Source organism: Drosophila simulans, chromosome 3R, assembly GCF_016746395.2.
Source record: "Drosophila simulans strain w501 chromosome 3R, Prin_Dsim_3.1, whole genome shotgun sequence".
NCBI lineage: Eukaryota > Metazoa > Arthropoda > Insecta > Diptera > Drosophilidae > Drosophila > Drosophila simulans.
In genome coordinates this window covers 26,956,026-27,094,823 of record NC_052523.2, presented here as the reverse complement: position 1 = coordinate 27,094,823, position 138,798 = coordinate 26,956,026, and the positions used below count along the sequence as shown (strand labels likewise).

Below are 138,798 nucleotides of genomic sequence, written 5' to 3'. Positions count from 1 at the left end.
CTTGCCAACGAAGGACGAACAAAGGGCTATTTTGCCGTGTGCTCGTCAAACGGGTGGCTGTGTGCATGTTGGGGCCCAAGAAATCAAGCGTAATGAAGCCCCAGACGAAGGACAGACAAAGGCTTGCCCTGCTCTCGCCCAGGCCATTCAAAATTCAACGAAATGATAATAGATAAGCCGCTTGACACTAACACGCTTACGCACTCAAGGAGTGTGTTTTGATTTGGCCCAAAAGGTGTGCAAAAAGAGCAGTGCTTCCCGTTTCCCCTTTCTGCCTCTCATTTCCCTTTTTACCTACGAAAACAGTGACCATTTGGAGCGGAAACATGCTACCGGATTAGCTGCGAATTAGTTATTGTAATTGAGCGCTACAAGACAGTTGTTAATGGACTGGCAGCTCGTTGTCTCCAGCGGAATGTACTGGCGCTAGGTACCAGGTGGGGCTGGAGGTTTTTAAATGGTATTATGCATTCCGAGAAACTTTTAAGTGGTCAAGTTTTAAGTGGGCCCGCCAAAAGTTTGCTGAATTCAGTGGAAGCGCCAGGAAAAGCAATCTGAGGAAACGACAGCTTAGGCAATACTTGCAGAACAACTTTTCGACGCTTCTCCCTTTTTGCCAGCTAGTCAGTCCATTACCCATTTAATGACAAGTTGTTTACTTTCTGTCCGCATAAATTACATACGTGTACCATTAAATAAACTAGGGGTGGCTGGCTTGTATCGGCCATAACAATGAAAATCATAAGCTAATTGCCATAAAAGAGGAGAATTTTAAGGGAACGTCAAAGGCAAGACACGAAAATCGCTGCAGGAAATGATGTGACGTGAGGCTTTTGTTTTGTTTGTTTGCTGGTTGGCCGGTTTGTTGGTTTTTTCCCTAGTTTGCCCTTTGCTGTCCAGAGCAGCAATAATAACAATATAACGAAACGTTTTCCAGGGTCAGGGGCCGGATCGAGTTAAGCTTTGTTGTTTTGGCCACAGCAACATCATTGAAATTGACTTCATTATTATTTTATAGTCTTGGCCTTAAGTTTTGCCAGTTCTGCTTTTTATGGCTTTTTATCAAATCTTACATTGTGGTGCTCGTGGCACGTTCTGCCCTGATGGCAGTCGTTGTGTTCATCTCCTCGTCCTCTTGCTTATTAAAATCCGGCCCCAGGACCTGCTCTACATGCTCCATGGGCTCAATGTATGCACAGGATGTACAAGGATATATAAGTCGGGCTGCGGGCCCCGGGCCAAACTGATGTAATGCATTTGCAACAGTCCCTGTCTTGAGCACAAAAGCCAAGGAACTAAGTGGAGGAACCATTAGCAGAACAGTGCAAAGTGGAGCCATTAGAGGCGACTTCGATTACAAACGGATTTTCTTGGCAGTCTCAGTTGCACTGGTTCTTAAATCACATGGAAAAGTCGAGCTAAATTGGATAGAAAATACACGGATATATGTTTTATTGCTAAAGCTGTGACTGAATCTTGTATCAGCAGCAAGTGTTGAGTTTAATGACAGATTTATATTCACCCCCTATAATTGCCAAAGGATCTTTAATTCTGCAGGACCCAGCTAATGGAGTTTTCTAGTTTATTAGATTCTAGACCTAACCCCACACCCCTTGATCTGCTCGGGTCACTCCATATTCCGCATTACTCCGCTGGGTTTTCCATTTTCCGAGTGTCACTTGCCATTTGCCAGTCACTTATGCGCTCTCCTCATTTGCACGTTTGCCACTATTCGCTTTCATGTTTCCTTCAGCCATTATGTAAATTTTTTATCGCCATTTTGGTGTGCAGCATTTTAGTTTTTGTGAGCGAGTAGACAGCTTAAGTCGAATGCTTTCCACATTTCCACTTCCGCCCCCGCAACACCCACTTTCCTTTGTCTTTGTTTGTTTATGAGCATTAACGCACACCCACTTGCACACAAGCACTCTTGGCGGGTTTTTGTTTTTTTGGGTCACTTTCAAAGCTCTTGGCGTTTTTCAAGTGGTTTTAGCACACACTCGAAATAATTTCGTGTGTGGAATTTGCTGCTGGCGCGGCGCTATCAATGCGATTAAAAAACAATTACACTTGTGACACTAATGGCGCAGGCACACACATTCGCGGCTTCATGATATATACGCATATGTAGCATGCATGCGTATATTTTCCGCATGAATATTTGCCTTTTATATAGTTTTTATATTTATTTCGCGAGGCACACAAAAAGCAGAGCCTGTCTGTTCGTGGCATCTGCAAAAAAGCGCTCGATTTGTTTACACGCCAGTGGCTGCTGGCCGGATAACCACATCAAAAATAAACAACAAATTCAAAATTGATTTCCAAAATCAAAATAAACAAAGTCCCATTCCCTGCATTTCATTTCTCTTGCTTTAAAGCTCTTTAAATTAATTGCCGTCAGAAGGGAGAGGGAAATGGAATGGGAAAAGGGGAGCCTAATGGCGAAGGCTAATGGCTGGCCGACATCTTGCGGCATTATTAACATGATTGCCACGAGGACCGCATGCGGAGTCCTTTGAGGGCATCGAGGGGAGGGCTTATCAATGAATCACCAAAGCATGTGATTGATGATTTGATGTGTATAGTGTCGCTCCATTTCCCGCCCAGCCAAATGTGGCTTCTCTGGCGAGGATTAGGTGCCCACGCAGAATCCGAGCAAATACCAGGAATCCCGGGGATCCTGTCTCTCTTCAAGGCAATGACAGCCCACATATGCATATATTCATTCGCCCAGGCGAATCGTGTGTGTATTGGTCGGTCTAAGGCTAAGATTAAAAGTGAAGAGCCTGCGAAAAGTTCTGCTTCCTGCTAACTGAATGGGCATACCCTTACTGCGCCACAAATAATCCTATGACCAGCACTAAGTAAATACACATTTCATGCTAATTTTAGCTGCATTAGCATAGAAACGTCTGGGCGAGAGAGTCATTACGAAAATTACCTTAGGATTTGCCCAGGTAAAACTCACAAGAACTTTGGCCATGATTCACCTGCTCTACTTATTTAAATCCGGAAACTTGTCAGTTGCACTGTTTACACAAGCAATTTTCATGGCTTTAAATTTAGTGTATAAGTATTTAAATTTCATATTCATTGTGTAAATGTTACGTCAATTTCCACTTGGCTTTTTAATCTACTTGATTCCGGTTGACTAAAGCTGCTAAAATACTAAATTATTAAAAGTAATGAAAGACCTTTGTCCACTCGCGTGCCGGCAATTGTCCATTTAATTATTTAAAGTGCTTACCTGATGAATGGCAGAGTACAGTAACTCAATTAGCAACCTTCAAATAACACTCGCTGGGCTTCAAAGTCGTCGAATTTATTTATTTAATCTTCGATGCCTGGCGACGAAGGGTATTAACCAGTCAGTGCTCCCGCAACGTTACCCACTCATTTCTTTCTGTTTACCGACAGCAACCGCCATCATCATCAGCAGCTGCTTGGGCTTCCGCCATTTGCTCGTCGGCGGCTTCAAAAGCTTCGCCAGACTTTTTCCCCCATGGCTGGTGGTAGTAGTACAGTTGATTTCCACACACACATTCATAAGGTTCCAGCCCCTCCGAAGTTCTAGACCCGAATGTTTACACATACGCGCGATTTTCTTTTAACAATTCATCAAATGCGCTAAGCGCGCACAAAAACTTTGACACTCGACGTTTTCTGTGTTTGAAAAGGGGAATTGTCCCCCGGGAGCCGCCCGTCTCCCATTTCCCCCAAAAAGCCATATCAATCATCGCCCAAAGTGCGTGGCTGTTGGACACCTTTTGCAGGTGAGACGGCGCGAGGCTTTAAAATATTTATTCTACTTTGCCGGGAAATGTTGAAGGCTAAATACAATAACTCAAAGTGATTTGCAGGTAGAAAGAGCCCGCCATTATTTGCATGTTCCCCCTGAATCCCCGTCGCCTTAACTATGCATTATTTATTTGCCAGGCGCAATTTGTTTTCTGCAGACAATCGAGTGAGGAATTTGTAGCCGACGTTTGGCAATTAGTTGTGCTGTTGGCCAAAAAGCAGGGCTTTAAGGGTGGAGCTCCAAAATGGCTGAAGCTGAATCTGGCATTTGCATAATTATCCGGCTGGCTTACTTAATGCCAATAATCCGTGCAGGTTCATCGACAACATTGCGTATACGCCACGTATGCGCACCGCAACACAAATATGGGCTTAACTCTATTTATTTTCTCTGCAGCTCTGTCATTTAATTAGTGTAAACAGTTTTTAGGCCCGGCCTTGCTGGTGGCCCAATAAGCTTATTTAAACTTAATTACTTATTAAATGCAAGGGCAGTTAGGCGCGTGCATGTGTGTGAGTGCGTTTTGCAGCCAGCTGATTTATGTAAATTAATTAAATAAACACCTGTGGCCAGGGGCACTGCATGTGCGAGGATTTGTCTGCCGAAGGCCTTCAGGGGGCTGTTTTTCACCCACAGTCTGCAAAACGATAGTTCTGGGCCAACTGTCTCTCGTGATATGGCCCAATTTACCCGCCACCTAATTGCAGCTCCCTGATTTATATCGAATGTCAACTGGAGCAAGTCCATAAATTCGCTGGGGCCGAATTGCGTGGTAACTTCGCATTCGGGGAGCCCGACTTGACTTGGCTTACTCCCGGGCGATAAGTCCTGCTGCTGCTCCTGAAAGTCCTTCGAGGCAGTCGAGTGTGCGCATGATTTATTTTCATTAAAAACTTCTTTTTGCGGCTGCTTAAGCACTGAAACTTTTCGCGCCGCTCACTTCATAAAGCGGAAAAGTGGAAAACTCTGCAGAAAGAGCCGCGAAAATTTTAATCTGCACATTATCAAGTTGCGAAGCCCACACAATGAAGCCTTCTCTCGAGAGCGCAATCATTAATATCCAGCTTAATTTTTGGGGTCCCAGCTAATGTACTACAATCAACGACCCCCCTTCGTTAAGCTTAAAAAATGGCTGCAAAATGCTGCCCTCCGCCCACTTAAAAAAATACAAAAAATAGCGCCAGCCCCACGAAATCTAAATTCATTTGTTTGCCTGTCCCCAGGGAAATACGTGCGTGAAGTTGCACTATTGTAATGGCAGATTGCCATTGCATTGGCACGCGATCATTAGTCAAGGAGCAGGAACTGCAACCTGACACTCGATGAAAGCGAAATGGAGTAGAGTAGTTCTCCGGAAAAACACCCTTTGGTGGGCGAAAATCAAGATACTGCACCCTGTTCACAATTCAGCGCAGAAGTGTTGGGACCTACCATCGATTTGTCTTTAATTTCTCCTCAGCTGCATTCAATTTATTTATTTGATACATACCAAATCGGATCGGATCTATTTCAAATTGGATTTCGAATTTCAAGATAGAAGAGGCGAGCTTAAAGGTATCTTTTTTAATTAAGGATATAGTTGTCTCTCGTTTTAATAACCTCCTGTTTCGAACCGAATAAAAAGGACACCAATCCCCAACTGCGAACTGATGGCCACAATGTTGGTGGATTGAAATTGCTTTCTTATCGCCTGCCGAGGACGATGCAATTAGTAACTGATTTAACTGAGGCAAAAGTCGGAGCAACTTTAGTTTTTTGTTTCGCACTCGTCGGTTTTCGCCCGGAATTTTCCGTGTTTCCATTGCGTGAGTTGTCAGGGCGTTGGCAAATTAAAAGTTCTCTTTCTATTATTTGATTGCCAAGCCAAAGCGAGTTTTTATATAAATTAGTTTGCTGGAACTGTTACTGTCGCTTGCTAATTAGACATGGAAAAGTTAGACTTGTCCAGGTGTGTAAAGCCACAACTTTCCGTTCAATTGCGAAACTTTGAAGCCCGATGCCCGAAGCCCCAAAGTCGCACTGATTTTCCCATTGTTGGCAGCAGGTCAAGCTGGCCTATTCGTATTCCCGCTTCATACTATATAAATTCCCCTTCCACTGCGACATAATTATGTGGCGGCAATTTGCATTGCGCCCCCGACACAATAACCATAAAACGCCATAACAATCGGCCAAGAACGCCGCCAACGAAAGCCAAACAAAGGAGCCGGGTTCAGCGGTGCAGCAGTTATTTCAACACCTTTATGACGGTGTTCCTACATTTGTTAACCGCAAATACACACACTGCGAGAAAAAGCATTCACCAAGGTGTATATAGATAGCAATGCAGTAAAATAATGCAATGTTCAGAGAAGTAGAAGATATGTTATATGTATATAGTTTTGGCCAAACAGAACTGCAGTTTTGATGTATCTAAGTTTATTAAGCTTTCGCTCAGTGTATGGCGCTGGCCACTATGGGCCTGGCTTTAGTTGTGGCCAATGACCAGAGAAGGTGGCTTTGTGTAGTATTGTAGTACTATGTACGGATAGAATCCATCGGCCGACATGCAAAGCAAACGGTGTTCGGGGCAGCTACGTGGAAGTACATTTACAAACCGTAGATAGACATCTGAAGATAAAGCAAATTGCTGTGCTACAAAATCGTTAACTGTAATTTACCGCATTTCAAATGTTGGCCATTCGCCATTCACCATTCACCTTTCTAGATTCTAGATTCCCCGATTCTCCATGCAGTTATGAATGGTCGAGTTGGTGTGCAGGTGGCGACTTTAATTGTGTTTTTCAAACGGCAAGCCAGTTTTGGGGAAAACGGCGCAGGTAATTGAGGCATACAAAGTCGGATATCGGAGGTGGTTGTAATGGGAAGCACTTGAGAGCCACTTGCGAGCCGAGAATTAGCCTCAGAGCGACAGCCAGAAATGCAAATGAGGGCCAGCAATGAGCCGCTTCCCCCACTTCCAGCCCCCATATTAATCATACGCACTGCGGCCGGCGTCGCCTAATTTACACAAAGTGCAATCAGCGCAGCTATGCAAACTCACGCCCATTGAGACACTCAAGTGCAGTTCCAAATTGAAAGCGTGCCAGTTTGGGCTGTCGCAGATCGGCAAACAGCAAATGGAATATGTGGGAAACAGCCCCCAGAATCGTCGTGAATGCAAATGAAATCCGCATATCTCCCACCCAATTCATCTCGATTCGCCAGTGTGCAATAAGTTTGCGCCATAGCTATAATATAGTTGCTGTCAAAAGTATGGAAAGACCCGAGCAAAAGGCCTATATGAATACGATTCCAATGGAGCGGCGTATTTAATGTGGCACTCGAGGATAGACATTGTGTAAATATCTTTTTTATAACATAAATGCAATATCTAAAGTGGCACACTTAATCTAAATATAAGAATTGGAGACTAGGTTTTTCCAGCACTCCCGAGATAATGTAATATGTGACCTTATGTCGTGCACAATGAAATTAGCGTCCGTGCAATAAAAATTAGCGGACAAAGTTCAAGTGTTCCGTTGGGAAAACTTTATAATACAGTTGGCTGTGGTAGTCGAGTCTAGAAAGGTCAAAAGTCAGGCCATTTCATTCTAAATTCAGCTTTCAGCAAGTCAGCCTTCACATTTGTCTGGTCTTTTTCGGAAGGATATGCCCCGCCAACGTTCGGAAAGTCCGCGATCCACCGGATCAATGCGCCGCCAAAGCAGCCGGAGCAGCCATGTCTTCGCCACAAAGCCGTCGCGTGGTAGCAGCAAGGATCTGCCGGCGGTGCAGCAGCCCAAGAAGGAATCCCTGCCAGCTGCAGCGCCTGCTGCCTCGTCAGCCACCTCCACAGAGACAAAAGGTCCTAGCACGGCAGATAGGTTCAAGGACATGGCCACCACGGCGGCTGGCGTGGCAGCAGGATCAGCTGTGGGCCACGCTGTGGGCGCAGGACTCACCGGAATGTTCCAGGGACGTGGTCAGGCAGCCAAGGAGCAGCCTTCGCAGGAGGGATCCTTGGGAGCTTCAGCTTCGCAATCAGTACCGAAACCTCAACTAGTGGAGGATGGTCCCTGTGCCTTCGAGCTGAGGCAGTTCCTCAAGTGCACCGAGGACAACAGCAGTGATCTCTCCGTTTGCAAGGAGTTCAACGAGGCAATGCAGCAGTGTCGGCGGCGCTACAATGTCTGAGATGCTATGCTGAGATGCTAAAATGATGACCTCATCCAGATCTTAGAAGCAAATCAATGAGATTATTCTAAAGCATACGTATATGTACATATGGTATTTAATTTACAGTTGGCTACCTAAGAATAGGAATTTTTTCGGAATAAAATGATAATGGAGTCCAAATCGAAAAATTTTCGCTTCGTCAGACTCGTAGAAACATCCTTTTTGATCAGCAATCGAAACTAAAAAATTTTATTTTTTTTCAATTTTTTCAAAAAATGATGATGGTACCCCTTATAAAAAAGTGAAAATTGGAAAAAAAAATTTTTCTCAAAATTGGTTAAAAATGAATTGGGGTCGAAAGCTTAGGAAAACATGAAAAATTAGTGCGTTCCCCGACTTTTTGTGCTCGAGTTCGTGAAATTAAAACTCAAAATGTGTTCGGAAAATGGAAAATACACATGTTATTGTCATTCTTAACCAAATTATGACATTCCCCTCGGTTTTTGTTCTCTCAATTGGTGCTATCTATCAATTTCGATTTACAATTTGAGCAATTGCCTTCCATTTTTTACGAGGACCCCTTCAGCGGCGTAGAAAGAGTCTTCGGAGAAGCAAATTAATTGGCGATATGCGGGCAGCCACCAACAAGAACGGAGATCCATCCAACTCATCCCAGAGCTCAAGGCCATCCATCTTGCTTGCCGAAACATTATTGATGTTGATTGATTTATAAACAGTGCTGGTAGCGAATCGTGAAGAGAGTTGGGCCGATTAAGTTGTAGCCAAAACAATAAACAAAATGAAATTAGCATCGCGTAGAGTTCTTCTCCACTTTTTCGCAGCTGAAAGTGGCAGCAGCTGCTGTCACATTTATTCACATGGCGGCAGGCGGCACACAATTTCAGCGAGCAAATATAATTTGCTTAAATATTCATAACAGAGTGAGTGGAAATTGTGTAGTGCTGATGAACACGGACCCAGCATTAAAGGGGGAATTCCCCACTCCACACTCTGCAGCATTAAATACAGCATCAATCAAGCGGCATTTGCAGCGGGTCTGTTTTCGGCTTTCTGCGGTTGGCAATAATTTAATGAAATATTCCGTTTGCCACATGAACTCGCTGCCAAAATTCAGCATATGGGGCACTGCGTAATTCGAATTAGGCCCAAACTTTTGGCAGTTCGGCTAATTGCCGCTGTGTTTTCGCTTCTCCCCCAAAAGCAAAAATAGTCACAACTCTAGCATGCTGCCAGCCAATTAAAGAATTTCCGCTGCACTCGCTAAAAGCAAAGAGGTTTGACTTTGTGGAAAGTCGAAAGCGCTAGTTCTTGATGTTTGAAATACTCTTCGGGTAAAGCAATTTCCTATGCGGTTCCACCGGCAACAAAAATCTAAAATCCATTTTGTTAATGTTCTTTGGGATGTTCATTAAGGCCCTTCGCTTGTTTAAGTCAAAAGGGTGCGAGCGTTGGGAAAAAAGGACACACACTCAAAAAAATCAATTTTAAGTTTATATGTACAGACCATTTAACAATAAATCAGTATAAATTATTCATAGTTGCTTTGCTGCATCTTAAGTTTAGGTCCCATATCAACAGAGATTTAAAAAGTAGTTCTGAAGCTAACATTTTGTTCAGTGTATTTTGTGTGGCACATATCCCCACCAGATGAACCCCCTCCTTGGTGGAATTTTAAAAGGGAAGCCAGTTGGAGTTGTGTATTTGTATTGCTTTTATACCTCTCGCGTTTGCCGACAAATTCATTATGTGTTCGTAATTAGTGCGGGAAATGGGAAAAGCAAACGCAAAAAGTGAGAAGGGAAAACAAATTAGAATTCCTTTTTTCGTCCTCGCTGCAGGGTTCTGGCCACCAGGTGGCGCTGTTGCATGCACTTAGCAATTAGCTGACAGGGAATGCAATATAAATTAGCTGTCACAGCTGTAAAAAGGATTCCCGGAGCAGGCCAGGTGTCTATGAGCAAGCCATCAAAATGGCACATGTGTCATTCTAAATTCAAATCTACTTTTTAAAAGTCTAATTTTACTCGACACGAAATATACATAAATTTAAAGCCTGGAAAAGAGGAGAAAAGATGTCGCGCAAGCGGAGAAGTTTTTCGGTCGCAGCAGGCCGCTCAAACCATATGCCTGTGTTGGTGCCCGCCGTCAAGAGTTCCGAAATGGTCTTCAAGGAAGCGGCTGCCCATGCAGCGGGCGTGGCAGCAGGATCAGCCGTGGGTCACGCCATCGGATCAGGGATAACCGGGCTATTGAGGCGGGGTGACCAGCAGCCGCGCCACAGCGATTTGGTCGAGGAAGGTCCTTGCGCCAAGGAAATGAAGCAGTTCTTGAAGTGCATCGAGGAAAATTACGATCTCAGTGTGTGCAAGGAGTTCAACGATGCTGTGCGACGATGCCACCGCCAGAACAATATTTAGGAAACGGGAAAGATTTTAATTTGTCAAATTATAAGACGTTCATGCGCAGCCTTTTAAGCAACTCGCAATAAAATTTCAGTTATTAGACTTACCCCTGCGGAATTTTCGCATATACCAGGGATATTAGTAACCTCATTGCTTACCAGACATTTATTAGAGCTCCGCTGCCATGTCATTGTCACTATAATCTGCGCATTAGAGCCCGAAAACCCTTTTCCAATCATTAAATATTCCATTTTGTCCTTGGGTCCAATTTGAATAGACCTCGGCACTTCCAATCAAGTTCAGGCGATGTGGGTGCGCAATTAAAATGCTTTATGACAGGTCCTTCGTCCTTGAGCTTCCCCTTTTTTACCACTTTAAAGCTGCCCCATTGTCACATGCTCGCTGCTCCTTTGGCGCTGTTATTTTTCGTCATTCTCAGTTAATTGTGATTTTGTTTACTGTCATCCTTGTCTCTCCTGGCTCTCCTGGCTCCTGTCGCTCGACCCCTTGTCAGGATCTCGGCTTTGTTTGCCTTTCTACTTTGTCTGTGGATCCGGGCGCATATTTACTTTAATTTTGTTTTGTTATGTTACTTCGCCACCGCCCAAAAATGAAAGACCCCCCCACCGATTTCAGCGTTGAACGCGCTTTTCTCCTCGCTTTGAGCGCTTTTGTTTCGCGTTTTCGCGTTTTTCCCGCTTTTTTTTCGGTGGGCCCCAAACTTTTTCATTTCGCTTTTTTATCTGCTTGGCTTGCGCGCAATTAAGCCAGCGAAATGTTTTTGGCCACGTCAAGGCGACGACGCTGACATTGAGGACCCCAGAGAGAATACCCTTTTTAATTTCAAGCATATTTTCGCAGCACCCAACTCCTCGGAGGGATGCGTACACATTATACAGTCAAGCCTGCCTAACCTGAAAGACTTGGCGGTTTTGACATGTTTTAATAATTTAAGAATAATTTTCCGCTAAGAGGCAACGTAAAAATAAAACATTAGTTGAAGCATTCCACATCAATAAATGCAAATGGACTGTCTTCAAACTAAACTGTTAGATTCGTATTTTCCATCTATAAAAATAGACACATTGCTCCCATTAAAGTTGTTAAAGTTTTGAGCCAATTGGCTCTTCATTTTTACGAGTCTAACCAAATTGCACTCAAGGAAGCTGAACTGTATGTTTGCAGCTGTCTTAAGCGCCTTGCCCGGCTTAATGAAAACAAATTAAATTTTGGCCAGCAGCAGCGGGCCTAATAAATATTTATTATGTGCTCAAAACTTGCCCGGCTCACACGCTCTTAAAGAGGGCATCCTGCAGGCCCGGCCCCCGCTGATCTGGCACATCCAGGCCAAAAAGCTGGTCCTGGCAGCAAGGACCTCCCACTGCGGTCAGCGGAACTGGTCGGCACGTTAGTGTGAACTGGGGTCGAGTGCAGCTGGGATCTGACATGGCAGTCAGGTCAAGCCATAATTACGTCCAATTAAGAGTCTTTGAATTGGAAACTAGTGCTCCCATTTCAGTTACCACTGGCACGGGCTTCGTGTTCCCATTGAATGTTGCGGGTGCTTTTGCATATGAAGATGTCATCTATAATTAAAGTTTACTTATTTATTACATTCCTCAATAACGTTCTGTTGACGAGACACCCGAAATTGGGGTATCCTGTCATATGCTGAATTGCTGACGATATCGTTATCTTGCTGTCATTACCAAGCGGGGAAGCACCCATATCTGATGTGAAATATGATGTACGGCAGGCAAAAAGCGGGAAAACACATTAAGGACGAGACAGCAAAATCCAACACACAGATGGATTTGCAGTTGCAGTTGCATTGGCAGGTGACGGGTGCAACAGCAAAAGCGTTTCATTGATTGCCTCTTTTTGTTGCCACCGAATTTTCCTGTTTCCGTTGTTTCTTTTCACGCTTTTCCCGCCCAAAGAAAGCACTGCGGGTGGAAACGCAGGGGGGAAAGTGTGAAATTCGATATGGCAAACACGCATTCAACTGCGAGTCAGCCGTGTTTTAACTCTTTATTGTGGTGTATCGGGAACATTTTCCGACAATACTTTAAATACTTTCAACAATGCATTGATTTCAGTTTTATGCATAAGGGAATTTACCTTATGCCATACTAATTAGAGAACTAACAAAATTTGCCTAAATAGTTAATCCAGATTTTGGTGTTTATAAAGAAAGGACCTATTTCGGCGGATTTTTCAGTGTAATGGTCGCCGGCGTGTGTTTTTGTGTGTGCATGGGGGCGTGGCCACAGGAAGAAGGAAAAGCGAGGAAAACCGGCTGCGGGCAAACAATGAGAAATGGCTGGTCTACCTGGTTCACTGTTCCACTGGCCACACAAGGTCGGTGTGTGTGTGTGTGTGTGTGGGTGTATGGAGAGCACTTTCTGCTGGCCGACCGAGCAGAACGTGTTTAATTTAATTCCCCGGGCAACTCGCTCCACGGACACTTGGGCAAATCGCATAAAATGCTAATAAAAATCAAATCAATTTCACAAGTGGTCGGGCAGTGGGGCGTGCAATGCAATAAATTGCATCAAAATCGTGTAACCAAATTGGTTGAATGGCCAGTAAGTGCATTAGTTTTGAGCGCATCTGTCAAATATCAAATTGATGTGCAGCAAACTGTGGCGAACGCTGCACGGCTGCAAGGCTGCGGAGCTGCAGAGCAACGGCCGGCGGAAGCGGAAATGCATTTCCGAAAACCGGAAATGCACTGCATTCGAATTGCAAATGGCGTCCAGAAACCCCATGAATATGGAGAGGACCAGTAGAATTGCTTTGGCTGCCCGAGGCCCCGAAAAGTTGGTAATTCCAGCATGTGGACCAAGTTGCGGTCCAATAAATATTTCAGAAACACAACTTTCCTGCGCTTCGGAGTTCATTAAAGATGGGAGAACTAAATTTAAATTGCTGCCCGGTCTGGCCAACTCCTTGCCTGCTCTTTGTCCATTTGCATATTAATTAAACCCTACAGCCGAAAGGTCAAAATACCAAAATGCCGGGCCAAAAACCATAAGCTGACCACCACACACAAACACACCACACACACTCACCCAGTTGCCAGCTGCTTCATTAGATGGCGAGGCATATTTTTGGGCCGAAACGCCCACAAAAGTACAACAGCTGAGCCCAGTTTAAGCCCATAAAAATTTAATTTCGCCTTAACAATGGGCGTATGGGCCAACAATTTGCCGTCAGCCGAAATTCATCCTGCTCACCCCGCCGCCGCAATGTGTCACTTAAATATCAATTTAATTTCCATAATAAAGCCAGCGCCTCCAGGACATTTCCCCCGGGGGATTTTCCCTATGATTGACAGTTTGTTTAGCTCGGTGGAATGAGGAGGGTGGGGGGAACACCCGAAAAGTAGTTGACAGAACATTGATTGAAATAAGTAGATCAAATATGTATTAATAGAACGGACGGAATTTCAGTAGCGAAACAATCGTGCAGCTATGGTTAATTGTATTTGCCTCGCTCTCATCGCCCGAAGGAAAAAAGGAGAAATGGGAGAAGGACCTTAGCCATTTGTGAGTGGAGTTTGTTTAGTTCTGATTAAGGAAATTTAGCTGATTGCAATGCAAATACGTATTAACTTTATCACAGTTTACTCGAGTACGCCCAGTGGGCGGAAATCACTTATATAACGTCAATATTAGCATGCCAAAGGTATATAAATAACTCAATTTGGTGGTAAATTCACAAAGCTAATGAGTCAACGGGGAAACAGTTTGAATTTCAAAGACGTTATGAATTCCTCTGAAATTAGTTTATTAAAATTTACGATGAATCAAACGAATAAAACTATTTTTCACAAAATAGTTTAAAATGTTCGAGTTAAAACCTTTTTATCTTAGGACCACATTTTTCTACAGTGAAATGAATTCAGTATTCCATTGCACATAAATGTATTCGCAAGTATACAGTGTATCAACATAAAGGCAGTGCAAATGAAACAATAAAGCAAACTTAAAAGTCCATTAAAAATGCTTAAGCGACTTTATAAAGTCGCCAGACCGCGTCAACTTGGTGACATTTGGGGGGGAAATGGAAAGTGGATGTGGATGTGGGTGACTGGACTGCATAAAACTAAGCAACCCAACTGAGCTGAACTGAATCCACAGAAATATAGCGTACACTTGATGAACTGCTGTCTATACAAAGTAACGAATGTGGAAAAATGATGTAGATCTGTGAATAATTCCTACAAGTTATAGAATCTGCAGTAAAGCAGTCAAATGCAATCCATAAATATATAATATTTATAGTAGCGCAAGTCTGTGCTCTTGAATTTACATGGGATCACAACTTTTTTGTCAGTGTTCTGTGGTCGCCGACAATAAATAGAAATCTCAATTTACGATGCGTTAGTTGAGCTGCCGTTCTGTATTTTTCCGAGAGGGCTTGGTGGTTACTAATGCCACTAGGACCTCGTTGTTCCTGCTGACTGGTGGGTGGTGTGTGCTGGGTGGAAGCGGCGCAGTGTCCTTGCTGGGGGCCACAACCCAGTTGCCTCTCTAATGGCATTTGTGATGGCTGCGGTTATAGTCGCCGTCGCCGTTGACGATGATGTTGATTGGCGATTCGCCGGCGCATGCATGGATATGTCTCCATCTCCAGCTCCATCGTCCTAATCCTGCGGCGATGTGCCGATGTCCTCTGGAAAGTGCACAAGGGGTGCTTATATGTTGACATTAAAAACTTTGCTTCACTGGTGCGAAACCGAAACCAAAACTTAACCGACGCAGAGTTCAATTATGTCATAAAAGTTCTGGTCTCTCGCCAAAGTTTTTCACTCCGCTAATACGTGACATAATTTGTGGTAATGCGATTGGATGGGTCCGAATCGAGTGGTGGCAGACAGTTCTCTGGGGTTCGACTGACATCCAGACAGATACAATGTTTGCAACTTGTCTACAACGACGAAGAAGAGCGCCTCAATTAGCGCCCACTTCCGTTTCGACCAGTCGAGCGAGTCCGAAGGGGAAATTGCTGGCTTTTCTTCGGCGAAAATTAGCGGAAAAACTCAACCGCAAATGCGCTTTCCAGCGCAGTAAGCCGGCTTTCTTCTGGTCAAGACAATTCCGGCCAGATGCTCAAGGACTTTCGCTGCAACGAAAAGCGGCAACCTCGGCTAATTGGTCCTTGAATGCAAAGTGGTAGTAACTCAATTGGATTGTGGTCGGGATAAGCACAAAAGGACCTTTCTTCGCTCCGTACTTGCCTAGCCTTTTAAATTGCAATTGTCAGACCTAACAAAAGAGGTAAGGTTGTTATGAAGTTAATGCTAGGATGAAATTAATTTGAATTATGCAAATGTAAGCTTCCGTTTTTTAAGCCTGCTGGCATAAATCATAATTTCATAAGTTGAACTCTAACGTGTATTATTTGATTTTCCAGTATTTTTTCTATTGCTACGGAATGAAGATATAAATGGTTTGAAATCGAAATAATTCGAAATATTTAAATAATTAAATTAGTTGAATGTATAAATTAATGCACACATTTAATACATAAAGGCAGCATTGAATTAATTATTCCATTATGGCACTGATAAATAATGATGAGTTCTGGCATCGTTTAAACCATTTTTTCTGCTTTTGAAGTCAGGCTTTGTGGCCAACGGCGCTTAACATTTGATGGGGATACTACAGAATTTTATGTGCTTCAAATGTGCAACAATTTCGCTTTCGCCGAAACCATTTTCCCTCTGAAAGTGACAGCGCATAACTTTCCGCAAATTGCTGCATCATTTCAGCTTCTTTGGGTAAACTATTTCAGTCCGGGCCTCGCATAAATATGAATTTGCAAATTTACATGCCACTAAAAAAGCAACAAACTTTTACTCTGTGTTTTTTAGCTGCAACTATGCGGCGAGCAAGGACATTTTTCGGAGGAGCGGCGGAAAGCTGGGGAAAACCTCTCAGAAAATAGGCGCAAAAGTCTGCGCCGAGATAAAGCTTTGTTGTTGTTTGTCCCCTTGACAAACCCGCACTTTTGTTGCTGCGCCTCTTGTTCGCTGTTGTTGTTGCGGCTCTGGTGGAACGCATAAAAACTTTTTAATTAAATTCCCCTGCCAAGCCAGGAGCCACTTGTTGTGCTTGGGTGGAGCTCGGGGCGCGGGGCAGAGAGTTCACTTGGTGACAAGTTTGCATAAAGTAGTAAAAAACCTATTTTTATACCGTTAAGGGGTTCGGTGCACTGAGAGAAAAGATGCCTCACTAATCACACGTTTCTGTAGCTTGAACTTTAGGTTCTAGAAATAAATGCCTGTTATTTGACAGTGTATAAAGCCAGGCTTAGGCAGTAGAAGTTTTCAACTGTACTGTAGTTGCATAGTCAGAAAAGTTTCGAATTCTTTTGACGAGCAGCTGAGGAAACTCAAAATTTCGCACTTGGCCTAGTGACTACCAGTTTTCTGGCAATTAACATAATCAAAATATGTTTGCTTTCTCGAAACTTCTGGCACGATAAATCATTTTCATATATTTTCTGCAATTTTCCACTTCAATCAGCAGTGGGCAAATGGAATTGCAGCTGGCTGGCCATCGGAATCAATTTGGAAACGTTTAAATTGTATATTCCTTCCTTCCTCCATCTCCAGACTGTTTGCCAAGGGCCTGGGGCTCCTCATTGGGTTATCCTTGGAGTCCGGATGCTCGGAGCAGTTGCAACAGGCAGCCGGGTCCTCCTACATCCTTTTCCTTCTGCTGACGCATCCTTTGGCTCCGTCCTGCCGCAACAAGTGTCCGCTTGCCCGTGTTTTGGATGGACTCCTTGGGGTGGCAGCTGTTGCTCTCCGGCTGCTGTTTGCATTTTTCTGCTACACTGCCTCGGGCGAGTCAATGTTGCTTTTTGGGCCGCTCAATTAAGCGGGCTTTGCGGAAAATGCCGTGGAAAAGCCCATTAAGAGAGCTGCAATTATTTTATTAAAAATACATTAAAACGCTAGATTTAAATTGAGCTGCAGTCTTTGGAGGGTTGTATATTTAATTCCAGAAATGTGGTGCAATAAATTCGAGAGATTTTTCTTGTCTATTAGTTAATTGAACACAAAAATGTTGGTTAATTAAAATTTATATAAAATGAGCAGTAATTGTTGATATTTTTAAGCTTGCCCGCTCACTCTGAAATTTAGCAGAAGGGTCAGCATGACAAGTGGTAAAAGTTTGCGGACCGCTGACAGCCGCTGAACTTTTCCGACAAATTACTCGACCCAGCAGCGACATTTGCACCTGTCGTTTTTGCCCGATGGAACTTTTCCCCTCGCCACGCCTTCAAAGATATATACGCACATCACTGTCAGCGGAAATATCTTGTATTTGGCTTTTTGTTTGGCTGCCTTTTCGGCTAAATTTAGAATGTGCTCGGCAGAAAAGTTTGGACAAAGTCAGATGTGAAATAAACATGCTAGAATCGAAAATTCAATTTAAACGTCACAGCGCACTGTCATCAAATCATAACTCGGCGCAAGGGAACTGGGAAGGTGATATCGTATGCGAGAAACGTGTTTGTTGGCCTTCGGAAATCTGGCAAATGTCAGACAGATTGTCACAGAGGAAAAGCGGATGGCATCTGTGTGCGTTGGAGTGCCTCATGAATGGACCGCAAACGCAGCATTTTCCCCTCAATGAATGAGTCCGGAAACCGAAATGCAACGAGGTTGTCACTTGCCAATTTTCCCAGTTTTCGACAGAGGCAAAACGCCAAAAAGAAGTAGCTTTCATTGATTGCAAAGCCGTTCAATGGAAACCATTTTCCTGAATGGGCCAAATTGCAGGCCGCCTATTAGAGCCAAGAGATTTGGTCGGATTTCAGCCACCCGGCATCGAATTAAGTTGGCACTACTTTCTTGGCGCCTTTCTCTTGAATATATGCTGAAAAACGAAATTCGGGTGACATATAAATGGAAATTCTTGAATGAAAATCAATCTACGACCAGGAGAAGGACGAAAAAAGTAATGGTTACTCACTAAGAGAAATAACACGATTGCTAAGAACTTCATTTCAAGTCAATATTAAGCAAATCAAATAATGAAATTGGTTTTTCTTAAGTTTAAACATTTCGAGTCCAGCGATTTTCCATCAATTTTCAGCTGATCGAGTTACCAGCAGCTCTGTAAGTTCGATACTTGGATTTCAATCAAAGAAAAATATTTACATTTTTCACTTAGTCAGGCGGGCGAAATGAAATGAAATGAAATGCCAAACAAAGGACACAAAATGCGCCAGGGCAATAAAGTGTGGAAAAAGAAACCGAATAATTGTATAAAATAAGAAATAAGAAAACGAGCCACTAAAGAGGCTGAAGCGGCAGCCTTGAAGTTCCATCTCCTGCAAGGAATTAAACTAATATTTATCAAAGAGATGAGCGAGACGTGCTTCAAGCTAAACAAAAGACGGCAGCGAAAGCCGGCGCCATCCTGGGAGCAATGAGGAATGGTTCCGCCAAGCCCGAGCGGGGAGAACAAGGAGCAGGATGAGCTGAAGGATCCCTCCGAGATGCTGCAGCGTCACGCAGACTGAGGCAAGTGACGCTGTCAAAAAGCGGAATGAATGGAGCATGGAGCCCCTCTCGTCTGCTGTTACACGGCATAAAATTGGAGATTCAACGTGGTATCACTTTGGAAATATAGTGGTTTCACTTTGGAAAAATCCATATATGGCTTTTGTATTGCCTCATGAGGGTGTCTAAATGGATGCAGTGAAAGCATTAAAGCTAATATTAGTGACATATAGTAAGGCATCTCGTTGAAAGTTTGGGTGAAACTAGGCCGCACACTTTTCTGTCTCAACAGATTTTTCCAGATTGGTAAGGGCCTTTTTTCCCAGTGAATGTGTGCCAGAGTGGCGCGAAAGTTGAGCCAACTTTATGCTAATTAGCAGCTGCTAACCAGCGTTAAAACTTTGCACTTAACAGGTGCTGGAGGAGCAGGAGTGGAACACCCCGACATGTGTTCTAACGTCCTCCAACCTGGCGGCCCCGCAATTTACGGGCGTCCAGATCCTTGGGCATTGTGGCTCCTCAAATTGGATAAGTGCCGCTTTTCGGACAGCTGGTCCCACAATGGACACTGAGATATATGTTTTCAGGGTATATATTCTTGGCTCAGCACTTTCCGCCGTCTCATGGAGCACTAAGCTCCCCCCCTTCGCCCAATACCTTCAAAAATATCCATTTATAAGCATACATTTCGCTTGGTACGGCAGTCGGCTTGGGTAATTGCATTGAAATGGGAAAATAAAACGGCAATAAATATGCCCATTGTGTGCCAGTGCGACTTCAGAGCCAACAATGCGCGCCATAAATTAACTAAATTGAAAACCATTTTGGTGCAGCGCTCTCAAAAGCTCTGCACCTCCCAAAAACCCCGACCTTCGTCGTCGGCAACACTTTTATATTCATTACATTTCACAGCGAGCTCGAGTCTAGTGTGCCCTGCGTTTGAAAGGGGAACTAAGCTCCATGAAAGAGTTGGTTATTAGATGACGCTATTTCATTGATAACTATGCTGTGATATTCAACGCTCATTTAAAAATATTCCAAATGGGGTATGAGTATTTACAGTAGTTAATTTTAAATCTTTTAAATAAACAGCTTGACGAAAAGAAGACATATTCATTGTAATACCTCCCCAAATAATACGAAAATGTGAGTTGGCAGTGTAATCAGCTTGTTTCACTTCCCAGTAAGAGCATTACAAAGCCAGCTCAGAATTTTGTGCAATATTTTCGCAGCTTTTTTTCCTCCTTGATGCGCTTTCCGCTCAGTGCGCACATAAATATGCAATAGAAACTTTTCTCACGTTTTTGATTGCATTTTTTGTGCAGCGTCATAAATATTTAATGTTTACTTTCGCCAGCAACCGGAAGTTTCGGAACTGAGCTTCATTTTTTATCCCCCCTTCAGCTTTCAAGATCAGCGCATTGCTATCCTTGCAGCCGAGCATCCTTTATTGCCTTCCATGCGGCCGGCGGTAAATAGATACAATGTGTTGAGTGCCGCAGATTTCCCCTAATGTCCTTATTAAAGGCGACTGGATAAGCACAGGAAACGCGACTCCTTGGCACTGTTCCTAAATGTGGCCAAAAACCACACGATGCACTTCATTAACTTAATTAAAAATCTTGGCAGACGCTCGGCAAATAGGGCATACGAGTGCATAAAGAACGGCAAGTGTAAGTGCAAGAACCGCAAAGCGAGTCATTTCCAGCTGAGTGCAAATAATGCGCTTTCCCCCACACAAACACGGAGAAAAACCATCCTAAACCATTTTTAACAAGGTATATAGGATATCCAATATTATGCTTTAACTTCTTAGCAAGGTATATTTGATATCCTATCATATGCTGCAATGACTTAGCTGGGCATAAATACATATTATTTTCAATACAGGACGACTAAATGAAATGCATCAGACAATACTTTTTTGTCTGTGTACCCACACACTCGCAACAGCAGTACACACACTTTCATAACGCAGCACACGAAGCGTAAACTCAATTAAAAACTGTCGAGCTGTTGCCGCCATGCCGCATTTCTCCTGATGACGGAAGTTGATTATCTTTATCCAGTGTCAGAAAAACACACACATGTCGCCTTCCCCGTCTCGCATTTCCCTGCTCACCGGGTTTTTCCTAGGCTTTTCCTAGATCCGCTGTGTTTTTTCCATTCGCACTTAACGGCGCATGCAAATGCATTGTGCGACTCTTTTTTGTGGGCCACTGGAATTTCTCCTATTATGGCTTGTAATTTGTATTTTCTTGTTACCTTGTTACCTCGGTTGCAGGCGTAGGTAATTTGATTTCAAATGCAACTGTGTTCATAAATTAGCCATCTAACTGGTTCAGCTTGCACAATGCAAGGGCCACAACGCTCCGCACAGGATGCAAGCGAATTCCCTGCTGAATAGTCAGATCTCATAAATGTCATTCGGGAATCGTGCTTGTCTGGGAGTTGTGGGCAAATAAATTTGTCATTCACTGAGCCACCACAAATTTGCACTCAGAAAAATACCACACAGTTGCAGTTGGACAGAAGGTATTTCCTTATTTTCTCTTGAAACTAAGCCGAAAAAAACAATCAAAAATGTAAATAAAAATATATATTTTTAATTTTATTGTAGACTGCATTCGTATTTGTTCAAGTTAACTTTCAGTTAACAATTCCTAAATTCCGAATTGTTTCTTCTTATAGTGCCAACTTTTCGTATTCTCTGCTATGTGCGAGTTCATCTAAATGCGGAATGGAGCAAACATAGTCACTGCGAATGGAGTGATTGGGGCTCCCAGTGGCTGCATGTTGGGAATTTTTATCGGCTGCGCCCTACGCCACCCACTTCAACCGACACTCGCCCCACTGCAATACCCCTCCCGCCTGCGATATCTGCTCCACTCTGCTGCACTCTGTTGCAAATGCAATGCCTACAATGTCTCGAATGCGACTAAGCATGACGTTGATGAAGCGCATGCAACAGCTCAACTTAGTTGAAGGTTCATGGAATGGCAGGTTGATGTTGCTGTGCTTTGCTGCTACTGTTGCTGTTGCTGCTGCAGTGCGGCGATGTGTTGCTGCTGTGCAGTTGCCGTTGCCGGCTGAATTTGTTGCTGACAATTTCTTGTTAGCGCCCGCTGTTCATGTTGCGGTTTAGTGTGCGTGTGCGTGTGTTCTAGACGATAAATTTTCAATTTCGCAACTTGCGTGGTTATGTGTGAGTGAGCGCGCGCGTTTTAGCGTTTCCGCCTGTTTAGCCACCATTCAACGCAGCACAACATGGCGTATGATTGATGCCGTCTCTGCCAGACACTCGCACACGCAGACAGGCGCTTATTATATTTACATAAAACAAAATCTCGCATGGTTAAAGGGTGAGAATGGGGTCTGTCGTGGGGAATTCAATGGCGGAACTCACTCCTACGTCATGTCTCGCGATTTGATGGAGCACCTGACACTCACACATCCACATCACACGCCCTCAATAATCTGGTAACACCAACACCACTTCCAAACACACACTTAACTTCCATTATGCGTTAGGTTCTTTAATTACTTACACACACCTCATCACTTATCTCATTCATTGCAGAAACGCGTTAAGCCAAGAAAAAGACGGGCTTAAAGGCAGAAAAAGAGATAGCAAGTAGGTGAGCCTTTCATCGTAGGAAATTCCCAAAGGAATTAAAGCCAAAATATGTTTAATCTTAAAATTCAATCATGAAATAGGATAACAGGGGGTTACCTTTAGGAGGCAGAAAAATATGATAATGAAGATTATCACATGTGTTATTGTGTGATTTCTTATTACAGGAATTTGGATAGAAAACAAGCTAGCTTAAAAAATTTTGAGCTGCAGCCATTATTATTGGCAACTTATTCAACGAGCCAATGTGGATTTGAAGATGTCGCTGCTTCTTTAGCCATGAATTTTTTTATTTTTATGCTTAGTGCATCTACTTAAGCTTCCGAGGAATTTAATTTGGCATTATACCGCACTGAATGCATTCTCCAGGGCCCTAGCAAAACAATTCAATTAGTGGCAGCTAAGAGACAAAGTTATCCGGCAGCCATATAAAAAGATTTTATGACTCACTCACAGGATCATGAGCAAAGGCATGCCACGTTTGTCCGGCAGCCTCATAAAAGTCAGCACAAGTATATTGAGTGGAAAATTGTGGGCCAGCGATGCACTTTGTTGCGATGCAGCTGCTGCATTTTCCCCAGCCGGATTAGATTGCATTAGATTAAAGCATCGGTATCAGATGTCCCTTGCTTTTGTATCTGAAACCGGGATTAAATGGGTTCTTCTGTGAGCAGGGCGAAAAATCAAATCGATTGCAATTGGCCCGACTGGTGGTGAGCCATTAAATTGATTGAAGCCCTGACTAGTACGTGTTGCGAACAGAAGGCCAACAAGTTGGAAATTTGCCAACAATTAGCAGTTGTGATTACCGCCCACCCCACCACGTCCTGAAAGGGGCGGCAGGACAATGGACAGTGGACAATGGACAATGCACAAGGACAAAGGCGACACATCAACTGAAATATTTCCGTAAATAAATGCGAAATGGTATTTTTTATGATGATGTCACAGCGCGCCAGAGAAATAATTTTAAAACCAATAAATTGTGCGAAAATACAACCGACAACAACAGAATGAGCTATAAAAGGGCAACAACAAATGTTTGACTTGACAAAACGGGCATTTATGTAGGGGAGCATAAATTCCTTTGGCGGGAATCATCGATGTTTCTTTTTTCGGGGCTTCATATGGCGCCATAAATAATCAAATGAAAATAACAAAGGACTGTAAGACGCAGCCCCGAAATATGCAAATGCTGTGCGGAAATGCGGGAATGGGGAAAGCAAAACGTATTTCGTGTTGTTTTCCAACAGGAAACGGAAAAGAAGACGAAACGAGACAGGCCGTACCCGCAATTTATGTAAAATTCAATGCTTTATTACGTCGCACACGCTGACTAGCGCTCCCTCGTATGCAAATCATATCACTCATACGCCCACGTAAACTTTAAATGCAAAAACATTATCAAAAATGAAACACCAGTGAAAATGTCGGAACAAGAAGGATGCGAATTCCCAAAGATAAGCAAATGTTTTTGTTCTGCCTCTCGTTTCTACACATGTTTTTAGAACAAATTTTATTATGCACACAAATAAACAGGCAAGCACACACACACCCGAAATGCCTACATATGCCAGGAATTTTACACGAGCTGTTGTCAAACACTCTCAAACAAAATTAATGGTAAACAATGATCCGCTCACATTTTCCACTTATTTTTATGCTTTTCCCTCCCTGACCTTGACTTTGAGAGAGCGCGGCACAAAGGGTTGGCCACACACTATATCTGATTTTCCATTCAAAAGGATATCCCAATCCTGAAGGAATTTTGTCTGACTGCTCTAAAAATTATTGAAGTAACATAGTTCCACTTTTTACATTCTTTAGCAAACGGAAATCGGTTGATATTCACTCAAGAGAATCTGAACATTTTAAACTTAGCCCTCTGATTGCTTCCCATATTTTGTTGGTGGGTGTAAGCTCACTGGCATAAATATATGATTCGAAATCAACGCATTCATTATTTATAACCACACCAAACGCCGAGCGGAAAAAGTGTAAGGCAATGTAACCAGCAGCAGCTTGACACATAAACATCAAGTGCGGAGGACTTCACCCCTCGGAAGCCCATTGCGGGCCCCCTTTTCCCCGGCCAGACAAAGTACCCCAAAAAGGGGCGCCAATGTCGACAGCGGCAATTTAAAATTGCTGGCTTTTTAACTCGCATCCATTTACAGCAATTTTGTGAGCTCTCGAGACGAGACGTGTCCCTCGTGTGATGTGTCAGGTTGAAATTACATCGGGCACTTGGCAAATGGCGAAAATGCTGCAAGGATAACGCATGCGAGTGGGCCGTAAATAAGCAGAGTTGAGGCAAAAATTGAATGCGGAGCTTGAAAAATCAAATTTTATGACTTTGTAATTGAAAAGCGCTGGCAAAGCATAAGAAATGAGTGGGCGAACATGGCGTATACGCAACCTCACGCACTCTCCGTGTTCAGAGCAGAGATTTTAATCTCCTGAGGCTTCCGTCTTGCAGTTTTCTGTCTTTTTGGGGATATAAATTACACTCATACATGCATACTTGTAAGCTATCTGAACTTACTGGTTGGCTAGGAATTTATTTCTTGTAAGCATTTGAATGGACGTAAAATGGCATGTTACATACGATTGCAGCTTAGGATCCTTTTACAAAAGCACACTGCATAATTTCAGGCACCTTCTTAAAATGAACAGAAAGTGAAGAGATTTGTACTACATTCTAAGATGGTTTTTGTCTGCTGCCTAAAAGAGGCCCTTGAGGAATTATGTTTACACAATGTCATTCACTGGAAATGATTGGCCGAACATTGCGCACACGACTAGTGGGCCGCACGGTTTAATCTTCCGTGGCTTGCCGCCTGCACTTTCGCCATGTTTTTTTGCGGATTTATTACACTTTTTTCGCTGTCTCATTTCAGCAGTGAGTCACTTGCCTCGTGACTTTCGCTGCTCAGCCACAAATCTGCTTGGCTTTAAAAATGCTGTCTGTGTGTGGTAAAAAGCGAAAGAAAATCTTAATGCGCCAGAGTGGCGGCGCCAAGCCAAACCAAACCCCATAAAAAGCGAGGCTGGTGGACGGGTGGGCGGGGCAGCAGACCATAAACTGCAACCATCAACTGCATCGCATTCCCTTTCGAGTTTCGCAGTTCTTTAGTTTTTGAGTGGCTGCTGTGGGGGATACTCGAGCGGGCTGCTTGAAACAATTGCGGCGATATCTGCAAAAATTAAGTTTACGCTCGCTGATTTTAAAAAGCACTTTATGCGCATCCAGCTTTTATCTTTTCCCTGGATGAGCTTATTTGGGGCCGATGGTAACTTAAGGATTTGAAAGCGTCAGCGCGGCCATAAAATATATTTTGTGTTAACTGAAAGGCGAGCCAGTAAATCCGCACAGCACTTAATAACGCAGAAGGGGTGGCGGCATAAATCTAAATGGAAATCTCCGCAGTAAACTATTTGCTGCCTTCCAACAAAGTGTAGCAGTTGGCCAACTAAAATTACACTTGTTTAGCAACTGGGTTTCCCCCGCATTTCGAATGGGATTCAGCTGCTGAAGAGGGCCTGTCAGCAAAGTCGAGCGGCTGCGGCAAACCTCAAGACGCTGCCGCAGAAGCCAGAGAAACTGCCAAATATTTGAAAAGTTCTGCGTCCGCAGGAGGAATGCCAGCTAGGGGGGCAAGAAGACGCCGGCTGAGCGAAAGTTGCCCGTGCAGGACGAAGGACATAAATATTAAAACCTATGAATATTTACGCCCCTGTCAGCTTTGGCAATAATACAAATAAGGCCACTGCCAACAGAGGAGGCCTCTCTAAGCCTTAGCTGCCAAATCGCCACCATGCGCCCCCGAACGATTCATAATTAAATTACATTATTTATGTCCTGTTGCCAGGAGAATTCACCCGGACAGGAGTCGCAGCTCCGGACGGCGAGGCTTAAAGCGGCTTACGACTCGCTATTTGCTGACCAAATAATTGGGCCATCTTGTCCCCTTGATTAGCATAATTAACACCGAAAGTCACTCGAGCGCAGCCACCCGCCAAAAGCAAATAAATTCGAGTGCATTCGCACAAACTGGCAGCACAGCAATCACGAAATGAACTCGTGCGCATTTCGAAATTTCAATTGCCCGACAATTTCCCGCTGGAGATGAATTTTCCAAAAATTTCAAACCCAAACAAACACAGCAATGTTTTGCAATGCTATTTATCATTATGCCCGGCCGATTAGTTTGCTGGTTTTCGTGTACATGCCTCTTTGTTGTTCTACTTGTTTAGAATTTAGTGACACTCGGAATGCTTGTGCCATAAACTGTCAACTATTTTCAATGGTTAAATTAAGCCGGCTAATAATGAGCAGGAGAAATAGAACGTGTGAGTGTGAAAAACATTTTTAAAGTTGTTTTTAATGAAATATCCAACTTAAAAACCATTAAAAATTAGTATAAGAGATGGCGTGGTAAGTGAGTGTGTATAATTATAGACACGAACTTTAAGTGGGAGGTTTCTGTCTTGTGAACCAATTCACCTACTTGTAATTCTTGACCAGTTCGGCCACCAAGTTTTTGTCCTCAGGGAATAGTTTTATAATGATGCTGGGCTCCAGCTTCGATTTGTTGCCCTCCAACTTGCTTCCAGCTTCACACAATTTTTGAGTGTGACACCTGGCGCACAGGTGTGGCAGTGTCTGGCCGTCTAGACGTCCTTGCCTCCCATTCCATTTTCCTGATTTTCGTGGCTCAATTGCCACTTGGTTGCCTTCAATTCAATAAATCGCGCTGGGAGACATGTGAGAACGGGACTCGCAAATGGCGTTTTAAAGCGCCTTCTCAAGTGCGTGAGGTTCGACGACACCTTTCGAATGCCTAGCAATGGAATTCAATTAGGGAGAAATGTATAAATTGTATTTCTGTGCCCTGCTCTTCGATCCTTCCCCTTCCTCTAGGACTACTGACCACAAAGGCAGAAGGCCAGGGGGAGAAAGGCGAAATAAATAAAAATGCCAAACGGAAGCTTACAACGAAAATGGCCGCAACAATGGCGGAGGCGCCACCGCCTTTTAGCTGCCCTTTGTTTATTTGTTTCGCATTTCGAAGAGCGTCAAGTGCTGGTGGGCGGAAGAGTAGGCGGTGGCGGGGGCGTGGTCTGCGGTTTGGTCAGGCGGGGAGCCAACAATTCAATAATCAAAAGAAGTATGAAAATTAATACAAAAGGACGAACGACAGGCTCTGATGATTCACCGCGTGGCTGGGAAAATGGGGAAAACTCTTGGCGGGTACACAAACCATCTGCTGATAGCCGCCGGGCCATGAAAACGTGGTTCGCGGTTTCTTCTCTATTATTTTCCTTTTTCTCCCATTGTTTCATTGTTTAAAAATTTTCTGTGGAAAATGTAACAACTGTGACCATCATTAGGGCGACATGTGCGTGTGTTGAGATCTTTGTGTGCTTGGAAAAGCGATGAAGGGAATGTAAAGTGTAGGACGAATGACGGCCCCAGGCCCCTGAATTTTAAGAGAATTTAAATATAGTCTTTAAGACACTGCCATTTTCACTTTATAAATCCAGCTGAGTAATGAATTCCCTCCCCTTCTATTTTGCAGTCCCGACGACAATCACACAGTCTGCGAAACCGACTGCGGCAAGCCACAGAGATTTATTGAAAGAGATAACCGGAGTACAAGGCATAAACGTCAATGACCACATCAACTGGTAGCCTCAGGCAGCGTTTTTATTAAGCGAACGCCCCACATAAATTAGTAATCAAGCGACGCGGCTCGAGGCGAAACTAATAAGAGGGCTCTATTTTTATTGAAATTATGATTAATGACAAGAGTGCCGAAGTAAAGCGAGGCACGGTGGCGTATACGCAATGATTCTGAGGCTCCAAGAGGCGATTATGCTGGGCAGCAGGTCAGCACTGGGTTGCTCATATGCCGCGTTAGCCCGCTGCCACCATTGAAAGACTGCTGATGGCTTTATCTGGACAGGACTGGCGGCGCCATCAGAGCCACCGCCAGCACAGAAACCACAGAACCCAGGGAAACCACCAGAAACTGATCTCCACCGCCACGCTGACTCTGTTCGTGCTCTTCCTGAGCAGCTGGATAGCCTATGCGGCGGGCAAGGCCACCGTTCCCGCTCCGCTCGTGGAAGGCGAGACGGAGTCGGTCACTTCGCAGGACTTTAATAGCAGTAGCGCCTTCCTGGGAGCCATAGCCTCGGCCTCATCGTCGGGATCGGGATCGGGCTCGGGTTCAGGATCCTATGGCCTGGCCTCGATGAACAGCAGCCCCATTGCCATAGTCTCGTATCAAGGCATCACCAGCAGCAATTTGGGCGACAGCAATACGACTTTGGTGCCGCTATCGGACACTCCTTTGCTCCTGGAGGAATTTGCAGCCGGAGAGTTTGTACTGCCCCCGTTGACGTCCATATTCGTGAGCATCGTCCTGCTGATCGTGATCCTGGGCACTGTTGTGGGCAATGTCCTGGTCTGCATAGCCGTTTGCATGGTGCGGAAACTGAGGAGACCTTGCAATTACCTTTTAGTGTCCTTGGCTCTTTCGGATCTCTGCGTGGCTCTTCTGGTGATGCCCATGGCCTTGCTTTATGAAGTGCTGGAGAAGTGGAACTTTGGACCGCTGCTCTGCGACATCTGGGTGTCCTTCGATGTGTTGTGCTGCACGGCCTCGATCCTGAATCTGTGTGCCATATCCGTGGATCGATACCTGGCCATCACGAAGCCTCTGGAGTACGGGGTGAAGAGGACTCCTCGGCGAATGATGCTGTGCGTGGGCATCGTCTGGCTGGCCGCCGCCTGCATCTCATTGCCTCCTCTGCTGATCCTGGGCAACGAGCACGAGGACGAGGAGGGCCAGCCCATCTGCACGGTGTGCCAGAACTTCGCATATCAGATCTACGCCACCCTGGGCTCATTTTACATACCACTCTCGGTGATGCTTTTCGTGTACTACCAGATCTTCAGGGCGGCGAGGCGGATTGTCCTGGAAGAGAAACGCGCACAGACGCATTTGCAGCAGGCTCTGAATGGCACGGGATCGCCGTCGGCCCCGCAAGCTCCGCCCTTGGGTCACACGGAGCTGGCCAGCTCGGGAAATGGCCAGAGGCACAGCAGCGTGGGCAACACTTCGCTCACCTACTCCACCTGTGGTGGTCTGAGCAGCGGAGGAGGCGCACTCGCAGGACACGGCAGTGGGGGTGGCGTCAGTGGTTCGACAGGACTTCTGGGTTCTCCGCACCACAAGAAGCTGCGGTTTCAGCTGGCCAAGGAGAAGAAGGCCTCCACCACTCTGGGCATCATCATGTCGGCCTTTACCGTCTGCTGGCTGCCCTTCTTTATCCTGGCCCTAATTCGTCCTTTCGAGACAATGCACGTACCGGCATCGCTCTCGTCTCTATTCCTCTGGCTGGGCTATGCCAACTCCCTGCTGAACCCTATTATCTACGCCACTCTGAACAGGGATTTCCGCAAACCCTTCCAGGAGATCCTCTACTTCCGCTGCTCCAGTCTGAACACCATGATGCGGGAGAACTACTACCAGGATCAGTATGGCGAGCCTCCCTCGCAGCGGGTGATGCTGGGCGACGAGAGGCACGGGGCGAGGGAGAGCTTTCTCTAGGCCATCCACGAGGACCTCCATCCCGGAGAAAAGAGCCTACCCAAGCGAATCTGAGGTGCTCGAAGGGTCTTCCCCAGGTTTCCGGAAGAAGGCGACTCCTCTGCTCGACACACTCACACACTTAGGTATACACACTGGGGTGTACATCTTAAACAATTAGGAAATGTAAAGTTTTAAGTGGGAAAAGTAGGCTCTGGGCTGTTTAAAGTACCGCGTCGGTATAGTTTATTTAGCAGAAATAATAACCTAATATTATTTGTAACTGAGAGTTTGATCATGTCCATTAATTGTCTATAAATTAATTTTCTATTTAATTTAAAGATGTGGTTTTAAGGGTTACATTGATTAGAGACCCCATTGACTCAAAAGAAAACGTACGGAAAGCAGAGCAAATATTACCTTTCCCCGCATTTTGCCACCCCAGTACACACACATGGATATTTGTATGTAGTAGTGCTAGTAGTGCGTATCTCTGTATATGTGCACCCCCTGAAACTTGCAGCAAAGTGCGAATTGTAGACGACTCCTCTAAATGTAACTTGTTGTTGTAATTTTAAATGTAGAACTAAGCAATCGACGTGGTGCGAGCCACACACACAATCACACTCACCAACCAATCACACACACACACGGTTGTAACTGTGACAGGTTTCTACGGTTCCTTTTATGTTTCGAAAACAATCAGCACCGGATATGAGACACAATCGTTATCGAATCTATTGATACCTCCCAACCCAAGAAAAAGATCCCACAGTCCCCATCCCAAAATTTGCCAGCGTAGTTAGTTGATTTGCGATACTCAAACTGAGCCAAAAATTAAATTTACAAACTGCAGATTGCAGCCAAATTAAGCCTACTGATTAACCTAGATATATTTACGTTTTGAGCAAGAAGCTATCCACTGTAAATACCCAGCCCCCTGCGGCTCTGTCTAAAAAGATATATATTATATAAACATATAGAAAAGGTAGCCTATATATATGTATACACTGTGCGGTTCAGGCTGCAGCTCAAGTGAGAAGAACTAAATTGTATTTTGTAACTTTCTGCATTAGTCTTTCGTTGTATTTTGTATGAAAAGTCACGCCTCTCTGTGATACCAAACATTAAGCATTACTTTTATGTTTAGATCGAAGCTGCATCAGACGTAATACAGACATACCTATACATATAGATCTAGTCAACTAAGTGTGCATGTTTTTATTGTATGTGTATGTAGCACTGTGAGAAGTGCATTATGATATTCGCAACAAACAACCAACCAAAAACAATGGAAACTGAGCTATTCGTAACTTGATGAGATAAACTATCAAACTATTTACATAACCCACACGCATATACTCCCACACACCCACGAAACTAAAGTGAAATGGAAAATGGATAATGGAAAATTGAAAACGGCAATCGGATAATGAAAATGAAAAACAAACAAGGGCAAGCGAGCATGACAAACTAAGCGCAGCTAATTATACGCAACCGAACGAACTAAAGTTCATTACAAAAACAAACATCATATATTATAATTAAAAACAAAAACCAAGTAATTGAGAATAACAAACAAATAAAACTAACATCACTTTCTGAGTGAAGCTTACAAAACTGCAAAACTGCATTTGAAAACTGTTTTCCCAACAAAAAACATGCGGAAATTAAAGCATCAAATAAAAGGCAACCGTATCAATGTAATTCACTTTCTCCTGAAGTTTTACTCGTGTTTTGGGGGTTGAACATTTATTGTTATTATAAAACTCTGGTGAAGGTATAGTATTTGTGAGAACATCTTGTTAATGAAGTTTAAAACATTTCATTTAGCATTACAGACTGTAAAAGCTCTTTAGTAACTACTCTCTTAGTTGCACTAATAAATTGAGCGACAGGTTTAACTTTCTAGGGTTCATAAATGCGAAATAAAATCAGAACTTAATTCAAATTCAACAAATGCGAATTGCAGCAGCTGCTGGCTGTTTTTGCAGCTGAATGTCAACTGAATGTGCAATTCAACGGACTGGCGGCCCAAAAAACATAGAAAGGCAGCTGCAATCCAGTCGCCCGCCGAGTGCATTCAGCTCATTGCGAATGACAAGTTGGGCAAACGTGCAAAACGCACAGAAACGGAAACGGAAGTGAAGAGCGAAAAATGGAAAGGGAAAGCAAGTGGAAAAGCAAAAGCGACGCCAACATGGCTCTCGTACCAACAGCCAAACACCATCAAGCTAACAAACATCTGCGGCGGAAGCCCTCGAAATGTGCGAGGCTGTATGCAAATATCTGCACATTCCCCGGCTCTCAGTCCACTTTTTGTGAGGCATAAACAAGACAAGCGGTCCTAAGCAACCGAGATTCCAGGAAGCCGAGCTCCCAAAAAGGGTATGACAATGACAAAGTGAGGCGGATCTGACGGCGCCAGCACCAGAATCAGTTTCTCATTCGCAAAAAGCAGCACACCAATTTGACAGAGTTTCGGTATGTTTCTGGTAGTACACTGAAAAAAACAACTAAAATATCGAATGGAATATTGGGTAAGCAGTTTGTAGGTAAGTTTATCTAAGCATACAAATCTTCGAATATGTAGAATCCTCCTCGAAATAGTAAAACGACTCATATTGTTTTATGCTCAGACATTGTTCATCGTGCATCTGGACCTCCTGGCTGCCTGCTGATAAATGATGATTTTGCACCCGCTCCTCCGCACTACAGGACACATGCTAGGATGCCACTTTATGAGCCAGTCGAAAAAAGGACTCTCGCCGAGCACAAGGCCACGCCTTCCGCCGCGGATGTGGACGGGGATATGTGTTTTCGGGGCACTTTGCCGTTCAGTTCAGTTAAGCGGATTTCTGTATTCAAATAGCTGCGTTCGGCACGCGAAAAATTCCCGAAATGGAAAAATAGCTGACGAGTGCAGTGAAATTGTGCTGCAGCCGGGAAGCGTAAAACTTATCGTATCGCCAGCAGTAAAGTCTGCAGTTTTACGAGCACTTTTTCTGTTAGTATTTGTATGACACTAATGCGACGTTTATGAAACATCGGGAAACGACATGAGGGCCGCTCGATGTCCTCGAAAACTCTCCGACGCGTATTTCTTTATTTTTTTTTTAGAAAATACGCTTATGAAGATGCCTGCAATTGTCGGGCTCGTAGCTCGTAATCGTAGAGTGTTAACAAGCACTCGCCACATAAATCAACAGACAGGACCCTTTTTTGGCGATCCTGGGAAACAATAAAAGCCAAGGCGAAAGTGAGAGGCACGTAGCGAAAACCCCAATTGAGCTCAATTTCCTGTGAGTGGCACTCTCCAGTTTTCCCATTCGGATGCCAGCGAAAAGGCCGCCAAAGTGGCTAGATTTGTTTCGATAACGCAATCGAAAATCGATGACCCTCCCCCGGCAGCCAAATGTCAAATGCGCTGCAAGGTAATACGACAAATTTCCAAATGTGTTTGCCCAAAAGAAATGGGCTCCAGTTTCAGCAATTGACTTTCGGATCGAGGGATGGCGGCCCTTGATGTTAAATTTAATAAATATCAAAGCAGCATCTCCACGAAATGGGAATTTAATATTTTCTGTGTGTATTAAATGGCTGAGAGCAGCGGAAATATTAAGTGTAATCAAATGTTATTTACTTTTCGTACTTCTGTGACAATAATCTTAAGAGGACGTGTTGCCTGGGCTCCTTCATTAAAACTTGCCATCATTGTCAAGTTAAATATTGCGTATCCGCCGGGTAAGCCGAGGGCAGCCTGAAAGTATGCAACACGCACACCTTCGTCTTTGTCAAAGTGTATTCAAAACAAGTTATGTAAATTATTTCGAGCGCTAACAACTCCATTTCAACGTCGAGCGATAGGAATCTGGGATCTTGAAGCTTTTTCCCCTGCCTTGCTATAATTGTGGAAAATGCTTTATTAAATGCCGTCCTGCGGGGATTGCGTCACTTGCCCGAAATAAATGAAGGCACGGGAAAAAGTGAGCCCAAACGTCTGAGAATTTGTACTAAATTAAGTTGATTAAATGGACTTAGCAGCGCGATTACACGCAAGGCTGCCCCGGCGGGTCGCCAGGACTCCGTTTTTCCTTTGCGCTCCCAAGCGCCCACACATTTGGCCAACATTTTTCATTCGTTCTCGGAATTCATGGCTGTCGCTTTGTCGAACGCAGGGGGCGGGCAGCAAAACTTTGACCATAGAAATCACAGTCTCCGGGGAGCAGTCGGCTTTAGTCTCGTTAAATGCCGCATGATTAACGCTTTGCTCTACAAGACAATTGATAAAGAATGGAACGGCGAGCCTCGAGGACCTCAAGGAGCTTTAAGCCGTGTCGGGCATCAAAAGGAATTACATTTCCGAGGAGCTAAGGACTGCAAACAATGGACACTGCAGCTTAAGTAAAGGGTAGCTGACAGGCTGTCCTCTGAACTGGGTAGCGTAAGGGGATTTCCTTAACTCGATTCTAGTTGCTTATGTCCAGGGAATGACAAATACCTGAGAATTCCTAAAAATGGGTAGGTACGCTATGGGCAGACTTGAAAACTTAAATACCTTACGTCTTTCTTGTTCAACACAACTTCCATTCATTTATTATTGCTTTGTTTCGGCAGGGTATTTGACATGCTTCCAATCCTAGTTTTACAATTCTCGCCTTTCTTCCGTCTCGACAATTAAGGTCTGTGATTCTGGGCGAAAACGGAAGTGCTCGAGCAGCCATAGAAAAGCAAAGCGTTTAATGCAGGACTTACTTTGTTGCTGGGCTTCGTTGGATTCTTTGTTTTTTGTGGGCAAAAAACAAAACACAAAATAAAAGGTACCCGAAAAAAATTACACGAGCCATGCTGCGATGGCTGCTGCAGAATTCGCCATGATTAATGTGCTCCTGCACAAAGGAGCCGCATTAATGGGCGGTCAGCGAGGCGTTCCCAGCGACAGCTAGTGGCTTCATTTTAGCAGGGAAAAAGGAAAATCGGCACGGATTCCCTTGGCCGCCAAGCAGTACACTCCCAGAAAAGCGAAAGAAATTGCAGCACGTCTTGCTGAAAAATCCTGTTTCGGCAATCAGCGACTGGCCCATAAATTAACGCGGCGTATGATTAATATTCGGTGTTAGACCACCTAATGGCCAACTCGTGAGCAATTCAAAGTACTCGAGCCGGGCTCCCAGTGTACGATCTTAATTTCGCCGGCTGCTGACGCTTAAATCTTTATTAATATGCATGGTTGGGCCGGAGGATTTCGGTGCAGCTCGTCTCATCCGAGCGCCGGGTGAAAAATGGATTCCATTAGTGCCAGCAAATTTGCTCGCTTGTCCCGGGCAGAAAACAACGAGTCCTGGGCGGAAACTGCATTGATTTCGTGGCACGTGGCATGTTCTGCCCGCCTGTCATTTATGTTAATGATACAACCGAATTGGCATTGGGCTGCGGTCGAAACTCGTCGCTTTACAGATGGGTATAGAAAATCTCTGGTGATTGGAAGTAGTTGGGGGAGGCTCAATCCTGACGGTCCGAATAGTCAATAAATTAACTTCTTCAATGAATGTATTGGAATTTTTCAAATCTTTTTAAAAGCTGTCACTTGATTGTCGATCGAATATACACAAACTAACAATACCAATATTTTTCACCGATGTTCGACCATGGACCACCATGGAGTTGATGTTTCCGAGGGCCACGTCCACCATCACGCTTCTCATGGATCCCCGGCGCCTGCTCCACCGAGTTCCGGTCACGAAGGACACCATTCACCTGAAATGAATCATCATGGAAACCATGGAGAGCACACTAAGCACGGCCATCACGAAGGTGGAGCCCACGACATGTCCATGGCGATGTTCTTTCATACTGGCGATGCGGAGACCATTCTCTTCAAGTTCTGGCGCACTGAATCCGCCATGGCGCTGACTCTTTCTTGCCTTCTAATTTTTGTGGTTGCGGTGCTCTATGAGGCCCTTAAATTCTTCAGAGAGTGGCTGTTCTCGTGGGACCGGAAGCGATTGGCGGGCGGAAGGGATCAGTATAATCGACCTAGAAGATATAGAGAGGCCAACTACAATTACAACCAGCCAACGTATCCCCCAAGGACCAACCAACAATCGGGAACCCAGATCTACGCCTACCGCCCAAGGTCGCCATCGATGCCGCCTCTTCAGCCGCCAGGACGGAGCTCTCCTCAAGCGCAATCCTCGCTGATCCTGACCCAGCACACTCACCATCATGTTCAGGAAAATACCCCTCCCGCTGGCAAAACCACCAAGCTCAAGGTCTATTGCTCCGGGATGCACATCCTGCAGACCTTCCTGCACGTCCTGCAGGTGCTCATATCCTTTTTGCTAATGCTCGTCTTCATGACCTTCAATGTGTGGCTCTGTGTGGCCGTTCTGCTGGGCGCCGGTGTAGGGTACTACATATTCTGCGCCTTCAGGACCAACGTCCAGGAGCACTGCAACTAACACAGAAATGGACCGAGACGAGCTGTCTAGGAGCCCTGCTAATGTGTTTTTCTAATTAACGCAAGCTGTAAAAATCATAACGGCTTGGGTACCCGGCCTAATTGTTAATGTTTATGGCTCGTAAAACAATGAATGCAGCATCTTCCGATGCCGAAATGAATGGGCATTTGCAGAATGCGGCATTTTGTGTGAGGTGTGAGGTAACTGGGCGTATGCGCAATCTAGAGTTGCCAAAGTGAATTCTGGGCATTTTAACGCGTTATTCGGATATTTTTGTGTCGGCAGCTTTATGGTTTGCCCGCATTTACGAGGTCGCCCACATCCCGTGTGTTTTGGTTCTCGTATGGCTGCCCAGGTGAGCCAAGCTCTAAGGAGCTAAGGATGCTGCCACCGTTTATTTGACCGTGTCTGGCGCTTTCATTACGCCGTAATTATGAGGGCGATAAAGCAGCGCCGTGTTTACATTACGACACAGGGAAACATGGACACGGACACGGAACTGAGAAGGAAATGGCATGTAAATGGAAGGGCTGCCGCCATTGTTGTCGGTCAGTTATCGGCGCTTCCACTTCCAATTAATATTTTAATAAGCTGACTTTACGCCGTTTTCCGAGCGGATAACGCAATTCGCTCCGGTGCACACAGAAGCTCCCAGAATGAATTTCGCGCGGAGATTTCGACGAAAACCCTTCGTCAGTAGGCCAAAAGGCAGATGTGGCTTTAATAATTCACCCACAAGCGTACAGGTTTACCTTAATGGCTATGTGCGCTCAGAACAGCCCATTTGCAAGTCCCTCGAGGAAAACGACTTGGCCAGAAGCATGCCCATCCACGGAAACGGAAATGCAACGATGCATAACAGGTGTACACCTGACCGCTCAGGGACAAAGTGGTAAGCCAACTTTAATTGTGTTAGGTTACCTAAAGAAACGTGAACAATAAGAAGCAAATAGCTCCGCTCTCAATATGAAATCAATTAAAACCCTTTAAATTATGTATACAATTTTTAAATGATTGCGCCTTTTGTCGAACTTAAACTGTTCCAAGCATAATGGATCCAAAGTGGGTACAACCGCAATTAAATGCGATGATTTGCGGACAACAAGCAATTACCCAATTACCCAACTGGAGTTTAGTTAAACTACATTGTATGGAAAAAAAGGCATATTTATGTACTAGTTGGCCAGTTCATAGGAAATTTTCATTACTCAGCTTACGGTATTAACAGTGAAGCCCAGGTCGTGGAAATGGGCGGGCAAGTAGGCCAAAAAGGTCTCTTCAGTTGCTAAATTGCAGAGATGGGGTTTCATGGCCGAATAAAAGACCCTCTCCACTTCCATGATGGCTTCAAGGAACTTATTGGTATAGCGTTCCCTGAGCTTCTTGGTCAGCCCCCTCAGCTTGGCCAAGTCAGTAAAGTTGTCTCCAACCGGCAGGGTAGGAATCTTCTCGAGGTTGGTGTGCATCATCCATGTTATTTGATCCATTACCAGTTTATCTCTATTCAAAATCTGTTTCTTTTCCCCATAGGAATAGCGTTTTCCATAACGTAATCGTATCCATTCGATGAGGTAGGGCACAGAGTGGACATCGGGGAGGGTGGGCAATACATATCTCTTGTCCTGGGCCACCTTCTCGAGGCCCAACCTTAGCATCTCCTTCATCAAGGGGATATTCTCGGGATCGTAAAACTCTTGGCCGAAATTCAAACGAGAATCGGGGTTATACTCTTTAGCAGCCTTTTGCTTATTCATTTTTTTTAGCTCCTCGTGAAAGGCCTTAACATCTTGTGCAAACACCCTCTTGGCTGCTTGGTCCACCAAAGCATCCAGAGAACCCTCTTCCTCGCCACTTAAGGCCGCACTGAGGTACTGAACATCATCGTCGATGGCTCTTACAAAGGCCTCCTTTAGACGCATCCGTTCGTCGTCCAATTGAGTCCTCTGCAGCGAGCCAAACAACTCACGATAGTTGAACCTCGCGCAATTCCTTCCTAAAAGTCCCAGATCGAAAAGCTTTGGTTCCTGAACGGAATGGGCGGAAGGAATAGCAGCCATTTCGTGGTGGGAATCCTCCTCCTCATTCCCTTCAGAGGCGCAATTTTGTAGGAACTGCATTAGACTACTAGGCCGGTGTTTTTTTGGTGGTTTTTGAGGTAAACCCTTTTGGGGGTCGAAAATTAGGCACTTGGCGCAGTGTGGAGGTTCCAAATGAAAGTCGGGACACCCTTGTAAGATGGGATTTTCTCCTTTCAATAATCTGATCGTGATATCGCGAAAATCTTCCTTGGCCATTCTGGGAGGGAGTACAGGAGCCTCTACCCCTACTTCAGGCTCTTTAGTGGATCGCGCTTTACTTTGAGGCTTCCTTGATCTCCGGCTTTTTGATCTAGATCTGGATCGGGATCTAGATTTGGTTTTCGTTTTGGCCTGTGCCCCGCTTGTTAGCCTAATATCACCACCACTTCCACTTTTGGGTCTATCACTTATATGATTTTCCGTTACCCGTTCCGCCTCAAATGTCTGACACCTTTCTTCATCGAAAGCATCACACCTGATCTCATTATCGGGACAGCCAAAATAAGTTGCCTTGACGGAACTGCCTCCAAACAGAGTCTTACTGGTGGAGGCCAATCTGGCTCTGGCCGCCATTTCCTGGAACCGCTTCAAGTAGCAGGCACTCATTTCTTCCAGCTCCTGAATCACCCGCTTACGCTTTCTCTCCTCCAGTCTATTTTTCGCTTCGATGAGCTCCACGCACTTTCTCCGCTTCATCATCTCCAGCTTGTCCTTTAGGGACTTTTCCATCTCCCGAATGTACTGATGATGGGCACATAAGGATTCCACGTCGCGGGTTGGCAAAGAGGCTGCCTTGAAGGACTTGAAGATGTTGTTAATCTCCTCGAAGATTATGGATTTTCCCACGCGGTGAGCGTCGTTCAAGGTGTAGGTTCCGAACCAGCGGGACCAGAGGTAAGCTTCGAGGGGTTCCTCATCCATGTGAAATAGAGTGGCTGCAGTGTCTGGATAGTCCGACAGCAATTTTCGCTCGTTTCGGATCCTTCCGGGTATATAGGGTTCCTGAAAGTAAGGAGATAGAGGCCTCACGATCTTTGCCTTTCTGGCCAAATCCCTTTGGCGCTCATCCTCCTTTTCCTTCTTCAATCTCTGATTTCTCTGCCTTAGGGCGTCCGCTTTATCCCTATCCGATTGCGAGGAATGTGGCAGGGGCAGCCAGCGGTCCAGTTCCCTCAAAGTAGGAAAGAGGTCCAACCGGAATATAGCCGTCATGATGATCTGCTCGTTGACACTGTAGGTCTCGCCGTGATTGGGTGTCTTGTAGCACATTTCCATGAGGAACCAGAGGAAGGCCAGATCATTACCCCGGCTCAGTTTGATCACCATATGCAGAGTTTTCCACGGCGGATAGGGATGGAGTCCCAGTTTCACCATGAGCTTCGCAACATTAGAGGTGGTATTCTTATCCATATTTTCCCTCAGGATATCGAACAATGCATTTGCTGCCGCCATCTGGGATTGGGACAGTCCTCGGTACCAGCTGACTTTCCTCTCTGCCGCTTTGTATCCCTTCACCGGGGTCAGGTGCTCCAAGATGCGGCGCCAGGTGCGCTGGGTGACCAGATCCTTTTGATTTTCCATTGCTGCTATAATTTGGTGATATAAATATAACCAATATCAAGTAAACGGATGAAATAGAACATTTAATTTCTATAAGCCCTGAGTTGTCAACGTAATGTGTAATTTGTCAAAACAAAAATGCCTTAAGGAATACCTACCTTTTAAAGTAGAGAGAACAGAATTTTTAAGGCTGCAACTAACTAGCAGTCTAGGTTTCCCTAAATGGCCGCCCATTAATTGGTATCCCTCCCTTACACATTAAATGGTTTCAGGCAATCGGCAGCTTGCTCTTATGATCCAGTGAAGTGTTTACATCTGCCAGTGTTGGCTAAGCACTTCCACAATGGCCGAAAGATAAATGATTTGGCCAGCATTTTATTTGGGCCAGTCCCAGTGACGCCTCGTCCTAGCAAAAGACGCACACATCCTGAATTCGTCACACGGCTGCTGGTCCTTCCATTAGTGTCCTTCTCGGCTATAAATTGCCTCGCGTGCTCGTGTCGCCAAAGTGTTTGTCACAGGGAATCGTCCCCTATTCCTGCCGAGATTTTCGGAGGCGGCGCCCCGACGAGTATATCATTAATTTATTAGCAAGCCAAATAGGAATGTTTTTACTTTCACGCACGCCCGGTCACACACGTGTTTCCCCAGGACCTCCCCCTGTCTTTGTTTTGCCAAGTGGCACGGGGCATCCCCACAATTAGCCCAAATGCCGCAGGATACGCTTCCTGTTCGCCGTCTTTGATACGCCATATAATTTATGACTTTGCACTGTCAATTAAATTCTTTAGAAAATGACAGTTTTGCCATTTGCTGACATCGTGATCCCCTGTTTTCGCTTTCGTTTCTCGCATTCTCGGTTTCTATTTCGGATCCAGGCAGGTCGCCCATGATTTATGCATCTTTTCAGACACGGGTTCTTTGTTTTGGAGAGGTCCTGCTGCCTTCGCCCTTTTTTGGGATGTACGCTTCTGCGGGATCCACGCCTGCAGAGTTGTTTATGTTAATGACCCCAACTTAGGCCTAGAATCTGCTCCTTTTTGCGGCCACTGGCATGTGTTCCTGCTGATTGCGAACGGCTTTTTCAGATGCCAGATCTTAATAATAGATATGCTTGCATTGTCAGGTGGAACTTATCGCAACGGGCATATATCAAGGAAATTAAAGTGGTTCCTTGACAACTTTGCCGCCTCCTTCGGCTTTTCCGCATTGCGTGACCACATTTTGGGTTACACGGGGTTGCTGAAAGCGTTATAGTTACCGTGTTACCACTGAACCCGCACATAAACCGAAATGCCCATGGATTTGTGGCAGCTCATCGGTTATTGATGTCCTCCTGAAAAAATATGTACACATAAATGTATTGGGGCACTTTTTAATATCGCTCATACCAGAGCTCTTTTTTCGCCCTTTTGCGGTCTCCGGCGAAATTGATAAACTTTCTTTTTCGGGGAAGCGATTAATACGAACGTTCGAGTTGCAACCGACTCGCTTATTTATAGAATCAAGTTGGCCTTGTCGAACTTGGGCAGCCAATCAATCATTTTGAAATGCTATATGGCCTGCGATTGGATTTTTTTGCCAAAGCAGCGTTATAAGCTCATAAATTTACCATATTTTATTTACTGGTTACCACTTGAATTAAATTTGTTGCTACAAATTATTCAGATAATTGATTAAATTGAACAAATTAAAGTGCCTACTATTCAAGTAATCAAATTTAAATTAGGCTGTACTGTAAAGTTTTAGTACGCTTTAGAATTTAAATTAGTTCCCTGTTCCCTTTATGGAGTTTAAAAGGTTAAAGGTCAAAGTGGTCATGTGTGCTCGGAACATATACATATCTTCTTTTGGTTTTAGTATTTGATGTCCGTTCACAAATCAGATTTTCGCGCCCTTTGCACCCAAATTTCGCTCCACTGAATCGGCAACTCGGCAGACCCTTCCCCATATATACCATATATATATATATATATATACATATATTTATATGCCCACGATATAGGAACCAAAGGTGGCGGAGATTTTCACCGACTGGGAAATGGTGGCTGGGAACTGGGAAATGCCGCAAGCCGGGCTTATGCTAAGTCGTCCAGCGTTCAACCGACTTTATGGCGTCACGTGCTCTGGGCCGACTTGAGTCGGGATTATAAAATATATATTTGGGAATAGCTGGCGGCGCACTTAGCTATCTTGAAATGGGTGAGCGGAAATAGGAAGGATATTGGCATCGCAGAAGGGGGATATGTCTCTCTTGACAACTCGCATTATTCAGATACACACAGCTGTAAAAGTGAAAGCATGTTCGCATATTTTTACCCCTTGGCGTAATTTAACGAGCTCCTAACTTTATGTTTGTTTGTCGTGTACACATTTTGTTTTTATTGGGGCTCGGGAGCAGCTTCCCTGCTTAAGTGAAACATTTTTAAAGGCGCACCGCCCCACACATCCTTCTTTTCCCCCCTTAACAGTTTTCGGTTAATGCGAAAAAACCCCGAAACACGGAAAAAGAGGCAGTACTGCGGCGGGGGCAGGAATAATAACTGGCATTTGCTTGTTGCTCCTGTTCGAGTTCGTCCTTTAGATCCTGTGGTTGGTATACGAAACCCCGGGGCTTTCGCAAATGCACGATGCTTAACTTTTTCGCCAGAACAACTTCTGTTTGCTGTGCGCCATTTGTTTATAAATTTAATTTGTCTTAGCAAAAAACAGCGACGACTTGTTGACTTATCGAGGGTGAAGTTTCCATTTTCCTTTCGGTTTCCCGCCTTTAATTTTCCAGCTGGCAAATGTGTTTTGCATATTTGGCCAGGATTTAATGCAAAAGTAAATGGGAATTCATAACCGAGTTAGCAATGTCAGTTCTTGGTGCTCAAAAATTTACAAGGCTTCCAACGCGCTGATTCAACAATTTTGTAGCCAACTTATAAGGCAAGTATACACCGTAAAAAAAAGTAAACATTTCAAGCTAAGTTATGGATTGAACAGCAGTGTTGGTATTATTCGCTATTAAAATGTATTTTGCTTTCAGTGCAAGCACTTGAGCCGAACAATGATTTGTAATATGCAAAATATGCAAGTGAACTATCACCCGAAAACCACCCACTTTCCCCTGAATATGTGAGTATGTGTGTCGGCTTCGAGCTTTTTGTGCCATGGAATTTTATGCGTTATTGAATTTCACTTAAAGACAACTCATGCTTGCTTACGTATTTATACTGTCTGGGGGCGTGAGAGGTTAGATGGCTGGGAAATGTCACTTGAGCCGGGACCTCAGACTTCGGACTTAGTTTGTGTCTCCGAGGACTCTGGGATATCCTCGGCATGTGCCTGGTCCGCTGGGAGAACCTGACGGAATAATATTCATATGCGAGTGGCTTAAAAAGTTTAAAAACTCTTTATCACCCGAAACTTTACGATGCATAAAGTGTTTGCTAGTCATTAGAAGCTCGAGGAAGCACAGATATTTGAGGAGGTAAGGAGCCGAGGTGTCGGAAAGTCGGAGGCCAATTAGAGGAGTTTCCATTATATACATAGACATCTCCGTGGATATTAGCCAGTTGCCTTTGCCGGAGAGAATCACCAACGGCATGCGAAATGGCGGAGTATAGAGCATAGTTTCGGGCCAATTGACAGAAACGTCAAGCTGACACAACCATGGCAAATAGAGGTCCGTGTGTGGCAGTCTGTGTTGCCAAACACACACTCCAAACAATTGCCAAACAAAAACACCTAAAACACACACACACCCTCTGGATGGACGCCAAAAGGATTCGAGCTTTCAGCTGACAGGCGGCACTAACTGAAATTAAACATGAAAAATGCAGCAGTTCGAGAGGCAGCTGGGTACACTGCCAACAAATGCAGTATGCCTAAGCAACTTGAGCTATGCAACAATATAGCTGCATTTCAAGGATCAGTTACATTTACGCCTTTTCAATGTATGCATTTAAAACGCAATTTGTAAATTCCAAAATCCCGCTAATTAAGGTGTAATTTTCCACTGTGCAGCTGCAACTTTCAGCTGGCGTATCTGTTGGCAGTTGGTTTTGGCCAACAAAAATACCCGGCGATGGCTAAATATGTATGCAGCCCTGTTGTTGGGCCTTCGCTGATGGATTCAAATTGTAAATTATGCAGCACGCCAAATTTGAAATGCAAACAAAGTAGGCGTAGAACACAACAGATCCACAACCAAACCCATGTGGGCAATTCTGGATTTCATAATGGGCTGGTGGCTAGTGGCTAATGGCAGGAGTTCCTGGAATCAGATTCACCAATTTAATTATGAAGCATTATCTTTGACTGCACAACTGGACAGCTTTCAAGCTTGGATGATCTCGTGTGTTAATTAAATATACAAATTTTAATGTCTGTCAATAATCCCATAAGCTGGATTTCAACTAAATTTTGCCAGCTTTTATAATCATTAGCCCACTTAAATACGCATTGAAATTGTAGTTCGAGTATTGATCAGCACCGTAAAAATGAATTGCTCAGTATACATATAATTGACACTTAAAAACCTCAGATGCATTTGAAATTGTAGATATTGTTGTGGCTCCTTGAAAGCGTATACATGTTGGACATTTTTCAGAACATCCAGCCGGTGGCACTTTGTTCGGCAACTGTGAGAAAGTGCAGTGGAAAGCATAAATGAAAGCCAGTGTGGGTCATTTGGCCGCAGAACATGCCCGTCCGCCATGCAAATTACAAGTGGCAGACTGCGGAGGAGCAGAAGATTGGCCGAAAAGTGCTCCCCGTTGGGCGGTGATGCGCTCATAATTGCCACCGAAATGCACATTAAAGCAAAGTGTTTTCTGTGGGGGAGGGCCACACTATCTGAGGTCCGGGCGCCCGACTGCTTTTTGTTCCATTTTTGCAGCACAATGTTGTATTTCATAATCCGGCGTCCTGGACGACCGGCTGGCTGCCATGTAATCAACTTGCTGAATTAGCATTATAAATGCGAAAATGTGGAAAGTTAGATAAACGCCGGGAGGTGTGGCCTGCGAATAGTGGGGTAGGGGACTGAAGGACTGTAGCTCATTAGCCGGCACAGCGTGAACTGCACTTAATGTGCTCCGTTTGCAATTGTTTTTTCGGCATTCCGCTCCTGCGGTTGCACTTCATTGTAATGAGCTGGCAATCCGGGGATTTGAACCGCAGATCCCCTCTGCTCCTTCTTTGCCACCCCATCACACCCCACCACAAGCCGCAAACCAGACAATGGATACCCAGATACAAAACTAGGGACAAAGATACAAATGCATAAATAAGAAGCTGACAAAGAAGCCGCAACAGCTGCGGAGCGGCAGAATGTCAACGAACAGACATGCAAATTCCAGCTGGGACAACGGAAAGCAACTTAACTGGGCAAATGGCACATGGAGTAAACCAAGAACCCGCAACTTCGCTACTTTGCAAGAAAAAGCGTAAAACGGGCGCATTTCAGGGGGAAATTGGTATCGATGTCCAGGACATAAACAACCCATCTGGCTTAGGGCCTCAGTCCGCTTGTCACTCACTTATGGGGTTCCACTCCGAGTCCCAATCACACTTCCATTCCACCCAACCGAGAAACCGAGTGACCAGCTCAAAGCGGGAATCCAGGGCACATGAGCAGCTGACGAGGAATAGGCGACGCCGTCGGATGCGAAAAGAATCGCTGTTTAGTTCGCATCAGAAACACAGAGATGCGCACTTGGAAAAATCAGGTGAAAGTGCATTGATTTTGAAGTTATTAGTATATAAATTAAGGAAGAAATACTTCCAGGAAATACTATATCCAAGTTCAAATAGTAGCTGCTAAACACATATTTATCTAAAATATCCACTTTGTGCAGTGTAACTTTTCGCTTCTGTTTCTTGCTGCACATCCAACATCCACAGGCCTTCGGGGCGTGTCACTAGCGGAGGTAAAAACATTTGCTCCTCGCCAGCAGTGCGTGGGCCAGGACATTCAGAACATTGAGAACATTCGGGACACCAGACCAACGCCCACGCCCACCCACCAACAAGGACATTGGCGAACGGAAGTGTTTGCTAAATTGCCGGCGAAGGCGGTGGCGCTGCTTTAAAAAGGTCACCAGTTCGCTGGCGCAGCAGGCCCAAGTTTTAGGATTCCCAACTACACGCCATACATATATATTACTGGCTCACACTAACGCACGCGCACACACACACACCCAACTCAAACACAGCTGCACTCGAACGCCTTGCTGGCGCACGTTGCGTATACGTGATGTTTGCGCTTTCATGCCTTGGAATCCGGAGGGACTGGAAACTAAGTCACCAAGTCAGTGGGGCTGTGCTCGCCAAGATATTCACACATCGAACTGCAGAATGGCAGGTGTTTACTTAGCCTTGACCACTGCGCAAAATGGAACTAAAATTATTTTAAATGCATTCCAAGTTATTTCAGTCCTTTGTTCGCCAGAAATAATACATTTCACAAACTTTTGTGGCACGCAGCTGGCGAGTGTCCGGCCGGAGCTTGGGCTACGGCGCAGGAACAATAAAAGCAACATTGCCGCAATGAAATGTCCTGTCTTGTCACATGGAAGTGGCCAACTTGCGAGGATGTTGAACGCCTCTCTGCTGGCCGAACGAAAACAAGTTTGCCCGCACTTCCCCGCCCCGTTTGCACTTTTCCTCTGGCGACATACTTTCCTGCTTTTATTCGGTTTTAGCCAAAAGAAGCGGGCCGAGAAAAGGACGCATGCCCTTGGGCGGAATTTGTGCCGCTCCTAAAAGCATTTGTCTGGTCGAACGACAAAGGATACGAACTTGAGCTCCTCCCTGAGTCAATTTTAAAAAGTGCCGCAGCATATAATGTGTTCTCAGCCCTTTGGATTATAAGTCGGATGTGGGTATGTGGTAGTTAGGGGGGAAGCAGAGGGATTATGTTATCGGGGGCGACTCGTACGGGGGAATAATTAGATTGGACCCATCAGCGGGCATTCAAAGCACGGCAAATTCAATTACGAGCATTGCGCATCGCGAATCCCCCATGATGGGAGCGTAAGTGATCAGTTGGCTTGGATTAGGCAGATGCCAAACTAATTCTATCACCATTTGATATGATTTAATGAGTTTGCAAATCGCATTTCCAGAGAGTGCGAAGTAAAGTTATTTATTTCCCTTTACTTAAATATAGATGATTGCCATTACACAAACACATTCGTTTTTTCTTCGGGTAATTTATGTATCAAAGTTCATGCCTGATTAAATTAATTCAACAAAATCCATTAATGCGCATTTAAAATCCGCTAATTTTGCAAGCGGAATGATTCGTACAAAGAGCCGTGTAAATGATTCCTCCCCCCACAACATCATATCCTTTCAAATTACAACGTATTGAATCTCAATGCGCAGCATCCCCTGATGCAAAATGTATTAAATATCTTTAATTGCTCTATCATGTCGTACGAGCAAAAAAGAAAAAAACAAAGCCGCTACACTCGGATAATGTATGCATTTGTTTATCAATTAAGCCTCATGCATTTTTCAATTGCACACTTTGTAATTATGCGCCAACAACAACTCCCGCTGCCTTAATTGCGCGGAATAATGTATTGATTATTGATTTAGTTGCCGTTGTGTCTGGTGTAATTGAAATGTAGGAGTACGTGACCGGGAAGTGGGATTCCAACGAAGTGTGGGATGGGGATGGGGATGGGGATGGGGATGGGGATGGGATTTCTGGCCCAGGAGTGCACTTGAGTGCAGAGTTATGCTTCCGACTAGAAAAACTGTGAGCAGAACAAACAGCAAAACGGGGGACAGACACTCGCGGAATTCCAAATGAGATACGGTGGGCGGATTCCAGCCAGGATGGGCGTCCTTAAGCCCCTGGTGCCCCTCCCCCTCTGACACCCCTCGCCCAACACCACTGCTCCGTTTGCGGCTTAATGCATCGAGGACTCGGCAAAACAAAGTCCGGCAGTCTGAAATTCGCCATAAATGCGGAAGTGTGCCCGCGCTGGAAACTTTCGCAGCACAAGGATACAAAGGACGAGCCCACATGTTGGGAGTTTGCTGCTGGAAAGTTTTGGCTTTTAAATGGCTTTTACTTTTTGCCGTATGGCTCCCAGTGGCGTAATAAAACACAAAGGTAAATCGAAGCAGAGCCAGCCAGTACAGCCAGCTGCCAACCAACGTGGACGGTCACCTTTACGCCCGACATTAAATTCCGGCAGATGAAGACATGGCCCCGTAATCATCGGGCCTCAGCTGCAGCAGCCACCAACAATGAACCCAGATTGGACAAACTTTGCTCGCCAAATTGTTATTAATTGAGCTTTATAGTTTTTCGAAGCGAACTTCGTTAAACATTTACCATTTACCTACCCGTTGGCAGCGCCTGCCGTCGAGTGTTCGTAAATGTTAATAGAGTTTGCTGAATAATGCATCCATCAGGGATGCTAATGACACCTCCGGGGGCGGGAAGGCGGATTGCTAACGAGGTAAGTGGACACTGTCGAAAAAGAACTATAATTTATTTAATGGGTTCGTGAAAGGGCATTGAAACGCATAAAAAAGGATGGGGTGTGGTGACATATTTCCAAATTGTTGTTTCGCCACAATTTATATTTACGATTTCAACGTCTGTGTATCGTCTTTCAAATAGACACACTACACTTTGAGACATCGTTAAATTAAGATATAATTCCAAAGATAATGAAAAGTAGCACACTTTCTGCGCTGTGTAAGTCCAAACAAAAACTCCTTGAAATAAACGATCCACTTGCGTCGTCTAGTCCTTCCGATAGACAAGCTGCATTATCCTCCGCAAATTATCTCCTTCAGGAGCAGCTTCGTTTTCACAATGGCCAGGACATAATCTAATTTCGGTTTGACGTGCTGGCAATTTCAATTTGGAGAACTGCCACACACGCAGTGGGCGTGGCCGTAATCCGGGCGAGCGATCTCCGCCCACCAGGGGGCGCTGCCAATTTTTGGCGGCTGCATTAATCGAGTTCCTGGGCCGAGACTCGTTTCCTTTTGTGTCGGGGTCACAATGGCGGCGGTCACAAAGGTCTGCGGCTGGTATTAACCAGATGGAGGTTATTTCATTTGCTTTTAATTTAGTTTGGCAACAAAAACGGTCCAGGGTCCTGGGTCCGGGTCCTTTGTGGATTTCAATGGCTACCTGTTGCCAGCGGCTGTTTCGGTCTTAAATAGCAATGTAATCCTTTCTGATTTCTTAAGGCCAGGACAACACTAATTTTTTAATGCGCCACGGGGAAAAGGTGAAAGTATGTGGCGGACAAAGGATTCCAAAGGCAAGGACACAGTTTGTTACATGTGAAAGAATTTTGTTTTGAACTTGGGGATTGGGTTATCCTCCCCTTTTCCTTACTAGCTATGTGTGTGTGTGTGTGTGCGGGGGCGCAGTGTGCAACTAATTAGTCGAATTGCGTACACAATGGAGCATTGCGGTGAGTGTGGAAACAATGGACTGGCCAACTGGCTCATTAATCGGCTCTAATTAGCCGTGCCAAGGAAGCCGGACTTCCTGTTGACTGCATCCTGGCATGTATCTAAATGGCCACTGAACTAGTGACCGCTATTGAAATCCCGGTCGGTGGACCACCACGAGGCTCTTTTCCACCAGCACTGCAAAGCAAAACGTTGGGCATTCGCCCGGTGTGACCGTTAATGCTGTTTTCGCCTAGTAATTGCTGCTGACTTCCAAGTGCCCCAGCACCGAACTTCAATTTGAGAACAGCCTTTGGGCAGGAACATTCAAGGGAGGACGGCAAGCACAACTTGGTGGCATTCTTTTTTTTAGCCAGTTTCCAACGAGCTCCTTTGGCGACCACGACAAATGGAAAGCGCATTGAACCGGTACTAAACCATCAACCATCAAGTGGCCTTCCCATCAAAAGGCAAGCGGAATTCCTACACTGAGAGTTTGAAAATATGTTGCTCAGGCTTGAATTACAATTTATGGGGAACTTTCTTTCGAGGATGAACAAATCCACGATGTGTACTTCCTAAGTTTAAATTTTTCTTCCTAATTCACATATTTCCATATATTTTCAGTGTAGTGCGATGAAGCAAATTGGCCAGCAGGCTGGGAATCTGTGGCAAAACGGCCACCAAATACAGAAACAGAAACTGAACAGGAGATGGCAGCTGGAGATGGAGACCGCTGGCGGATGGAGTCGAGATTGCATTCGACGAACCGTGGCATTTGCCGCCCACAAATGCTTTTGGCTGTTTAGCTGTTGCCAAAGCACCAAGTTGGGCAAGATGGGCAAGCTGAGGGCATCACTCAACGCTGGGCTTCGAGTGGCAAACTGTGTCGATAATCAATCAATGTGCATGTTCCTCCGCCCACTCAGAACGCCATACATCAGCCGAATATTCATTTAAGCGTTTCGGGCCAACAACGTCTTTGCGCAGGTGTTTCGGCCCAAACGCCAAAGTTTGCTGGCAAATAAACAGCTGAGGAGATGAAGGGTTTGTTTTGAGGCGGAATAAGGAATTGATTTATTCTGTTGGCAAAGTTCCGCCTTCTCGAGACGCAACGAGTCCTCGAGAGCACTTTCATTGTTCAAGGACTTAATGAGTGAAACTTTAAGCAGATTTCAGCCGGCCACTGGCATTATTCATTTGGCACTTCTCCGAAAGCTGAAAGCAGCTCCTTCTTCTGAGGCTACGCAAATAAGTGGTGGCGTATCTGTTTGACTTCCTGCCAAGATGTTCACCTTCTCCTCGGATCCCTTAGTTCTTGAATCCTGGGCCCTTGTCCGATTTACCGACATCCCCTCGAACACAAAGTTGCTGTTGCAAAAGCAAACTGCAACGGTTTCCAAGCAGCACACCAAAGTTTTTCCAGCCCGACAGCCAAGATGAAAACTTTTACACTGCAAAAATTCAATAAGAGCGAAACAAACTGAATTAAGGCATACACGAAAGTTCTTGTGATGGGTATTTTAGGCAAAGTGACGAGAGACATTTTCCCTCAGTGCACGGCAAAGTAACCGAAGTTGACCAGGCCAACGCAAACAGTGTTGCATGCTACCAGGCTGAGCCGAAGGATGGTAAAACATTTTAACCAAAAGTGCACACTGGCTAACGAAAAAATATTGCAGCCGATAAGGGTGGCCACTTTGCACCCCAATCAGCTCCCATTCCCCATTTCCCAGCTGCCGTAAAAGGCTGCAGCAATTTATTATGATCATTTTGAATAATTCATAAAATGCGGCCTGCTAGGTCCTTCCACTCCTTCGGCCCGCAACAGTGCTAGTGCTGTGAGCTGGCCCGAATGCAAAAAGGTCCTGCTTCCTTTTCCTTGCCACATGACAAGTTAAGCCACCAGGGGACAATATCACTTTGCCGCTGCCACAAGGAGTGGCAGAAACAAACAAGCAAAATGTGTAACTAAATTTGTACCCCACATGGGCCACTGGTGAGATGTACGTCTGTATGGCAATGTATGTGAGTGGCATGCATCGTTTTTCATTTTACGGATTTATGATGAAGATGCTTTTAAAACGTTTCAGTAGCGCTGCGCTGCCAGAGTCCTGTCTTTGCCTTGCCTCGTCCTTTTGAGTGGCCCAATATGATTCGAAGGACACTTGGAAGGTCGAGGAACTTTGGCAAAATCCAGGAAATAAAAGCAAAAAGGACCAAATTGGACTGGAATCCCCAATGATATACAAGAAAATAAGCCTAATAGTGTACCACACTGCCTAAATGTGCATTAATCTGATATGCCCCGTAAGTTCCATCATACCCGGTGTAAAACAGCAGCTGAGAAGACTGTAAGCTGCGTTGAAATCTAATTTGTAGACCTGCCCCTGACCGCAGATACCACAGATACCCCCATGCCACGCCCCCGCCGCCTTCTCCGCCCCTTCAGGAGGCATTGAGTCAAGCCGAAATGGGTTTTAGCGTACGATTTGTGGTCGTGGCAAGAGCAGGTGGAGGTCCCCAGCAGCAAAACTATACACCTGACGAGGACGAGGATGAGGACGAGGACTCGAATGCGAATCCGAATTGGCAAGCGCCCCACTCAATGGCAGTTTCACGGAACGCTGGCCCCCAGTTGGAGTTGATTGTGCTGCCCCATTTTTTCGGCCAACGGATTATGACCCTGATCTGGTCATGTGTGCAGCTGCGTGAGCAGCATCGTGTAGCTTTAGTTTCACTTTGCCAACTGCAGCCCACCTCAACCCACTTTCCTCCTATGGAATCTCCACCAGCGCCACCTGTGTGCTTGCTAACTTTCTGGTTGCTCTTGGTTATTGGTTTATGGGTCCCATGTGGTTGTCCACTCGGTGTGTCATTAAGTTTGGTGTTTTTGCATTCCTGCATTCGAGGAACATCAGCTCAACGAGCCCGTATCATGTGGATTAAGCTGCATTCCAAATCAGTTAAGCTTTGCATATTTGGCCAATTTCTCAAAGCTTTTCTGATTCGGTTATCAATGCCTCGGCAAATATGGAATAAAAAGAGCTAGGGTCCAGATCAATCGTTTTTTCAAAATATCTTTCCGATTGTTTTGTGGCCTGTTTTAGATACATTGGGACCCCAATTAACAAAATAAATCATTTTTTGAATGAAATACAAAATTTAAATTTTTTTAAAAATTTGAATTTTTGGTAAGGGGTTACATCATGATTTTTTGCGAAAAATTGATAAAATTTACAATATCCAGTTTTGGACACACATGGATTGCAAATTTCTTCACGAGCAGAACGAGATATGACATTCAATATTTGGACGATTATTTTAATTATTATAGACAAAAATCTGATTGTTATCTAACAAAATCGAGAATCGGCAGTCAAGTCAAAAAAAAAAAGTCAAAAATTTTAGATTAAAAATTTAGAATAACATGCAAATAGATTAAAATTTTCAGCGAGCTTTAATTATTTATTTTTTAACAATTGGTTTAAATTATTACATACAAAATTTTGACAATCGATTTACAAATGTATAAGAAAACCTTACCAAAAAGGTTTGTGTACAGACTTTCGTTAAGTTAGCTGATACACGAACCGGTATCATTCTATTCATATCAGAGTTCTCATCCCGATTGTAATAAATGTGTATTAATACACATCCATAAGAATAAGAATGGCAGCACTCAGCATCCTTATAAATTGGGGTGGCAGCACCCGATAGCCTTAGAAACCGGGATGCCAGCTGTGTAAATACTGTGAAAAATACTAGCGTTTGCCTCGAAGATGCGTTATTTTCAAATTGAGATTTGGGAAAAGAAAAATTGCAGTCATAAAAAGAATAGCCAAACTAAAGTTTATCTCTTAAAAACGTTATATATGTAGTATACATTAATACATACATACATAGAAAACATTTTGGTTTCTCTCTAGACAAACAACACAGTCTTCCTATTATATTATTGTATTTCGTAAAATTTTCTATAAAAAAATTTATTTTTGTATAGTAAAACAAATATTAAAGTTTAAGACATAACAATGGGTTTTTTCTTTTTTTTTTTTTTGGCAGTTCACTTTCGGGGCGTTCAGCAGAGAAAACTGGAGTGACTCGTCGAAGAAAGCTGCGTCGCACAAATTACATTAAAAATGCAAAAATTCATAAATTCATGACGTGTCGCCGTGGCTCCCTTGCTCTCGCACTTGGGCACCCCTTTTCGCCCCTTCCACGGCGCCCACTCCCCATTTTCCGGCTCCTTTGTTGCTCCTTCTGTTGTTACATGGCATTCCTCTTGGCCAAACAAAATGGCGAATGGCAGGAGTCAGCAAATGGGGCTCTGGAGCCCCCTACCCGCACAGCCCACACCCCTGGAACGACTTCAGTTAATTATTCATGCAATGTCGCTGGCAGCCAGTGCAAAAGGGACAGGAAAGGACCCTTTTTAATATTTATGAACACAACCGATTCTCTAATTATAATTAGGAATTGAAAAGTTAGCACACAGCAACAACAACAGCAGCAACAAGGAGAGTGGGCACGCAACAAAAGTTTGTGTGCACTGAATCATAATTAAAGGGGGGGCCTCCCCCTGCCCCTGCCCCCGCCCCTAGCAAAAGGGGGGTTGTTCGATGGGGGTGAACGACGGCAAAATGGCGCGCACAATGGCATTTTAATGGTGGCACTCGAGTCTGCTAAACATACACTCATTCGGGAGTTTCTTTAACTGGAATTCAGGACTCTCGAGCTCCCAAGTTGGGTTTTAGATATTCCGGGCATGCGACGTGATTCTCCGGCGGAACCACTCACGTTCCGTTCGACGGAGCGTGTCTCTAGCTTAGAATACGCACAAAATATTGACACGATTTAATTTCTTGTTTGTTTGTTATCCCAGCCAGCAGCTCAGAACGGCAAAGATGGAACGGAACCCATTTGAATATCCCTAATCCCCGAATCGCGTCCTGCTCTTCTAATTACCCAACAACTCAGGGACGTAATGAAGCAGCTCGTGGCGCGATTTGCTCCACGTCACGCTTCAATTTCACCCAAAAATTGAAAAATCCAGGAAGCCAAGCAGTCCGGGGAAATTTAAATTTTCCCCGTCTATTTGTGGCAGCGCGATCGTATTTCAGATGAAACAATTGAGCGAGGGCAAGTGGGCTGGCGGGGCGTGAAATTGATGCCAATTATCGGAGGGGGGGAAAACTTCAGAATATCATCATGCTCGCGGGTTTTCACTAGGAAAGTGTAAGAGGAAGTGAGCCAGGGCATTTCTGATAACAGCCAGCTTGATTCTTTAAAATATAATATGGATTCACTATGATGTATCTAATTTATCTATTTATTCAGGGTACCAAATAAAATATGACAAATAGTTGGTATATAAATAACTAGACGTATCAAGCTCTACAATTTATATGAAAAGTCTACTCCAGTGCCCTCTTGTCACTTTGCGGCGGAACCTGCCATCCCGGCGAAATCCACTCCACTTGATCAGCATCTCCTCCAGATGATGGGCAGATTACGAGGGCGCTTCTATTAATAGCGGACATCGGAGCGAACGAACCCATAAGTCAAATCGAACGGCGAGAGTCTGCCGGCCGCTTTCCCTGCGCGTTTGCCGCTTTCCCGATTTCCCGGCTGTCTCCGTCTTTGTCCGCTCTGTTTTTTAGGGCTTAAGTGGGCTTAGTCAGCTCGACAAATGTGCAGCGCCTCCGAGTTTTGTGTCCCGTGCCTGGAGCTGTTTTATGTTCTAGCTGCCACTGCTGCATGGTGAATGCTGCACGCAGCGTGCAGCAACCGACATGCAACATGCAACGTGGGCTTAAGTAGGCTTAACTCGCTGCAGCAGGCGCGTTTTATTTTTGGCCGGAATTTTCCCCGCTGCAGTTCATAATTTCCCGCCATCGAATGCAGTTCATTTCGCCTTAATTTGTCTCAAGTTCAGCGAGGGTTTCCTTCGCTTTCCCCGGCACTTTCGCTTTCCTTCATTCGCGCCATTATTTTAATGCCTCGAATGTCCTTGCCTTGGATTCACCCCTCCTTCTGCTTGCCGAAATTAAAGTGTTTCCTCACGACATTTACATACGGCATTTAGCAAACATATGGCTGTGAGTAACTTCATTTATTTCGTGGCTGCCACCCCGTGGAATGAAAAAAGCATTGGAAAGCGGGCCGGGCGCAATATCCATAAAATGCGAAGATAACCATAAGTCCTGTTTAAGTCGCCTGTTTTGTGGCCATTGGAAGGGGGTCTCCTTTTGCAGAGGGAGCACTCGAAAAAATATCTAGTCAAAAAATAGTACTTTAAAATTTGAAACTTACAGATAAGCGCCCATTTAATTATGTATCTGATGATAGGTTTTAAAAGGCAAAATGGCTAGACAGTGATGGTATTCTACTTTCAAGGAGTTCAGTTCAGCTACAGATGTTTTCTCAGTGTACGTATGTCCTTGGGGTGCGTAGCGCAGCGTCCATCCTGCCGCAGGACCCCCTCATTGGCTTCCTTGCTGTGCTGGTTCATCTACATAGCAATAAAATAAGAGACGCTCCTTCCGCTGCGGATGCTGCTGGCGAGGCATTAACCTAATTTTATATACATTTAATTTTATTTTATTTAATTTTAACACACACACATGCACGAGGGTGGGTTTTCCCGGAGCTGGCTTACTTAAAGGAGGAAAATCTCTATAAGAATGCCCACTATTCTGGATCAACGAATCATCCTGAACAAACTTGATTATCCTGCGACCAGTGTCAAGTGCATTCGCGGACAGTCGTAAAGCAAACGAGCAGCAGCAGATTTCAGCACGGTTTTCAAGGGGCTCTCCAGTGGGAAATTCCCGCCTGATAAACCCATTCTCCCGCTTTTCCTGCCCCCCAAGCCCCCCGACAATTTGTGCGAAGCTCGTGCGCATATTTCATAACTTTTCGCATAAGCTGCCCCAAGATAAATGTGCACAATCGAAAGCTGCATGGCCAAAACAACAAACAGAAAACAGCCAGAAAAACAGGCAGAAGGATACAGATGGGGGTAACACAGGACGGCCAATTTAGAAGCGATTTTTGAATAACTCGACTTGCGAGAATTGTTCGTGCGCCGTTTAGACTTTCTGAACAAGATTTATACAGCAAATGTGTTAACTTGTACATCATTTGATGGAGTTACTGCTGGCCCGGCAGAAGTTTTTTGGCCCGGCTTTTTATTTATGGCAATTGGATTTGTGAGTTATGTTTTTCGGGAGGAACAAGAAGCCGCAAGTGGGCGGGGATCATGGTGCTTTTGCGCTCTGGGAAAATCTAATTTAAACAGAGTCTGCCGAGTTTAACTGCTTTCGGCTTTGGTCAGTTTTATTGTTTTCTCGGTCCGGCTTTGTGATGAATTTGCATCTAAATCGAATGGTCGGCTCCATTAAAAGGAGTAAGGGAGTCTTGCTGGTTTTCAGATTTTTCAAGGCATGCGGTCGCATTGCATTAGCATAATCAGCCGGACTCGAAGACGGACTCAAAGGATCAGCTTTTGGCTTAGCTGAGTATACTTTTTCCTTTCAATTTAATTTCAAATATTTTTCTGCATCCGAAAGCTGTTCCAAATGGAGATTCATAACTGGCAGGGCTTACTGCGAATGTCTCGCTTTTTGTGAATTTCGAATGGGTTAGGTATCCGTATTCCGCCAAGGTGCACTAGATCTCCACTTGACCGACTACATCCTCCCATTTTCCCACTGCCACATTTCCATTTTCCAGAGGCTGCAATCTACGAGTAACTTTTACATTTAAATTTTCATTAAGTATTCTGCATACGCATAAATAAACTTGGAACGTGCTCGAAAGCACACAGCTGAATGCAGCCCGCACACACACACACACACACAAAGGGGCTGAAAGGACGTGTGCATCCTTGCACATATATGCAAACTGACACAACAATCCCTTTGTTGTCCTGGTCGGCGGTGGGCGGCTGGCCGTGTGGCGGTGGGTGTGGCATGCAGATTTTCCATTTTGGGTGGCCCAAACAAAAACATGAAAAGTTTGCAAAAATAAATTTATATTATGTTCATAAATTCATAGAGCCGCTGGCACAGCCAGAGCCTGCAAAAGGACATTACACACACACTCATACATACGGAGGATGTCCTGCCCGTTTTTGATATGCAAATTTCAACAGTTGCCTCCTCCGGCTGCGTCAACACCCAAAATAGCAGCCAATCAACTGTGGCAGGACATGGCCAGGATGGAGACTGGGTGGCAGGACACTATGTAGGCCTCGTGGCGTAACTCGCAGCAATCCTTTCAACATGTTGGCCAGGCTCCGCTCGTGCCTCCTCCTGGAGGCCATTAAAATCATCGCACACCTTGGACAAAGGGTTGAACGGCAGGAGGGAGTGGGGCCAAAGTGGAGCCGGAGTGGCTGGCAGGAACAGGACTGCGGCATGTTTGCTGTTTGCAACGTCCACAGCAGGATAAACTGGCCGCGAGTCCTGCAGTCGATGCCAAAGTGGAATACCTTAACTGCCCTTTGCTGAATACATTCTTTTCAAAGTCAACTGATATTTGTTATCCCAAATAAACCAATAAAAATAATTAAATTTAATTAGACAAAAAATGTAATAATAAATACATCCTTTTACTGATACATAACTATGCTTAATGAATATACTTTTTCCAACGAATGATATACAAACTGCACTTGGTAGCTAGTATACCCTTAAGTTACAAAGGCGGCAAATGACAACGGCAATGCTGCCATCGATGTCCTGCTCCTGCCCCGCCTTTCCCTTTCCCCCGCCCCTACCATTTCTGCTGGATCCCCTTTTTCCGGAGTGTCGACAATGTTGCTTCAAAAATATTGCCACCGCAGCACATTTCATGTTTGTTGTAGCCGGCTCTGGTGTTTCTGCTCTTCCGGCGCTGCGTGCATTTATAAATTATGCTGAACATGTAAAGTGCCATTTTGAATATGAAATTTGATGCTTTTTTAAGCCCACCAGCCTGACCAGCCAGCCAGGACCGAAGGACGAAAAGGAGCATGCAGATGCGGCTTCGCATCCTTTGTTGACCCCGGAATATTTTATGGGTTGGCCGGAGCTGTTTTCTCATATTTTAATTACTTGCAGAATGCAGTGGACATTTTTCTCCATTGCGCCGCGTGTCTAATTTGGCCTCATCCATATTATTTTGCCGGATCCGCCCAGAGGCACCCCATTTGTACTCATTCCGTGGAGCGAGTTATGAGGCTCGGGGGCCAACTGCAGCTAATGGTGAGTCATGTCAGCAATTGCTCAGCGAGCCAAATTGCAGCTGGCCTACTCAACCCACGGAGGAGATCCAGAAAAAAGCCGTAAAGGTCAGAAAATCAATCGGCCAGCTGGCCAAAGCAACTAATTCATTTAAATCTAGCAAAATCTGAGAAAATCCCCGGCAACGACCTTCGGGATTTTAAGAGATTTCACGAATGTCAACCGAACGTTTCAACGCCAAAAGCGAAAGCATTCCGCCGGAGATGGGAGCGGACAGCCGGATGGTTGGATGCCGGACACGGAAAGGAATACGGCAGGGGCAGAACCCCGCCCCCCTGTTCACGCCACCGCCCTAAAATTCCGGGCCACGTTAAGCTAAGCAAGCAAATCACCCGGCCGCGCCACCCGTGTGAGCTTTTGGCTAAAATAGTTGGCAACACCACATTAAACAATGATGCCCACAGGCGGCGAGAAAGAGACGGGGCTTGTGCGGCCGAAAGAGAGGCAGCATGTGAGTAGAACGAGAGGGCGATTGCTGCTGTGCGTGAGCGAGAAAATGAGGCAACAGCAAAAGTCGCAGAACTTTAGCAATTTGAAGCTAATATGTTGACAATCTAGCCAAGGAAGGAGCGGGGCAGGACGAGAAAAGGACGAGGACCACTGGCACCATCTATGGTTATGTGTATTTAAGTCACTGCCAAAGCCGCGCTGAGAAAGGGGCTTCGAGGGGGTTGCGAGACGGGAAGAAAAGGACCTGCCAGTGATGATATCCACTACCTGCGAATTTTGAATAAGAACTATCCAGGATATCCTTATCCTCACAATACATACTTTTTAACCGATCTAGCGATTAAAACGCAGTAATTCAAATCACCCATAAAAATATATAAGATTTCTATGACAATAAGATAACATTTCTGCTTGGAATTTGGCAAGAGATAGACCTTTGTGACGCTCGTGATATTGTTTCGACTTTCACAATAAAAATAACATTATACTTGTCGCTTCGGTATAATAAACTAAATGTGAGGTATGGCATGGTTATCAAATTTCCTGACCGGAGACAACATAATTATTATGGAATAGATAGTGTCTAAAAGTCTAACGACGAAAATATATATTTCAGCCTCCTGAGGCCAAACAGTATCTTAACGTTATAATTGAAAACAAATACCGGATCGATACCTTTATTAAAATAGATTATTTATTTGGGGTATAGTAATATTTTTTTTAGAGATACTTCCTATAAACATGTCGACTTCTTGCTCACCTCTATGCTGACACATATTATTGACAAATTTCAGCGACTGAATGCGTGCTGTTGGTTTTTCTTACGCTCGTATGAGTAACAACGCAAAGCTCCCAATAAGGGGGGCGGAGTGGGAGTGGCCGGCGGAGCAATCCGGGGACAACTCGTAAAAAGTGGATTTTACTGCTTAACTGTGGCACATCAAATGAAACAAATGGAAAACGCACACAACACAGCCACTGGAGTCACGAGCGGAAAATGCGGAAAAATCGGAGGCAGAGGAGATCGCACGAGCTTTCCACATAAATTCGCCCGTCTTTTTTTGCATAAATAAAATAAAATGCAATATTTTCCGCTGCAGCTGCAGGCGGCCCAAATCCCTCGCACAAAAGTCAGCAATCAAAACAGATTAAAATATGATTTGACAGCTACGAAAACAAATATAAATGCAGACTGCCACACAGTCATATGGATATGGATATTCATGTCGCGTTCGCATTCACTTGCAAGTTTCAGCCGATTTCAGTTGGCATTTCGATATTGTTTCCATATTTAACTAGAGCCCCCGTCAGGAGGCTCTGGCTCGGCTCCGGATCCGGATCTGGATATATCTTCCTGCGAAGAGGTAAGCCCGCGATTGCGCGATTGCCGCGTGCTGGCATTTTTATCAAAGCGCCGCCGCTGCCTGATGCCTATTAAAAATTTAAATCAATTTTCAATATGGATTGCGCATATCCAGCGATATCTTTGGCTGACACTTTTGTTTTATTATTACAATACCCTCGATGCCAGTTAAGTTCCTATCGCGCTGCTCAGCCGAACTGTCACTGTTTGCAGCTCGTATCTTGGCAACGGATGGCGATATTCGCGGATTTGGCCGCTTTATGTTTTATGCGCCCAACTCTGGCCGGCGCCTACCCACCTGGTGGCCAAAAGCCAGGTGATTGCAATTATCAGTTAATAAGGACGACTAACTGACCCAAAGCAGATTTGCTGCAATTAGCCAGGCCGCAGGATTCGCGTTCGCAGGAGTGCGTAAGTCGCCAAAGCCCGAAATGCCGGGCAATAATTAAATTATCATTAACGATGTCGGTTTAGCAGGGTCACATGAAACCCAGTTAAGCGGGCACTTTGAGGGGCGTTCTAGAGCCCCACCCCCTCCCTCACATGGAAACCAGAGGAGAAACTATCCAGTTTTGGGGATCTTTATCAGGGTGACCCAATAATTATGACTTTCGTTGCAGTTGGGATATATCTGAACTGGGTGGGTTATCTACTTTGAAATAGGTTAGGTTTTTCACTCAGATTTGTACATAATTGTAACTTAGATAATTTAAAATCAAATAATAATCATACAAATTCAAATAGCTTATATATCTAACTACGATAATAGTATTGCATTGCGAATTCTTCGCATAATATGGCTTTAAATATGTAACATACACTCATATTTCAAAAATCCTCAGCCCAACCGCAAATCACAGATTTGCGCAGTTTCGACCAACAAATTGGAAAATATACGAAAAGCAAACCGAAATGCCGCTAAATGGGTTCCGAATGTAATTGTATTTGCATTTGCATTGGGGCCGAGAGAACACAACTGTACTTGGGGGCTGTGTGTGCTGTGCAAATCCACGCAAAATTCCCAAATTCCGGATGGGTTGGGTTCAAATCGGACCGAGAGGGTTGAAGTGTGCTTAAATTCTCATTAGACGCATTAGTGGCGTTGACCAGCTGCCACGCCCACCGCCCGCCGCCGCCTCTTTGCACCTGACCATGCCCGAAATTCAATAATAATAATTGATTGCTTATTACAAACGCACTGCATATGTGTCTCAAATTTATGTGGAAATTCAGGGGGGGAGCGGGTGGAGTTTGCTAATATTTACGCATTAGTTATTTGCCGATGAGGAGGAGGTGAACCCCCTGCCAAATCCACCCTGTAAATGCCAAATGACCAATGCACCTGTACGGCCCAAAATCATCATTAAAGTTTAATGTTTTCATTTCGGTTTGTGCACGCAGCAATTTTAATTATTAACTTTATAATTATGCAAAATCACGAATTACATTAGAATCACTTTGTTATGCCGATTTGGTTTACGGTCTCTTTGAGCGGTGAATCGAGTGAATTGCGAGCTGATGTGGCACTTCTAATCAAGATTCGGATGCCATTCCATTCCCCATTCCCCTCCTCCCATCAACTCGGCCACAATAATTAAGCCCTGTGGAATAATAAGCGAAAGCAATAATAACAGAAGTTTAAACTAAACGATTTTACAGACGACTATGGTCTCACACTATTAATATCTAAGGCTGATTACTTTTCGTAAGTAAGATATTTTAAAATGAAAGTTAAATAATGCAGTATAATATTTATTTTATATCCAAAGCTTTGTTTTATTTGGGAATCATTAGGAACACTTTTTTAAGACTCTCATTGGAATAGTCCTCCTCCCAAGGGAATAGTTCTGGGAATGGCCCGAGTCGCCTTTGCGATAAGTGGAGCCTATAAAGTCAGCCCCACGATTTCAAAAGCTCCAGTTGAAGAAATTCCGCGCAATGACCCACAAGATCGCCGTTAAGTGGTTCACTATTTTCCTCGTACAGGAGGTACTGGCAGCTCAACAGCCAGCGATATCCAAATCCAGGAGCTTTTCACTGGAATCCATCCCCACCAATGTGCTGATCATCTCCAGCGTAGTCCTGATCACTTGTACTTGGATTGGCTGCGCCTACTTCATGGCCAATCGCCATCAGAAGGCGGTCCAGTATCTCCAGAGCCAACTTGACGAACTGTGGCTGCTGCAGGCCAAGCCCTCCGTTTGGCCACATGCTCCCTTTATCCCAAATGCCCGGGAGCAGAATCCGTCGGAGTATATTCCGCCTAGGGATCCAGAGGAGCAGGAAAAGGAGGCCGATGAGTCGCGGGAGAGGGCTGAAAAAGCCATGGCATTTTTGGAGACCTTTAACAAACATAAAGATAAAGAGTGAGATAAAACAGACTTTAAGTGGAATTATGAATTGGAGGAATTTCAGCTTAACATCCTTGCATATATATTAAAAAGGATATTATACTTAAATAACCACATTAGTTTCCAATTATTTGTTTTAGTTTTATTAAATTTCTTGTTGCAGTCAGCACTGACTTAGCCTTAAATTTATTTGAGTACCCTCAAAATTCATGCTATTCGACGTGTGGCAAAAAGTGCAGCATGATAGGCAATTTGTTGACCCTGGGCTGCCTTCTGGCCCAAGTTATCCCTCGGATTCGGGGGCAGTATGCGGCGGTGAACTGCTCGGATCCCCGGATCGAAACGACGTCCTGTGGCCGCTTCAGTCCGAACGGGTGCTGTGCCAAGGGATGTGTGAGGAATGTGCGCGGAAGGTGCGTCCAGGAGCAGTGCACCGCATCCTGGAGCGGCTGGCTCCAGAGGCCAGTGACCATGAGCTGCTACTTCCACTGGTTCCTGCTGATCTTCGCCGGGCTCATCACGGCCCTCATGCTCGGCCTGGTGGCCTGCAACGCGGCCTGTGAAATAAGGCGCTACCTTCGACAGCGGAGAGTCCAGCGGTTCAGGCGCTTCAGGGACCTGAGCGTAGTCTCCATTGGATCCACTCAGTGCTAGAGCACGTGTGAGCATGAGGTCCTTGGGCTGAGGGGCTGGGAATCAGGAAGGAAGTGCCGAGGGATTTACCATAATCTGCAATACATTAGCGGCAGCTTTGCTCTGGATTCCAATTCAATTCTTTGGGTATCTCCGGCCAAAGCCATGTAAATTACGATTCGCCACCTCGGAAATCCTATTAGTAGTTAAAACCTGATTAGGAAATACTTGCGGCCGAGCCTCGGGCTCACATTTCCTGAAAGCAAATAATAATAAATGGCTCTCACATGCGAGATGCTTTGTGGATTGGATACATGCCCTCCAGGGTGACACCTCCTCCGGAGCACGTCGAAGGTGGCGTGGAATTCAGATGGCTGTGGAGTCGAGTCAAAGGTGCAATAACCCAACCGAACGGGGCACATAAAACTAAATGGCTGCGGGTTGCGTTGCCAGTCCTCGAAGTCCTTTCCATACCCCCGGACCCCGATCCCGGATCACCAGCTCCCTCCTCTGCGGATTCAGTAGCTATTGCGGTGGAGATAACAACCATAAGGGTACACCCGAGGACACTCAGAGAGGAACGGTGCAAATAGGATTGTGAAAGTGTATATTTTGTCACAGCTTCTTTCTGTTTTAAGTGGGTAAGACTATTAAAATCGGGAAACTAAATATTTTATTGAAATTTTCAGTCTTTAGTCTCTAGTCTATTTAAAATTTAAAACCCCTCTGCTTTATGATATTTCTGCGTTTTTTCATTTCCCCTGCTGTTCAGCTTATGTGTGCGGATATAAATGTATATATTTTTAGTATAACTGAAAGTCAGTCAGGCATGCAGCCAAAGCTAAACGCGCTGCCAACCGCGCAGAAAATGAAATGGAAAATATTGGCGGGAAGGGGAGCTGGAAAAGCGGAAAATAAAAAGGAAATAAACGAGCCAAAAAGGAAAAGCTTTGCGAAAAGGTTGCCCATGTGTGTGTGGGGTGGGGGGAGCATGGGGTCCCGGGTAGCAGATTTAGAGGTTGCTTATGTGTGATTTAGTACAGCATGCGCGAATATGGCGGCGATAATTCTTTAAAAATTGGAAATTATTTTCCAATCGATTTCGCATTTAGCCAAAAAGCACTCAACACAAAGACACAAAGGGCCGCCAACGAGTGTCTTTTATAAACTTGTGTAGTTGTTCGCTTTCGGATTGGCTGGGCCGCACAAGCGGCTGCACCCACACACGAGTGTGTATTTATATTTGATAAAAATGTATGAAAAATACGATATTTCGTTATTTTTCACCTGGCTGCAGCTTTGAAAAGGATTTGGCAGCTGAAATCATGGATTTGGATTTGGCTTTGCCATTGGCTTTCCGTGTAGTTTGTTTATTTCCCTGGCTTGTCAAGTGAAAAGCGTTTGAATGAATTTGAGAGAGGGAGAAAAATGAGCAGTTTGGCTGCTCAAAAATGTAGGGCAATTAAGTATGAACAACATGATTCCAATATCCAAGATAAGGGATATCCACTTAGATAATTCATTGAAATTCATTTGACACCAAGTATATGTCCATTAATTAATATAGGTAATTTCTGCCTGTGCACGGAGCAGAATCAAGGTTGGCCAACTGTTTTAACCACATCAACCGCCCATCCTCATTCAGCCAAGTTTATATAAAAGCGATTCTCATTTCTTGATGCCAGTAAGCAACCAAAACATTTGCTCGCATTGTGTGAGTCCTGTACAAAGGATACAATGGGCACAAAAGGTTAGATACACACACATAGCAGGGGGCGTGTTTCGTTTTTTTTGGGGTGGACCCAAGGACCAAGGAGCAAAATGCGGGGAGTGGGCGATTCGTGACATATTTTATTTGCACAATGACAATACGAGTTACTCGACAGGGTCTAAAGGAGGTAGGGGTCGTGGCGGGGGCGGGGGAAGGACATCCGCAACCCGCCATTACACAAACACACCCTCTTCCGTTTCCTCTGCCCTTCCACCCACACCAGCCCACAATTACAGTTCGAGTTGGAAGGGAGGCGGAAAGTGGGTGGGGAGAACAGAAGCAGTGGCGCACAAAGTAGTAAAATAAGTGCAAAGGATAATGCGAATTGAAATGACAAAACCCGGAATAATCATTGGCTCCACACTCTCGGAGATAACGAATGGGTGGGGTTTTCGAAGTGGAGGAGGGAAGGGGAGTCCCCGAATGGGGAACGCTGATAAGGGGCAAACCTTTTAGCGTTTTGCCGACGGCTTTCGCGCTCAGCTGCTTAAACATTTCATCAGCACCTAGACTGCTCCATAAAAAGTTAGTACGCAGATAAAACAAAAGTAAAGATGGCAGTGTATTAAATGGAATGGTCTACGGAGTATTACAAATCAGAAGAGGCGTTTATTACCAAGTATTTGTAGGCGGAATATTTAGTTATTGGAATATTGAATTTTTATTGCTTTCATATAATTTTGATATTGACTAACTTTGAATGCACTTTAAATTCAACCAAGATTGCAATTCTACAAAATGAGGCAAACCATCAATCAACAGCTCCTTGGCCTTGATTTCTTCGGCTATACTTATGGCTCTTAGGGAAATTAAAATGTGCTCATTTTGTTGCCAAGTCCTAGGATTGCGAAAGCCCCCACACACTGGCATGAAAATCAAATTGCGCGCATGACAATATTGTCAATTTTATTTGCCGCCATTTTTATTGCAATCTCGCTGCGATGTCCCCTTTTGCCGGGGACTATCCTATACTTTTCAGCTCCTTGTGCTCCGTCTATTCCTTCTATTCCCGGACGAGGAGGCCGGCCTCGTAAAATATTTTTATGTATTTTTTATTTACCCGGGCTGCCTGCCATGCATGACCCCAATACGAGCTAGGGGGCCACAGGTCGGGGCCCAGGATGCGGAAGCCACTGCAATTGGTGGAGCAGCTCCTTGGCCCGCTTTTAATGTGCGCCATTTTATTTGCCACAAAACCGACACACGGCACCATTAAAAAGCCATAAGCGTTGAGCCCCGGCCTCTCTTTCCCACCCGGCTTTTCCTTTTGGCCGGACCCGCGTTTAGACGTTATTAGAAATCGCCACCACCTCACCACTCCCCCCAGTCGGGAAACCACCCACGCTCCGCCGACCTTCTTCTTGTCGGCCATAAACCGGGCAAACATTTTGATTACAGTTTTTATGATTTTTAGGTCAAAATTTGGCATCATAAAATGGCCAGCGAGTAAATTTGAAATGAATAAATAAAGGCCAGTCAAATATGAGATGATTTTATGGCCATCATTTAGTATTTGGTCATAAATGGGGTCGACCTGCAGATGGGACATTCGAATATTATTATCATCGTGTCTGGGCTTTGTTTACAGAGGGAGAAGAAAACACTGGCGCAATTACTCAGCTTTCTGTAGTTAATATATCAGGCCCATCTTAACGAGGCCCAAAGCTGCGGCAGTAAAGGCGGCTCAGGAATTGAAATTTAAATTGTCGGCGACTCATTAAGCCGAAAACCCTTTGTTTAAGCAGGTGCCATAGGCACAGATCCTTGGGACTTCCCAAGAAGAGAAGGACCTGACATATGGCCCAAGTGAAAGTCAGTTAATGGGGATGGCTGGGGCGTGGCGTGGGGCCAATCCGAACCAGAACTGTGTGCCTGGCAGATAAGAGCGTCGAAGATTTATTGCCAACGCAATGAGTTAAGAAAGACAAGTACCTAAGGGAAAAATACAGCAGCCAAGATGGAGACCACGATGATGAGGATGATGATGATGGGAATGATGATAATCATCGAGTGACGTGTTTGCACGCTGCAAACAAAGAAGCGGACCAGCAGCAATAGTAATGATGAAGCTGCCGCATACTGACAAAGTAAATGATGGGGAATCAGCCAAGGGTCGGGGTCCCAAGTAAGACAAGTAGAAATAACTCGCCCCGCTGCTCGACTGGTTCTCTGATTGCCTCTACATGGCCTGGCATGGTGGGGGCACCAAGGATGGCACCAGATGGGGTGGGATCCAAGGGGGTATGGTATCCAACGGGGTGGGTTACGCAAATAATGGCTGACAACATGCGTCGCTCCCTAAGACAGTTTCAAGATGGCGCTTCTTTCGCGGGAGCTATCGAACAGTTTCCAGAGATGCGAAAGGATCTTCAGGTTGTATTGAATTGATGGAAAATATTGTTATACAACATTTGGTTACCTAACACAAAGGATTTTCTGGCCTATGGTAAGTACTAATTACATTCCTTGCTAAAACTTACATTGGGAAATGTGTTTTTTATATTCTTTATTTTATAAATTTCGTTAAACAAGACTTTTCATCGTGAGTCACGCTGCTGACGCCGCTGTGCTTCCCCCACCACCAACCCATGCAAATACATATATAATCATGCATATATATATAGGAAGTTGATTTTAATTGCGGCTCATCCATTATGCGGCCTGTTGGGGCTGCTCTGCCCGGTTGACGGCCTGAGCTTGATTAACAATAATTAGGCTCGGCATTAATTACGCCGAAAAGTTAATTGCGCGAGTGAGTGTGTGCCGATAAAGTAATTCCAGATAGGGGAAAAAACTCCCCGAAACTCTCACATTCGCAAACCATCTTGCGATTTTCAGGCATGAGGAACACAGCCCAGCCCAGAAATGGGGACAATAATAGAGTTGCTAAAACAGCTGGAGCGCAACTTATTAACCCTTTGACGCCCCAGCAGGCCAAATCCACCCACGCACAGAGGCGGCAATAAAATCAATCTTATTAAAACATTAACAGCGGGCAAAGGGGAATAAAATAAATCAAATGGTCGCCGGGTCGCAGTTTAGCCCCCCCTGCATCTCCCGCAATCGCCGAAATTGATGCTTAACGCAGCGGGAAATCCCATTTCCCCGATTTTCCCTTCTCTGGCCACTTTATTAGCCGCCTTCAATCAAGGCGGGCAGCATATGAAATTCAAATTTGATGCCCCGAACCAGGAAAACCAACCCCCCGACGCGGATGTCCTTTTATTATTATTTTTATTGTGCGGTGATTTTCCGGGGGGTTGTCACTTTGCGGGGTGCATATAAATGCGACATAATTTCGCCGTAATGAATAAATTGATGGATGGATCTTTTGGCACCAGGTCCACCTTGGAATTAAGCACTTGCTCGCTTTTGGGGGAGGAAAGCTGCTTTAAATTAAGTCCCCATTCCTGTGCCCGCCCCGCGGAAAAGGCGATTGGCATATATCGCCCCACCCCCGACGGCTGTAAATTACAATTTGATTTTTTAATGTTTCCATTTCCCACTCCACCTACGACGCGGCTTTCCCAGCGGGAAAAGCCATCCGTTATCCCAGCGGTTGACCGCAATTTGCCCTCGTAATTCATTATGCCGTCGCGTGGGTGCTTTTTTTCCATAATTTTTATTGTTCTTTTGATTCAATTTCTATAACTAGTAATGTTAAGTGTACAATTATTAAATAGTTTATATTTATACGGGGCTCTTTAGTGGGGATATACATGTACATGTACATATACATATACAGACAGTGTTGGTATATGCCATATGCGGATCTATACGACTAGACAACTCCTTAAAAACTGCTACTGCTTGATATATAGTTTAGCTTTAGTGTTCTTTTTTGGCCTTAGCTGTTTACAATCTTGATACGTTTCTGGTTTATATATACGATATATACGACTGGGAACTGAAGGTGGAACTAGGAGCGACTATATGATCTTTGGGCTGGCTATTTGGCTTGATTAGTTTAGGGTTCCGCTGCTTAACACTAGATATTTGCTTTTATTTACAAAAACACTTAATTGCTGATTTGGGGGCGCTCGAACAAAGGGGCATCTAATCTCAATGCAAATAAAGTAGAGTTTGGGACTCTTTTCTGGTAAATTTAATTATTGTTCTTCAAAAAATTGTATCTTTTTGGTTAGGGGCTTCTTTTATGTTATTTATCTTTAGTTTGGGCAAACATCTAAAATTAGTTATGAATGCTTAGGGCTAGGCTGCCATTAGTTTGATTTAAGTTAGAGCGTTTTTCAATCGATCACGTCCTCGTCATCGTTGTCGTTGTTGTTGTTGTTGCTGCTGTTGGCCAGGGGCGCCTCCATGGGGGACTTGTTGCTGCCCTCCAGACTGTGGTTGCCCTCGTCCTGGTGATTGGCCGGCCCTCCCCCCACCAAGCCGAGGTCGGAGTGGTCCAGGCCCAAGTTGCTGTGGTGCAGCATGTTGCCGGAGTGCTGTTGCATCCCATTCGGCACCCCGGATCCGCCCACCGATCCTCCCGAGAAGTGCTGCAAGTGGTGCTGGTGCTGGTTGAGCAGCGCACCCAGGGCGTTTTCTCAGACCACGTCCGTCACGCCCACTCCGGTGTACTGGCAGGCGGAGAGTCCGGCGGAGTTGGACCGTGACACGGGGGAGGGGGCGGAGTAGGGGCTGCCGAATCCGGCGGAGGCGTGCTGCTTGGCCTTCAGCCGCAGGGTGGCGATGCTCGAGCTCATGCTGCTGCTCATGCAGGGCTCGGCGGCGGAGCGGTACATGTACGGATTGGCGGGGGTGGTGTACGGACAGGGGGCGCCCACGGCCCCCACGTTGCTGGTGTTGCTCAAGGACGAGCCCATCGAACCCGGCAGCATGGATGCGTTGTTCATGCTGACCGCCACGCCACTGGCGCCCGTGTTGAAGCAGTTCACCGAGTTCTGGTGATGATTGCTGGCCACCATCGATCCGAGTGGGTTCACTGGCCACGGGAAGGGCTTGGTTCCCAGCGGCGAGGGCACCTTGGTCCAGTTGTTGTACGGATACGAGCTGTACAGCGAGTCATCCGCGAACGGCTGCATGAACTGCGTTCCGAATCCGGACTTGAAGTCCGCCGCCGCCACCGCCGCGTTCATCGCATTCCGCTCCCTCTTGCGCCACTTGGCCCGTCGGTTCTTGAACCACACCTGGAAATAAAAACAGGTAGGTTCTTGATTAGCTCACTGGAAGATTAAATTAAGTAAAATTTAAATAAGAAGCTATGTTAAGAAGTTAGAGGTAGAGTTTACTCGAGGATAGCTCTTGGTTTTCCAAAAAACTAGACACGAATCTAAAAGTTTTATTCATAGTTCCCAGCGCGACTTATTCGCAGCTTTTAAGCCGCACAGTCGGCCATTTTCCTTATAATTTATTACTTGAAAATTTATGTATCTGCCCTGGCAACACGAGTGGCAAGGCAAAACTTCCCCCAAAAAGCGCGCCCGCCGCAATACGCATGTGCAGTAATTATAAATATACAAATATATACATAAATACTCCCAGTCAGCCCGGGCTGCCGTTTTTAATGGAGAGCTTTATATAAATAAACTCGGCTTGCCACCCCAAAAAGTCTTGGAGCGGGGGGCGTGGAGGAAAAAGTTGCGAGGGCGCAAAAATAAATCAAAATTATTTTGCACACAGAAAGTGCAGAGAAAAGGCGGGCGAGTGCTCCCCAGAAGAAGATAAAAACAAAATGGCAACTTTGTAATTTATGGCTGAAGTTTGCACAGATACGGATGTTTGGGGGCAGACAAAGATACTCCTCCTCAGATACAGATACAAATGACAAAGAGCTGCGCAGACGTTGGCAGCATTTTGATGAGTTTCTTGCTCTCGAGCCACGAAGCTTTAAGATACACTTAGAACAGAAACAGAAGCCAACTGGGAAAAGGTTCTCACCGATGGAGATACATTAGCCCGGGCAATTAAAGCTGCACATTCGAATTTCATGGCTTGTTGCCGCATTGCCACATTGTCCCTAAATCAACGCGTTGGTCGTCGGTTTCCACCACGTAGCGGGGTTGCAGATTTATGGCCAATGCTGGTCTGCACCCCTCTCTACGCACTATGCGTGTCCTTTATGTCCTGTAAACTTCCCATACCCCTAACTGGCGTGACTAAAATCCGACACGCGCTGATCTATGCAAAAAGTGTTTGTTTTCGCCTGGGAAAACCCTGATTGAGACATTCCGAACGCGGCTAACAAGTGGAAAACTACGGCCGCGTGCCAGCAAGAGAATTTAGTGTGGTAATTGCCCTAATCTAATTAGTCGCGGCAGTTAATTGAAATCGCATGAGCTGGTTGCCGAGGCGAAAGCGAAAGTGAGAGTGAGAGTTTTCCATTTTCCCAGAACCTAAATCAAATCCCCTGCCTTCGCAATGTGTCAATTTGTCAAGGTACATCGCTCAGCCCCATCACCATCGCCATCATCATCATCATGGGCATCAGCATCAGCATCCGCATCAGGAGCTCAAGGATCTCGTGCATCATCAAGGATGCAAAACTAACGTCATCGATCTCGTCAGCTGTCATTTTCACGTATCATTTAGCAAGTTGCCAAAGTTGCAAAAAAACATAAAAACCGGGGAGACGGAAAAACGGAAAATACTGATGGCAAATTGATGGGCCGCCTGCTGAAAAAAAGGGAGCTCTGCGCAAAAGTGAAAAAGTGAAATATGAGAGAGTGCAAAAAACAGCGCAATTTTCCACTCAACGGGCAGCGTCCTGTGGAAAATCCTAATTGGTTTTGATGAAAGCATCAACGACACTCGACGGCAACTCCTGCAACGCTTCATCAGGTAAATGGTGGACGTGGCAAAGAGATATGAGTGGCCAAAAGTGGCCATGTGGCAGAAGTTAGGGCCTCATTTTTTGTGCGGGCTGCCATGATTGATGGTCGCAAATTGCAGCTAAATACGTTTTTTATTTGCCCAATGTGAAATGTTAAATGTGAAATGGGCCGGGTTCTCATTTCCGGGGTTCTTCTATTCCAGTGATAGCCCTGCCCAAGTGAAAATCAGCAGATAACATCGATTCGTGAACTACTCCACGCAGCGCTGTCTCTTTGTGTGCTCAACTGTGTGGATGACTACACAGATACACTACTACCACTACAGTACGTACCGCCAGAGTATCGCCGGTATTAATTGGTCCGATGTTCGACTGCAGCTGCAGATATGCGGACATATGTGAACAAAAAGTAGCCTAATCACGGCTATTACAGAAGTTAATAAAGTCAAAGGGTCGGGAAGATACCACAGGCACAGTAGCCATTAGCTACATTTTAAATGGAATTATTTAAGCTCAAATATTTATGTTGGGTTCATTGTATAGCCCTTAAAAATATCCCAATTGTTTGGCATAACCCAGTTTTCATTTTTTTTGGGATTCCTCCTTCCCAACTTATCCACTACATTGAACCCTTCGAACTGCAATCATGCCAGCATATTGCGGCTCCTTTGTGGCCACTTTCAATGGCTTTTTTATACACTTTCAGCGATTGGCAAATGCTGTTTCCATTTCCGGGCCATTGGCGACACCTGACCATAAAAAGAACTGGCAAAAAACACTCGATACAACCCCATGGCTTCCAGTCGCATCCCAGTTCGATGCCACCTCCGATTGAGGGCAGCGACAAATGCTTTTATATGGGCCTTGTTTTTGCCAGTCCTTGGCTGGTAATTAAATTAAAAAGTGAGTTCTATTTGACACATTAAAAAGCGGAAGAGTGGAGAAAGAGCCCGGAGTACTGGGTACTGAGTACTGAGCACTGAGACAACGGGACAATGGGACAGACGGGGCGAACATATTGCCATAATTGCCGGCGCATGTAAATCCCCGGATTAGTAGCTATCAGGGCCCGAAGAAATGGAAACGGGGGCTGCTCTTTTTTGACAGTTTAAAGCCCGGCCAGATTTATACGGCCCATCCCGGAGCGGAGTTGCACCGCCAGTGGGCCGTAATCCTTTTGTATATTTGATAAATTTTATTGCCTCCGCTATTACAATGGGCAGCCGGAGTCGGAGTCAAAGTCAAATGTGAGCCACCCCTCAGACAGTCGCAAAGGCATGATCGCGATCATCATTAATTCGTGTGCGGTTTTCTAATTCATTAAACAACCCTCGGCTGGCGATGACAAATAGTCTGGGCATTGTTTTGCATCTTCCAAGGGGTGGAAGCGAGCAAAGTGAGCGAAGTGAGCAACCGAGCCAACCGTTTTGTCATCATCATATAATGGACCATAAAACAAACTGTATCAATATTTTATGCATTTAGCTGCTTTATGCGAGGAACACATGTTTAGATTGCCATCATTCCCGGCTCCGTCCCTTGTCATCCTGGGCCGCAGCTAATTTCTTTATAAATGTTGTCAAGTGCAAGGGGGTCGGTCGTCGGTCCGTCGATTTTCAGAGCATATGCGAGAGTCCAGTGAAATTTGCATAGGAAAACCATGAAGCATTCGCCTTCCTCGCAGATGTTCTCCTTTTCCGCGGCAATTGCACTCGGATGGCTGTGATAGCAGCCACTTCTAACTGTACAATTAATGCCACGCTGATGTCGCCATACGTCCAATGACAATGATCACAAACCCGATCACCATCAGCAATCACCGGCGATCATCGATCATTTGTCTATCATATCTTCGCCTGTCTGCTGATTGTCTTTCCGTCCGTTTCGACGGCGAATGGAAATGGAAGTGGAAATGGAAATAGATATAGCCGCAGATATCTTCGATATCAGAGGAGTATTTGCCGCGCTGGCGCCACAACTCCAATTGTTTGCCCAACTAACTATCGTGTTTACAAACAATTACAACGCTTGTGTGGCCAAGATATCTTGTACAACTCGAGGCCCCTGTTATTAGTTTTTGCTCCCGATGAAGAGCCCTTCCACACTGGGGAGTAACTGGGGTGTACCTCACTCCTCTCTTAAAAATGTTTAAAGAATAAAATATAGATCAAGAAATGGATTTCGCATTGCAACTTCAGTATAAACTATTGGAAAAGCGGTGGCGTTAGTAATAGAGTTCTATAGAACCCACATCCCACAGATACAAATACCATTGTATCTCGGACATGGACAAATGCCCCGGCCCATGTCAATAGAACGGATATTGAGCAAACACTCCGATTCAGTTCAGTTGAGGTCGGGCGTTCGATAAGCCCGCGGTTTACAAACAGCAAATGCTGCAAACGCTGCCAACTGCAGTTTTAGCTGCGGCAATTTATGGCAACACCCCGCCCCTTGCCAAGGCCTACCACGCCCCCAGGCCCACGCCCTAAAAAGCTGCACATAAATCCCCGGTGGCGCAGGGAAATCGGCTCTTCTTTCCGGGTCGAGTATTGGCCATATTGGCCGCGTTGGCCGTGTTGGCCGCATTGGGTTTAAGCCAACGCCAAACGAGGCGACATATTTACGAGTCTGTGCGGCTGCATTGCGGTCGCGACTCCTGCGGTCCGTAATATAATTGGGGTCCGGACTATAATAGCCGCATAATGTGGCAACCGAGCTGCCGGAATCCGGCGTTTGTTTGCCGTTTGCGGCTTGGCTGGCAATTAATTCGAACATCAGCGCGGTAATGGTGGTGCAAAGTTTGTGGAAAGGGAGGAAGTCCTTCCCGCTGGATGCACTATGTGCTAAAGTGATTTGAACATGTCACTTAAGCTAACTCTATCTCATTTAGTTATACAAAAATGATCAACTAATGCGCTTTATCAAAGCCTACTCACCCTGACGCGCGCCTCCGTAAGATTGGTCCACATGGCGATCTCCTCGCGGGTGGACATGTCCGGATACCTGTTCCGGCTGAAGGTGTGCTCCAGCTCCTGGAGCTGCTGCGAGGTGAAGTGCGTCCTCTGGCGCCGCTGCCTCTTGTTCTTCTTATCGTTCTTCGGTTCCTCGCCACTGGTGGTCATCGGCTCATCGTGCCCGGAACTTGATATGTTTTCTGTCTTGATCGTGGTCTCGTTTACACTGCGATTGCCTGTGGAAGAAGCAATTCATATTCTTAGATACTTTTTCAGGAATGGATATAGTTATATGTAGATATGGATATACAGATCGGCTGTCTAATGTGTTTGCTCATCGGTTGGAGTAGCTAAGCTGTTTTATGCCGTCCGTCTGGGTTTGCTCGGGTTACCAGTGGGGTAGATAAGCGCGAAGGGGAAAGGTCTTCGGAGCGCCCTCCGATTTCTGGCGTCAGCGGAGCACCGTTACTAATTGCCATGCAACCTTCAGGCGTCGCCAGCAAACACCAGCCATTCAGCACCCACCACCCCCGAAAAAGTTCAAAGGCGGACCGCCGGCAAACAGATTTATAACCAGTTAATGTATGTTCCCGAATGTCATCGATCATGCGGCGTGCTTTTTGTGTTTTTTCGTATTTATTCGTATGTTGTGGGCCAGAGAAGCCAGAAAGCGAGACCAAATCGAAATCGTAGCTGCCGAAAACTTAATCAAATAAACTAAATTACTGCCCCTGTGAAATATCATTTTCGTTCGGCTCCATTCTCACTTTTTTCTGTTCTGCTGTCGTCGTGAGGTCGCAAATCAAAGGCAGTCTAATCGAAAACTAAACGGACCCGGCCGAGTAAATTTCGCCGACAAAGGTGGAATCGTTGGCCACGCTTTTCGAAATTATTATAAATTATGTTCCTTATCGATGGGCCCCCGGAGATAGCGGATACGGTCTGGGAACAGCACTTTTGCCGGGTGGTGCTGGGGGTTACGGATACGGCAGCTACTGCTACTCACCATCTTTGCGATCCCGACTCCGGTTCGATATCGAGGATGTCGATGACGTCTGAAAGTTGTTCAAGTGGGTGCTATCCAAACTATTTGCTACGGCGGTCATGGAGCTATGACTATCACGGAAATCGCCGGTTTCGGCCCAAACTGAAAAGAACAAGCCAGCGCAGGCAAGAGAAAATTACAAAAAAATTTATGCTTTAACCGAGGAGGTGCCAAAAAATCTAAAACTGTCTAGCTTAGGGTAGTTAATCTTAAATACAATTCAGTTTGAATCTACAGAGCTTCCATTTGCTACCGTTAAAAGATATTTTCCCCTGCGGAAAACTCCGTCCACCTTGCTATCCCACTATTCCTTTTTCCCTGAACAGAAAAGAGGAGCCCGTAAAAGAGCTCATAAAAGGATTTATGACACCGCAGCCTGGAATGGCCTCTTGGTTAACCCGATTAAAAAGCGTATTGCTCCTGGAGGAGGCCAACTTAATTGTTTCCAGGGGCTGGATTATAAAACTTCAGCCCGTGCTCAAAGTGTTGCCATGGAGAAACTTAATCGAGGGAATCGCCCTGGCCGCTTGGCCCCATAAATCTACCGGCGCCAAATGACTCAATTTGCTACGTAATAATTGCCGCAGTTAGTCACGCCTATTTTGGTATTAATTACTCAGCTATTGGCATGATTCCCCCCAAAAAAAAGCTATTTCGTCACAGATTTATGGCCGTGGCAATTGATTTCTTGGGGTTTTCCTGCGAAGTGGAAGGTGTGCACCCATATGGTCCGGGGTCCCGACTTCCCGACTTTCTCCTAAATCTTCTGGACCACTTCCTTTGCATACCGCTGATTATTTATGGCCTTCTCACATGCTGTCACTTTAAAGTGGTTTTCAAAGTGAGCAAACACCCGGGGCGACATTCGAAACAATTAGCCTGCTCCTTTTTGGCGGGGGAAGTGTGGGTTCCGGCACCCCTAGGAGTCACAAATGTCATCTCCTTGGAGGTGGCCCATGGCTCAATTAGTTTATTGCCAGTTGCATAATTTATGCCGCCGACAACAGCCTCACATGCCGTTGGAAAATTCAAATTTCTGCGTGAAAAGTATTTTTATGGCCTCTAATGAGTGCGTTTTGGGGTAATTAAAATTTCATTGCTTTATTATGAGCGTCTCGTCTGTTGGGAGGAAAATTTGAAAAACAAACATGGTAGCAGTGTTTAGCAGAGAATTAATTTTTGTGTAAATGTTTAGTCAAGATCGATGAAAATTGTAAAAAATCCATTCGCCTGGGAAACCCATTTCAGCTGTTAATTTGTTAATATGTCATAAGTTATTTGTCATGTGAGACTCAACTTCTCGCACCAATTCCACTGCATCCTCATTTCCACTTTCATTTTTTAGTGAACGCCTCGTTGCAACCTTTGAATTCGAAGACACAGCTGAATGAATCCGAAAAGATAGAATGCTCCCATTCTCGATCCCAAATCCGATTTCCGACCTGAGCTAAATGGGTCGTCATCGCCCATTTTTCGTATCGTAAAATATTTTCCTAACGACACGCTCTAAAAACAAAAACCGAGCAGACAAAAAATACGGAGAATTCGAAAAAACGCAGCGAAAATCACGTAGCACGGCGATTTTCATTTGTGTAAATATTTCCCCAGCATTTTGGCCAGCGACTAATTTGAGTTTGATTTTCCTGCTGCGCTGGTGCTTTGTTGTTTTGTTGTTCTGCTTTCCCGCCTGACAGGTCGTCGGAAAAATTGTCGTCGTCTGTCAGCTGGCGGTGACATTTGTCGGCCAGTTGTCGCCCGAGTTTTACAATGTTTTCAAGGCTTTCGAGTGGGTATCGAATTTGGATGAGTGGCAAGTGTCAATAGAGGTGGGCGTTGCTTGTCGGGAGCATTTTGCACATGTCAGGCAAGAGTTCTGTGTTCTGTGACAACAAGTGTCGGCGTCACTTTCGCTTTCCTGATTTGCTGGCATTCCGGTTCTCTGATTGTCGGATTCTCCGATTCCCCGATTTTCCAATTTTCCGATTTCCCCGACAGCCATTTTGCAGTGGCATTAGCCGCTGAGCAAACAAATGAGCGATGGTAAATTTATTTGACTTGGCGACTATTGTGACGATCCTAAACAAAAGTCAAAGGCAAACACTCCCGAGGGGCGGTCACAATTAATCAAGCGAGGGTTGCCAGAGTGAAACTGCACAAAAATTCGAAAATGATTCGGATTTTTTCGCCTCCGAGGATGTGAGCATCTAGGCACCCTGCACCCATACGCGCCTCATTCATAGACAGATTTCCACATAAAAACTTTTGACACACGACACGGCAGCCGGAGCAATAAATTATCCGGAGCAGGAGACGCAGGAGACGGAGACTGTCAGAGCAGGAAAACCTCACCAGACCAAAACAAACAAAAATAAAAGGACGAGCCAACAAAGGACATGCCCCGGAAAAGGGAGGAAAACGGTTAAAGGAAAATGTCAAGCATAAGCAACGTTTAGTTGGTGACCAAAAACAAACGATTAATGTGACAGTTGAAAGGGGATCGGGATTGGCTTTGGTTGTGGGTCCTGGGATTGGGATTGGAATTGAGATTGAGATTGGAATTGGAAATGGGACCAGGACTTCGACCAAGAGTTGCTTTCGTTGTAAACCACTGGCTGGCCGACCAAAGGGTTAAACACTCCACCGCAAATGAAAATATTTTCCAATTTCATGCCACATTTGCCGCCGAGGTGTTGATGTCCGTGGAAATTGCTGGCCCATATGCCGCAAATGAAAAACCCCGGCTGCATTCCTCGCTGCAAATTAGCCCAATTCGGAGTCATGAAAATTAGGCAACGACTTGGAGAGTTAATTTTTATGTCTCGCATAACTAATCCTTTGGTCGAGACAATGGCCCCTGACCATATGTTATGGCCCTATAATGAGCTCCAGGCACTTGACCAACCCGAGCAAAGTCGCATAAAAATCTCGGAAATCACATTGACATGTCCCAAGAACGGAGAACAACCCTTGGCCAAATGGCCCTGGCTATATGTACCAGAGGTCCTGGCCAAAAGCCCGGACTCATTAGTTGAGGCTGCAGATAAGACAAAAGGGAGAAGGACACCCAAAAAAGGGCAGATCTCTGTTTTTCTGTCCAGACTAGCTTTTCCCCTTCTTCTTGGCTTGTAGTTTTCCACTGCAATGACTTTGGCCAGTAATTTGCCCGACTGTCAGCTCGAATTCCTTTCCTGCCATTGGGTCAGCCAGCAAAAAGCCAGCCAACGGACCACACCAAGGACCTGCGAGTCCTGTCCGGCGGACAAGTTTGTTTCCTCAGATAATCTCTAATGCGACATTTTTACGAAATTGCACGATGCCCGGATAATGAGAAAAGAGGCGGAAAAGCGGACAGAGAATCAAGTTTTCCCGACTAACTTCTGCAACGAGGTAATTGCCTCAAGGAAAACGGGGAGCGACGTGGATTGGGGATGGTGATGGAGGGTTGTGGATTCTGTGGCTGGTTGCCATAATGACATTATAATTTATATAAACGAAATCAGTGCCAGCGAGGAGGAAACCTACAGATAGAGCTGTGCAGATGGATTGATAAATGGCAACTTCTGTGGTAGTTACAGTGGTGCATCGAGTACAGTGGGCAAAAGAAACAAAAAATACAAACACTAAATAAACTATTGGCTTGCTAATACATTTTTTAAAAATTATATTACATGAAAACATAACGCTATGTTAACCTTTTTTGAGACACTTCTCCTATTTTGCCTTCAATATACCACTGTGCGGTCAGCAAGTGCATTTTATGTGGCATTCGGGGTGCTTGCATTGCCAATTCGAGTGTGATCCTTGGTTTTGCCAGTGCCCGATGACATATGTAAGCAATTTCGCAGAGATTTGCGGGCAATGCACTGTTCGCACACCGCAGGACGAAATCCTTTAAGGCTTTAAGCGGCGAAACAGGCGAAGAGCGGAAAATCGATAAAAGGTATTTATATTCATAAGGACCAGGCCTGACAAAACAGGCGTTGGTGCGGAATTTAAAGTAGTCCAGGTTCGGGTGTCCTCGAGGTGTCCCTCCCCATCGGAAAAGTGTGTATCTCCTGGATTTCTTAGTCTGGCGTTTTGTTTATGTGGTTCTGTTGTGTTCTGCTCTGTATTTTCTTGTTTTTTTTTAGAGCCCGGCGAGCTGCACGTGCCATTAACACTTAGCGGGAAGATGGGCATTTACTTTCGTGTAGACACAACAGATAACAGCACGATTTCACCAGAAACCCGAAGTGAAACTCTGGTAATTTCATAATTTTATCAACGGCATCAGCCACAAACATTGTCATGGGCAAATAGTTCTCCATCTCGTCGTATCTGTGGTAACAACTTGGCAAACAAGCTAAGGACTAGCTGGCAATAAAAAATAGAAACAAAAAGAAATAGGAATAGGAATAGAACAACATTCTATTATTTGCCGAGCAACCAAAAAATAAATGTAAACTGCTCTGATTTGGATTTCGGTTTCGGTTTCAGTTTCAGTTTCGTTTCGGGTTCTGTTTGGTTTGCCTGGGGCAAATATGAACGCCAGTGGATATATGTTTATATAGTCACTGATACAGCGAGATAATTCCCTAATTGCCGCGGTGGTGAAATATGAAATACAGAGTCGGAGGGACAAGGTCGGTTCCTCGCAGCTGCTGACAACATAATTTAGGCGACAATCCCGATCTATTAAAGAGTTACATCTTTCGGCCATAAAAATCTTTACTCCTCGAACTAAATTAGTGTAGAACGTGAACTTGAAATCCTTTGAGCACCGCCAGCGAAATAAAAACACGCACCGAAGCCATAAAATGGTCTACCAAAAATAAAACGCAAGAATCGAGTCGAGTAGAGGCGAAACTAAAAGGTGGAACACGGCCCATAAAAAAGTGCAATCGTAAAAAATTATTACCTCTGCCGCACATATAAATACGCATAAATAAATGTGTATAAAAGCATGGGTTGTGGGTGTGTGTCTCTGTTTGTGTGCTGACCATTAAATTGGCCAATAATTGAAAATCCGATTGCAGCCATGCAATTCTGGAGTCTGATGAAAATCCTGCCAACCGGCAGCAGGAGCAGAATCACGTTGCGTGGCCATTATTTAAACAAGAGCGTAAACAATAACGACGACAAGGGGGAAAATCAGGGAAAACGGGGGAAAAGCGGGAGCAAACAGGCGGACAGGAGTGGAAATTTGTGGCTCAGAGCTGTTAACGTGGCCCGCACCTGCAGCTACGAATATCTACGTGTTTGTACGGGTGTCAAAGGATAACTGCAGTCGTGCATATTTTAAATGCCAGCCATTTTTGTGCTAAATTGTTTTGGCACGCAAATAAATGGCAGGACATCTGCGGCCATGGGTTCACCCAGGCCCACCTCAGTTCGGTTCGGTTGGGTTCTTTTCGGGTATTCCGGCCATTTCTGGATGCAGACAAGTGCAAAGTTTGCCGGGCTGTTAACCCCGAAGGGGCAGAGTTGAGTTGACAGGGCGACAGCCAACAAATCTCTGGGCGAGGGCAGACAAATCTCTTGTGCAAATGGAAATTTCGTACGGAGGCACTCGTCGGGCAGGACTTCCAAGTGCTGCTCCTGCGTTTCTAAATAAAGTTAGCATTAACGAAACTAGTTGCATTAAAGAGAGATCCACATATTCATATATTTACTACTAGTATTGATAGAATTGTGATCTTTGCCTTCGCCCAACAGGTTTCCTGTCCATCTGGAGTGCCCTGACTCCATCCGAAATATTCCCCAGAACCAATTCAGTTGTCATATTGCCACTTGAAGCTGTGGCATTGCGCACTCGGCCGCCAATCCAGCATCCTCCGAAGAGTCCAAATTCCCATAACAATTAGAGCAATCGGAACAACAAACACTTGACTACAATGCACATATCGAATTTCAGAGGGACGAATCCAAGGGAAGAGGAAGTGAGCAGGGTCGAGTGTTGCTTTCGGCACTACGCCAGAAGGGTGCTCAATTAGCCGTGACATGCGCACAAAATTGAAATTTGTTTAGATGTATCGCAGCCCGACTCCTGTTTTTTGGCCTGTTCCCTTTGTAACGCTTTGTGGAGATTATGCGCTAATGATTGCCCAATGATTATGAATATGCATGAGGGGAATTGAGATTCGAATGGAGCGACAAGTGGCCCAGGGAGTGAGCTTTTGGCACGGAGCGTGAATGATGGCCAAAACGAATCGCATATTGAAATGACAACAGCTGCCACTGACAGAGGAAAATGTATAAAACACAAGCCCACCAAAGTGTCATGAATAGCAATGAGAATGTGGACACTTGTTGATGACTCGGATCGAAGGGAATATCTTCTTAGTAGCGCCCCAAAAATGTTCGTATCTCAGACTGAGTTATGAGCCCACTAATTAGCTGTCAATGCGCGAGATGCCCCTCACAAATTTCACTACAAATTGCCCACGAAATGGTATCCCATTATGCTAAAGAAAAATAAACGTTTCTGATATATTTCGGGAAAACTCTCCTCAAAAGGGAAAAGATCAAAAGAAAATCATGCCCAAGACTAAGTTAAAATATTTCGAAGCAAATTTATGGATCTTTGATTTATCCTACCGACTAATATAATGCCAAATGTGTGCCAATCTACAAACCTTCTTATAAAAACCTTCAGTTCATTACCTATTATATCTTTTACATAAGATGCTCAGAATTTCCCCTGAACTGCTTGACCTGATACTTACTTCTGAGTTTCTCGAGCGGCTCGTGCTTGGGCGTGTGCGGCGGCACCACCGTGTGGTGCGGGTGCTGCGAGTAGCCACCCACCAGGTCCTGGCCCGCGGAGTGGTGCAAGTGGCTCAGGCTGCTGATGGGCATCAGGCTCGAGATGGCGGGTGAGATGCTGACCGACGAGCTGGAGTCGTGCAGGCTGTGGTGGCTGTGCAGGTGCTCCGTGCCGGAGGTGCTGCTGCCTCCTCCGTTGACCGTGGAGCTTCCGGTGCTGCCGCTGCTCAGTGCCGTGCTGGTGGTGGTGGCACTCTCCGCCGATCCTGCGGAGCCTGCTCCGTTGGCCGTCCCGGCACTCACCAGATCCTGCAGACACAGGCCCGTGGACTCGGCCGACATGGCCTCCAATCCGTTGAGTGCGCCACTGACCACTCCGCCGCCCCCGTTGGTCAGGCCACCCGGTCCCAAGGCCGTGGCTGAGCTGGTGACCACGCCCACTCCCAGACCGCCGCCCCCGCCGCAACCGCCGACGGCGGAGGAGCGGTCCATGCCAAGATACGTGGGGAAAATGGTGGAGAAGCTCTGCTGCTGGTGGTGGTGGTGGTGCAGCGCCGACTGCTGGTGCGCCGGGTGGGCGGGGTGTGCGGGGTGCAGCGGCGGCAGGTGGTGGTCCCTCCCCGTGAACTTCGTCGTGACGACGTCCTTGAAGTGCTGCAGGAAAGTCGTCGTCTTGAGGCCGGTATCTTCCAACTGTGGTGAAAGCAAATCCAAGATGCAGCCGTTGCCAGAGCCCGAAAAGCTGGAAAAGAGCAGGCGGTATGTCATTAAAACACTGAGAAAATCTGGGAAGTATTTCACTAATTTATCTAATTCGTTCCTCTAACTATAGATTTAGTTCAGAGGTGGTGCTCTCTGCTCAGCTTAGTCATATCGAGTTCATTGCTACTCAGACTTAATTATCGCTTGGCTACCTGGTAGGCAAATCAACTGGTGGAACCTTTTATCGCCTCAACGGCGAAGGCAAACAGGGAGCTTAACCCAAACACCAGCCGAATGGCAAGTTAACACCAAACACGTCAAGGGGTTAATACCACGGATGCTGGAGCCGGCGGCAAACGGAGTGGTAAACTGGGACTCTTTCAGTTGGCGTCGTAAATCGTATGGCTGGCGGAGCACCTGAGGGGATCTGGTGGGGCATATGGGCTGACAACAGCACCGCCGCAGCACCGCACCACCGCGCCACCGAACCGCCTACACCGCTATCAGCAGACTAATGGAGCGGGGAGGGCGGGGGCCAGGTGATAACAGCCTTATCGATGTAAAATATTTACATTTCTGCGAGCATTTCTCCGCTATTATTATTGTTATGATTGCACGTACACTGGGCTCCTTTGGATTTTGGCAATCGAAATTGGGGAATGCTCGGAAAGTAGTAGAGCGCCGCACTGACAGTCACTAGTGCGATAAACTGTGCCATGGGCGTCCAATAAATTCGTTAAAAATAAAAACAGCCCACTGACAGTAGCACGAAAATAGCCATAAACGATCGTAAATCAATTAGCGAAAAGGGAGGGAACACCTCTCCAGGTTCCTAGGCCCCTTCGCCCGATATCGGCCGGGAACGGCATATATACATATACGTTATATATGCGGTCCGCTATCTGAGCAAACGAAACCAAACGAAACGAAACGTTGCAATAAATGGTTATCTAATCTCAATCACAACAAACTAAAGGCATTCAAAGGCATTCGAAACGAGAACGAATTTCATAAATCTAGCGGCAGCATAAATTCGCAGTGTGTGTTTAAGTGAATTTAATTAAATTTAATTGGAATGCCTTGGCTTGAGCTGTCACTTTCGATTTCGCTGATAATGCCGCTTGATCTCCACTTGATCCCCAGTGGATTAGTGCGGCTGTAATGTTAAATCCATTTGCGGTTGTTCAACAGCAATAATAATAGGCAGCCAGCCTTTCGTGATAAACATAATTTCACTTGAAGCCAATTTATAGGCCACACGATTGGATGGGTGGGGGGTCAGCCGTTGAAATGAAAAGTTCTGCATTTGTTGCCGTGATGGGGATATTTATAATACTGTTATTTGCTCGGTCTTTGCCGCAGTTGTCTCAATTTCTGGCTAAATTATCTGCCGCAGCGTCTAATAAATAATTCGGTTGCCAGTTTGCCATTGTTTCCATTCCGCCAAAGAATATTCTCCGCTCCATTTCGTGTGTGTTTTTCAGCTTTCGGCTTTTCTGCCTCGTCATTTTATTTCAAAAGTGAGAATTTATTTACATAATGATTCCCTAAGACAAAGAATGCCAGAATTATTTTATGCCACTTTATGGCCGCGAGATCTCGTGTGTTTACGGCCTCTTCGTCGCGAAGGTGGCAAGATTCCGATGTTGTGCCAAGGCTTTCCACATGCTTTCATTTCTATTTAATTTTATTATTTTATTCAAATTCGAGTTTAGCGGCTGCCCGGAGATCCGAGTCCGAGCATTGTGTACTTAGGTTTTTTCCACATCTTGTTTGCTAATTGTTCAAGTGACGTCAATGAGCCAGCGCCACTTGGCCGGGCTCTCCTCCAATTTTTTGGCAAAACCCACAGTACTGGCCCAGAAGCCCAGAGGCCCCCTTACGGGATGGCCGAGATCTCGGTTTATGGCGGCAATCCGGATCCGGGTCTCACTCCGCCGTGATTTATGCGCGGCGTGAGAGTCCGCCGTAAACTTAATTCGTTGTCCAACAAGCCGTTTATGGGCGGGATCTGGGCCCTCAATGGGAACCTCTGCTGATCCTCGCTGGAAAGCTAGGCTGTTTCCCTGGCATCTGCTGAATTGACATTGCCATTAGTGGGCGCTTAAGTTCCTAGCCAGGTGTTTACCGGGAAACTTCTGTTTGCTATGACCTAACACATCGTTGTTCTTGTTAATTGGGGCAGCTTTACTTTCGTTTTTAGAATATCCCTATATAATTCAATTTCTTAAATCTATTAATAATATCTGACAAATATGATTTATAAGGATGTCTTCGATAAGCCTAAAGTTCTTCAGTGGCTTTCTTGCAATTGGTCCGCTAGCAACTCAAGAGGTCAGAACTTCTTTATTAGCCCTAATAACAAGTGTAACAAGTACTTAAACCCGGTTTTAAGTCATGATTAACTTTATGCGATTGAGACTCACCTCTGAATGATGGGAGAGGAATTCAAATTAATCCACTAGGTGGTGCGAACGAACTTCCGTCGGTTCGCTGGTTCCGTCGATCCGGAATATCAAAGGCGAACTTTGATGGAGCAAATGTCGTGGGCCCGTCAATAAATCAGATGGCCAGCATTTCAATCGCCGGAGATCTGGGAAAGTCTCCGAAAATCTTCCGGATATATCGCGTGGGCAGTGGGCTATAAATCTCGGGGAGATCGGTAGGTTTGTGCTGTGTTGTTGCAACAGATTGCTAATCAAATGCGAAGCGGCATTTAATAAAGCCCCAGCCGTTAAACAGTTTTCGCACACGCGGTGTTGACGTCGGCAGATCAAATAATAAAAATCACAGTGATTATGTTAGTGATTAATTTTAAGTAACTCGGGGATATGTTTTTAATCTCGCTGCCGCTTCACAGAAACACACACTCGCGCACACAGTCACTCGCGGCACTCTCAGTGATATGATTTCGATTCGATTTGATTTGATAGGCAAATCCTGGCGGATTTAAGTGTTTAATAGTTTAATCCGCGGCGTAATTAGGCTAAGTATCTGCTAGGGTACTCGAATCTCTGTATCTAAATCTGTAGCTCTAGACCTGCAATTACATGTATCTGGTATCACAACGGAGGCGACGCGTCTGCATCCGTAACAGGACGTAGCTGGATTGAAAACGAATTCGGAAAAGTATCTGTTGGATGCGTGTACAGCGCATGCAGCGAGTATCTGGCTGGTGGGGTGTGCGGGGTGGTTGGGCCAGTGCTAACGGTAAACGTGGTGCTGGCGACGAGAACTCGCGGCTACTGAACGCAATACCCCGGAATTTCGCCTTTCGAACGCAAGAGCCCCGTGTATCGCCCGCTATCTTATCTCTCTTTTCTGCCCGTGCGTCGGCGAGAGGGTGTGAGGGAGATGGTCTGCTGGCCGACGAGTAGCGAGAGCTGCCTGTGCCGCGGCAGTGCGAAAGGGAGGTCCGATCATCCGAGTGCATGGAAGACACACCCCCAAAGTCGCCACTCTCGCTCTCTCTCACTCAGACCCTGGTGTTTGCAGTGCGCCATTGCTGTGCTCTCCCTCTCTCGCCCACTCTCCCTCTCGCTCTTCATCCGTACATTATTTGGCCGCTCTCGAGGGTTTGATTTGTACTTTCGGGTTTGGCTCTGGTTTGGTCCTTTGTTCCGTTTCCCCCCGTTCAGGACCCCTGGCAGAGCCCTGCCCTCCGCCCCTGGACAATTGCTACGTGCTGTGTTCATAATAATAAGGCTACTTTGCCCACTTTTGAGGGCTGGCTGTCTTTTACTGGGTGTCAAGGGCGTTTTGTTATCCCATTATTCTGCGTTAGCCCGCCATTGTTGTGCCTGTGCCTGTGCCAGTTTAACCCCCCGACCGCCCCTCGCAAATAAATAAATAACTGCTCCTTTTGACGTATCCTTGCGTTTGTATTTGTATCTGTATCTCCTCCCTGGGACTTTCCCCTTTTTGATTTGTTCGCTCCGCCAGCACAGAAATACAGCCACAGAGACAGCGATACTTTCAAAGGAAGCTGAAACTGAAACAGAAACAGAAACAAGCAGCAGGCAGAATTTATTAAAATTCACAACAGCTTTTGTGCAGTTCATAATTTTCGTTTTTATTTCGCATTTGCCTGCCTTTCCCTTAGGTTTTATCCTCCTCCTTGAGTGGAGGAATGGGTTTAACTGGGCCGAAAGGGGGAAGCTGGAGGAAATGGCTGGGGAGACAGCCGACGGATGTAAATGATGCTGGCTTTATAGCCTCGTATTCCGCAACTGACATGCCAGGGAACTAATCAGACATAATTTTCAATGGCCATGCGAGTCATAACTCATGACCTCTGGAGATCTGAGGAAGTTTACTGGATCCCATGGTACGAAATAAATCAATTCGACAAGATGGAAGGGAGAATGGGAACATTGCGTGCTTCATAAAATCTAACTTACTTATATATATTTAATAATGATGTGATGTTTTTGTTGATTACTGCCACCTCTCAGAACGCGCGACTCGCATAACCCAGATTGCAGATAGACTTGAAATGATAATCGCGCTGAGCGGAGGCCCTCGAAATACTAAAGCCACTCGAGTTGCTCAGACCTTCTCGAGTGTACCGCCTTTGAACTCGCCGTCACACATTTGCCCAGTTACGTAAATGTGCCACAATGTTAGAAGGGCGGGCTGGTACTCCAGCGATCCACCCACTCAATTTCACCTGAGTGACGATGATGCAGTGCAATATCATGGTAAAGGGTTCTCCACCTGTGGTGCAAGGTCCGACTTTCACTGATTTCACCCATCAAAGGGTTTTCAGCACCCCGGGGAATTTCTGTTTTACGATGGCGTAATTACACAATGTCCTTTGCTTCCCTTGGCCAAATCCCCGACTTTTATATTGATGACAGGCTGTCTATTTTTGGCCCAGCGCTGCGGGAATTTACCAGGCCGTATTTCAATTATTAGGGCAACCGAAATTAGACTTTCGACTTTCCGATATCAAAAGGGGGACCGTTTTCGCGGTATCTACTGTTATCTAGCGAACCCAAAAGAAAATGGCGTTCTTTTTTCCATCCGAATGGGGTCTACGTGCCGGGGAGTGTGTCTGCCATTTGGGGGGATCTCTTAAGTGTCCGGGGAAGAAAACTCATCATCCTTTGATGCTGGCAACAGAAAAACTTAATGCCGAACATTCGAGCAGTCGCACGCACCTCAAGAAATTGAAATGCCATGGCGCGCCAAAGTGTCAGATATCCAGGGAAATGGGGCTTCCCCCTTTCAGATTTACATCCACACACATTCGCGTCGTCACATTTTCTCGTTTTCCCCGCTTTCCTTTTTTAAGCAACTACCGAAAAGTTCACAGGCAGCGCAGTTGAAAAGTTCAGAGCATTCGGAGCCATTGCTCAGTCGCCAAAGTAATCCGGCCTAATCCCGAAACATGACGAAATGAAATACGATGGTGCGTAGGGAGATGCGACAACAACAGCAACAAAGACGCGGGCTCGCTTTCCCATTTCCCATCTCCACATCCCCACAGCCCCATATCCCCGCAACCCCACTCATCCCCGATCTCACTGCCTATTTCCCAGCTCACAAAATCCCCAGCCGACTGAACTAATTTTGTATGCCTTATGATGATGGTGAAAAACCACGCGGGTAGCGAGCGGATTCCCTGGCAACTCTTTCGCAAAATGGCGGCATTGATTTCCCTTTCCTGTTTGCCCCTCAAGAACGTCCTGCCCCACCAGCCCCCGCTGTCCTTGAGGACGAAGTCAATTTTCAGGATTTGCGGCCAGTCTTACATTCCTTAGCGAAAAATCTCTCCGTTTCTCTATGGAAAGCACTTCCCTTCAAGCAGTCAATAAACTATACAAACACACGTGCACTGCGAGAAATTTGGAGTGCCAAGGATGCCAGTTTGTGCAGAAATAAGCACAGAAATAGGGAAATTAAAAAACATGTATTCCGTGGGAAAACTTGTATACATAAAATTTAATAACATATTTCAATTTTTCGTTCTTTTCTTTTTGTGTAAGCATGGCAAGGGTTTTCCCATCCTCCAAAAAAGTGCGTCAGTGTGTAGGTTTTGTGTATTAGTTTGCGTGGCATGTCCTTGTTGACATTGCCATTGGAAATGCGAGAGATACGCGGAATATTCGCACAGCTGAGAGGTTTCAGCCACCTACAGTTCAATCAAACCGCCAAAGTAAATTACGATGCTAATTAATAAAGGCCAGGATGCTACACACAACCCAACCACCAGCTCCACCCCCTCCTCGCACAGCCATGGCCACGTAGACAGCGCCACTCTGGCCGCATATCGATTTAAATTAATTTCTGTTAGAGGATGCTCAAGCGAAAATCCTCCATTACCGTAAAGTACTTGTAACCAAGTAGCAGGCACACGTCGGAAAAAAGGAAAAAGGAAGCTGGGTTTTCCGAGCAAAAGAAGGAAGGGGGAAAAAACAAATTAAGCGACGCCGAAGGAGCCGCATAATTTTGGAACCTGCAGAGAAATATAATGACATCTGTTCGGAACTCCTCCTGGGCACAAGTTACATCGATTGCTGTCCGATTTATGCAAGGCACGTGGAAAAAGGAGCGGAAAATGCCGAGAACGCAAGGCCAGGAGTGGAAAACAGGAGCGGAAAACTCACGCACATTTTGCTCCGCCGTCCGGATATTTGTATTTCCCTCCCCGCGCGCTTATCTACAGCCACTCGTCGAAAACTCGCTGATTATTCACTCCCTTTCGATTGGTTTATTTCTTTTGGCACTCGCTGCTCACTGGCCACGCCCACCGATGGCGTGCTGTTTTAAGGGGGCGTTGCCTCTATGTGTGCCATGTGTTACATGCGCACAGGGCGGCTACGCAATTTCCCCAGGACGACAGGAAAGAGAGCGAAGGACTTCCCCTCTCGACTGTTGCACTTCCTCGAGTTCTTGGGACGAGCATTTTGGGACATTGCCTGGAAAATCAGCTGTTCGGATGGTAATTATATCGAGTTTGGAGATACTCGCAAGGGAAGATGCGGAGCGTAGCTGCTCAGACCACGAGAGATGGAAATTGGACTCGGACGCTAGACATAATCAATTAAGGGTGCAGATATCCTGGACAGACATCAATCGGATGATGGCAATAAATGTAATGGGAATGGTGAACGATAGAAATGGGGTTGGCAGTTCCGCCACAAAGGATCAATATATTTGGGGATTAGAGGTTAAATAAAAATAGTCTTAGTAGGCTTGTTCTTATGATCAGATTTAAAAGGGGCTTACACATTTGTTGTAGTTCCTCAAATAATCACTTACCAAACTTACGAAGCGCGGTCTTGTTTTTGGGAACCAGTTAACCTAATTCATCTAATTTGGTTGGTACACATTTCCACTCCTTTTGCATTGCCCAACCTTTTGCCGCAACGACTTCAAAGGCATCCGGGATCCTAGGCAGTGCAACCACGCACAAAAATAGACTACCAACCGCCGAAAATTCCACATCAAACATGGCAGACCCTGAGTGGTTCGGTGGGCGGTTGTGGGTGCTGGGTGGTGTGTTCTTTCAACTTTTACCGCTGAGAAGCTTCAAAAAGGGCCGACGACAAACGATCTTGTGCCGCCGAATCGAAGTTATCGCTCCCTATTAGCCATTTTATCGACACTCCACGTAATGACGCACTTTCGGTCCGCACATAATTAATTAATAAATCACGGCGGCCAACGAAAGCAACAGTTGCCACATCATCATCGCCAGCAGGAAAAAAGCAACAAACAGAAGCTGAAGAATTCTTATCACCTGGTTCTTGGTGGGCGGGATGGGGGGCCAAGGTAATCCATCAATTTTTTGGGCAAACGAGCGAAAAAAACACGAAACGAACGAGCGAGAAAAACTAACAAAGCAAATGCAGAAGGCACATCACAGACACCGCCGCCCATGTCGAAAAGTTTGATTTTTGGCTTTTTATGCGCACGGATTAAATTGGGGATTACAATATCAAAATGTTTGCTTATGATTTATAGCGCCCGAAAGACAGCAGCCGCACTCGCAGTGGGCGGGGGCGGTGGGTGGCGGTGGGTGGCAGTGGGAGTGGCTGACAGCAGGAGTGAGAGTGGGAGTATCGGTCGGCTGACTACACCACATATACGCATATATACCCATAGACTTCGATGCGACTGTCGCATGGTCTCAGCGATCCGCCAGTCTACACTGAAAGAATGGTCATCAGATAAGACCACATGATATCTTAACTTGGAATTTATAAAGCGCTATATATTTGCTTGGAGACAAAGTGGGTATTGCTCAAGTATTTCATGATTAGTGACGACGCACGCTCATTGTATTTTCATAATATTATACCATTCTTTTGGATTTCATTTATGAATGAAATATACTAGATTTGTAACTCTATTTTCCATAATGTAACCAACTTTTTTCCAGTGCGCCCCACACCGCCGTCACTCGTATTCCTTGGCTATGTGGCCGCCGACTCATTGGCCCGCTGCGTGGGGAACCTGAAAATTATTGGACTGCCTTAGTCCGGTGGTTCAACTGCGTAAGCCAGCGGATCAAAACGGCGGCTTCCCCGACGACGAAGTTCCGACGTTGATGTAGCGGAGCGGTAAGAGTGTGTGATTACAGATTTATCCATCACACTCGGCCGGTATTTACCATATTGCATATACCATATTCCAAATTCCGTGTTTCCCGTTTTGGACAGGCAGGTGCCGCTTTTCTCCGGCATTCCCACGGCGGCACTGGGTGCCGAGTTTTAGGTGTGTGTGCCCAAGGATTAAGAGATGATGTCTTGGGCTAACTACTGCATTTGTCGGGGCTTTTAGGGGAGGAAGTGGGCTCGCTATCCCACGATTCGAATCGGAACCCACCTCAATGTACGGCTATTCTCGATCAGCTGTTGCTTCGGATACGTGCTTATCTCGTTTACATAACTGGAGGTGATAATCCACTCTGAAAATAGATTTGCAGAGTTCCCAGGGCGCCAATGACCGCCAGACCTTGACCTCAAAGTGGTGTGAATTGTGCGAGTCCATAATGGGGTTTGTTTCATCAGAACCAACAGTTATTTCTCACACTTAATTGAACCAATATCTTAAGGATACTTTATTATGGTTTCGACTACAGTTCTTATATCAGTCAATGCAGCTTCTTCAGGTGAGATTTTAGAGATTTCCGCGAAGCCTCGAATGCAAATAAGGTTTTCCGGGAGGGAATGATGGGTGGAGAAGCGGATTCCGCAAGACTTTGACATTTAAATACGCGCGGGTGCCTTGTTATTTTTATATTTTCAAATTAAAAAAGCAAAGGCGTGCGGTTCTTATTTTTCCCGCCCAGCGACTGGGGAAGGTGACGTCGAGGGGTGGCCAAATTGTACTGGTACTCAGTGCGAGGGGTTTGTCATCGTTTTGTCGGTTGACTGGTGCGCGTGAGAAATCCTTGACACGCGCGAACGCTTTCAAAATGCAAAAATAAATAATTTCAATTTAAATTCCTTGTTGTTTTATTTTTGTTTTATTTTTTAGAGCTTTGTTTTCTTTGACTGCGTGCGGATGGATGGGAGGTGCAATTGTAGACGGCAGCGGAACATAAGTTTTCCTTTTGTTTTCGTTTTGATTTCAGTCGCCAAATAAGGGTGCGATCTATTTAGCCACCCCTGTCATAATTTTCGGAGGGGGCGAAATTAATTAAATTTTGCGGGGTTTGTTGGGAAGATAATTCTGATATACTTCCAGCTGAAAGAAAAGATAATTTGTATATTAAACTTATATTATTAAAGAGAACATTTCCCCGAAATGCCATGTAACACCCAATTAGTCTACTTAACCGAGAGAAGCTTAGTCTATCTTAGATTTCGCAATTAAATGCTTAGCTTTTACGGCCCAAAGTGAGCCAACTACCAAACTGGCTACTGCATAATTCTGGCTGCAATGTGCTCTGCTTATTGTTTATTGTTAATTGTTAATAGTTTATTGTTTATTGGGCCGCGGCAGTGCTGTCCGTGAGTGGTCTACTCCAACGCCTTTGCCCTCCAGTTTTTCCCAACGGCCACTCCATCGAAAGTGGCTGGCTATCAGTAACTGCGGCTGCGGCTAAGCCAGCTTGTCAATTTTGTATAAAATTTATTGTTTTATTTGCGCCAGGTTCGCCTTTTTGTTTTGCCACCTTTCAGACGCTCAGAGTGGCCTGCTGTTTCTGTTTTCTGTTTCGGGTCGCAGTGAAATTATTTACATTTTGTTGATTGCGACAGTTTTTGCATTGCCATTCGGCGGGAGGTTTGCCAGTCATAAAGCGAGCTGTTTGCCCTCGTCTCGTACTCGAAATTGCCCGAGTATACTCGTACATGCGAATGCGAAAATATCTATATGCGCATATATGTGTGTATAGTGGGCCCTGGAGAGTGCCATAAAACTTGCGATGCAATTGCACAGCCACAAATGTTTGCTCAATTTACGATCGCAGTCGCTGACGGAGGTGGCAATCAACAACTGTTGCATGTGGTTCCAAACTGGCCAGGGTCGTCGGTTTGCCAAAGATCGAACATAATCTGCACTCGCCCGAGAACTAATCACAATTGGCAGCTGATTGTCCGCTGACTCAGAGTCATATGATGATGTCGCAGGGCGATGACAGCCAACGGACACTTCATTGACAGCACAAATAATATATGTAGGTGCAAAAAAAAAACAAACTAACTGAATATATATAGAAATATTGTGAGGAAGGAGGAGGGGCGCGCACACCGGGGCAACCAACTTGGCAACGCTGCGTATGAGCAATGCAGGGGCACCGATTCCCAAATGGCTGGCAAAAACTCAACGACGACGGCAAATGAAGCAACAAAATTCAGCAGCAGCAGCCGCAGATTAAGAACCTTTTAAGGGGATTAATGATTTTAATTTTTTCCGTGCATTCTGTTTGCCTTGTTTCCGTTTTCCGGCAGTTCCCTTTCCTCGGGGTGTATCGACTTGCTGACTGGCTTTGAATGGTGGTAAATTTTGTAAATATGACAAATACTATAAGGTACATTATGAAATCAAAATGAGTTAAGTTGGTTCTATATACGAAATGAATCAGTAATATTTGTACTATCAGATTAATACAAACATTTAATAATATATTTGCTATTAGCTTCCACTAATCTGTGAATATTCACAACATAAGAACGTAAGGTAGTTAGAGAACAAGTTCTAAACGAATAAATTAGCTTATTAGCCACACAGCTAGAAGGGTATTACTTATATCGACCTTTCGTGACCCTTGCCATTTTTTCTGGCACTGTGTGGACTGCTACTGGTTCAAGTTGCTGGGACGTTTGTTTGCTCTGCCATTGCCGTTGGCCTGGCTAAATGCCAGGCAAGGACATGCACGGCCAGCTCGCTTTTGGATGGCAACTCGGCCACTTCCGCTTCCGCTCCTCGCCACCCCGGCCTCTTCCGGTTTGTTTGTTGCGCGCATTAAGCTAATTATGGCCAAATAAAGTGAGACGAAACGAAAAGCGCGCTTCGAGCAAACAGAGGAATATATCCGAATCCTCTATCCCGCAGCCCGAATCCCGTATCAGACATCCTGTGTCCTCGGATGCATGCCGGCACTTAACTTTCACTGCCCTCCTCTCTTTGCGGCCGGGTTTTTTGATTGTTTTTCAATTTTCTGCATTGTTAAACTTTTGCTTCCCATGTTGCGCCTTGTTTAATTTGCCGCCTGTGGCACGTGACAGTGGCGTTGGCAAGTGCACCACCCAAACAGCAGCCAGCCATCGCCATCCATCGCCGCCCGGCACGTGTCCTTGCTGGAAAATCAGGAGGAGAATTTCCAAATTTCAGCAACAGCAGCAGCTGTTTAATGGCTGCCTGCCGTTGGCAAATATTTTGCTTGTGCTACAACCAAATCAATTTTGTATGCTCGCCCAAATGGAATACGAATACGAGTTGTCAGTGTCCTTGCACCACCGCCCACCACCAGCCCATGAAACATCCACCCCCACCTCCGCCCAGGACTGGTGGTCACGTGTCGCTGCAGTCACGCCCCTTTCGCTTTGTCTGCTAATCTATCAAAGGCGCTGGCAGCACACCAAATTGAGTTTGTTTGGATATCATTTCCATTGGCGAGGACACGGACTCGCAGAAGGAACAGTAACAGGATCCCGGACCGGACTCGGATGCTACCTGCCACAGAAGCGGATTGGGTCTTCTTCCACTTGCGGTCCGTTGTAAAATCGTTTCTTGCCTTCACTGGGAAAAAAGCAAGGCAAAGTTTGATTTTAAAACGATTCACTTAAGTGGAACACTTCATGTTCTATATATTTTTTTTCAGTGCGTTCGCCTCCCTTTCCCACAGTTTCCGGGCGCGTTGACGTCAATCAAATTAGACCCATCCCGGAGCCGGAGCATCGTGGGTCGGCCAAAGTTCACACATCAAATTATGTCAGGGTGGGTTTGGACGGCCCCTTCCTGCGGACAGGATAACGTCGTTGCTAACTTGCGATTTGCGTTTGTAAATGTTTTTCTAATCAGATTTGTGTGCTATCCACGAGGGAGTGCAATTTGTTTTGATGTCGCAGGCGCAATCCGGTTAAGTGACATCCGGCAAGGAGTCGGGGAACGCGGAGAGTTCGCATAATTACCCCGGGACTTGGCTAGCGGATAGCATATGCTGGGCGGAAGATTCCCCGGAAAGTTAGTTAGTTGGGATAGAGCTGTGGGCCAAGCTTCCGTTCACATGACACACATAGCTAGCTTGGTCACTGGCCAATTGTGATCGATTGGTTTTAAAGTCCGGCCGTAAACTAAAGCAAACAATAATCGCTGGCATTGTAAATGCATAAACCCATATATAAAGTGCGGTTGCAGTGGCAATCGATTTATTGCCGCGACTCGTAAGTGGGTGAGTTTTCCGCAGACGGGTCGATGGGGATCGTCATGATTTCAGGGCCACTTCTCCGCTCTCCTTCAGCCGGTGCTGGTGGTGATCACCCTTTCTCACCGACCACAATTTTCTAGCTCGGGAATTACTTTTTAAGCCCTTTGCGTTCCGTGGATTTTTATTGCATTTGCGAAGATTTTGCCATTCTAATTGATTGTTTGCCCATTCCGGCGCAGGAGTCGTCATTGGTCGCTTATCGTCGCCGGTTATCGATCTAGCTATCTATCTTTCTATCTATCTATCTGGCCAGCTATCTTTTCCTGCTCCGATTCGAGTTATCTAACGCCGACCCGGGAAATATGCGCATAATATCCATTCAGATATACACATACGACCAATGGCCGCACACCGCACCACCCATTTATTTGTCCGCCGCATTTATTTGTGCATTACAAACCATGAGCACACTTAAGTAGCCTTTAAGCTCTGGCGCCGCTCTATTTTGCAAAAAAAAAAATAATAGCGATGATAGATACAAGAAAAATGAAACTGAGGAAAAGGGCACAGACAGATAGTGCCGTTTGTTGATATCCACATATTCCTTAAAAGCCGTTCTTAATTCAGAGATGTAAAATCGATTTTATTAGGCCATTGCACACTGATCGATTTGCAACCAAATGAAGACGTTTGTCACCCGAAAGAATAATTTATAACAAATAATCTTATGTCTGGATACATAAATTATTTCTATAAATCCAGTTCCAGGAGGAGAATCCCAATCAAACTGGTCTTAACTCAACTAACACTGAAAAGCGACTACAAAACAATGCTCCCAATAAACGGATCCACACAAATGACTAAAATATAAATAATGACAAAGATAAATAAATCTCTGTGTTTAGGAGTTTATTGGTAGCTTGTATTTTTTTTAAAGTTAGTCTGAAAATAGTTTTAATTGCTCCATATAAGTTATCTGATTAGCCCCAACATCATAATATTTAAATTATATTTGATTGCTTAATATCAGCTTCTTCCCATTTGAATACATCCATTAATTTAGTATTGTTTGTTTGTTTAGTATTGATTGATAGTTGTGGAGCCCAGGCTTACACAATTAAAAACATCTAGTTTATCTGTAGGCAGACATGGAGCTATATTGATGTAAAAAATTATATGAATAGATTCCGAATATTCTAACGATGTCCGTGAAATACAAGCTTTTAATCATTGTAATATTTCACTCAGTGAATATGGTAAGTACCAACAGGAACGAGAGTTCATTTTGTAAACTTTTCTATTTAGAGCTCTTCTGACTTCGAGTTCACGAATATCAAATGCACTTCTTTGGACAAAGCATTTGACGACTTTGAGTACTGCCATCTGAAGTCTGTGAACCGTACCTTCAAATACATATCACTTAAAGTAAGAATGTATAAGATTCCTGTTACCAGAGTCAAGGTAAGATTAAAAATTGTTAAATATCCACTATATGATTCCCCATTTTAGGTGAACTTTGCTCTCCTCAAGAAGTTTAATGGATACAAGCCGTTCCTTTACAACATCACCACGGATGCCTGCAGAGTTCTGAAGTATCCGAAGTCCAACCCGGTTTTCTCATTTTTTCACAGTCTTTTTGCGCATCACTCCAACATGAATCATTCATGTCCCTACAATGTACGTAAAATATGAATATGAATATGAATATATAAGTAATTTATTTCTCGTACATACATACAGCACGATCTTATTGTGGACAAGCTGCCTGCCGATTTTGTAAATACGAAATTTACAAAAATTTTGCCTTTTCCCGTGGGAGATTATCTTTTCAATTCCAAATGGATTGTTAATGATATAAATAGAGCGGATGTTCAAGTTTATGGCACTCTATCCTGAAAAAAATAATTTCATTAAACCTAGTAATATAATGCCTAATATACATAATTTAGAAAAGTGAGTACAAAGAAAGCTTGGCTAACCAAAACATACAATTATATTCTACAAAATTGTGAACTACATTTTTTTTTAAATTTTATAAAATGCTTTAAATGGGTATAGTTTCATTTAAGTTTTCATATGAAATGTCATCAGTGAACGTAAAAATATAAAAATGCTATTTGCTGGTCCAATAGACTGTGACAAATTAAAATAACATTATTACGAATTTAGACGGATGCAAATAGTTCAGGTTCATGCGTACTTAAATTGTGATTAATGTATTTTGATCTTGTTCCTGCAAAGTTATGTTGGCCTGGCTCAGTAATAAACCGAATCTCTTGAAGTCAGTATCATTGTGCTCTTCATTATGTGCAAACTCATAGGGCTGATGAGCAACATAATTATGCTCCTTTCTCTGATCACAGAAGTATGCATGCTGTGCATTTATTAAAGTCTTACTAAGGCACATTTCTCTTTAAGATAGCCTCAATGGTGGAATTCACGAATGTCAAGTGCACCTCCTGGGATAACGCGTTTGATGACTTTGAGTATTGCCATCTGAAGTCGGTTAACCGGAGCTTTAAGTACTTGTCGCTCAAAGTAAACCTACACAAGCTTCCCATAACCAAAGTGAAGGTTTGTCACGACTAAAATGAATACATTATTCAGAGTTAAATTAAAATTTATTGTCTAATTTTCAGGTGAACTTTTCTCTGCTCAAGCGTTACAATGGCTACAAGCCATTTCTATACAACATCACTGTCGATGCTTGCAAAGCCCTGAGACACCCGAAGTCCAATCCGATATTTAATTTCTTTCATGGGCTGTTTAAAAAACATTCCAACATGAATCACACCTGTTCATTCAATGTAAGTTTGCTGATGCGGTGATTGGTTGAGCAGTTGAATACTTTCCTTTCTTATATTTCAGCATGATCTTATCGTTGAGAAACTGCCTACAAACTTTATGAATCAACAAGTGAGCGGGGACCTCAAGTTTCCCCACGGGGATTACCTCTTCCACTCCGACTGGTATGCATACGGAATTAATCGCGCAACCGTAGATTTCTTTTACTCACTTTCATGACTTTTAACAAATTATGCGATGAGGTTTATTCCTAAGCTATAAAGAATTCCATCGGTTACAAAGCTTAACATAAACTAATCTCTAGACCTAACATATCCGGCTAACTCTAATTATTTACAACTGGGCTTTGGATAGAAGCGAACGGGGTTCCGAGTTCCGAGGCAGGGAATCAGCTCCTTAATCCCTTGGAGTAATCTTAACCCGTAGGCCGTCCTTGGGCCGCAGAATGAGCTCGCCCAGCAGCGTGAGATCCTCCCGGCGATCCACAGCTTCGATTTTGTACTTCCTCAAAACCGTGGAAATCACGGCCTTCTCCTCCAGAATGGCGAACTTCTGGCCAATGCAGTTACGAGGTCCGGCGCTGAAGGGTATGTAGGCGAAGGGATGGCGTCCGGCGCAGTTTTCCGGCAGGAAGTTGTCCGGATTAAACTGCTCCGGCTTGGGGAAGACACGCGGATTGCGGTGCAGGGCGTAGGTCATAATGATGGCCTGAGTTCCGGCGGGCACGATTTTTCCACCTATGGAAGGGAAGTCAATTAAAAGAGCTCTCCCAGGAAAAACTTTTAGATCTTACCAATGTTGACATCCTCGCCCACCATCCTAGCCATCATTGGGACACTGGGAAACAGGCGCAGCGAGTCCTTGATGCAGCACTCCAGGTATCGCATATCCAGAAGGTTCTTCATGGTGGCCGGCGTCTCCTTGTCGTTGCCGAAGATCGAGTCCAGTTCCTCCACCACGCGCTCCTGGTACTCGGGATGGCAACCCAGCAAAAATAGTGTCCAGGAAATGGCTGCAGAGGTGGTGTCGTGGCCCTCGAACATAAAGGTGTCCACCTCCTCGCGAATGTCCTCCTACAACAGAATTTCATATTTAATAAGAAAATCATTTTAGGAAACCTTTCTTCTTACATTAGAAAGCACAGTTCCTTCCTTAGAGGCATCGATGAGGAGGTCCAGGAAGGCCAGGCGCTTCTTCTTTCCCAGGTCATCATAGGCATCGGGTTCGCTATTATTATTGTTGTTATTGTTCTCCTGGAGAATGGCCAACTCAGCCTTCCGCTCCCGGATCACCATGTTGGAAAATCCATGCAGGGTGTTTATGTAGCTCTGGTGGAGCTTGTAGTCCGCGGTCAGACTGAAAATGAAGTCGCTCTGCAGCCAAATCTTCGCCTGCCGACTCTGCACAATCGATCCAATGCTGCGAGAAGAAACATAACAATTGTAAACTCAAAGTTCTGTGGCAGTTTTCTTTGATTTCCAAATGAAAAGCTTTGCTTTAAATAGATAAACATTTTGGTCCCGATTTACGGAGTTTCTCACAGGGAATGGGAAATGAGAAAGTGTTGCGTTAAATTGAAAGTTAGTCATCTGTGCACTGGATGGGAGTGTGTTCTATGAGGCGTGGCTGGGAGGAGTAGAAGGATGGGTCCGATGCTGTCTGTTATCAGCTTGGAAGCACTTCAAGCATCCCATTGACATCTTAATCTCGCATATTTTGCGCTTGGATGCACCACCACCCCCTGGCGCACGCACGGGGCAGAAAGTGGGTGCAAGTGGGCGGATGGGGGCAGGTTGGGGAAATGGTTCGGGAGGTGGAAGGACATGTGTATCTAAAGGGTGTCTTCTTTCCTGACAGCTGTTCTGACAGCTCTCGATATTAAACTGCTGCCACAACGCTGATAACTCTTCGCCAAATGAGGAAGAGTTGTGTTTGGTATTGATGATTTTATTCCCAGTGGTCGCCGGCTTTTGTGATATATTTTAATTATACGGACGGAAATTTAAGGTTCAGAGGGTCGGTCATAACTGGACTTCAAATGTATGTGGCAGCGTTTCATATGTTTCTGTCCGAAAGTATGCCGAGAAATAGTTTAATATATCACTACGACTCCGAAGTAATGAATTGCATATTTTCAGGCTGGCAACAGATTTAATTGAACAATTTTCTTTTCTTTTTGTTATACTAAATAAAGTACATTTGCTCATAACATCAATTTGTGTTGATGAAAAAGCTTATTGCCTGCAACTACATATTTTGTTTGATTTCAATCAATAGATTATTATAAACGTTTAAATACAATCGCGTGACACGACGTCAAATTTAAGACAAGTGATTTATGACACTAGCGTTTCTAATATAAATCAAAAAGGAAACGACTTGTAATAGCCAATAACAGTTTCAATCAACATCGGTCGAAAACTCAATGGTCTAATATTATATACTTGATATACATATTATGAATGCAATTTATGACTATAATTGAAACCAGATCAACAAATCTTTCACACTTAGCGGCAGCATGGATTAGATGAAAACCCGATTGCTTTAAATGATTATAGGTAATTTGGCACAGTTTCGATCACAATGAAAACGTTTCTGCCGATTCGATGACAGGATGTTTTATCAATTTAAACATTGATTGCAAAGCTGGCAAGAAAACTTCGACATGCAATCTGCCCATCTTAGTTTCGAGTCATTGACAATATCTTACCCATAGACCGCCTTCACATACTCCGATTCACTATTGCTCTGGGCGTAAATTCTGCGACCCATGGCGGTTTCTGTGAATTGAGTTACGTTTGCAATTAGCCACGAATAATGTCACCCGATCTGGAAAACGTATCCGATCCCCAGCGGCATTGACACTCACCACAAACAATGTCCAAGGTGCAGAGCGTGACGTAGGGGAACAGGTTGAACGCCTCGCTGCCCACCTCCACCGCCAATTTTCTGGCCAAGACTGCGCTCTGCTCATTGAAAACGTCGATGAAATCGTCCAAGATTTTGAAGTGGAAGGCAGGTGTGAGGATCTGTGGTGTAAGTTAAATTGAAATAAGTACACAATACAGTTGTAAGAGCAGCCCAAAAGGACTCACCTTCCTGCGGGAGTGCCACTTGCGATCTGTGCTGGTGAGCAGACCCTCTCCCAACCAAGGATGCAGATAGTCGTAGTCGTGGCTCTTGTTCACAAACTTCTGGCTGTTCAGTATGGGCTGATATATTTAAATTTAAATTAGTTATGTTTACAGGAATGCCTATGTATTCAAACTCACCTCCACGGTCTCAGGCTCGAACAGGAGCACTCTTGGAGCAGTTCCCTGCCAAACGCGATTGATTCCGATTCGGGTGCCCCACAACTTTTGCATGCCGATGACGCGGTTGAAGAGCTCTGCAAAATGATAGGAGTTGGTAAAGAAAACCAGTTTAGCTTGGTTAGCTGGAACATTATCGGTGGGAGGGTAATTTACGTCAGCATTTATGTTATCACTTTTGATTCATTAACTTATTTGTGGCCAAAATAGTTTGTTATTTTATGTATTTGCACATTTCCCAGATGTCAGAGTAATTATTTCGCGTTCGCTGCTGCCCCTTCGCCGACCCCATGAAGGTCGCCTCAATTGCTTTCTTTGTGGCCCAGTTAATAAGCCGGGCTCTTCTCGGCCGAAACTCTGGCCAAAACACGTTACTCATAGACAAGACCGTGTAAACATGTTTATGTGTCGCCGCAGCTCATGTGTGTTGCATTAATTAAAAGATGAAACACACAACGCAAACAGCGATGCGCGGCCATTCAGCAATCTCTGTCTCTAATAATGATTTTATGTAACCCCACCGCCCGAAAAGCGAATCGCTATTTCGCGACCATCAGGTGGGGCATTTCTCAGGTGAGAAACGGAGGGACTCTGGGCCGCTCTTTCATCGGAAGTTGGAGCTTGGCCAGCGAATGTCGATCTGTCCAAAAGAAATCACTTTTCATGCAATCTCTTTTGCCGCTCTAGGGGTCACTCCATTATCAACCAGGTCTACGAATTCGTGTAATTACTTAAGGTAATTTTAGACATGTTTGGGTCCATAAAACACCATAATATGAATTATTTTTTATGATTTTTATTATAAATGTGGCAGAACCTATATCCTAGCGAATTGAATTTGAAGTGGTAATATGGGAATTACATTACTAAGTGAAAGTGTTGTGGGATTTTGCCAAGAACAAAGATCGCTCTCGATTGCTAAAAGGGAAAAGTGTGTGATTAAACCTTAGCCAAGTCTAAGTCGGCACACCTTCGCTGTTTCATTTGAAACTCAAGAGGTCGTATCACCTATGGAAACAAACCTATTTACATTACGCTAGGCGCATTTTGCTACCCTACCTCATGGATTTCCCTTCGCAACAGATTTTTGTAGATGTGTGTCATTTGGGTAGACTGCGATTACGCAGGCAATTTGGTATAATTTGCGATTGTCACAATTTCTTGGCTGACATTGGTAGTGCAGATTAAAAAGCAGTTACCAGATCGCGCAGAGGCCAAAACGAACCCCCGAAACACCCACAGGCACTTGAAAAAAATCCGTGACCCCCGTTTTGTTGGCAGCAGAACTCTGAAAACTCAGAACTGGAAACCCGTTTGAGCCTTGGCAACACTCCACATCATTCCACTCCAAATGTTGCCGAGCTGCCTCTTCAACAGCCCGAGGTATCTTGGAAAATGTACGCGATCAAGAACCGCTTGACCTTCAGCCCGAGTTGCTGCAACATCATATTTCATTTTTCATTTTATTTTCAGTTTTTAGCACTTAACAAAAGCCTCGTAATTGCGCAGGCAAACAGTCGGCTGCCATTTCGAGATTCGTTCTTAAATTAAATTATAAAAAATTAATAAAACTCACTGCCTGCTAATCGGTCCATAAATTATATGCAAGTTGCTCGCTTGCCTTGGCAGAAATATTCTTGAGCAAGTCTTTTGATTTTATCGCGACCTTAAAGTTTTGGATGTTGTTGATGGCACGAATTAGCAAGGCATTTCTCTGCCTAATCAAACGGGTTTCTAAGGTTCTTTTCGAGACAATCAAAGCAGGTTGTAAATCTGTTAAATGTAAATGCTAATTGGGCTAGACGAGGAGCATTGAGAGAACCCATAGAACCCCCAAATTAAGTATCCAAAACTTGATTGGGGCTCCACAACCACGAAGACAAAGACAAAGAACACGAAACGGAAACGAATCGAATCCATTGGGGCTTAGCACCCATCGAATGAGTAGCAATTTTTCATACGTTTATCAAATCCATTTCCTACACGAATCCACTGCAGTGGCCAAGAGCCGAATTCGAATTCGAACTTGTATCTTGTATCTTGTATCTGGCTCTTCCGCATTGAAATTTATGTTAATTCGCTTTGTCTGCGAAAGGGGGGAGGTTGCAAAACGCCGGATCCGCGGAATGCGAATTAATCAGTCCCTCGATCGATCGATTGAGAATCCGAGTCAAGCCGGGTCCAATTACGATGGCAATATTATGCCATTCAGTGTCAAGATCAAGTCCGCTTTGGACCTTTTCTTCTTTATCTTTTTCTGGGCCTTAAGCTCTGAGCCCAGTCTGTTCGCAGTTTATGGCTATTTTTATCACTGCGCCGAGTGTTTGGCGTGCTTGTTATGTGAGTGATTTATGAGCGGCTTCTGGCTGCTGTTTCGGCGTCGATTCTTCATATTCGGTAATTGTTTTTGGGATGAGCAAACAAATTCACGTAAATTGCGTGTGAAATAGCGGGTTAAATTACCCTTTGTCCGGTGAAAGTCGACGGATCCGGCCTTATATCGAGATCAGACGTAATTCGACTGGTTTGCGTAGTAAAATTATTTAAAGGCTGGTACCTCTTCTCCACCGAAACTTTCCAGCTATTAAAATTCATTAGAATTATGCCAAAACTGCACGCTCAATTGCCCCTTGTCCCGGCGACTATTTCACGTTTTATTTGCCTCCAATCGACGATGTGGCGTATCGCAAACAAATACAAAATTTGTTAATTAAATTATGTGCTCCGCCGGACGACTAAACAAAGAGGAACAGAAAATGCATAAATCACAGCTTATTGCAATCTAATTTTCAACAGGTTTTCGCATTTTGACATGTTTGCCCCTGCGGTTCTATAAATCAATTAGCAGTTGGCTCTAAGGAGACCACGAACTTGACCAAAATCTTGGACACGCCATCCTCCGCAACGAAAGTGAAGATCGCAAATTCGGAATTTCGGAAAGTAAAGTTCATTAACACTGGTCTTTAACAGATATTCGAATTATTTCGGGACGTGGATGACTGCCTCGTTGGGAGCTGATCACAGAAATTAGCACCTGTTCGTCGGCGATTGTTTGCCCTAGCAATCAGAGAATGACTCAGGGTCAATATCACTAACTGGAGCACCCACAGCGGCCGTAAGAATTTGTGACTCCGAGCACTCACCGTCGTGATCCACATTCATTTCGATGGCGTTGCCCAGGAAGGGCATGGCCGCAGGTCCCGGGATCTTTTCGATGTACTTCACCAGTCGGGAGCGGCGCTTGTTGTAGACCACGAGGAAAATTAGAATGGATCCCAGGAGGAAAACCGTGATCGGGGAGTAGCCGGATATCACTTGGCCCACTTTCGAGAGCAGTATGCTCTCGGCCATTAACGAGGTTATCACTTTCGAGGACATCTTCGCGGAGTATCCACAGATCTACAGGCGTTCAGTCTCAGCGTTAACTTCACTTTCTATTCGCTATGTGTATGTATATCCTTATCGCACGGAGATTCGAACCCGGACCCGGCGATTCAAGCGCTGCGAACTCCAATAGACAACTAACCGAAAAACCGAGATTGCACAAAAATTTAAAAAGAAGTGCTAAAAATTTCGGGCCAAGCGTTTCGGGTTTCGAGCTCTCGTCTCGCGAACTCGGCTTTGAATCGCATTTGTATCTGAGGCTGAGTATCTGCGCCAGTATTCGTGAGTATCTCGATCTCTTAGCCGGGCTGGTAATAGCGCCAGTAGTGGTAACAGCGATAGACACACACATACAAAGAGGGGGCAAAAAAGTGGCCAAAACAAGCGACTGCAGTCGCATTGTTGCCTAGATGACTGGGCCTTTCCACTGTTTATGGGACCTACAAATCGCTGCAGTTTGGATTACGATTTCATATGTGACGTTTGGTACTTTTTAGCCCCTAGGGCATTTCAGTTCCAATTCGAAGTTTGTCAATGCTGAAGAAAGCTGTGCCAAAAGGGAAATGTATTATTTCATTATACCTGTTTTCGAATGCAGATGTTGGCTTAAACGTGTTTCTATGCAAATACGTGGTGGTCTCAAAAGCAATTTAAATTGAACTTGAACTAAATCTGTTCTTTTTATTAATCGATATAGCATCACTAGTGTGAAATGTTATGAAAATACCAGTAGAACCTCTTCTCGGTGTGGTTGTAGTATGGCACACCATAAATTTTGGTTTTCGTATATCAAAAATTGAATTGGTAAGAGCAGTATATCTTCGTCTTACCCAACCTATTGATTCGCATAATTTCTTACTAAGCGCTTTTGTATCTCGCCCTTGTGCCTGAATGGCAAACTTCAAAGCTGAAAGATCTCATCATAGTCAATCGGCAAAGAGGGGCGTTTACTTGTCAACCCTTTTTGAAGTCTATTGAAAGTTATAGGATTGGATCGGAGGTTGAGTTCCGCCCAGACATAGCCAGACATCGCCAGACAGCCTTGGCTAGCTTTTTGCAAGAAGGTTGGCACTGGGATAAAGCCGCTCGATTCTACGATCGCTCATTAACTGCAGGTTCGGATCTCATTATAAGAGTGCAATTAAAACAAGCTTAAACGCACTGTCATGTCCGCTAGTAGACACTTAATAATGGGAGCGTTTGATTCGAGGGTTTCAGTCACCGAAGTTATGGGTAGACGCAACCTTCGTGAGTCAGAAGATTCTTGGACAATTAGCGATAGCTCGAGGTGGAGATCGGATCGAGATCGAGATCCGATTGACTGCCGCCTGTTAAATGTAACCCAAGGTTAGGAGGAAGTCTCCTAGTGTCCGTCACCATTCAAACTCGTGCCCGTTCTTATTGATGAAGATCGAGTTGGAACCAGCGTAACTCGTTTTGGGTTCCTAGCTAACAAAATTAATATTATTTCGCCGTCTGCGTTTTGGGTTTCGTTTCTGTTTTCTATTTTGTAAACCAAGGAACCTGTTCCAACGGAGCCCATAGAACCTTGTCTTACTGATGCATAACTAAAGACTAAAGAGGAGCTCCCGGCACATCCAGAGATTGTGACATAATCCCAGAAATATAATACCTTTTTTTTTTGGCACGGTAAATATATTATAGAACCGGACCTGAAGTCCCCAGTCTAGAATTCTAAACACACTTTTGCATACCAAAATACGAAGCCTTTCGAAGAGTTCAATCGAAAGGTCAGACACCACATAGCAAAAGTCTTTTGTAACCAATTTCTATGAAATCGATGGCGCATTACAATCGACTTTATGGCTAGGAAGCCGAGTGATTACGAAACCCGGAGACTGAAAATAATGTCTAGGAAGTGGAAGAAGCCGGCGAGCGACTCGTTCTTTAATTAAAGAAGAATTAACAGCTTCGCGGGGAAAAAGCGCCAAGTCACTGCTCAAAACCACTTCTGTTTTCATTTAACCATTTTATCATCTAATTCTGCGTATTTCTGTTTACTTTATATAGTCATGCAATTCCACAGCAGATTAGAGCACAACACAGAGAACATCGCTCTTAAAGACTCAAGTATCTCGGGGGCTTCCCCTCCAAAGCGGCTGTGCTGCGATGCTCTTTGTTTTGATGTGGCTTTCGGTTTGCTACTGGACTATGTCGATGATAATATGCCTACGTGCAGTCGATCCATGACTGATTTGCAGCGGATCCGAATCCGATATCCGAGCATCTCGCATGTCGGTGCTAATAGGCGGTGAGTATCTTAATGCGGAGGGCCGGCCGTCCTCTACTGTTTTCAAGATCAAGGGCACAACACGATACGAGTGGTATTCATTCATCTTCCTGCTTAGTCAAGTTTTCAACAGTGCAGAAAGACAAGAAAGAAGGCTTGAATTAGATGACCATCATTTCCATGGCACGTCTTTAGTGATAAGTTCTGATAAGTACCACCAATAGATTACAATATCAATATGTGACTTCATTGACACACAGAACTGAAAAATAAATTTAGATAGTAATCTTCTACAACTAATAACCAAGTTAATACATGAGTTCAACTTACCTAGAAGAATCCAAATTTTTGTTTTGATTTTTGAGTGAAATTCTTTATTACATGAAGTAATACACTTTCTTATCAGGATGCTTAATTTTTTTAGATTTACCTAATAATGACCGGTTAACGGTTGTTGACATTTCTACGCGAGTGTGTGGTTTATTCACTTTTTATCGATTCAAAATAAGCGTGGCAAACGTGTTTGGTTTGCCATAAACAAATCATGAGCGAAGTCTCACGCAAAGCAGTTCAATGGGTCAAAGTTTCCGAGGCTTGGTGCTTCTAACCCAGCTAGACTGCATCTGTATGGCCAAGTCCACACCTGAACTTGATCTGGATGCTGGACGGACTACGTGCGGAAGAAGAGCAGCAGTCGAGAAGCCTTCGCCCGAAGTCAGCTATAAAAGAGTTGTAGATCTTAACTATAACTTCAACTGTTGCTGCTTTGTTATTGGTGGGGGTTTCGTTCGTTTATAGCCATTATAGACAGTATTTGAAGATTTGACTCACAAATTATTATGGCCAGCAGTTGTGGCTGAATTGATTAGCTGGCATTTGGCTGTGGCTAGCGGTCTTTTAGCCCCTCGATAAGGTCAAGTTCATTTCCGCATGGTGAGCCAGTAGTTAGTGAGCTCCGTTCTCTGATCTCCAAAACGACTACCCCGAAGTAACTGTTTCGGAGTTTCGGGCGGATTTCATGGGTAGGGAAAGGGAAATTGCCCAAGAGGTCAGCCCAAGTGGCCATAAAACAATTAGCCATTAGACGGGCCTTATGTGACGCACTTGGCAATCGCGGCAATTAGAGTTGTTACCAATCTCTCCGCGGGTCACGCAACACAATATGTATCTCGAGCCTCGATTTTATCTGGCGCGTGTGAACTGCCGGAAATTTCACTCTTGTGGATGCATTTAATTCTTTCCGAACCTGATTTTTGGCCAAGTTAGTTGGGGGGGAATAAAAGGCGTACTTTGTACTTTGTCCGGTTATAATTTGGCTTTAAATTCAAAGACCCAAGCGCAGTCGCTTCTAGAGTAAACAAATTTATGAAAGACATAAAAAGCGGATAAAAGCAGAAAATTATCTCGCTCTTGAAACTCCGAAATTAAACGTTAGTCCAATGATTTACTGCTTTACTTATAAGCGTGTTAATTGCCTAAATTTCCTTCACTGTTGAACTTGATTACTTGTTCTTTGGCGGTCCACTCAATTGCCATAATATCAATCTCGCAGCCAGACTTCAACAAGTGTCAAGTGCAGTGTCTGGCTGCAATTAACCCTCTACTGCCCCATAGTGCCTTGCTTAAGGTCACATAAGGCTTAAATTCAATTCCAATTTAATCTAGTACAATTTAATATTTCCAAAATATTTGGTTCTAAGTACAAAGTATTTCAGCCAGGCCTCAGCGGGTTAATCTCCGTCAAAGAACCGAAATGCACGGCAGGCGTTGCAATCCACGGTCAACACGACAGGTTTCAGGTTTCCTTCTAAGCCCCTGAACGGCCAAATCGTTGGTTTTGACACAGATATAGCCATGTTATGGCCGTATTGGCCCGATCGGCGCTTGCATTTGGCATTTCGTTGGCCAAACACCACCAGGTGACCTCGACTTTCAATCGCTGTGAGAATGTGTCTGGCATTCTTTGCGAATGTATCTTCAGACGATTCTCACACAGATCTTGATACGCACCTCGGAATCGAGAATTACACGCCGATAGGCATCGCGAGAAAAATCTACTGGCCGGCCATTACGAGTGAGATGCATTTTCCCCAACATTTATGCCTGCTAGCTTTACATCTGGGCAGGCTCACATCAATTAACCCGCAATTACAATAGAATTTAATCATGTGCCTCTGCTAGTTCACGTCGCACAGTTGGCCAAGGGGGGTTAAGCGATGGGGCTGGGCAAAAAGGGGCGTATTAATAACCGCGCTAAGTTCAAGAACATCGCTGATGGTTATTGTCATAGTTTTGCCGCGGCAATATGTAATTAAATCTGCGGATTGCAATCGATTATAAATACGCTGTGCGGCATTTGCGGGTGGCGAAGGCTTTGTTTGTTGAGTGAGTGAGTGATTTAATAAATTGTTCCGACTTTAAGAGCAATAATTTCCTTCTACGATAATTGAAGTTATAATTTCAAAGACATTATATATTTAAGTACTCAAAGTACTTAACATCCTGCAGATAGTTGGTCAAATTCTCATATTTACTTAATTATTTATTATAACATTTTAAGTTAAATGATTTCCTGACCCCATTTTATTATGGCTTCCTCGGCGGTTTTTATGGCTTTTTGAAAGGTAAAATCAGCTCTCTGTTATTAACAGAGCGCGGTTCGAGTCCATGCTCCGCCCTGATTGCTAAGTCTACACTGGGTTGGTTTCATGCTAAAAGCATTATCCAAGTCTTACTCCACAAGCTCTTCCCAAAACTATCGTTTAATTAATTTGAAAATAGTCCAATCGCTGACTGGTCGCACTATTATATCGCTACGGTATATATTTGAGGGATCAGACTGCGGCCACACTGCAGACAAATAAAAAATTTAACCAATCGTTGCAATTGCACTTCAGTCTTCGTTCAGAAATAAATACGTAGCTGCAAATAGAGGACTATCTCCGCCGACATTTAAGAAGTACAGTTAAAACCGGGAAAATGGAGAGAGCAGGCCTCTTGGCCGTTTTGGCACTGTGCTGCGCCTTCGGTGAGTGCAGAAGAAAAGTGCGAAAAGCGACGTCGAAAGGGAACCACAATAATAGTTTAGTCATAGCTTATTGCGTATTCGCGCTGTGCACTCTGTTCCTCAACCGTTGCTCTCTTTGTTTGTTTGCTTTCTTGCAGGCGCCTTCGCCGCTGCCACGCCCCTTTTGGGCTCCAGCAAGTGCACCTGGGGACCCTCCTACTGGTGCGGAAATTTCAGGTGAGTGCGGGAAAGTGGGTGGCAAAATAAACGGTATATTCGGATAAATCGCTTGGTCATCGAACACTGCAAAGTTCTCGAAGGCGAAAAGCTAACCTCTCTTAACCCCGCTCCGCATAGCGATATTATTTCTCCGCCTCACTTGCCCATTGTTTGCAGCAAAGACTCGTCTGTTTTTGTTCTCTGCGCCGATAAGACTATCACTCGAATCGGAAATCGAATCACTTTGTTCTACATAGCTCTATTCGCCGATAACCCCTGTTATTGCAAACTTAACACTAGTGCCGCTCTAATTGCGTCCCCTTATTTTGCGTTGTATTGTTTTACAGATTCGATCTTTTCTCTGAGTGCACTTTTCGCAATGCTCTCTGCCTCCATATCCCATATTTCTGGATTTCCTTTGTCCGCACATTCGCTTTAAATCAAATTAACAGTACCGCCAGTCGGAATATTTAGACGGCAAAGTTAAGCGCTCGTAGGGGGCACAACTTTATCGACACGATTATATGCATGAGTAATCCATAGGAGCAGATCGTTTTGAAACAGCTCCCTTTCCCTTTCCCTGCGCCGCCAAACAAACCACATGATTGCTTTGTTTATCATTGTTAATTCGCTGCAAGCGGCAACAGTTGTTCCTTATCAACGGATTCTGACTAATCCCTCAGGCGTATGATGAGTACAGGGAAACATCCGAAAGTGCAACTTCTAAGCACTTAACACAGTCACAATGACCCGCACCTGAAACCCTTATCCAAGCCTTACTCATTGACCATTGTAAATTCCTCAATGGAGTGATATTGCATTGCGGCCACAGGGGATCATCTTACAGAGGCTATACTGTACATATGTAACACCACGATCAACTTACAATCAAACTTTACATGGACTGCATCATTAATAGAGTAAAAACGATCAATAGGCAACGGAAAACATTTGTTAAGCACTCATCCCTTATCGCTGGTCGTAATTCCTTTGTTTATTGATTGATTTATTTTTAAATGGCCAGGAAAATCCGCCATTTCTGGCTCTTAACCGTTTCTTTGTTTCTCAATTAACTGCGAAAAACTGCAGAGTGTCAAAAATTAAAAACGTCGCCATTGCTGTTGAAAATTCAAAAAACAATATCTGTGAATGCGCAGCCAAGTGAATAATATATACGTGGATACGTCCAGATATATCATACATACATATGTACTGTTTATTTCCGTGCTTATCAGTGCTGATTTTTGCTTTTTAGACGCTTTTGTTTGGTATTCCTGGTGATTCCACCGCAGACGTCTCTTCATGTTTATAGAAATTAGCACTTTCCGTTCGAATCAGTCAAATCGATTTATATTGAACAAATATAGGGTTTCTTTCCATCAAAGTGGGTAAAATGCTCTTAGTATCAGGGCTTTAAATGCTATTATATTTGCTCATATGCGATGATATAGGCTTTGATGTAGTCAGCATAAGCTTGGTGATTATTAAACAGAAGAGTGGTATCATTTCGTTCCGTCTCGGATGTAAAAAATCGAAATATTACCACTCATTGCTCCGTTGTATATATTGAAGACCCAACATAATCATGTGAGCTGCGGGTGCATTCTTAAAGTGGATAGGGCTACTCCCTTTTTAGTGGACTCTGGTCTTTGCTGACTCGTCGATTCTGACTTGGCCACTCGATTACGAATGCGGGTCATTTGATCCGAACAGTGGCATTTCGCACAATCAGCTTACAATCCGACTGTGGGACTTACTCTGATGGGTTTATCTTAACAGCAAAGAGAGTTTGCTTACTTTATGTCTGTTTCCTTTCCAGCAACTCCAAGGAATGTCGTGCCACCCGCCATTGCATCCAAACCGTTTGGGAAACCCAAAAGGTGCCGGTGGACACGGACTCCATCTGCAAGATATGCAAGGACATGGTTACTCAGGCCCGCGACCAGCTGAAGAGCAACGAGACAGAGGAGGAGCTGAAGGAGGTCTTCGAGGGCTCCTGCAAGCTGATTCCGATCAAGCCGATCCAGAAGGAGTGCATCAAGGTGGCCGATGACTTCCTGCCCGAGTTGGTCGAGGCCCTGGCCTCGCAGATGAATCCTGATGTGAGTTTTCACCTCCACAACACATCATCCTCAACCTCTTATTGATATCTAAAATTGTTTCCTTCAATCCTCAGCAAGTTTGCTCTGTGGCCGGACTTTGCAACAGTGCTCGCATCGACGAAATGTTCAAGAATGGCATTCAGGCTGGTCTTGATGGAACCGTCCAGGATGAAGATGACAGCTCCGAGGAGACCGAGTTGGCCATGCAGCCCAACCAACTTTCCTGCGGCAACTGCAACCTGCTTTCCCGTCTGATGCACTCGAAATTCGCGGCTACCGATCGCGATGACATGGTGGAAACGATGCTTCATATGTGCGGATCGCTATCCAGTTTCTCAGACGCCTGTGCCAACATTGTGCTCACCTATTTTAATGATATCTACGACCATGTGAGCAAGCACTTGACCACGGATGCCGTGTGCCATGTGTCCGGAGTGTGTGCCTCCAAATATCACCAGCATGAAGAGGAAAAGCAACCACAAGAAGCCCTGGTTGCCTTGGATGCCGGCGATGATATTCCCTGCGAACTATGCGAGCAACTGGTTAAGCACCTGCGCGACGTGTTGGTGGCCAACACCACTGAAACGGAGTTCAAGCAAGTTATGGAAGCATTCTGCAAGCAGTCAAAGGGATTCAAGGACGAGTGTCTTAGCATTGTCGACCAATACTACCATGTGATCTACGAGACTCTGGTTAACAAGTTAGATGCCAATGGAGCCTGCTGCATGATTGGCATTTGCCAGAAGAACTCCGCCTCCTCAATGAAGGATATCCCAATCATGCCGCTGCTGCCTGTTATTGAGCCGGCTCAGGTGAAGATCACCATCGAGAAGCTGGAGAAGCACGAGAAGAAGCAACTGGGAGCCAGTGAGCCGAAGTTCAGCCAGAAAGAGATCCTGGACATGCAGTTGCCCATTGATCACCTAATGGGTGCAGCTAACCCCGGAGCTTTGGTCGAGGGTGGAGAGCTGTGCACGCTCTGTGAGTACATGCTGCACTTCATTCAGGAGACTCTGGCTACCCCCTCCACGGATGACGAGATCAAGCACACCGTGGAGAATATTTGCGCCAAGCTACCCTCGGGAGTTGCCGGTCAATGCCGCAACTTCGTGGAGATGTATGGCGATGCTGTGATAGCTCTGCTCGTCCAAGGACTGAATCCCCGTGACGTGTGCCCCCTCATGCAGATGTGCCCGAAGAATCTGCCCAAGAAGGACGATGTCGAAGTGTTCATCCAGCCAGCCAGCGATGAGCAGGATCACCCAACTTGCCCTCTGTGCCTCTTTGCCGTTGAGCAGGCCCAGATGAAGATCCGCGACAACAAGTCCAAGGATAACATCAAAAAGGTTCTAAATGGCCTTTGCAGCCATCTGCCCAACGAGATAAAGGAAGAATGCGTAGACTTCGTGAACACCTATTCCAATGAGCTGATCGACATGCTGATCACAGATTTTAAGCCGCAGGAGATCTGCGTGCAACTGAAGCTCTGCCCAAAGACCACTAACGCTCTCAGCGACTTGGGCATTTCGCTGGAGGACGATGTCGATGGTGAGGACAAGTCCAGCAGTGAGGAAATCAGCTTCAATGGCATTGAGTCCCTGGAGGAGCTGCCCCCTCAGCTGGCCTTCGACTCAGGATTCACCGCTGCTCCCAACTGCCTGATCTGCGAGGAGTTGGTTAAGACCTTGGAGAAGCGTATGGGCAAGCACCCCACTAGGGACAGCATCAAGCATATCCTGGAGGAGTCTTGCGACCGGATGAGGAAGCCAGTGAACGCTAAATGCCACAAGGTTATCGACAAGTACGGCGATAAGATCGCCGATCTGCTGTTAAAGGAAATGGATCCCAAGCTTATCTGCACGGAGTTGGGAATGTGCGTTCTGGCTGATCTGTATGATCGTGAGTATTAAAATCTAGAGCTACGTTATGTATGCGTTTAAACTTATGAATTACATTTTGGTGACGCAGTCGAAGTTGATGAGGCTTTGAAGTACGACGTGATTGCTCTGCCGCACCAGGACAACAAGCTGTCTAGCATCAAGGAGCCGCCCACCTGCGTCCTTTGCGAGTTCATCATGACCAAGCTGGATGCCGATCTGAAGAACAAGACCGAACAGGACGACATTAAGCGAGCGATTGAAGCCGTATGCAATCGCCTGCCAGCCACGGTGCGCAAGCAGTGCGACGCCTTCGTCGATGGATATGCCTCCGCGGTCCTGAAATTGCTGAGCGATGTTCCGCCCAAGCAGGTGTGCCAGAAACTGCAGCTCTGCTTCAGCGTGGCCGTCACCGATGAGGTTGTGGAGTGCGGTGTGTGCCATGGAGTCACCCAGGCTCTGTTGCCCTTCCTGCGCGAGAAGAAAGATGATGAATCCGAAGTGACAGCCCTGCAGATGACATCGGTGGGATGCGAGAACTTGCCAGCCAAGTACTACAAGATTGTAAGCAACTTAAAATCCTAAATGTTATAAATATCTATAAGTTCCTTTGCGTTGCAGTGCTCTGAGATGATCTCCATCTATGGCAATAGCATTAAGAACTTGGCCAAGCGATCCTATATTGATCAGTCGCATATTTGCGCCGAGATTGGCAAGTGTTTCGATAGCGAGAAGTCTTCGCTGGCCTTTGCTAGAATTTCAGGTAAGCTATAGGTTGAAGGACCCAAACAATACATTCACTAATTTACTATTATCAACAGCCTAAGTGATGCGTTGTGATGTGCGAACCAGACGCGGAGGATTCGAAGGAGAAGGGACCCGATCCCACGCTTTATATATGCATATACCTTTACATATATCTGTTTACATTCTATAACGATTTACTGTAAATGAAACATAATTACTTACTTTTCGTTTTGTACCCCGGTTTTTGGCTCTAAATTTGTTAGGTGAATTTGTGATGAAACTGATTTTATAAACGCACTCAAACGCCGGCTGAAAAAGTTAAACTTAACTAAACTAACACTTACACTAAGCAGTACCCTAATCGTAATTTCAACCTAAAAATTAGCGAAATTCACGAGCCGCAAACTTTGTATCGATATCCCCATCTGTCCGAAGTCAGTTGAGCAGTGTGTGTAGTTTAAGATATCAAGCAAAACTGTGTAAAATACGAACATAGATCTTATAAATCATAAAGAAAACTTAAACCGACATAGTAGCACATTATTGAAAATTTCCAATTCCCCTTGGAACAGTATATATTTTCTAGCCGACATGTTTGAGAACTCCCTGCTTATCATTAAGCCGGACTATCTGCACAAGCGGCGTCCGGTGCTCTTGAAGTTGCTGGCCGAGGGCTTCCAGATTCAGGGTAATCGACGGATTGCCTTTTCGCCAGAAACTGCCGCCGAGTTCTACGCCGATTATGCCGATGAAAAGGGTTTTATGCTGGAGGTCATTCTGCTTTCGAAGGGTGTTTCCGAGGCGTTCATAGTTACCAAGGAAAACGCCGTGCAGGAGCTGCTCAACATTATGATTTGTTATTTGTGAGTTTGCTTTTAAATTGAATAGTAAGTTCTCTAGGTAAAATTTGACTTTAAGTGGTTCGGCATCGGATCTGGAACGCAATATCCATGTCACCAAGAACAGTTACAGTGTGGCCCGTGAGATAAACTTTATTTTTCCCAACTGTAAGTATCAGTGCAATGATTGGTAAAATAGAAAATCAAATATGTAAATTTTCAGATATTCATGAGCCCCATCAAATGTTCGACCACAACAACTTCTGCAACAGGCCGATGCTGAAGCCGCTGCTCGAGGAGATCTACGACATAATGCAGAACACCGACTGCAGCCAGGATAACTGGAAGGTGCGCTTGTCCGATTACCTGGTGCGCAGCAACCCAAAGATGCCGGAAATCAGCAACCAGTGCCAGCAGCGACCGGATGTGGCAATCCAGGACAAATCGCAGCAGACCACCATGACCTATGCTCCAAAGCCAAGTGCGAGGGCAGTGCAGCCGCGAGACAAGAAAACGCAGAGCAGCAGTGCACCCTTGTCCACCACATCGCCGCATTCCTCAATGCTGCTCTCATCGTCTTCCTGTGTCACCTGTGGAGGCTTCGAAAGATCTCAGCCCTGTATTTCGGAACTGGACCTCAATAAGCGCGTGGAACCTCATGACGAGGAGCCAGTTTGTGTGGAAGATGAGATTTTGTGGAAGGAAGTTATTGTCTACGAGGAAATCCAACCGGAGGCAGAGGAGCAGGAGTCCAAGGAGGACCTGCACGACCTGGAGGAGGAAGGCGAAGGCGAGTCTGGGGGATCAGATGCGGAGTCAGACCGCAGTGTTCATGAAGCTCCACCGCCACCAGCTCAAGATGAGGAGTCCGAAGAGGGTGACGCTGCTGCCGGGGAGCCAGGCGAAACTGCTCACGCTCCGGAAGCGGCTCATCCTGCCCAAGAGGCTACTCCTGCGCCCGAAGTCCCTCCAGTGGCTGAAGAACATCCTAACGCTCCAGAAGCTCCCGCAGAGGAAGCTCCACCAGCGGAATAAGTTCGTTTCTCTAGTACACCTGTTGCCCCATCATTTGTTTGGCGAAGCATAGAAAAAATGGACTAAAATGCGCGCAATTTTTGCATCACCAACCATTGCACCCGTTGAACCACCTTAAACTGGCAATTGCGCACTCGCAGAATTTTGGGAGGAGGGCTTAAAATGCTGTTCCTGCAGTTCTTATTTGCCCCTAAAAAGTGCATCCCACACGGGGAAAATCAACAGGAGCAACAGCTTTTTAGCCTCCAACTTGCCGCTAGCCAAATGCAAAGTTTTTTCGCCCCTTTCAAGTGTCCAATAAAAAAAACGTTGAAAATTAAAACAAACAATGAAATCAAATTAAATTTATGGGTCAACTTTCGGTGCAAAAGTGTGCGTTGCATGTGGCACACTTTTTCGCGGGGCAAAGTGGCCTGCAGTGGCTGCAATTAACCCAATTAAAGAATAACAATAGGTTTCGCCTGGGTTATTTTGGATTTCACCGATTTACTTCGATGAAAGGAGTAATCTAGATTTGGGTATTGCTTTAATGTATACCTTTATATGTACTTTTGGTAGCGAAGCCAAGTAATATTTAAGCTGCATCGATCAGGCGAAAATAAAGTCGTAGGACTATATATTTACATATATGATTAAAGCATTGCATCACATTTATAGAATCCTTTAACACAGGATGCGGCTTCGAAACTGATACACCAAGGCATCTCCAGGCACAGGAATCAACACAAAAACTATCTATAACTAAAAACAAAAAAGGAATCATTTTTAAATTTTAATTACTATTTTCCTTGTGTATTTAAATTTAGAAACCTTACAAAGCAATTTTAGATATTCCATAACCACTGTGCGTGACCAGCAGCTATCGCTGCGAGTGTATGTGTGAGTTCGGAGAGAGGCGGAGAAGAGAGAGAGAGAGCAAAAGCTCTCCCCGCTTGGACGCCGTGAGGTATGCAACGCTTTTCGCCTTGCGTAGCGTACCGCTTCCGATTTTTGTGGAATAAGCAAAAGCAATTCGACAGTCGGTATCTGGCTGCCTTCGCTCTGCTCGCATCCTACATCCGCGTTCGGCGTCCTGCGGCCTTCCAAAAATAACAAATAATTACTCAAAATAATAATAATTGAGGTGGTGTGGGGGCGCAGAGCTTTTGAGTCGACGTCGAGTCAAAAAAGTGGCAGAGAAGTGAATCGGTTTCGGTTTCGCAATATACATACACAAACAATAGGCACTGGGAAGTAGACGACGGCGAATCCTTGGCGGCTCAGCATTTCCACCGAATTCGCGTCGAGGAAAAGCGGAAAATCGGAAAAGCAGCGACCATTCTCGTATTGATTTTCAAGTGTGGTAAGCGGAAAACGCAAGCAAACACGGAAAAACATGAGAAAGTCCAGAGAAAAGCCCCACCAACTGGCAGTGAAAATGCATGTGGAAATGTCAATGGCCAGGCGGAACAAAAGGGGGCGGTGGTGGGTTAGGGAAGTGCTGAAGTGCTGAAAAGTGTCTAAAGCTGGCTCAGAATCCCCACAAAGTGTCCAAAAATAGAATAGTGATATAGTGCAGTGTCGGCGCAAAAAGGTGGGAAAACCCCAAACTCAAAAGTTGTGGCTAAATTATAGCGCGCTTGAAAATAAATCCGGGCAGACACGGAAAAGCCTCAAACCTCGGGCTCAAAAAGGAAAAAAAGCTGAAGAAGCAGAAGAGGAAGCCCGAAAAAACGGAAGAGGAAGAAGCGGCCGGCATACACACACAACCACAAGGGGGTGGCAATCCAACAATCCGAAAGTTGGGCTGGGAAAAGCTCAAGTCACAAATTTTTGCGCAAGGGCAGGCCGAAGTGAATCGAGTCGAGTGCTTTTCCGCAAAGGGGGTGGCAGGCGCCTTCGTCGCTGCCGCAGTCGGCGTCTCGGTCGACGCCAGCGAAATTTCGCAACACTCGCACAAGCACCCCCACAATTTACAATTAGGGGTGGCATTGACGATAAGACCTATGAAAGGACTAGCGGTGATTCGAATACCCTTGCAGACTGGGAGATCCATAAAGTTCCATCAATGCTAACCCATTTACTAGTGTATTAACAAAGGCTTAATCAAAAGTTAAAGAAGTTAATAGCCTTAAAATCGATAGTAATACAGTGCAGTATATGCAATAAGTTGACAGTTTTTCGATGTATCTACATGACATGGAATCTCTTAATTTATCTTTCCTAATTGGTATACCCATTAGTTATTTATTTTACTAAATATTTCTCATTAATCGCCAGATCGGCGCCGTTAACATGGATAAGATGACGGTTGCCCAGAAGAACGCATATCTCGAGGCGCACATGGCGGTGCAGCAGCAGATGGCCCAGGCGGCCATTCAGTTCAAGCAGCAGCAGACGTCCCAGCAACAGAACTCCCCCACGGCCAACAATAACAATAACAGCCAGAATAACGGCAACATGCAGCAGCAACAACAGCAGCAGCAGCAACAGCAGCAGCAGCAACAACAGCAGCAGCATTATGCAGCAACCATCAAGGTGCCGCAGATCAGTTCCTCCAATGTGGCAGCCGCGGCGGCGGGGGAGAGCACCTTCACAGTTCCGGACGACGGAATGGGATTCGAGGGAGGCGTGCGGGTCCTGCAGAGCCTGGGAACCTGGTCGGCGGCCGAGCAACTGACCTACAACATCCCCAAGCCCAACCTCATCCCCTTCACAGAGCCCTATGTCGAGGGGGGCTCCATGCATCCCGCCAGTCGACTCAAGGCCCTGCAACAGGTGCAACAGGCATCCTCCGGGGTGCGCAAGACAAATCCCTCAAAGTGTGAGTATTGTTAAAAGTTTCGCAAAGTTGGTAATATAAGCACTAGCGTGGAAGTTCAACAATAACGTACTTTTACATGGATTTGAGTCAATCAACCTTTCGCTTTTACAGCCACCAACAAGGCATTCGAGTGCACGGTCTGCGGCAAGGGACTCGCCCGCAAGGACAAGCTGACCATCCACATGCGCATCCACACCGGCGAGAAGCCCTATATTTGTGAAGTATAAGCTGCCCTCGAGCCCCGCACCTCTAGCCTCAATCAATATCTAACCCTCGCTCTCGACTCCTCCATTCCAGGTGTGCAATAAGGCGTTCGCAAGGCGGGACAAGCTGGTGATCCACATGAACAAGTTCAAGCACGTGACGCCCACGAACATAGCACCACTCGGAAAGCGGCTGAACAACATGGTGAAGAAGAAGGAGCAGCCGGATCCGCCGCCGGAGGACAACAAGCAGAGCCTGGAGCTGCAGCTGCAGCAGCAGGCGGTCCAGGTGGCCGCCCAGAACATAATAGTGCAATCCGCTCAAGGAGCGCCGACGTCGATTCCCGGTATCATCATACCGCACCATCAGCAGCAGTTGTCCTGGACGTGCGAGCTGTGCGGCAGGATGTTCTCGAGTCGGGACGAGTGGTCCATTCACGCCAAGAGTCATCTGGAGGTGAGAAGATGTCGGTAGACACTCCTGGTGAAAGTTGAGCCAAGGAGATATTTGTGATATTGCTGGAGTGGTTCTAACCCTTCACCCCTCTCTTTCCCATTGATCTATAGTATTGACAGCCGGAACGGCTAGTCGCAGAGTCAACAAAACCAGCAGCAGCGGCGGCAGGAGTCATTGCTAAGACCACCAGCAGCAACAACAGTCGCAACTATCAAATGGATGCTAATCAAAACCAAATTCAGATGGAGGCCCAAGCACGAAAGCAGAAGATAATCATTCAAAACCAGATGATACTCAATGCCAGCCACCAGCAGCAACAGCAGCCGCAGCAACATCCGCAACAGCAGCAGCACCAACAGCAGCAGCAGCAGCAACACGTGGCCCACGGAAAGAAGGCAGCCAGAAAACACCAGCAACATCTGCAGCAACAGCAACAGCAGCAACAACAGCAACAGCAGCAGCAACAGCAGCAGCAGCAGCAACAGCAGCAGCAACAGACCAGTGCGCCTATGTACAATAACAATAGTAGTAGCAACCACAACGGCAACAACCAAAGCCAAGAAGTAACTACCTATTAATCAGACCAAATGAACTGAAACCACAGCAACACCAACAGCCAACAGCAACATTGAACACCAAAAAACTCACCATTTCCGCATTCTGTATTCTGTTACCCTTCCGTTTACCCCTTTTCCCTGCAAATCCAGGTGTCGGTGCCGGTGTCGCACATCATTGCCAATTCGCCGACGGCCGCCACCTACATGCAGGCCCAGCTGAGCGAGCACGCCAGCAACATGCAGCACGGCATGCCCATTGTCACGTACAATGGGAACCAGTACTGCGTGATCACCCGGGCCCCGGATCTGGATGTGGATGCGATGCAGAAGCCCCTGGACTATGGCCACGCAGCCGGAGGAGCCACCAACATAATAGTAATGTCGCCGATGCAACTGCTGCCCCCGCAGCAGCAGCAGCAGCCGCAACAGCAGCAGCAACAGCAGCAGTAAGCACCATCGAAGAGAAAGGCTTGCTGCCTGGCCAACCAGCTATAAATACGAATTGTAAATAAAGTCTTAAGCAGCCGAGAGCAACCCTAAGTATATGTTTAACAACAATAACCAGCAAAACCAAAAACAAAAAAAAAAAACAAAGTTTGTAAATGTCAGGTTATGAAGCATAGATCCCCGTGTCAGCGAAGTCAACTCAAAATCAAACCTAGTCTAAGCAACCTAACATATCCCCCCGCAGAACGTATATAGTACCCATCTACATGAGCAGCCACCACACTGAGATATATAGATATGCCACAGACCCTCCAGAGTAGTGTCCCCACATAGACCCGTATGCAAACCGAGCGTGTATGATATTGTATGTGTTTCTATGGCATTGTTTGTACATTAAGCTTATTACGTACTCCAATTACGTCTTCGACTAAAACGCAGCCTGGCAGGCAAACCAAATAAAATGAAATAATGGAAGCAAAACATAAGTAGCAGTAGTAGTGTCCATCAGCAAAGCTCCCCACACATCTCCCCACTCGATTCCAATGGCAAACCATGTAAAGATCAAGAGAAAATAAATTTAATTTAATTAAATAAGCACTATTATGTTTTACTGGGGCTTGGTATATATCAGTTTCTCTACAGACGCAGAGTTTTGAGCTCCTCTCAAACTCAAGCCATGTAATGTTACGTATACGCAGTGTCGGCCATACTGAGCATCATTCAAGTGACACTCACTTGCGGCCAAAAGTACGAATTGAAGCCATTAAAGCACTCAATAATTGGCAGCTGTTGTCGTTTATTATTCTTGGCTGGCCAAGATTCTGGCTTTTTAGTCCGAACGGACTGGCCAAAAGCGAAGTAAAAACCAAAACATTTGGTCAACGCTGAGCTCACGAAAATCAACTTTTCGTTCCAAAAGTGAAAAATGCCGCGATTTGGTTTGACCTTAGATGGAAACTCGTCTCTGCCGCTGCGCAGTCGACTCCGCTGCCAGCGTCCACGCTGCACTGGCAGCAAATAAATTTTTGCCTCGAAATGCTGTTTGTGTTTGTTGTTAATAAGACAAGTCACTCGAAGAGTTTGCAAAAGGGTATAATGCATTTTTCAAACTGCTGCAGCACATTGTTGTTTTGAGAACTCTAATATATAGAAATATCATTAAATGCTGTATATGTCCAATTGGTAGAGTATCCAAAAGTTTATAATCACAGCGACCCTCGTTTTTACTCACTTCTCGAGTTGTTTTTCGCAAGAATCGCAAATTAGTCTGGGGCCTGGTTGATCACCTGAGCAAACTCGAACTCGAAACTGAACGCCTACGACAAATGACAACGCCGATGGCGACGCCAACATCTCAGCCATTTTATGTGCTCTCGGCCTCCGCCGGATTCTTTTTGTGTCAGTCGATTTGCGGATCAGTCTCTGATCAGTTGAGTGGACCACCAATCCGGCGAAGATTGGGCGACCATGCTGAACGGAAAATTCTACACGGGCTTGCCGCCCAAAATGGTGGAGCGCCAGGCGGTGAAGGTGTGCAATCGCCAGGAGTCGCACTTCTTCTGGCCAGACGATTCCCGAGCGGATTCCGCGGTGGAGACCCGAGCAAAGAGGAGAAACAGCCAGCAGCTGGAGAAGCCAGTGGAAAGGATTACTTCCAACCAGAATGCATCCGACGAAGTGGACACACGGCGAATGTTCCACAAGGAGTTTGCCAGTTCTTCCATACAGTTCTATGATAATCTGCAGTCAAATCCTGGAAACAAACCTTCATTGGCAAGGGGTCTACGCCGGGAAATAACCCCAAAACTTACCGAAGTGAGACCCCAGGAATCGGATAACAAAGCTGAGGACACCAGCAGCCGTCGCCAGCAGGCTTACAGCTCCAAGATCCAGTTCTACGATTACGTAAACGAAGCAGATAACGCTACTCAAAATAACGCCAGGAGACCCCAAACGGACTTCAATGACAAGCGCGAAGTGGAACTGAATTCCAAGAACAGTCCCAAGCTGCAGGTCAAAAGAAATGTGCGCAGTTTCAGCGTGGAACTAGAACCCAAGGTCACCAAGAAACCCCTGAACGACAGCCCCGAGTGGCGGCGACCACGCCCACTGCCCCTGCCCAAGAGGATACTGAAGCAAACGTCGCAGGATCAGGATCCCTACGACTACGTGGAAAGTCGAGTCCGAAGATTGCAACTAACCCGAAGTCCCGGCCTGCCCAAAAAGCATGTGACCTACAACGAGGAGGCTGCCGAGTACGCCTACTACGACGATCGGGTGGATCGGGAAGATCGCGAGGATCGCGAGCAGCCCACCTACGAGACTCGCCCACGTCAGCAGCCAAATATGCCGACAGGAAGTCGCCAGCAGCAGCAGCAACATCAACGCTCTTTTATGGAAACTAGTCGGAGCAAGCCATTAAATAATAATAATACTTATCAGGCCAGTGGTAGTGGTAGGAAAATCTTGCCAAAAATGCCACAGATCCAATCCGGAGTGGGTAACACACACAATACCGACGAGGATCCCCCCGTGCCCTCTGACCCACGCAAACACCTGCGCAGCAGTCTCTGCTTCAGCGGCGACGCTTTGATGGTGGGCGGTACGGCGTCGCAGTCGCAGGCGCGGCGCAGCTCAGCGGGGCAGAGAGTGAGCGTGGGTCTGCCGGACTGAGATCTCCAGTTCGCGTGTTTAGTGATTAGTGCAGCTACACAGCGAGAAATGCTGTCGATTGCGAAATATCAAAAACAAATAACTGAAGCCATTGGGTCAGTAGAAAAATTTAGCCATCGTACACGAATATCTGTTTGAAATAGTATTATAAATATTTCTCTGTGTAGTAAGTCGACAGCAACAATCTGCATTGCTAATTGAAAGCAACAACTAATTGAAAGCCAACTGCGACTGCAGCAGAAGCACCAACAACATCTGCAGCACAACAGCCACATCAACAGCAAAGTTGATGCGACAGCAGCAGCTTTTCTAGGCACGGCAGCAGCTCAAACTTTTTATTAGTTTTTACTTTTACGATCACATACTTTGAATTCACCCACATGCGAATGAATGAGTCGGCTTTTTTGTTGTTTTCGAGCGGTTGAATATACATAAACAAACCTTGATCTTGACTAATTTGTGAGCGATGCTGTTGTTGTGCACCACGATCATGTATTAATTTAGCTTTTGAAGCCAACGCAGAATAATCTATAATTATAATAATAGAGATATGCTAATAAACTGATACATATATAACCAAATAAGTTTCGAATCGGGAAACATTCAATTAAGCCTTAAACCTACTATAGGCACAGAAATTATACATGGGCACTTGATCAATTCGTTTGGTATTCAGTATTTAAACCAATAAAGAAACTTATGGCCAACAGAAGAGTGAAGTTCAAGTGGTTATATCATTATATCGAGGTAATCGAAAGCAGGCGCACATTGAACTTGGAAAGACTTGGTGAACATAAACTTATTGATCCCTCAATCTCACTGATGGGCCTGTAATCTGTTTAGAAATGTATGTAATTCATAGACCATAATGCCATTCGAGGCACCCTTTCGCGCGGCTTTTCTTTATCGACTCATTTAAATTCCCAACAATTTGCTAGTTTGGCAATCAAGTCCGTTGCTCTGGGCAGCTCACCTGGCCAGCCCATTTTGGGGCTGGGGCTGGGGCATTCGCAGGTCCCTGCCCCTAGCTCCTTTCACAAAACTTTCAGAAAGAAAGAGCCATTGAGGTGGCATTGTTAGGAGCCAGCGGAAATCCAACCAGCTCGCAGTCAAGTTGAAGTCCAAGTGCCAGTTTAAATCGAGACTGGTCGGTTTCACAAGGAAGCGGGGCATTATGCGGAGTTGCAACCAATTGTCACGCGTGTTGAACTTGAGCTTGACCTTGTCTTGGAACGGGGTGTGGAATAACCACCCATTGTCCAGCCAGTAAATTGCAACAAGTGCGGCAATTATCCATCATATGCCACGGGGCTGCAATCAAGGCGGCATTAGCCGGGGATTTAATTAAGGCATCGCTTTAATTGCCGCCAATCTGCAGCTGCCATGGGAACCCAATTCAAAATACAGAGACAGGATAAGCGTGCAAAATAATTGTGCAAATGAAGCGTGGTGAAATGTTACGCAACTCCCTGTCCATATCCACTGCCATTTCTCCAACCATTTCTTCGTCCATTTCCACATCCACATCCACTTCCACCAACTCCGGGACAAGACAAACTGCCTCCGCTCATGTACGTCCATACGACATACATCTTCCGCATTACGATCGCGCATCCTGGCCGATAGAAAGTAGTCCAAGCGTGCCGGCAAAAAAGGCGAAACGGGCCAGAAAGCAGCGCCAGCTGGCTAACATTTCCTGGCTCGACTTGGCCCCGGCTGAACCTGAACTTCGGGCCAAATGAGGAGAGAAGAAAAGTGCAGCGTTTATTGGGTAATACTCGTGGAAACCCGTTTGCCGCAAGACTGATTTAAAAAAGTCGATAGGATAGGTGGTTCTTCTGCTTTTTAGTGGGTGGGTGGCTCGTGCCGGTCGACCTCATGCACATTAAAAAATTGCTGGCTTAAAGGGCGATGAATAGTTATAATATTTTTATATTACCATTTTCGGTTGTTGAACCTTTATTACGAAAATATTTGTACACTTCTATGATGATTAATAAGCAATTGTAAGTTTGTTACCATCGAATAAAGGCATTTCTTTTACTTAGCTTTATATTAACAAGTTCGAGGTCAAATTACTCAAAAAAGCCATCAATCTTTGCCTATTAACTTTATTGTCGTACATTTTGCATATGTATCTAATTTGCTTACTTTCCTATTAAGTCACAGACTACAACCTGAGCCCCCTCCGCAGTTACAACTTCGAAGAAGTAAATGGCCATCGTTATGTGTAATTACGGCCATAAAGAAACATTTTATTTATGCCCCCTGCCCCATCCGATAAGTTGGCGCTCTATTTCCTAGTGGAAATGCAAATGATGCCTCACTTTGCGCGCGGTAAGCTCTTTTTTACTCCATGTTGTGAGTAGTAAGTCCATGCGTGAAGCGGAGATTTCGATCTGCTACTGACTAGCTGCTCACCTGGCAGGTTTCAATTGCGATTGCCATTGCAAAACATGTTGCAGCAGGTTCGAGGAAGCTGGCATAAAACTGTTGCGTCCGTTGGCCGAACTTTCAGTTTCGTTGGGGCCACGCTGGTGGTTAATACCGTTGAAGAGAGTTTTCACAAGTCGCAATCCCCCCGAAAAAGCCGCCACCCAAAATGAAAGTGTGCTGGAATGTAAGCTGTTACACCCGCAATCGTAGATTCACAATTAACTTGAAATGGATACTATCTTCATAGCTCTTCGCTGCGGCGGTGCTGTTAGTGACGGTCACCTCGGGGTTGAGACCCCCGCGATCCTACTATCGGAGGAGCTACTTCAGTGCAGTGGGTTCGGGATCTGGGCACGGACCCAGCTCCCTGCCAGGACCGGTGAGAATAGGACCTGCTGGTTACCTCCGCGCCGATCTGCAAACGAATGAGAGCAAGCACCGGCCACTGAGCAAAAAGTATCCCAAGAAGAGCCATTACAGACCCTACGGATCGGTGAGTTGGACTAACAAATAAGGTATCAAATAATAGTAAAGATTTAAAATGTTCCTCTACAATATAGCAAGAGGAAGAGGACTACTCCGGCGAACAACGCTACAATTCCGCCGAATATTCAGGAGAGTCCTCCGTTCAGGACAGTCGGGAGTACACGATTGGCACCCAAATTCGCGTCCAGCATCCCATAACTGTGCCCAAGAAGTCCAGTTCCGGCTACCAGAAGCAGCCTAAATACGTGACGGCCATTCCATACAAGGCATCTGGCTATGGATCCGATATCCACAAGCCCTCCGGTTATGGATCCGATGTTCATATTGGGTCTGGAGAGGATGTAGGACCTCCTCCGAAGAGATCGAAGTGGACCCCAGTGCAATACGAATCAGAGGCCGATCCCTTCCATCTAGTGCCACCTCCAAAGGCAACCGTCGCCTCCAGCAGCAATTCATATAGTGTTTATGAGCCCGAGCACGATGACTACGAGGTGGTTCCAGTGCCCCGACCAAAGAACCACGATCGCTACAAAAGCGTCGCCTCCAAGAAACAAATTGAGGCCTACCTGGAGGATCAGCAGAAGCTGCTCGACGAGGCCATCAAGGTTCAGCTTTTGAACAATCCGAAGCTGCAAAAGTTTTTCAAGGCCCAGGCGCAGGAACAGGAGCGCGAATCGCGGCCAGACCTCGAGATCGAGGATTTTGAGGCCTATCCGCCCAACTTTTCGGGGCCGGGACACCTGCGCAACAAGTACATCGAACACCCACCATCTTCTCCGCCGAAGGGATCTCGATCACGCAGGCGTCCTCCAAGTGGAGATCTTAACCGACCACCCAAGACCATCATCAAGCCCAAAAGGAAATACCGATCCACAGCACTGGTCATCAATGTGTGAGAGGGATTACGAAGTCCTGACTTAATCGTTAATTTAAATATCGCCTATAAATACTTAGAGTAGTCTTGTTGTACAGAGTATTTTTAAGTAATAAAAGACCATTTATTTTAAATGTCTTTTTTAATGACTTTATCTGGGAAGTTGCGCATTGGTATAAAAAAAAATGATAGAAATATTTCAATGCATTTAATTTATAATTTACATATTTTAATAAAAGAGTTATTTGGCACTTTAAACATAAATATATGTATATTTTCATATCAACGAGAGAGAACAGTGGCGGTCTCTATCGGGATTTTATAGAAGTTGCAGTCTCGGTTATTGTCTCAGCTAAATGTTTGGTGTCCCGGCTATCTACCATTTCATGAGGAGAATTCGTCACCTAAGTGAATCGGATAAGGATTGCTTCTGGTTTTGTGCTTTTAAAAAATAAGATAATATCACTTAACTCAATTGCAAATTACCTTTAAATTTAATGATGTTTTCAAGTTTATAATCCGCCACTTTAATTAAATATATTAATTACTCATCAATTTAATTGGATTCTGGGTTCGTCACACCCACCTCCCCATAATTGGAGTGAGCTCCACATTTCACGACAAATTCTGGCGACGCTTGCCATTTTAAAAATAAACGCAGTCAATCATAAACGTGTGTTGTTCATAAAAATAGACTTATAAAGAACACACCCATGAGACACCTGTTTCGGTCCCAGGCAAATTCTCGACTCTTACCTCTTTCGCAAATCCGAACGAAAATCCGCAATTGAGCAAGCCAATTCCATCGATTGCGATTGCCGCAAAAGTGGGTGCACAAAGGCACGCAGAGAAGAAATCATAAAAAACAATAAGCAGCAAAAAACAAAACCGAATTGATTTTCTTAATTGACTGAGCAGTTTCAACAGAAGCCAGACCCCAAAGCCAGCCAAAGCAAAAATCCAAACTCCAAGCCGGACCCTCGAGTCCACAACAAATCTGACCTTGAAAGCTAAGCTCTGAAAAGTGTTGCTAATATTGTTAATGTAATCGTTGTCGGTGGTGAAAAAGAATGCCAACCAATGGATGTGGAAAGTACAGAGGGAAAAATGTTAAAAATAAAGTCCGCAATAAAATGCTAGTCCTAAAAATATTTATATTTTAATTAAGCTTTTATTTACACAAAAAATCATAAATAAAATATAGTTCTCATAATAATGAAGTCAAATTTGACAGATATTGAATGATATCACTCATTTAACCATGTCCTGAATTAATTTATTATTTCCGAAGAAATATATATGTATAAGTGCAATCGAATAATAGAATAGCAATCGGTGCTCGAATTAAGTTAATTATAACACACATATGCTGAGAACTCAACAGGTGAGAGGAAATAGCAAATTAGCTGCCATTCTTGCGTTCGATTGTGCATGAAATATGCAAAATATTTGGATGTAATTAAGTTGCACTTACTGGAGCCTGACGGATCGCAATACCATTGGGAATTGATTTAGAGCCCCAATCCCCTAATGAACCAGTGCCACCCCCACTTGCACATGGTTTTCCGGCTTAGCCAGAGCCAGCGCACCAGGCTGATTTCATTTTCATCGGAATTTTGCACAATTGGCCAAGATTACTGTCAAATGAGCGAAACCCGTTTGAGGTCTTTCCTTGTTGGCCGCATAGAATCGTAACAGAAACTCGAAACTTGTTTCGCACGTACGAAAGTCGGTTGTGTAATGCCGCTTTTAGTGGGCGTTCACCACCCGAGGTGTTTAGATAAATCTGCTGGAAATTAAATAAGCTGCCACTGGCCGAAAAACAAAAGACTGCAGGACACGAACTTGGTTTCCTTCATATATTGCTTTTACACGTTTATAGTACAAATTGCTCAGACGTCCCAAGGCCCAAATTACCATAGTTTCTAAATTAATTTTGAACATTTTTCAACATCATCGAAGTTTATTGACTTCGCTTTTCTTGGGAAGACTTAAATGGAAAGTTTAAAGTTTAATGGGAAAGTCACAGAGAAAAAGGCCGAAATTTCTTAAGTTTTTTCATATTTCAAAAATATGCAAATGATATTTTGAATATATATTTTGTAATTTAAATCAGCAATACCCCTTGGGCAGCAGCGATTGATTTTCTCTGTGTAGGATTATAAATTAATAACAAACAGTACGCATATAGGAAGTACGATACAATTGCTCTTAAACATATCACACGAGAGTTTGATGGAGTCAAGAAAAGAGTAGGGGTTCTAGTTGTGATAGGGAAAGTTGGAAAAGAAAAGAGGGTCCCTACTAATGAAGAAGATGCATAATGTCTGAGTGGGGGACAGTGGGGCTTAGACCTTGTTGAAGGAGTAGGTGAAGCCATCGGGCGTGCGGTTCAGGGACAGTTTTCCGGGAGGCGAAAAGCGGTGTGGGTTGGGGGTGGTGGTGGTGTAGAACGCCTGCTGGGGCTGGGGCTGCTGATATTGGGGCTGGGGCTGCTGATACTGGGGCTGGTACTGCTGCTGCGGCTGCACGGGCTGTGGGTTGTAGGCGGGCTGGGGAGCAGGACGATACTGCGGCTGGGCAGCGGGCTGCTGGTAGCTCTGCTGGTTCTGGCCGAAGGAGGGATCGTTGTAGCGGGGATCGTAGGAACCATCATCTCCGTAGTCGTTGCTGCGGAAACTGGCCTGGGGCTGGGGAGCGGGAGCCTGGTACTGCTGCGGCTGGTACTGCTGCTGTGGCTGATATCCCGCTGTGGGCACGGGCTGTGGTGGAGCAGGTGGTGCCTGGGGCAAGTGATCTCCAGAAGCTTGGAAACTATTTCGGAATATATACCAATAAATTAATACGGGTTCGCGTATTGGTCCTATATAGTTTCCTTACCCATTTTTGCCAGCTGTGTACGAAATAGTACGCCTCTGGCCCGTGGGATCTAGATAGCTGTAGCTGCCATGACGTGTTCCATCCGCATCCGTCTCCTCCTTGAAGTTGATGCCATCCTCCTGCTCATAGGCAGCTCCGAACTTTCCATCTCCGGACAGATAACGCTGCTCACTGATGATGGCCGCCGTTTTGGGGTCCTGGTGGTAGTGCTGGCTGGAAGCCAGGGCCACCAAGGTGGTCAGTGCAAGCTGTCAAGAATACAAAATTATTTATACAATCTACTTTTTAGTTCAAGTATTAATTAATTATTATTCTGAATCATTATCACTTAGCGTAATATAAGGTAAGATTTTTATAGTCAGATGCTTTCACTTTTTAATGTATATTCTAGAATATCCTGGTTGGAATTGACACTTTTGTCCGTAAGGTTGATTACTTTTCTCTTAATAGCTTTTAAATTGTTCGAACACCCTTGAATAAAACACAACTCACAAATCTGAACATTTTGGTGCGGGGAAGTTTGGAATATCCTTGTCAAGCGTAAACTGCACACAATTTTCTCTTCTTCTCGAGGGGGATTCACACGCGCCTTTACGCTTACAAGTCGGTTAATTGGGAAATGGGACCGACGGCAACGGAATTGTGGAGTTAACTGCCTTCCGCAACGGCGCCGCCCAAGCTTTTTATAGTCCGAGCGGGAACCTTGGATCGCTGGATCGCCGATCGGCTCCGCCTAGGCACTCCAAGCTATGTAATTGTGTTGGTACTATGAACGTTAACGGCAACAACAAGTCGGCCAAGTCGGCGTAACAATAACAAGAATCGAGCTAAGTGCTCCAATAAGTCAACTTTGGGCGAGTATTGGTATCGCGGTCGTGTTGCCAAGTCGTTTTACCAGTTTCGATCTCTTTCGCTTGGAGCGCCAACTTTTGCTTTCTATATATACGAATATATGCTATATGCACTTAGTTCCACCGTTTCTGGCTGCACCAGGCCCAAGCCCAAGACGAAACTATTTTTTAATTATTTCAAAAGTTTTTCAGCTGTAATCCAGCCTCAGCGCAGGTATCCTCATCTGGGAGGGGATCTATCGAAACCAGGAATTATCAATTGGTTCTGCAGAGCATGATGCAATTTTCATGGCATTAATTTAGTTTGGGCGTAGGCAAAAAATAAAATTTATGGAGCATACAAATAAAATGGGATATAAAATAGATTAAATAACAGTATTGTATGCCTTTATAATACAATAATGTTCAACTTTTTATTTTCTGCCATTAACGCGGCCTAAGCTAAAAACAGAAATAGAAAGTAACTGAAAACACCCTGTGGAAGAAATTGGCATAAGCCTCGTTATTGTCTTTTTGATTTTTCCAGTGTGAAAAGCCCGTGGAAACTGTCGATTGTGATGGATAACTGGGCGGTCGCCCTCTGCCGAAAATCCGAACAGATCTTGGGAAATTCGCCAAATGAGCGTTGTTAACTTTTCACTCCCCTCTTCAAGTTGTAAAGTTGTAAAGCCGTTTGTTTGCCTTTTAGCTGGATTTGCATTCTGCATGTGCATGGCCAATAGATCGGACTGAAAAGCTGGACTTTGTGGTGTGGCCAAAAGCGCTTGGCAACAATCGCCAGAGTTACCGCAATGTGTTTGACTTGTTGACTCTGCGCTGGCTTCAATTATTTATTGTGTTTGAAATGTCTGGCATTGTTTGGGCTTGTTTATGGCCAAAGCAGTTGGCCGCCCACCCACATGCCACATGCCACACGCCCACTCCCACGCCCCCCACTTTGCGTAATGTTTGCAGAGAACTTTTGGCATTATTTATGATCTAACAATGCAAGCAGGTCTGCATCCCAAACTTAGGTGAAGTTTTATATCTAGAGTCAAATGAACATTAAATTATTTATATATATATATTCTTTTTAATTGTAAACAGTTTTGCTTAAGTCCTAAAATTCGACGCAAAGAGAATTAGAGCATTTAGGTATGCAAATCGGGTTTTCATATTTTAATGAGCGATTTCCACACAGCGGCACACTCTCGCACACAAAGTAGCCGCATGGGGTCGAAGTTTTCGAGTAGCAACACTCTCATTTACACCGTTATTTGCCCTTTTGCAAGTCGCCATCGTCTGAACATCGCCATCATCATTACCATCGTCATTATCCGGCGGGCTTGTTTGTGTGGCCAAAAGCGGAGAACGCCCTCTCGCAGCAGGAGGCGGTGATCAGAGCAGAAAGCGGTAAAAGGAGGAGGAAATTAAATCAGTTGACAAACAACAACAGGAACTGCAGCTATGGCATATAGCTCCGGAATATATACTTACGTGCGAACGCCATGGCAAGGAGGCGATGGCAAGAGCAGCGGATCCAAGGTGAGGCCGAGCAGTTGAGCATGGCCGGATTAGCTTGAGGGTGTGCCCATCGGAGGGTTGAAACGGTCCAGCTACAGTGATCACTCGGAAATCGTGAAGTTCGAGAATTTCCTCTATATTAAATATCTATAGTAATAGAACTGCAGTTACATCTAAAACATATTCATAAACCATTTTAAAGAGCCTTTTCTTTATATTCTTATAGCATAAAATATTGAAAATATTTAATTAATTTTACTAAATCCGTCATGCTCGAGCGTCCACTGTACTCCCGACGCGTCCTTCTTCGCTGGCCTCTCTGCTGCTGCCTTTTTGATTTCCATTTCGATTTTGAGGCGTTTGCCTGATGCGACGATACTGCCACCCAGAATTTCGAGGGAGGGAGTTGTACCAGGAGGTTGATTTTGTTGTTATTTCTGTTGTGATTGCCCCGTCATCTGCAGCAGCCAGAAAGAGATGGCTGACGGGTCCATTCAGCGTTTTATTTGTCAGGCTTTCACTTTGGCCGAGTTAATCACAATCGGCAAAGAGATAATGAGGGTTGTGCCCTCAGGGAGGGGATGCATCATGCAAAGCAGAGCGTTTTCCTCATCCTCATCCTCATCCACATCCATGCTGTCGTAATTCCGCGTTGTCTCTCAATTATTTCAGCTGCTATTCCGAGCCCAGGAGCCCGGGTCAGAGCTGCGGACCAGGAAACTAGGAACTACCACCCGAACAAAGCGAAAACGAGCAGGCAGATATATGGGCAGACAATTGCGATTATTTGTAATTCAAGATGCAGTCGAGCGTTTTCTGAAATCGAGCGAGTCAACTCCGCGCGGAAGGTTAACAAAAATTTAATGCTAAACGCTTATCGGTTCCATCATCACCATCTACATCTCCATTTCCATTTCCATCAGAAGTCAAAACCAAGCTCGCCAAACTCGTCGGGAAATACGATCCATTTATTCCTGGTGGAAAGGAGGCAAGGAGTTTCAGATGATGGGGAGATGGTGATTTGATAGCTGATTCACGGATGACCCTGCACACTCGTCAAAAGTCAGTCAGACAACTCTAGGTACACTGCTAAAAAATGCGCATATCACGCGGAATAAATATTAGGTACAGTTCATATGGATTTTTCAAAAAACTAAATGTTGTAAGTTTTTATGTAAACTTTAAATGAATTAATATTAATCGCCCTTGTATATAATTCCTATAATATTCATATACCTATAAATTTGTTCCTATGTATTTCCCCTAAATACTGCTTATCCAAATCCGACTTCAATCACTCATCCTTTATGAAAGTGTAACTCGATATATGTACGTATACTCCTAACTCCCGTGTAAGTGCCCGCTAATTGCGCATCTGCTGAATTTTCACATCGCGTTTCCATTTTCCTGGCCACGGTTTCGCTTACCGTTTGACTTTTCCTCCGACCTAGCAACTTTACTGTAAGCCATAAACTGTCGCATAACTAACGTGGTTTATATGACTTAAACCGTTTACAGCTCCACTGGACCAGTTTCCCCACACGCACACACACGCATTGGCCCGTTGGCAATATCAAGGTCATCTTACGGGGATTATTGCGTGTTTTTCTAGTGGGGCGGTGGGGGTGAAGCGAAGAGGGCGGTGGAAAACGAGTTTTTCGCATGCGTAGCGGTTTTCGCAATGCATTCGCAGACTTCCGCATTTCGGGGGCCTGATTACTGGGTTCGGCTGTCTGCGCAGTGTGCGAATATGCAAATTGAACAAGGAGTGACGTCAAAATACCAGTGAGGTGGAAAAGGAAGCGGAAAATGAATAAATGAGAAAAATAATAGGACTACTTTTAACAAATAGTCATCTTAATTAAGCAGATACACAATTTCTGATTAAATGACAACATAAAAACAACATGGTTTACTTAAGAGTTTTCCCTTTTAATTTGAATTTCCTTTGTATATCTTATTTAAGTTCTCCAATTTGTTTAAACTATGCCCTCAAAAAATTGAATCGTATGAATTGGTAAAAAATATTCAAGTCCATCATTAGGGCCTTCATCAGAAGTGGTTATCTGCATCCTGCGGCACTCGTGAATTGCCTTCTGCCCTTGTCCTTGAAATGTGGCATGCCACTGCTCAGTTGCAGTTGCTGCACTTTTCGAAAGTTGTTTTGCAGCCACCCAAATTGTTGACCTTGTCGAAAAGCTGGTGCACTGAACCCTGATCATTTAGCTTGTGGGGCCAAGAACGTACGGCTCACTTTTTCGGCGGGAAGGAGTACTTTTCCACTTCCAAGCAACACTTATCCGAAGACCAAGAAAAATCTGAGATAATTTGAATATCATATCTGCAAGTGCACAGCAGCCAGAAGGTCAGCTCACAAATGAGACAATTAAGCCGATGTTGACATCTATTCATTGGCGAAAATGATTCATGATTCAACGCACATTACACATTAATTACCGCGCTATTAACCAACTTATGATTTCCATGCATAATCGCATTTTCAATGTCACATCGGATGGGGTTTATATTCAGTGGTGTTACTTTTCGGTGTGACATGCAAACAAGTGAACGATTAATTGCGTTGGCAGCGCCGACATTTCGACAAATCGGAATCGCTCATACACACAATCCCCTGAAAATGGGCATTAAATTCCGGTTGATTGTGCGCCATTTGTGGGACAATGTCAAACGTCAAAGTGCAAGAATTTGACAGCCAATAAACAAACAGCACACAGCCTCAAATAAAAAACAAATAAACCGGAGTGCCGGCGAGTTCCGCTCTCATGACACGGCACTAAATTATTATCGAAAAATATACCCCGTCCACTTGACGGGCTCACTTGTAATCGATTTGATATTTAGACCTCACCTCCACTCAACTCGCCTTCCGAGCCACTCAACTCGAGCGTTTCGGCTCCTTTTTCACAGGTGATTAGATGTTGGCCACGTCTGCGGCGGCGGCTCAAAGTGCTTAATTAGCCTACCGTTTCTTGCTGCCTTTTTTGTTATTACTCTGTTATGCTTGCCACTTTGTTGTGGCTACTTCAAGACAATCCAAAGCTGGGACACTGAGGAAATGGACTTTACTGAATTAAATTGAAATATAATTACGAAGTACTAAGTTCAGTAGCCCATAGATTACTTATTTACTTATTTTATTAATTTGGTCATTATTTTAGTTAGTTGGCTTAATGGAACTCTTTGATATAAAAGGTTTTCTACAATGAACTTTGCTTACGATTTATTTTCGCTCAGTGTATAGAGCCGAATTAAAAACTGAAGTCGGCATGCGATAATGATATGCCAATCACAAAACTTAAGCAGCATGTAGAGCGGATCAGCTCATTGGGTTCGTTTAAAGTAGAATTAGCTGCGAATTCGGAAACCGAAACATTTCGAATAGTTGGCTAATTACAGCCAGGGAATTTGGCATTTTCATTAGCTCACCGATAGAAAACCATCGAATTTCCTGTACTATACCATACTATACGAAAAGGAATAACAAATTACGGGCTTTTGTGCAGGTGAATACCCCGGGCTCATCACTTCCTGATTACGTGAAACTGTCGCAATTCCGAGCCCGTAAATCTCCGATGTAAATTTGTTTATTTTAGCGCTGATCCTGATCCTTAGCCTGACTGACACAACAACGGGCCAATTAACTGCTGCCAAGAAATGCTGGGAATCAAAAAGTAAATAAATCAAGAAGAATGGAGACCCTTAATATTTCCTGGGCCTGTGCAATATTTGCAACAATATTTCCAGCTACCCACACGAGTTTTGACAGCCATCGACAGTTGGCAAAAAAGAGAAGAGAGTTCCTGAAGACCAGGATTTCAGTTTCTTTCTTCGGCGCACAATGCCTGCGGTTGATTTTTTGTCTTCATGCTTTCCATTCTCCATTCTCTATTCTTTGTCTTGCTTTTTTCCTGGCAATTATTTGGCAATTTCTTTAGACCGCTTTCGCTGGTAACATTCACTACAATATATCCTACGAACGGAGCAGGATTATTTTGGTCATTGCCATGTTCTCACATCCTCGCATTGTCCTGCGCCCATGAAAATATTTACTTAAGACCGGGCATTGAACACACTATTAAAAGGTTTTTCCAAGCTAATTGGTTTCAATTATAACGGGTCTCGGTCAGAGACCAAAGCGCAGAATCCGACCAGATGATCGGAGCTCTTCCAGATCCTATGGATCTGGATTCAGGGATTCTGCATCTAGATCTCCGGCGGCGGCTTCTGCGTTGCGCGATTTCACAGATCATTGGCGTCGAGTTAATTGGCTCGGACGGTTACTCAAGATGTTTCGTCATCGATAGGGGCGAACTGTTATGAAAGATGCTCGAAGTCGGTTCATGAAATTCTTGGGAATCATTATGTTTTTGTTGAACATCTCAATTTTTCGTTTAATTGGATTAAGTTAGATGGTAAGGTGAAATCTTCAGCG

The 138,798-nt window shown here is 45.0% G+C and overlaps 17 protein-coding genes and 2 long non-coding RNA genes across 27 annotated transcripts in view; 13 read left to right on the top strand and 6 right to left on the bottom strand.

Moving 5' to 3' along the window:
- LOC27206382 (5-hydroxytryptamine receptor 1) overlaps positions 1–31,853 on the top strand; it is a 48,625-nt gene extending 16,772 nt beyond the window's left edge. For both annotated transcript variants that reach the window (XM_016173425.3, XM_016173424.3), the window contains one exon: positions 28,124–31,853. In XM_016173425.3, the coding sequence (XP_016037051.1) occupies positions 28,493–30,163 (1,671 nt within the window). In that variant the 5' untranslated portion in view covers positions 28,124–28,492 and the 3' untranslated portion in view covers positions 30,164–31,853. The remainder of the gene's footprint in view (positions 1–28,123) is intronic.
- Positions 7,344–8,163, top strand: LOC6730292 (coiled-coil-helix-coiled-coil-helix domain-containing protein 10, mitochondrial). Its single transcript, XM_002105539.3, has one exon. It carries the CDS (start codon positions 7,451–7,453, stop codon positions 7,973–7,975), a length of 525 nt encoding a protein of 174 aa, XP_002105575.1. The 5' UTR covers positions 7,344–7,450; the 3' UTR covers positions 7,976–8,163.
- LOC6730291 (coiled-coil-helix-coiled-coil-helix domain-containing protein 10, mitochondrial) lies at positions 9,908–10,486 on the top strand. Its single transcript, XM_002105538.2, has one exon. The coding sequence runs from the start codon at positions 10,051–10,053 to the stop codon at positions 10,393–10,395; it is 345 nt and encodes a 114-aa protein (XP_002105574.1). The 5' UTR covers positions 9,908–10,050; the 3' UTR covers positions 10,396–10,486.
- On the bottom strand, positions 17,211–18,062 carry LOC120284955. Of its 2 annotated transcripts, none has more exons than XR_006541867.1 (2): positions 17,637–18,062; positions 17,211–17,316 (listed from the first exon to the last, which is right to left on the bottom strand). It is a non-coding gene; the product is annotated as an uncharacterized LOC120284955 (long non-coding RNA). The 2 variants fall into 2 exon arrangements; XR_005544178.2 differs by having other exon boundaries at positions 17,693–18,062.
- Positions 31,854–35,712: 3,859 nt separating the features above from the next.
- LOC6730288 (high affinity copper uptake protein 1) lies at positions 35,713–36,763 on the top strand. The gene has a single exon (XM_016173436.3). The coding sequence runs from the start codon at positions 35,791–35,793 to the stop codon at positions 36,601–36,603; it is 813 nt and encodes a 270-aa protein (XP_016037049.1). The 5' UTR covers positions 35,713–35,790; the 3' UTR covers positions 36,604–36,763.
- Positions 36,764–37,749: 986 nt separating this feature from the next.
- LOC6730287 lies at positions 37,750–40,374 on the bottom strand. Its single transcript, XM_016177875.3, has one exon. It carries the CDS (start codon positions 40,260–40,262, stop codon positions 37,812–37,814), a length of 2,451 nt encoding a protein of 816 aa, XP_016037048.1. The 5' UTR covers positions 40,263–40,374; the 3' UTR covers positions 37,750–37,811.
- A 22,290-nt stretch (positions 40,375–62,664) lies between these two features.
- LOC6730286 lies at positions 62,665–63,227 on the top strand. The gene has a single exon (XM_002105533.3). It carries the CDS (start codon positions 62,706–62,708, stop codon positions 63,135–63,137), a length of 432 nt encoding a protein of 143 aa, XP_002105569.1. The 5' UTR covers positions 62,665–62,705; the 3' UTR covers positions 63,138–63,227.
- Positions 63,228–63,265: 38 nt separating this feature from the next.
- LOC27206384 lies at positions 63,266–64,432 on the top strand. Its single transcript, XM_016173478.2, has one exon. The coding sequence runs from the start codon at positions 63,359–63,361 to the stop codon at positions 63,770–63,772; it is 414 nt and encodes a 137-aa protein (XP_016037047.1). The 5' UTR covers positions 63,266–63,358; the 3' UTR covers positions 63,773–64,432.
- Positions 64,433–69,355: 4,923 nt separating this feature from the next.
- On the bottom strand, positions 69,356–87,049 carry LOC6730284 (pituitary homeobox homolog Ptx1). Of its 3 annotated transcripts, none has more exons than XM_039294852.2 (5): positions 86,196–87,048; positions 83,028–83,809; positions 76,285–76,440; positions 75,261–75,514; positions 69,356–70,678 (listed from the first exon to the last, which is right to left on the bottom strand). In XM_039294852.2, the coding sequence occupies exons 2-5, from the start codon at positions 83,557–83,559 to the stop codon at positions 70,076–70,078; spliced, it is 1,545 nt and encodes a 514-aa protein (XP_039150786.1). In that variant the 5' UTR covers positions 83,560–83,809; positions 86,196–87,048; the 3' UTR covers positions 69,356–70,075. The 3 variants fall into 3 exon arrangements, with proteins under 3 accessions (XP_039150786.1, XP_039150787.1, XP_039150788.1); XM_039294853.2 differs by having other exon boundaries at positions 76,285–76,425; XM_039294854.2 differs by lacking the exon at positions 76,285–76,440 and having other exon boundaries at positions 86,196–87,049.
- A 10,872-nt stretch (positions 87,050–97,921) lies between these two features.
- On the top strand, positions 97,922–98,508 carry LOC6730283. Its single transcript, XM_016173484.3, has 3 exons — positions 97,922–98,056; positions 98,105–98,272; positions 98,336–98,508. The coding sequence occupies exons 1-3, from the start codon at positions 98,027–98,029 to the stop codon at positions 98,489–98,491; spliced, it is 354 nt and encodes a 117-aa protein (XP_016037045.1). The 5' UTR covers positions 97,922–98,026; the 3' UTR covers positions 98,492–98,508.
- LOC6730282 lies at positions 98,471–99,622 on the top strand. Of its 3 annotated transcripts, none has more exons than XM_044923243.1 (4): positions 98,471–98,548; positions 99,014–99,169; positions 99,235–99,402; positions 99,464–99,622. In XM_044923243.1, the coding sequence occupies exons 2-4, from the start codon at positions 99,023–99,025 to the stop codon at positions 99,617–99,619; spliced, it is 471 nt and encodes a 156-aa protein (XP_044779178.1). In that variant the 5' UTR covers positions 98,471–98,548; positions 99,014–99,022; the 3' UTR covers positions 99,620–99,622. The 3 variants fall into 3 exon arrangements, with proteins under 3 accessions (XP_044779178.1, XP_044779179.1, XP_002105565.2); XM_002105529.4 differs by lacking the exon at positions 98,471–98,548 and adding an exon at positions 98,882–98,960; XM_044923244.1 differs by having other exon boundaries at positions 99,235–99,541.
- Positions 99,619–106,276, bottom strand: LOC6730281 (cytochrome P450 4c3). The gene is made up of 8 exons (XM_002105528.4): positions 105,858–106,276; positions 102,676–102,791; positions 102,499–102,615; positions 102,273–102,432; positions 102,114–102,183; positions 100,531–100,819; positions 100,194–100,473; positions 99,619–100,137 (listed from the first exon to the last, which is right to left on the bottom strand). Exons 1-8 carry the CDS (start codon positions 106,090–106,092, stop codon positions 99,797–99,799), a joined length of 1,608 nt encoding a protein of 535 aa, XP_002105564.1. The 5' UTR covers positions 106,093–106,276; the 3' UTR covers positions 99,619–99,796.
- A 4,878-nt stretch (positions 106,277–111,154) lies between these two features.
- On the top strand, positions 111,155–116,829 carry LOC6730279. Its single transcript, XM_002105526.4, has 7 exons — positions 111,155–111,377; positions 111,515–111,593; positions 113,395–113,677; positions 113,752–115,576; positions 115,646–116,118; positions 116,176–116,317; positions 116,376–116,829. Exons 1-7 carry the CDS (start codon positions 111,329–111,331, stop codon positions 116,378–116,380), a joined length of 2,856 nt encoding a protein of 951 aa, XP_002105562.1. The 5' UTR covers positions 111,155–111,328; the 3' UTR covers positions 116,381–116,829.
- A 51-nt stretch (positions 116,830–116,880) lies between these two features.
- LOC6730278 lies at positions 116,881–118,501 on the top strand. Its single transcript, XM_002105525.4, has 3 exons — positions 116,881–117,164; positions 117,220–117,308; positions 117,364–118,501. The coding sequence occupies exons 1-3, from the start codon at positions 116,893–116,895 to the stop codon at positions 118,173–118,175; spliced, it is 1,173 nt and encodes a 390-aa protein (XP_002105561.1). The 5' UTR covers positions 116,881–116,892; the 3' UTR covers positions 118,176–118,501.
- A 629-nt stretch (positions 118,502–119,130) lies between these two features.
- Positions 119,131–123,236, top strand: LOC6730277 (mediator of RNA polymerase II transcription subunit 15). 2 transcript variants are annotated; one of them, XM_016173514.3, is made up of 6 exons: positions 119,131–119,517; positions 120,435–120,978; positions 121,090–121,199; positions 121,276–121,638; positions 121,758–122,201; positions 122,346–123,236. In XM_016173514.3, exons 2-6 carry the CDS (start codon positions 120,450–120,452, stop codon positions 122,643–122,645), a joined length of 1,746 nt encoding a protein of 581 aa, XP_016037043.1. In that variant the 5' UTR covers positions 119,131–119,517; positions 120,435–120,449; the 3' UTR covers positions 122,646–123,236. The 2 variants fall into 2 exon arrangements, with proteins under 2 accessions (XP_016037043.1, XP_016037044.1); XM_016173515.3 differs by lacking the exon at positions 122,346–123,236 and having other exon boundaries at positions 119,137–119,517; positions 121,749–121,875.
- Positions 123,237–124,017: 781 nt separating this feature from the next.
- LOC6730276 lies at positions 124,018–126,027 on the top strand. The gene has a single exon (XM_039295998.2). The coding sequence runs from the start codon at positions 124,110–124,112 to the stop codon at positions 125,313–125,315; it is 1,206 nt and encodes a 401-aa protein (XP_039151932.1). The 5' UTR covers positions 124,018–124,109; the 3' UTR covers positions 125,316–126,027.
- A 1,795-nt stretch (positions 126,028–127,822) lies between these two features.
- On the top strand, positions 127,823–129,245 carry LOC6730275. Its single transcript, XM_016173562.3, has 3 exons — positions 127,823–127,935; positions 127,999–128,244; positions 128,312–129,245. Exons 1-3 carry the CDS (start codon positions 127,918–127,920, stop codon positions 129,131–129,133), a joined length of 1,086 nt encoding a protein of 361 aa, XP_016037041.1. The 5' UTR covers positions 127,823–127,917; the 3' UTR covers positions 129,134–129,245.
- A 1,711-nt stretch (positions 129,246–130,956) lies between these two features.
- Positions 130,957–132,667, bottom strand: LOC6739791 (DNA translocase FtsK). The gene is made up of 3 exons (XM_002076648.4): positions 132,484–132,667; positions 131,992–132,239; positions 130,957–131,925 (listed from the first exon to the last, which is right to left on the bottom strand). The coding sequence occupies exons 1-3, from the start codon at positions 132,493–132,495 to the stop codon at positions 131,460–131,462; spliced, it is 726 nt and encodes a 241-aa protein (XP_002076684.1). The 5' UTR covers positions 132,496–132,667; the 3' UTR covers positions 130,957–131,459.
- Positions 132,668–134,073: 1,406 nt separating this feature from the next.
- Positions 134,074–136,141, bottom strand: LOC120285032. 2 transcript variants are annotated; one of them, XR_005544274.1, is made up of 3 exons: positions 135,773–135,839; positions 134,319–135,434; positions 134,074–134,166 (listed from the first exon to the last, which is right to left on the bottom strand). It is a non-coding gene; the product is annotated as an uncharacterized LOC120285032 (long non-coding RNA). The 2 variants fall into 2 exon arrangements; XR_005544275.2 differs by lacking the exon at positions 134,074–134,166 and having other exon boundaries at positions 134,461–135,431; positions 135,773–136,141.
- Positions 136,142–138,798: the final 2,657 nt, after the last annotated feature.

Excerpts from the sequence above, each read along its gene's own strand:
- LOC6730292 (XM_002105539.3), top strand. The coding sequence starts at position 7,451 with ATGCCCCGCCAACGTTCGGAAAGTCCGCGATCCACCGGATCAATGCGC.
- LOC6730291 (XM_002105538.2), top strand. The coding sequence starts at position 10,051 with ATGTCGCGCAAGCGGAGAAGTTTTTCGGTCGCAGCAGGCCGCTCAAAC.
- LOC6730288 (XM_016173436.3), top strand. The coding sequence starts at position 35,791 with ATGGACCACCATGGAGTTGATGTTTCCGAGGGCCACGTCCACCATCAC.
- LOC6730287 (XM_016177875.3), bottom strand. The coding sequence starts at position 40,262 with ATGGAAAATCAAAAGGATCTGGTCACCCAGCGCACCTGGCGCCGCATC.
- LOC6730286 (XM_002105533.3), top strand. The coding sequence starts at position 62,706 with ATGACCCACAAGATCGCCGTTAAGTGGTTCACTATTTTCCTCGTACAG.
- LOC27206384 (XM_016173478.2), top strand. The coding sequence starts at position 63,359 with ATGATAGGCAATTTGTTGACCCTGGGCTGCCTTCTGGCCCAAGTTATC.
- LOC6730284 (XM_039294852.2), bottom strand. The coding sequence starts at position 83,559 with ATGGACCGCTCCTCCGCCGTCGGCGGTTGCGGCGGGGGCGGCGGTCTG. Across the intron at positions 76,441-83,027 it reads GCCGCTCGAGAAACTCAGAA|GCTTGTTCTTTTCAGTTTGG; the intron begins GTAAGTATCAGG and ends TTGCCTGCGCTG. Across the intron at positions 75,515-76,284 it reads GAGTCGGGATCGCAAAGATG|GCAATCGCAGTGTAAACGAG; the intron begins GTGAGTAGCAGT and ends CTTCTTCCACAG.
- LOC6730283 (XM_016173484.3), top strand. The coding sequence starts at position 98,027 with ATGTATAAGATTCCTGTTACCAGAGTCAAG. Across the intron at positions 98,057-98,104 it reads TTCCTGTTACCAGAGTCAAG|GTGAACTTTGCTCTCCTCAA; the intron begins GTAAGATTAAAA and ends TCCCCATTTTAG. Across the intron at positions 98,273-98,335 it reads ATCATTCATGTCCCTACAAT|CACGATCTTATTGTGGACAA; the intron begins GTACGTAAAATA and ends ACATACATACAG.
- LOC6730282 (XM_002105529.4), top strand. The coding sequence starts at position 98,901 with ATGTGCAAACTCATAGGGCTGATGAGCAACATAATTATGCTCCTTTCT. Across the intron at positions 99,170-99,234 it reads TTCCCATAACCAAAGTGAAG|GTGAACTTTTCTCTGCTCAA; the intron begins GTTTGTCACGAC and ends TCTAATTTTCAG. Across the intron at positions 99,403-99,463 it reads ATCACACCTGTTCATTCAAT|CATGATCTTATCGTTGAGAA; the intron begins GTAAGTTTGCTG and ends CTTATATTTCAG.
- LOC6730281 (XM_002105528.4), bottom strand. The coding sequence starts at position 106,092 with ATGTCCTCGAAAGTGATAACCTCGTTAATGGCCGAGAGCATACTGCTC. Across the intron at positions 102,433-102,498 it reads AGTGGCACTCCCGCAGGAAG|ATCCTCACACCTGCCTTCCA; the intron begins GTGAGTCCTTTT and ends CTTACACCACAG. Across the intron at positions 100,820-102,113 it reads TATGTGAAGGCGGTCTATGG|CATTGGATCGATTGTGCAGA; the intron begins GTAAGATATTGT and ends TTCTTCTCGCAG.
- LOC6730279 (XM_002105526.4), top strand. The coding sequence starts at position 111,329 with ATGGAGAGAGCAGGCCTCTTGGCCGTTTTGGCACTGTGCTGCGCCTTC. Across the intron at positions 115,577-115,645 it reads TCTGGCTGATCTGTATGATC|TCGAAGTTGATGAGGCTTTG; the intron begins GTGAGTATTAAA and ends TTGGTGACGCAG. Across the intron at positions 116,119-116,175 it reads CAGCCAAGTACTACAAGATT|TGCTCTGAGATGATCTCCAT; the intron begins GTAAGCAACTTA and ends TTTGCGTTGCAG.
- LOC6730278 (XM_002105525.4), top strand. The coding sequence starts at position 116,893 with ATGTTTGAGAACTCCCTGCTTATCATTAAGCCGGACTATCTGCACAAG. Across the intron at positions 117,165-117,219 it reads AACATTATGATTTGTTATTT|TGGTTCGGCATCGGATCTGG; the intron begins GTGAGTTTGCTT and ends TTTGACTTTAAG. Across the intron at positions 117,309-117,363 it reads AAACTTTATTTTTCCCAACT|ATATTCATGAGCCCCATCAA; the intron begins GTAAGTATCAGT and ends GTAAATTTTCAG.
- LOC6730277 (XM_016173514.3), top strand. The coding sequence starts at position 120,450 with ATGGATAAGATGACGGTTGCCCAGAAGAACGCATATCTCGAGGCGCAC. Across the intron at positions 120,979-121,089 it reads CAAGACAAATCCCTCAAAGT|CCACCAACAAGGCATTCGAG; the intron begins GTGAGTATTGTT and ends TCGCTTTTACAG. Across the intron at positions 122,202-122,345 it reads GCAACAACCAAAGCCAAGAA|GTGTCGGTGCCGGTGTCGCA; the intron begins GTAACTACCTAT and ends CTGCAAATCCAG.
- LOC6730276 (XM_039295998.2), top strand. The coding sequence starts at position 124,110 with ATGCTGAACGGAAAATTCTACACGGGCTTGCCGCCCAAAATGGTGGAG.
- LOC6730275 (XM_016173562.3), top strand. Across the intron at positions 128,245-128,311 it reads ATTACAGACCCTACGGATCG|CAAGAGGAAGAGGACTACTC; the intron begins GTGAGTTGGACT and ends TCTACAATATAG.
- LOC6739791 (XM_002076648.4), bottom strand. Across the intron at positions 131,926-131,991 it reads TACACAGCTGGCAAAAATGG|TTTCCAAGCTTCTGGAGATC; the intron begins GTAAGGAAACTA and ends ATTCCGAAATAG.